Genomic DNA, 141,440 nt, shown 5'->3' with positions numbered 1-141,440 from the left:
GCCACCTAGGCCTGGAGCAGGGCTGAGATGGAGACTGTACAGGCAGAGGCGATAGCACACCCCAGGCGTGGGGTGAGCTGGCAGCGATGTTTCATTTTACGCAGGAGGAAGGGGGTGGGAAGGAAGGAAGGAGAAGGAAAGGGAAGGGAAAAGAAGAGGGTGGGGAGGAGAAAAAAGAGAGAGAGAGAGAGAGAAACAGGAAGGAAGGAAAAGAAAGAAAAGAAAAGAAGAGAGAGAGAAAAAGAAAGAATCTCATCTGTCTCAAGCTTGCCCAAACTGAGTTTGGGGCCAAACCACAGGGCTCTCATTTCTCCCCTGATTTTTCTGCCAGAGGCAGGAAACATTCTCCCTCGGGGCACTCAGAAATAGCTGAGCTCAAAAACCAGGCTGGGTGAGAGGATTCTAGGCAAGGGGGAGGGATTTACCCCAAAGGGATCTCTGGAGTCTGGAGGTTCAGCACAGAGCCACTGGCACCTGGCGGCCTAGGTTCAAATCCCCACTCTGCTCCTTCCCAGCTATGTAGACTCAGCCTCGGTTTCTCACTCACAAAGTAGAAACCCTAATGGTGCCAGGCAGGACTACACCGTAGGTATTTAAATTTCATCATCATGACTCATTTTCTGTTTTTGCTGGCTTCACTCTCTTTCAAGGCCCCCCTATTCTGCTCATTAAGGCAAGCTGTACCCCACACTCCAGGCTTTCTCTCACCCAACTGGCCACCCCAAAAGAAAGTGCCCCAGTCCTCCCTGGTCCAGCAAAAAATCCCAGGCCTGCCTCTGATTGGCTGAGAGAATGCAGTGCTCTGATTGGGTCACATGTTCCACCCTAACCCCTCCAAACCCCAGCACCCAGAACTGAGGATCAGAGGAGGGGAATGGGTGCTGAGTAGGAACAAATACACGTCTGCTATAGGGGCCCACAGGGAACAGAATTTCGGGAAAAGGTGGGCTTAACACATGTTGGGCACCGGTCATGTGCTGTTTTATTTGCACAATCCTAGTAAGTCCTGATAATCCGTTTTGGAAAGGTGGAGGGGTCAGGGGAACCAACCTTGCCAAGGCCACCACCACCCAGAGCCAGTCGCAGTTCTTAAGCCTTTCCCTTCATGCCTGCCCTATCCCAACTTCAATTTCCAGTGATAGGAGGCGATGTACAGGATGCCTGCCCTAGAATAATAGTTACTCCATTTCCTCATTTCAAACTCTGACCCCACTACCCCTCCCCACACCTCCCAAGGCTCCCAGAGATCCAGGCACTTGCCCAGGGTCTCGCAGTGGAGAGATGAGAACCTGGCCCCGCCTGAGTCCACTTGGGTCCTGGAGGCAAGGCTGGCTCTCACCAATGGGGCCAGGGCAAGGATGGGGGTGGATGGTCCCCTGAAAGGTGGTCAGGAGGGTGGGCTCTAGGGACAAGAAGCCGGGCGTCGAAGCCAGCTCTGCCCCTGAAATCCTGTTGGCCCCAGGCGGGCTGAGTGCCTCCGTTCTCTGGGTCTCACTTGCAAAATGGCCCTAAGCCCAGGAGCTGCCCCCTGGGGTTGTCGAGAAGTTCCCATGAGCTAATGTGGGCCACTGAGACTTACCAAACAGCTGTGCTGCACAGCTCTGAGTCCCCAGGCGGGCCTGCAGCGGGGACTGGCTGTGTGGTGAGCACTTAGACCCAGTTAACTCACTTCATCACCGTGACGGCCTGGGGGGAGGAAGTGCTGTTACTATTACCTCCATTTACAGAAGAGAAACTGAGGCACAGAGAGAGGTGACTCAGCCGAGGTTGCAAGGCCAGAAGTGGGGAAGGGGCAGAGCAGGAGAGTAGGGTCCAGGCCAGTCTGGCTCCAGAGCCCAGCCCCCGAGCACTGCCCAGTGCCCTGCACACATGGAGGCTTGATGCTGCTGCTGCTGTCACTCTCGCTCTTGGTATCTCCCCAGCTTCCCGGAGTTAGGATCCCTAAGTTGGGAGGTAGGGTAGACCCAAACTTCTCAGTATCCCATCCCAAAGAGCCACCCTGTTGCGACACTGCTGGAGAAACAGAGGCAAGGAGTGGGTGGGTGTGGTGCCCAAGGTTGCAGAGCCCTGGGGTCAGCTCTGGGCTTCTCAGGGCAGCCTCACTGCCCAGCCAGCATTCCTTGGACCCCCTCCACCCCCAACACATACACTCAAACACTCACACACGCGCTCCCCTGTGGGGCAGGGCTGCCTGGCGGCCTCCCCCGGCTCCACGGCTCCACGCTGGCTGAGGGACATTTGTTACTGTGTCAGTTTCGGCTCCCACCCTGATGCGGTGAGGCAGGCAGGGGGCTTCCTGGCGGCTCTGAGGGAGGAATGCGCCCCCCGCCCCCCCTGCCCCATATGGCCTCCATCCCAGCCCCATCTGCTTCCCATTGCCCAACTCGGGGCCGCCCGAGCCCGCCCGCAGGGGTGTGAAGTTTATGTGGCTGGGCCTGGAGCTGGCGGTGGTGACAGGGCCACACACGCTCATACGACACGAACCGGACACCCCCTCCAACCCTGACGTGTGTGTGCACACTCATGCACACACACAAAATCCACCCTCCCATTTGCCCCCAAATACATCTGCATTCCCATACCAGAGATGACCCCACCTGAACGAACACAGACATAGCCCAGAGACCCCCAGCTCCCACACAAACATGTACCAGAGCCCCTGAACCAAACACACCCCCCCCAATCCACTCCCAGAATGGATCCTCCCCCAAATACCCACTCATAAAAAGACACACACAGTCACACCAGGCTGGCCCACCCACTGCCACCAAGGCCCACGCCCTCTGGATAGCAAGCGTCCCCGCAAACACACCCCTCCCCCACCGCCACACCCAGATATGCACCCTCTGATCCAAATGACAAACACAAAGCAGCGACCTCTGCACTGGGCCTGGTCCCAGGGAGGCCACCAGGCACAGAATGGTCACTCCTCTCTCCCAGAACCCTGTTCCCCCACCCCTGCATCTCCTGCAGCGAGGGCCCAGGCCCCTGGACCAGCGTCTGACAGTTGCTGTCTTCCCCTCCTGTGGCCCAGAGCAGGGGCCCCTGGGAGCCTGGAGACAGGCAGCCACTGACTGAGGTGCCCAGAGCCTACCAAGTTTGGACCCAGACCCAGGGACGGGACTCTGTTCCGGAGCTCTCTCTGGAACACCTGAGGGGCCTTCACCTGACTCACCTGGGACGTCCCTAGAGAGACCTTGTCACTCACCCCTGGCCCCTGCACCTCCCCCAGGGAATTCAGAGACCCATGAATGTGGACTGGGAAAGAAAGGCACATCTTGGTTTCAGTAACCCCTGGGTGGAATTTGGCATTTCCTTCCCTTACGGGCAAATGTGGACACAAACCACAGGGCAGTCGCTGGACTGTGGCTTTGTCACTCAGAAGTCACAGGCACTCCATGTCCCTGTATAATGTCCAGAAACGCATCCATCTTCTTCTTGGCTTCAAAATTACCCTGATTATCAAGCCTACCACCAGCTGTCATCATTAAATGCATTAACAAGGAAGAACAGCTGTCACCATATGCAACATCTGATTATTAAACATTTTCATAAATCTGGTTCAAAATAATTGGTTTCCTTTTACACACTTTATACATATAAATCTAAATTTGTAAACATAACAGGAGTCTGTGGCACGAAAGCAAACCAGCCCCTGGACTAACCTAGGTGCCACATCATTTCGCACGTTACTGTTTTTATACCTTTTCATGGTAAGGACCGCAGTGGGGGTGAGTAGCTTGACCAGGGACCACACAGCTCGGCTGAGTCGGGATCTGAACCCAGGCAGACTGGCTCAGCCTTGAGCTCTATACTATCTTGTCTGTGAAAAAGCCAGGGCCTAGGAAGAGGATCCCAGGGCCTAGGAGGCCCCACCACATATACCACCCAGCCAGGGGACCCTGGGAGCCTGCGGCCAGCACAGGGAGGATCCAGCCTGCGGCCCCAGCCAGAAGGGAGCCACGCTGTGATTACAACGTGAGAGTTTTCTCACATGTGCCAGTGACTTACAGGGCAGGCTCCCAGCTCCCAGGCTTGCCTGCCCGCCGGAGCTGCTGCAGACAGACCAAATCAGTCTCTCTCTGTAGGGTCCTGGAGCCCTCTGTCCCCTGTCCCTCTATTCACCTGACCCTTGTCTGCCTGTCTTTAGCTTGAGAGCCCTGTTTCCTACAAGTGAGCAATGGAGTCACCAGAGAGAAAGGGGATGCTTTCTTCATCCTTTACTGCCTGGCTAGCTCTGTTCACTCATGCATACATTCCTTAGCCATTTATTGAGTACCTACTGTGTGCCAGGTGGGAAGCAGAGGCTACAGCTGTGAACAAAGCCCCCATCCTCATTGAGTGCACAGGCAGGTGGAGGACACAGAAGAGAAACAAGAGAACAAAAAGGTACAAAAATGAGAAAGGTACAAAAGTTAATTGGGGCCAGGGGCGCAAAGAGAAAGGCTTGGGTGGCGTGTATTTGGATGGTGGGGACCTCTAAGGAGAGGCGGGAGGAGGCGAGGGGAAGCACTGTGGGACACCGGGGAAGGAACGGCCCAGCACACGGAAGGAAAAGCAAGCCCGAGGTGCTTCCTGCCTTCCCAGAGTCTGGCAGGGAAAGTGAGCTCCCGCATTCCAAGGCCACCCGCCTTCCCTTCTTCCTTCCATCTTCCCAATTCCCCGTCCCTCTCATTCCTTCCAGGCCAAGGGTCAGGGGTTCCTTATACAAGCATCTGTGAGACCACGTGTTCCCCTTTTTCGAGGGATCTCCTCTGTTGTCCCCATTGGAATGGCAGTCCTGCTCCCTGCTCTTCCTCCAGCCCTTGGCCCAGTGCCTGGCCTGTGCCCACTAGGCAGATGAGAAAACTGACTCCAGCCTCACACCGCATTCCTGGGGCTGGGCGCCCAGCCCTGGTGGACTCCCGGTCCTGGGCCCATACCCTTGACCTGAAGGCCCCCACTTCCAAGCCCTGATTTCAAGCCTGGCTCAGGTGGTGGGAACACAGCCTGGAAATCTGAATGTGCCCCCTTTCCCGTGTGTCTCGGCCTCTACTTGGGGCCGCTTTGTCGTGGGCTTCCCATGCACGGGCCACCAGTGCATCTATCAGCTCATTTAGTCCCCTCGCCCACCCGAGGAGGGTTGGCCCCATTTTATGGAGCAAGCCGTTGAGGCACAGAGAAGCAGTGCTCCTGGGAGTGCCGACCGGGCGGTAATGAGCAGGGCCGGCTGCACAGCGCTTCCTGCTCCTCCACCTGCCCACGGTCAGAGCCGGGGAGGTGGGGGGAGGCAGTGCGAGGGGGTGGCGGCCGAGCGCCCGGCTCACGTTTCCGCCCGGCCCGCAGGCCCCTCCGCCCCTGGCCGCCGCCGCCGCCGCCGCTGCTGGCGGCCCCCTCATTAAGGCGCCTTGCCTTCCACCTCCGAATTTTCCACGCAGGGTTAGCCTGGCGACGCGCTGTCTGCGGGCCCCATAAAGGCCGCCGTGTGCTGCATTCGTCTCGCTGGGGGCCTGCGGGGGAGGGGCGGCGGCCTGGAGGGGCGCCCGGCCCGTGAGGGGGGCTGCACCCGCCGAGGCCCGGCCTGCTCCTTGCAGACAGGGCCCCCTTCCCGGGACGCAGCCTGGAGAATTCCACATTCATAAACATACATTTAAAACAAAACAAAACAAAAACACCAGCCGGCATTTATTGAGCTCTTCTAAAAGTGCCAAGAGAGCTTCAGAACGGCCAGTCCCATGAGACCCCCCCCCCCCGCCCCTTGCAAACTCAGTGTGGGAAAGGCTTCTCTGAGCCCCGTTTTGCAGGAGAGGAAACCAGGCTCAGCTAGCCGAAATAAATTGCCCGCAGCCACGCAGCCACACAGGAGGGGTGGGGCCATTCAAATGAGTCTGAGCACAGCTCAGGATTCTCGATGGCGCACCTACTGTGTGCCAGGGACTGTCCCGGAGACCGGGATGTGGCAGTGAACAAAACCCAACTCCCTACCCGCCTGTGGCTGCCAGTGCAGTGGGGGAGCCAGACATGGGCAAATAAACACCTAGAATAAAGTGTCAGAAACACAAAATAAAGTGTGGGGAAACGTAAAGCAGGGGAGGGCGCTGGGGAGTGACAGGGTGGGCGGGGCTCTGAGAGAGGGGTGGGCAGGGCCTGAACCGCCCCCACGAGGGTGGGAAAGGTCTCCCTGAGTGGAGCCTGTTCAGACCCCTCCGGCTGCTCATCTGGTTAGAGCACCCTCCTGTACCCCAAAGCTGTGAGACCCATCTCCGGTCAGGGCAGCTGCAAAAATCAACCGATGAGTGCACGAGTAAGTGGAACAACAAACCAATGGTCCTCTCTCTCTCTCTCTCTCTCTCTCTCTCTCTCTCAAACCAATCCACGAAGAAAAAAGAGATTTAAGTAAATAAATAAAGGAAGGCTGTCCCAGGCAGGAGAAACAGCGTGAACGAAGGCCCTGACGCGGAGTGCTCTTCACCGGCCTTTCTCGATCACTTACTGTAGTCTCTCTCTGCATCACTTTTTCCGTTCCTCTCAACTGCTCTGCCGGCGCCAGAATCTATATAATGCCCCTTTTCCAGTTGAGAAACGTGAGACCCAGACAGGTGAAGAGGCCTGTCCAAGGTCCCTCAGCAGGTCTGTATCCAAGCTGGGATACAGATTTCGAACCAGGGTCTCTTGCATTTGTAATGACATGATACATTGATGTGACATGGGCGAGGCCTGGGCTGATTTCCCACCTGTGAGCACAGTGACTGGCCAGGGCCGTGGGGGGAGGAACAGAAGGGAGGAAGAACCTCAGGCTGATGCCCAGCCCCCACCCGTGAGCTGTGGGCTTCCCTCCTGGTGGCTCATTGCTATGTGATGATGCACGCAATAAAAATAATGTCTAACTTTGTTCAGCCTTTACTCCGTGCCTTCACAGGCATCTGTGTATCCAGCCCTGTGTCAACCACTCCACAGATGGAGAAACTGGGACACAGGTGGAAGTCCCGTTGCCCAAGCGACGGAGCTGGGATGTGGACCCTAACACTTGCACTCTAAACCACACGCAGACAAGTACAGAGAGGAAAGTGATAGTAATGATACTCCAACCAGTGTGTCCAGCCGAGAAGGAGCTACTTGGTTATCCCCATCGGCTGAGTGAGGAAACTGAAGCTTCGAGAGGAGAAGCCAAAGTAGCGTTTGCCTTGATTAGACGATGCTTCTCTCTCCACACCCCCAGCTGCAGCCTCCTGAGCTAGACAGGCAGGTCCCGGAACCCGAAACCGAAGATGGGGAGAAACACAACCCCCCCTAAATATCAGTAAGAGCATTGATTAGCCCAACAGGAAAATAGGTAAAGAAAATGATCAGAAAGAAATCCCTACAGATTAGGAGAAACAGTCTGCAATAGACATAGCTGGTAAAGAACTTGGACCCGGAATATATAAAGAACTCTCAGAATTCTTTTTTTTTTTTAATTTTTAGATTATTTATTTATTTATCTATCTTTAGAGGGGAAGGAGAGAGGGAGAGAAACATCAATGTATGGTTGCCTTTCATGCGTCCCCTGCTGGGAGTTGGCCTGCAGGGAACCAGCCTGCAACCCAGACATGTGCCCTGACTGGGAATCGAACCGTGATCCTCTGGTTTGCAGACTTGTGCTCAATCCACTGAGCTATGCCAGCCAGGGCTCAGAATTCAATAATAAGTCAATTAAGAAATGGACAAAAGACTTTTCTATTGTATATCTTCACTAATATGGCTTGTGAGTAAGCACATGAAGGGTGTCCAGCATCATGAATTGTCAGGGGAAATGAAAACTGCCACGAGATCCACTAACCGCCCAGTAGGATGGCTAAGATCTAAAACGATGGCCATACAAAGAGTCTGTGAGAACTGGAGGAGGCCGGAACTCTGTGCACCGCTGGCCAGAAGGTAAAATGGTGCAGCCGCTTTGGAAAACAGTTTGACAGCTTCTTACCATCCACCCAGTGCAGCAACCACACTCCTTTATATTCACCCAAGAGAAACGAAAACACACGTCCACACACAGAGAAAGTTCCTATGTCCACAAATGGTTAGAGCATCTTCACCCAGAATTGCCGAAAACTGGAAACCACCCAAGTGTCCATCAGAGGTGAATGGGAGACCCACACACGGTCTATCCATACAATGGACTGTCACCCAGCAGTAAAAATCGACACACTGTTGGTACGCACTGTGACACAAACGAGTCCCAAAATAATTATGCCGAGGGAAAGAAGCCAGATCAAAAAAGAACAGACCATATGATTCCATTGACATAATCTCTAGAAAACCCACGTGGGTCAATAGTAACAGAAAGCAGGTCGTTGGTTGTGGGGTGGGCGGGGAGTGAGGTGGGAGAGGGAATCACAAAGAAGCGGCATAAGGAAGTTTGGGGGAAGAAGGATGTTTTCACTGTCTTCATTGCGCGAGCTTCACAGGTGTACATGTGTCAACACTTATCAAATTTTGATCTTTATGTACAGCAGCTTATCGGATGTCAATGATGCCCTGAGAAAGCTGGTGAACACACAGGAGCACACGCACAACGAGATACCGCTGTTTACCTCTTAGGATGGCCAACATAAAAACCAAAAACTGAGGACACCGAGAGCTAAGCAAGAAGTGGAGCAACCGGAACTCCCTCGGATGTTTCTGGTGGGGATGCAGAACAGCGCAGAGCTCAGGAAAACTATGAGGCAGTTTTTTTGTTTTTTTTTAATGAAGGTCAATGCGTAGTTACTATGCAACCGAACCATCGCACCTTAGGTATTTACCCAGAACAAAATCAAACTGCCCTGATGGATGTGGCTCAGTGGCTTGGGCGTCATCCCTCAAAGTGAAAGGTCGCAGGTTCGATTCCAGGTCAGGGCACATGCCTGGGTCGTAGGTTCGGTCCCTGGTTGGATGTGTGCAAGAGGCAATCAATCGATGTTTCTCTCCCTCTCTTTCTCCCTCCCTTTCCTCTCTCTAAACATAAAATAAATAAAATCTTTTTAAAAAAGAAGTCAAAGTTATGTTCACATAAGAATCTCCATGTTAATGCTTACAGTGGCTTTATTCATAATCAAAAAAAACCCAGGAAATATCTCAAGTGTCCACCGGCAGCTGAGTGAACAGGCAATTGTGGGATTCGGTTATGGTAGAGTAGCCATCGCCACTCAAAAGGAACATGGTGTGAGCACAGTCAGTAATGCGGCTGAACCCCACGGAAACTGCGCTGAGCAGAGGGAGCTGGCTTCCACCGACTGGAATGTTCTGTTTCTCATTTCCTGGTCCAGGCAATGGCTCACCGGGTGGGCCCACTCTGAAAAAAAGCCATTCAGCTGAACACTTCTGATGCGTTCATCTCTGTATAATCGTCAGGCTTTTGTTAATAGTTAAAAAAAAAAAAAAACAGAGAGTTCAGAAAGAAAAATGTGACGTCAATCTCCCTCCTGCCCTGAGCCCAGCCCCCGAGTCTTCGCCACAGAGGCCACCAGACACAGGTGCTAACACATATCTATATTTACTCTTGAAACATTCTGGAAGGGCCTCTACCTACAGAAATCCTTCCCTGTCCCTTGACCACCTACTTTTTTTATTTTTATTTTTCTAAAAACACTTCTGGAGGATGAAAGGTTAGACAAGGACTATGCAGTCAGACAGGTCTAGGTTCAAATCCCTGCTAGGCCATTATCACCTGGGGGGACCTTGGACAGAGGCCTCCACCCTCTGGGGCCTCATTCTCCTCCCATGTAAAATGGCCATGTGACGGTAATAGCGCGCGCATCTCCTGAGGGCTGTTGCGATAACCTTCATTCCTGGGCTCTAGAACTGGTTGCTCCACCTCAGCCAAGTTCCCGGAGGGCCTCTGCCCTTCCCCAGGCTGGGGTGAAGAGAGACAGGATGAGCGAGAGAATGCTGCCCTCCCTTTCTCCAAGCTCCTCCATGGCTCCCAGTAGTACAGTCTCACTAAGGTCGTTTACAACCTTCTTTAATTCAGCAAATATTTATCAAGGGCCTATTACGGGCCGGGCACTGTCCCAGATGTTCTTCGGAGGTGCTCACCACAGTCTGGTGGAGGAAGCTCTGGGGGGCGGGGGTAGGGCCAGGGAGGGAGTAGGGGGCAGAGTCCAGGGTCTGTCCACTCGCTGAGTGGTATGAGGTATCAGGGCTCAGGCCCCAGGCCCCGGGGCTGAATGTAGAGGTGGGGGTGGGGGGGGGCCCAAGGATGCTAGTAGAGGTGGCTGGGGGAGGGTCTGGAGAGAAGAGAATTTTGAAGAAATCTTTTACGTCATTCCCTTGCTGTCTCATCTTCTAAAAGCCAGTTTTGTCAACTGGCACCACCCTCCAGCAGCCCCCTTTCCTCGGCCCAAGCCCACACCCAGGAGCACTGGGATCCTTCCTCCTATTCAGTCACATCCCCCCCCCACCCCCCAGCCCGAGCACAGAGACATCTCCCACCCATCTTCCTCCCCCCACTCTCCGGCGGAAGCCAGGGCCTGCAGCTGCCTCCTCTCTCCTTTCCCACTTCCTTTCAGTTCCCTTAGTCAGTTTCCCACACACACAGCCAGAGGGAAGTCACTCCTCCGCCTAAAATCCCCTGGTGGCTTCCCGTGGCTTAGAATAAAATCCAAACACCTGGATGGTGGGCCCCTGCCCCTTCCCCGCCCCACCTCCCACCTCCTGTGCACCTTGCTCCCCTGCAGTCACACTGACCTCCTTGCTGCCTCTTCTTGAACACACCAAGCGTATTCCCGCCTCAGGACCTTTGCACTTACTGTCCCCTCTGCCTTCATCTTCCTCCTCGCTCTGCAGGGCTAGCTCCTGCTCCTTCAGCATTTCTGGGAGGGTTCCCTGAATGTCCCACACACACGCTCTCCTCAGTGGACAGTCGGCTCCCTGGAAACAGGGACTTGCCTCTGTTTGCTGCTGCATCCCTAGTGCCTAGAACAAAGCACCCCATGCAGTCGGGGCTCAGCACCCCCCCGCGGGCGGCAGACAGAGCAGAGCAGCTATGGCTACAGGCCTTCCCAGAACTGCCCTTTGCACAGAGGGACCTAGAGGGGAGAGTCAGGGCTGAGGTCCCTCAGGGGCACCCCGGCCTCTCCTTCCCAAGGCCATGGGCCAGCCAGGAGAAAGCACCCTGGCCTGGGGCAGCACAGACCCTGGTTCCAATCCCGGTGCCTAAGCAGACACCCAAAGATCCCCAAGAGAAATCTAAACTTATCCAAATTATACCTTATATTTGGCAGTTTGTCGTGTGTCAGTTACATCTTAAGAAAACGGTTACACACTCACACACTTCCCTACTAACTCTGCTCAAAGACAAAAATAAAAACCGATAATAGCAAAGTGCTGGCGGAAGACGTAGTCCATCCTGAACTCTGTCTCACGTGGATGTGGCCTCGCACAGCCCATCCACGGTTGCTCGCCGCAGCGTTCTTCGTAAGGACACAACCCAAGCGGCCACCAACTGATGAAGGGACGCGTACACCTTGGTCTGTCCGCCCTGGGATATTCCCGGGATGGAAGAAGTTCTCACACGCGCGACCATACAGATGGACCCCCAAAATGTACACCGAGGGTAAGAAGTCTGGCATATAGGCACCGTGGTGATTTGTGTGGTGCACATACATGAGTCTACGTTTGTGGGAAATGTCCAGAACGGGCCAATCCGTGGAGGCAGGAAGCAGGGTCCTTGTTGCCCAGGGGCGAGGGGAAGAGGAAGCGGAGCGTGGCCGCTCTTGGAAATGGGGTTTCTGTCTCCTGTGATGAAATGTCCTGGGATTAGGTGGTAGGGCTGGCTGTGCGACTTTGCCGTAGGCTACACCCACTGAGTGGTACCCTGGACGTGGATGAATTGTGTGGTATGTGAATTATATCTCAATAAGGCCGTTAAAAAACACCTGGTGCCCCCCTACTCCCCCGTGTCCACCCCCCGTGACCTCACAGCTGCGTGTCCTGGGGAAAGTCCCTGCACTTTCTGAGCTCAGCGCCAGCCTCACTCACTCACCGGATTGACCTGCTCTCAACCAGGGAATGGCCTGCGTGGTAAATATTTACATTCTTGGTGAATAACAGACCCGTTGGGGTTGGAGAACAGGTCGCCCGTAGCCACAGAGGCTGAGACTGGATTGGACCCACCAGCAGTGCCCCGGGTGGACGCCGAGTGACGTGCAGACGTCGTCCTGCTGCCCTCAAGAAAGTGATAGCATGGCCATGGCCATCACCGAGGGCAACTTCTTTCTTCCTGCATCATGGCCAAGCCTCGAACATGGTTCTTCAGTGGCAGGTGTGTTTCTGTTGCAGAAAAAAGAATGCATCCTTGTCCTAGCACATTGAGAGACCCGTGAGGAGAGAATTCAAGCCTCAGCCCCCGTGCCATCCTTCCCCAGGGCACACCATTCCCTCTCCAAAGTTGCTAACATGCTGCGCAGATGGGACCTTAGGATTTTTTTCAGGCAGCTCTGCTAGCCGCTTCCTTCACCTGTCCGTAGGTGTTGGCACCTTTTGAAGTAAACATATGAACATCTAGTTTATCCACACAAATATTGATTGATTGATTGATTGATCGATTGCTCGCCGTGGGGAAGCAACAATAATACGGAAGCGGAAAAGGTAAAAAAAAGTTACAAAAACACAATGCCCTCCTCCTCACCAGCACCTCGACCTCCCCCCAGAGCCAATCACCCTGAACGGCAGGTATGTCCCTTACAGATGCTTCCCATTTCTGTTCTCTTTTTCCTGTGGACAGATCGGCCTTGAGTACCAGCCACTCGGCTGTTCATTCATTTAATCATTCGAGAAATATTTGGAGTGCTTGTCATGCGCCAGACATTCTTCCTCCTGCGTTCGTGTGCTGCACACACAATACATATTTTAAGGGCCGCACTGACGTTTTTAATAGCCACAGAGCGCTCAGAACAGGCGAGGACGCCAGCGAACACGTCCAGTCCCCTCGCGCTGGGCACATAGGTTGTTTATGGCATTCCACTCTTCCGAGAAGTGCTGGGGGGATGTGTTAACATGCTTGTTATTTTATGATCGGGTCAGAGGTTGAACACGGTTTCCCGATGTGTCAAGTGAGGCCTCGAGAGGGCAGAGACTCGTCCAGGGTCATGAAGTGAGGCGTTGGGTGGCTCTTGGCCCCACGAAAGAGGGACAAGTTTCTTCGCAAAAGCCCCTGACCAGCCCTGGACATTTTCCTGGGGGTAAAATGAGATTTCTTTTTAGGATTCCTGACCCAAGCACCACCATCCCCAGAGTAACATGTGAGGTTCACTTCTCCCTGTTCTTGCCTTTTCAGCCGCCCACGAAAGTGTCATTCCAGGCCAGAGCACCAGCTAAGTGGAATTGGGTTTGGGAGCACCACCCACCCTCCTCTGAGGCCCTTCCAGCTTGTACCGGCAGAGGGAAGGTGGACGCCAGACGTCACGGAGAATCTTCCAGCTCCCCCACGCCCTCATCACCCCACACCACTCGAGGTTCCAGGGGGCACAGGATCCCGGACCCTGGGAATCAGCAGGCCAGCTCAGGCCCCCAGACTTCCGTACAGGGGAGGAGACACAAAGGGCCAGAAACAGTAGGTTTAATATACCCTGTTTGACTTGGGTCCAGTTCTCTACCCTCTGGAGCCTGGAGTTCCCCTGTTTGTAAAATGTGCATAATAATAGCTGGTGTTTGCTGAGGCTTTCCTCTGTGCCAGGCCTGAGGTCAAGCAATTTGTAAGTATTCACCCATTCTCAAGGCAGAACAACCCTGGAAAGGAGGGGCTATTCTTCCAATGAAGAAATGGACGCAGAGAGGTTGAGCCGCTTGCTGTACGTCACACGGTAGGTAGGCAGTGGAGGAGGCCTGTGAGCCCAAGTCTCTGGCTCCAGAACCCAGCTCCTAACTCCCTCCGTGGGACCAGCCCTTCTACTCACATTGCCCAGGGTGCTGTGAAGATTAAATCAGATTAGCTTAACAATAACCGACCAATTTGAGAATTCAATCAGATTAGACCTGGGCAGAACGGGTAGTGAGCCCTCAGGAAACGTTTACTGTTCATATTTTCGTTGTGGTTAATATTTGCCCAGTGGATGGCACTTTGCCTCGCTGGTCCCTATTTCCCTCCATTGCTGAAAAATCCAGATAAGGTATCACCTGGCCCCCTCCCTCACTCATCACATTTACCAGTTGCCAAACTTTCCAAATATCTCTGACTCCACCCTTTGCTCTGCTCCCTGCTGCTGACCTTGCACTCACCAGTGTCTCCCCACCCCCCCACCCCCGGCCCGCAGCCGCTCAAAGGATCTTCCCAAAGGACAAATCCACTCATGCCCCTCCCTGCTCAAACCCTCCCACGGCTCTCCAGGGCTCTTAGGATAAATCCAAACCCCCCCTCAGGCCTGCATGACCCTGGTCCTAATCCCCCTGAGCACCAGCCATCCCCGGGCAGGCTTACCCTGTACCTTCCAAAATCAGGGATCAGGGCGGCTTTTGCCTTTGGCCCTCTCTGTTCCAGGAACAACAGGGGCAAAATTCAACTCCCCTTCCACCTGCTGAGGCCCCACTGCAGGCTGCTTCCTGCCTCTCCCTCAAGGTTTGACGGGTGAATAATAAAAATCTCCCAGGTGCATTCCACACCTGAGAAACACTGGCAGCAACCTGGGCTGTAGCCACTTGTAGTGGATCAAATTGTGTCCCCTGGAAAAGATATGTTCAAGCCCCAACTTCCCAAACATGTGAATGTGACCTTATTTGGAAATAGGATCTCTGTTGGGGTTATCAAGCAAGGTTAGGGTGGGGCCTAATCCAGTCACTGGGGCCCTTAGAAGAAGAAAGGACTCCGAGAAACAGAATGCAGAAGAAAGCTGTGTGCAGACAGGGGCAGAAACCGAAACAATCCAGCTACCTATCACCCAACTCAGGTCGTCCACGGTGGGTCCAAGCCCAGGGTGGGGAGGCAAGTCTTGCCAGGGAGCTCCTGGTCCGGAAGTCCCATGTGGTCTGCAGGGACCCCGCAAGCTAGCCCCGCCCCACCTAGGTACCCCCTGGCTCCATCCCCCAACCCCTTATCTCTACACACCTCCGGCTGCCTACCTGGCTGGGGAAGGGTGGGTGGGGCGGGGTCCCTAGGAGACCAGTGAGCAGAGAGAACCGCCCCTCTCTGGGGGAGGTCTGAGGCAAGCAAGTGCAGCGAAGACACAGGCATTGTCATACTTCAGTGTAAGAGTTTTCGCTATACCCATCCCAAAGGTAGAAAGAACAAAATGACAACAGTCATAAAAGAACCCAGGGGGAACCTGTCCGACGTGGCTGAGTGGGTTGGGCATCATCCTGCAAAAAGAAAGGTCACCAGTTCGATTCCTGGTCAGGGCTCGAGCCTAAGCTGCAGGTGTGGTCCCCAGTCAAGGCACTGATAAGGGGCAGCTGATTGATACTTCTCTCTTACCTGGGTGTTTCTCTCCCTCTCTTTCTCCCTCCCTTCCCTTCTCTCTAAAAATAAATACATAACATCTTAAACAAACAAACAAAAAAAAAAGAACACCGGGGCGAGAGACCCAGTGTGGCAGTTGGTAGGAGCATGGTCTCGACCTGCCAAGATTTCGGTTTCGATCCCCAGTCATTCAGGGCACATACAAGAATCACAAGAAACAACCCATGAATGCATACACAAGTGGAACAACAAATCGATGCTTTTCTCTCTCAGTCTCTCTGAAATCAATCAATAAGTTTAAAAAATAAATGAAAGGACTCAGGGTTCAAACCCCAGATCTGTCACTCGCTTGCTGTGTGGCCCTCAGCAAGTTATTCAACCTCTCTGTGCCTCGGTTTCCTCTTTCTAGAGTCAGTTGTGAAGGTGTAATGAGTTCATCTAGGTGTCAGCCCCGTGCCTGACGCACTGAGAGTGCTCCCTTGGCGTGGTGATTGCGCTGTATTTCCTCGGGTCACACCGGCGTGCATTCGTCATCCACTCAGCAAAGTGTCACTGTGTGCGCACCTCCTGTGCTCAAGACATGAGGCACCAGGGACCCGGCAGTGACTAAAGCAGACAAAAGTGCCACCTGTGTGAGGCTGACATTCTGCTGGGAGATTCTCAACAGAGAAACTGTGAACAGTGATATATGTGCTTTGTCAACAGTGCCAAGTCCATGGAGAACAACAATAGGGGAGGGCACTGGGATGCAAAGGTTTGGGGGCGGGGGCGCTGACCAAGTGGCTCTCCGAGGGGGGCCCCATCTTCCTGGCAGCACTGTAAGTGCAAAGGCCCTGAGGTGGCAGAAGGGCCTCCGTAGCTGCAGGAGTGAGGAGTGGGGGAGGGAAGAGGCTGCAGTGCTGGGGCCGGCTCTGCAGGTGCCTTCGGGCCAAGGTGAGGACTCTGGCTTTGCCCTCGAGCAAGATTAAGAGCCAAGTGTGTGAGTTAATATACACGTCATCTTAAAGAGCATTTACAGACTCGTTCAGGGACGGTGAAGACCTCGTGATGGGGTGTGTTGATCACACTCACTGGAACCTCACATCTAATCTCTTCATGCTTTTAAATGAAAATTAAATAAATTCCCAAAATGTGTGAAGTTGACTATTTGAAAGCTAAAAGGAGCAAGGAAGATCCCAATCCCTGCCTACCAGAGTACCGCCCATGCCAGCTCGAGGGACGCCCGTGAGTAGCTGCCGGGCCACTAATGGGCCCCAGATGTGCCCAGAGGTGGCCCTGGCCCCAGACCTGCCTGCCTGGACATCGCATGGCGATCAGCTCTACAGCCGATTTATTTTCTGGACTCGTTTGAAAGAAAACCCCCGGGGGAGGATCTCATGGCCTCACCAGGCCCTGCGGCTCCCTGTCCAGTCTCTCCCAACTCCCCCCACCCCCCACCCCCCAGCTCTAAGCTGCCACTCAGGCAAAGGGGACAGCTCTTCCCTACAGTAGGAAGCCAACCAGCAAAAACAGAAGGAACGATGGAACTAGGAAAGCCCCATTTGGCAGCCACCGTAGTAATAACTGATTTAGGCAAAAATCACCAGTGAGGACTAAATCCACATGGGCGGAAGTTTGAGGAGCAACGGGCTATTCACGTGGTCTCCGAATGTCTCCCCACAAGATACGGATTAAGCAGGAAAGGGGAAAAGGGGGAGCTCTCTGCCGGCGAAAGCTGGCAGACACCATCTTCACCCAGGGGTCCAAGTTGATGTCAGCAGTTATGGTTCAAACCGACCTCATGTGCCTCTTGCTACCTTTCGCCCAGACGTGTACCATTTCCGGGATCCTGCCAAAGGGCACGACCCAAATTTAATCTTGAGGAAGCATCCGGAAAATCCGATTTGGAGAGCATTCTACAAAATAGCTGGCCCAAATGTTTCAAAAATGTCGAAGTCGCAAAATTCCAAGGAAGGAGTTGTCCCAGAATAAGAGCCAGGACAAGAAAATGCAGCCTGTGATCCTCGGTCCCTCCCCACCTGCACCCTCCAGCGGGCTTCGGACGTTGCTGGGACAGCAGGGGAAGAGTTGACAGTGACTGTGGGTTAGACCCCAGCATCGCACCAATGCTAAGCCTCCTGATTTTGACCACTGCGCTATGGTTACAGGGGAGAAAGTCCTGGCCCTTGGCCAATGCATGCTCTCTGATGGTTCCGAGGAAAAGAAAACCTGGGTGTGTGTCTGAGAAAGTGCAGACATGATAAAATGTTAACATACTGAAGAATCGGAATGAAAGATTCCAGTTTACCCTGCTTTGCTTTTAACGGCTCTGCCCCATTGAAATTATTTCAAAATCAAAAGCTTCTAAGTAAATCTAAGACACTGTCTCCCTGCTTCCTCCCCCTCGTCTCTGACCACCCCATTTCATCTCCTGCAACCCTGCCCCCCAGAATGCTTTCATTAGATTACGGTAAATCCTTCTAGAGTTTCCATAGGTGAATATAAATGAGAATAAATATCATCTGTGTTTCCTCTTCTTCCCACAAAAGCAGCATGATCTGTGTGTTACTTTATTTCACTTTTAAAAAATATTTTTATTTACTTATTTTTAGAGAGAGGGGAAGCGAAGGTGAAAGCGTGGGAGAGAAACATCAGTGTGTGGTTGTCTCTCATGTGTCCCCTACAGGGGACCTGACCTGTAACCCAGGCATGTGCCCTGACTGGGAATCGAACCAGCGATCCTTTAGCTTTACAGGCCCGTGCTCAATCCACTGAGCTACACCACCCACAGCTACTTTATTTCACTTTTTCGCTCAGCAGTGCGGTTGTTCCATGTCAGGCTGGGCTGTTCCGTCCTCACTCTCTTTAAGCCCATCTCCACCCAGCCCTGACCCAGGGGGCCCAGCCCCTCCCCTTCGAATGATCAAATACCCCACCTGCCAGCATTCAGGTGTGCCCAGCACAGTACTGCTGACCTACCTGCCACAATGCTTCTTACATCGTCTTCCCCAAGCACCCACCACGCCAGGGCCAGGCCAGCCGGGCTCCCAGCCCACTTCTCTCCTCCCCTTACCCTCTCACTCCATCCTCCACCAGAGGCTGTATAGGAGGGAAGCAGGTCTCCGCTCTCCGCACTTCAAAGCCCCAGCAGCTGCCCTCTGGGCTGCACTAGGTTCCCAACTGACCACACAGGATCTGCAGGATCTGGTGGACTCACTAACCCCACTCAGCCTCCCCAGCCCGCAGGCCTCTGGCCGTTCTCTGGGTTGGGGGGCAGCTCTTCCCAGCCTCAGCCTTTGCACTTGCAGCGCCCTGCCCTGACTGGAACTTTCTCCTCCTTCAGGCTTGCACTGGAATGTCAGCCCTTCCCAGGGCTGTGGCTCTCCAGCTCTGAGCCTGCCTTATCGGAGGGAGCCCCACCCAGGGCTCTCCAGCACGTGCTTGCTGTAATTCCATCTTGGCACCGTCACCATCGTAGGAAAGCGGCTTGTTTATTTAATCATTTGGCTTGTTTTCTGTCTCCCAGCTAGAACGTCAGTCAGTTCCGTGAGAGCAGGGATGGTCCATCTGTCCATGGCTGTAACCCCAGGGCCTAGAACAGAACCTGGCACACACCAAGTTCATCAAAGCCAGAGGAAGGCGCTGTCATCACCCCATTTTATAGAGGCTGTAACTGGGGGCCCAGGAGAGCCTTGCTCTGGGCACCCTGAGAGTCAGGGGCGTGAGCCAGGCATACCTGGCTGGCAGAATTAAGACAGTTTTAAATCCTGGTGTGTGTGTGGAGCGGGGGTGGGGGGCGGGGGCCTGTTCCACCAGGCCCATCCCTCTGAATAAAGTCATGTATTCATTCACCATCAATATCAGCACCTACTGTGGGGTGGCTGTGAATGGCAGCCTAGGGACCTGGGACACAGTAGGCCTTCAGCAAATTGGTGCCAAGCCCCCGCATCCCCCACAACTCTCTAACTTTCCCCCAACTCTCTAACTTCCCTTCAGGGAGGCCGGCTACAATTTGGCGATTGTTAGAGAACTTTTTTTTCTTTTGGGAGGAAAGCTGCAAGTCATTAAGGGCTGCTCCCGGCCTGCGGGTCACCATTTCCTGTTTAGAAGAAAGAATCATCTCTCCTTTGGAACATGAAGCTCCCCCCACCCCCAGCCTGACTCCGGGCTCTGGGCTCTGGGACGCCTGCACGCCTGCTCGGCTCCCCGCAGGAAACTGGCACCTTCAGCACCTTTTGTGCTCAGAGAGGACACTCATTTTCTCCTGGCCCCAGGAGGGCCCCAGAGGTGAGGTCATCACGCCAGCCCGCCAGCCAGGAGTGGATTATCCTGGCCCAGGACGCAAGCTGACTGTCTTCCCCGTCCTGTCCTGGAGCAGGAAGCTGAATGACCCCTACCCTTTGGCCTGGCTTCTCACCCTCCTGGCTCCAGCCAGACAATTTCCTTGCATCAAAGGCCATTTGGTACCCAGCAGCTAGACGGAGGTGTGGGTCCAACAGGGAGGCTGGAGAGGGACCTAGAGCCCTTGGAAACAGGAAGGACATCCTCTGCCCCTTCTTGCTCATGGCGTTGCACCGTGCTGGCTGCGAAAAGCGGCCGACCCCTCTCCCCAAGTCGTGCAGTGCTGGGCAGAGCCCCCAGCCTGGCCGGTTGATGAGACCCAGGCAGCCAGCTTCTTGGCCTGTGGGCCTGGTCAGCCTCAAAAGGGCACAATGACAGAAAGGCCACATGCACAGAGCGCAGGAACCCACACTCACACCCTCACTGTCCAGCCGGCTACAGGTGTTTCCCAGCCTCCACATCACACAGGACACGGGGCTTAGAGGAAAATCCATTTGCACAAACAAGGTCCCTGACTGGCAAACCCGGGAGTCCAAAGTCACGTGATGTTTGAGAGGACGTGCTTTAAAGCTGTGTCGGGAACATCAGAGTTCCAAGAAGCCCTGCCCCCTCCTGCCCCCTGAAAGGCACTTGGAAATACCCATTCCCCTAGAAAACCAAGCCTTTCTTATATATAAATTAACCGCTTTATTGAATATCAATAAACTGTACATATAACTATACAAAACGTTTCCTTAGTACAAAATGTTGCTTGCAATATAAATACCAGTGTACCTTTAAAAATGTAAACATCTTCCTCCTGGGCCCACCTGTTGGGGCCCTGAAAATAGTTCTGGGAGACACATCGGTTGGGCCGAAGCACCCTATACTCGGGCCCCTGACAAGTGATGGCAATTACTCACGTTCCCTTTTGAGACGCTGTTAAATTGCCCGTGAAACAGGTGCCACCGTGACAAACTGGAGGCTGAAATAGCTGCCCAGGCCCCGGGGCATCCTGGGGTCTAGACTGACCGCCCCCACAGGCCTGTGGGTGCCCCTGGGGCCGGTTATTGCAGTTACTCACACCTCCTGGAGAGGTGGCCTGAGGGTTTCTGGGGTGGGGAGGAGCGAGGTCCCCTGAGTGGGGCAGGAGCTTCCTATCAGCCTGTCTGTCTGTTGGCTTTTGTCCTGTAGCTTGAAGCAGCCATATCCAAACAGTCTGGATACACAAGCCCACACAGGAAGGCCCACTCCAGAATGCGGGGAGCAGTGCCTGCCAGAGGGGCCGCCCTCCCAGCAGCGGTCCGCAGAGCCAAATGAGGCCTCAGAGCAAACACAACTGGAAAGCGGTCCTCAGAGTCCATGGGGCCAATGTAGCCACCAGTCGGGCTCAGAAGGGAATTCCATGGGGGTGAGAAGAATTCAGGGGTTTTTCCTTCCAGAGCCGGGGGGAGGCCGCTGCATGGGGAGGGTCTGGAGGGGCGGAGGGAGCCTCAGAGGGTCAGCGGGGGCCCCCTGAGCAGCCAGACTCTTGGTGCTTGTGGAGCAGGGACATGCGGGAGAAGGTGCGGGAACAGGTCTTGCACTGGTACTTCTTGACGTCCGAGTGGGTCTGCAGGTGGGCCCGCAGGTTGGAGCGGTCGGCGAAGGCACGGCTGCAGTGCGAGCAGGAGAAGGGCTTCTCCCCTGGGGAGAGGAAGGGAAGCAGGAGGCCGTCAAGAGACTGCTAAGTAGTTTGGGAGGACAGCTGACATTTACTGAAATCCCGGCTCTTCCACCCCCAGGCTTCAGAGCCCTCCTCACCCCCGTGACCCAGGAGCCCCGTGACCCAGAAAAGCCAGGCCCTGCCCAGTGTCCAAGGGCCTGGTTTTTAATTGGGAGCTTGGGCCAATCAAAGCGCTTCACATGTCTTCCTCAATCTCCACCCTGCCTCAGTTTAGAGGTGGTGGAACTGAGGCAGAGAAATTAAGCAGCAAGTGCAGAGCTGCCCAGGAGGAGCCAAACAGCCTGACTCCAGAGGCCTTGATTTTTACCCCTGCGCTGGCTGCCTCCCAGTTAAGAAGGCTGTGGCGGGGGCTCCTTATCATCACTCCTGAATTCGCTTCATCTGGGAACAAGGCCTGGGAGGAGGCTTTCCAGGCTCCCCTGCTCCCCAGCAAGCTGGGCCACTGCTCTGAACCAAATAGAAGCCGATCACACTCGGGGTAATTTCAAGTCTCCGGTCTGCTCCCCAATCAGCCTGAGTCCCACGAGGGCAATGGCCTCCCCTGAACCCATTCCAAGCCTCCAGCCCAGAGGCCTCAGAAACCTTTTCCGTCGGGACTTGTTTAAATCCCTCCCCACCTGTGACTCTCAGGCCACCTGCTTGGCTAAGGCTTTTTCGTTCATTTGTTTGTTTGTTATGGGCCAAGATTGCTTTTTGGAAGTCTTATACCCAGGGTTGGGTACACAGTAAGTGCTCAATAAGTGCTTATACAGTGAATAAGGTTTTTTAAGGCCTCAGAGAAACCCAACCCATCAAACACCATCAGATTATTGCACTGTTCACCAACTTTTCATAATTCCTGCCCCAACCAAGAGAACAAACATAGGTTCACAGCCCTAAAACACTGAGGACATGTTTTGCTTTTTTTTCCCTCAGGGGCGCAGCACTTCCCAAATAAAAAATCAGAATAGTAACTCACTTAACAAATACTTATGAAGCTCCCACTATGTGCAAGGTACTCTTTTATAACATGGAATATTCTCTCCCCAAAACACCATTCTCCTACCCTCCCGCTGCTAGGCCCCTGGCCCCTGGCCCTCTGATTGAATCCCTCCACTGGAATTCCAGGCAGCCAGGAATGAATGAATCGCCAGGAGCCTGCTGGGTGCCTGGGGCGCTGTGCCGGGCACTGGGAAAGAGACTTCGCAGTTGGATGCCTGAGGCTGTGTGGAACCACCCATTCACAGGCTCAGTCTCCTGAGGCAGTGAGGGGGCCCCCTAGCTCGAGTGGGAAAGGAGTGGGAAAGGGATGTCGGTTGCTCTCTCTCGTGACTGAACGCCCTCTGCGTACCAGGCCCGAAGTGCTTGATGGTTGCATTCTACAAGGTCCAAGAGCAGTTCCTCATTCACGCACTGCCTTGTGAACAGAGAGCTCACTGTAAGCAGAGCTGGGGAATGGGATGGAGGTCTGTACTCCTGGAGGCACAGAGAGCCAGTGCCCTTTGATCGCCTTGGTGAGGGGAAGGAGCCCTGGGCTCCGGCATTACACGCGATGACAGTGACTTAGGAAAGTAACTTCTTGTGCCTCAGTTTCCTCATCTGTAAGGTGGGGATTACGGCACTTTGTGCTGAAGGCTGGAGGTTGGTGGAGTCCCTGCGTTAACACAGGTGAAGGGAGCCCTGGGCACTGAGACCCACACGGCAACACTCACTGAACGCCACCTGCACATTCTGTGTTAGACATGAGCCTGAACAGCGACAGGGAGAGGCCTTGTAGGACGTGATGGGGTGGAGGTCTGTGCCTCCTGCTGGCGCAGACCTCCACCCCTCACTGAACCCCCACCCCCAGACGTCTTTATGGTGCTCCTGGCGAGTGTGAAATCGGCACCAGGCTGGCAGGGACAAAGGCCGCCAAGGGGGACACTGTACATGCGATACTCCCGGGATTAAAGGGGCCTGACACGCTCTGGGCCAGCAGCTGCGGCCCAGAACAGGTGCTGGGCACCACTGCCCTATGCACCTGCTCCACCCAGCAGGCCCCCACCCACTGGGGCCACCATTAAGGCACACAATGGGTGTCACTGAGGATGGCAATGGTGAATTTGAACAAGCTTTTTGTGTCTGAGCCATGCCTTTACATTAAAATAATGTCCCATGAGGGGAGATGGAAAAAGGGTGGGGGGACACCCCGCCCCAATGGAACCCCATCAGCTGGGCAGGCACCCAGGACAGCACAGACACCAGACAGCTGGATTTTTACGTGTTAAAATCAGTGCCATTTGTGCACCAAGTAAGAGAAATGGGTAGCAATAGTCTGCAAGATGGGGAGGATGCAGGGCCACTTTGTAGGAGTATTAGCGACACCAATAATGCCTGCAAAATGCATTACTCACAATCCACTCACCACCACCACCCCCCCCCCCCCCCCCCCGCCGACCCTCGTGGCTCAGAGGTCAGCCCCTGGGCCAGGAAATGCCAGAACTCAGTCTCCAACTGGACAGCTTGACCCAAAGCTGATAATATGACCCTTGAACCTTCTCCCTCAACAGTCACTCTCTAAAAAGCAGCCCCAAGCCCTGGCTGGGTAATTCAGTTGGTTGGAGCATTGTCCCAACACACCCAAGGTTGTGGGTTCGATCCCGGGTCAGAGCACATGCAAAAGTCAACCAATGAATGCAGAGGTAAGTGGAGCAACAGATAAAGGTTCCTCTCTTACTCTAAAAAAGTAAACAAGATTTTCAAATAAAAAATAAAAAGCAGCCCCAAACATCAACCCTGACACTTTGGGATGATGCTCCAACAAACTGAGCCACCCATTCAAGGCATAGTATTCTGTTTCTAAAACACCAAGACATTATCTGTTTTCTGCCAGGTAAGGTGTTCCCGGGTCTGCATGATAGGACTGAGTTTACCTACTTCAATGTGGGGGTGGGGAGAGCAGACCTGAGACTCATCATGATAAAAACTTAGGGTAGCCACCCTATAAAGCACTACCATAATCTACCTTACATGACTATTCAGTCGTGATCCTGAGGTTCAGAGAAGTTAAATCACCTGCTAAAGGTCACACAGCAGGGAAGCAGAACCAATACCAACGACCATTTTTTGTGCATGCTGATCATGTACCAAGCCCAGCCCAGTGCTTTCTGTATTCTTTCTTTCATTTAACCTACACAGAAACCCCCTAGCCAAAGGTATCTCATGCTCAATTTACAGATGAGGAAACTGAGGCTCAGAGTGAAGTATCAGCCCAAGGTTTGAGGAAGTTCTCAAAGCAGCATTCAGAGCCAGGTGGGGGGCCTCTAACAACATCCTGCCTGGCTGAGGTGGGGGTAGGCTGGGGGGTGTGGGGCAGGGAGGCCCCTTCACACCTGGCTCCAACAGCAAGGTGTTGGTTGCACCTTCCCCATATCCAGCGCCAACCCATTTGGCTCAGCAGCTGAGGTTGCAGAGGCGCTTACACCTCAGAGGGCCGGGCCCGAACTCCTGAGCTACAAGTCAGAAGACTCCGTTTCTACATCTGAAAGTGACAGTGAGCCTAGTCTCACAAGAGCTGGTGAAGAAGGCAGTGGGGACCGTGAGAGGGCAGCCAGGCTGTGGGGACACTCACCGGTGTGGGTCCGGACGTGGCCTTGGAGCAGCCAGGGCCTGGAGAAGGCCTTCCCGCAGGTGCCACAGACGCAGGGCAGTGTGTGGCTTCGGATGTGCATCTTGAGGGCGCCCAGGCTTATGTATTCCTTGTTGCAGTATTTGCAGTTGAAGGCCTTGCGGGACTGGGGGTCCTTGGCCCCTGAGAGCCCAGACAGCTGCTTGGGCAATGGGCCCAAGCCTGGGAAGGCAGCATAACCTTCCGCCTCCAGGGAAGAGGCTGAGGTGGAAGAGAAGGAGGAAGGTGCTGGTGAGGGTGGGCTGGGAGGCTGGGAGCCTTTTCCACTGTCCTCGTCTGACAGGGAGGTCAGCTCTACAGCCTTGGGGATCTCCTGGGGCAGAAGGGAGGCCCAGCTGATTGGCTGGGCCTGGGGTGCCAGGAGAGAGTCCCAGATGAGCGTGGGCAGCGAGGCCGTGGGGTTGAGGACCTCAGGAGGCGGTATGGCCGCCAGCAGGTGGGCCTGGTCGTAGGGCTGCTGGAAGGTAAACTCTGGGGAGAGAGAGAGAGAGAGAAAGGCAAGGTCAGGTGTTAGATCAGTCGGTCAACAAACGCTAGCCTGGTGGGGGTCGGGGGCTGGATGCGGCAGACACTCAACACTTATTGGATAAATCAAAGCCTCGGACAGATAGGTTCCTGCCCTCCCGGAGCCGCCTCCTCGTCCAGGTCCTGGTTCTTCCACCTCAGCCTCCAGAGCTCCCAGAAAGGATCCCCCTCTTTCCAGCCCCAACTCAAGGGGGTCACTCCTCGGAATTCCCCAAGTCCCCAGCCTAAGGCAAGACCCCGGCCCCCAGTCGCCCGGGGTCTGAGGCACCACCCGTGTCCGACGCCCCTCCGCATACACGTCTCTTCTCCCACCCCCAAATCCCGGGACTCCGGACTCTGACCAGCGCCTACCGGTGTCTCTCCCAAAGAAGCGCCCCGCTCTCATTTCTCACTCGCGGGGTTCTCCCGCCTCTGGGCGGCTGAGAACTGCCCTCAAACCAAGACCGTCGCCCTCCAAAAGCCCTCCCCCAACCGCCCGATCCACCTGCCGCGGGCTCCTCTACCCCTCCTCCCATTTCCCGGTGCCGAGGCCTTGGACTCGCTTTTGGCCCCTTATCCTTCTCCCCATGTCCGCTCCCCTAAATTTAGGATCCCCTTCGCCTGTCTCCCCCAAACCCCCACCCCGGGGACCACGTCCACTCACCTGGAGAAGAGTCGTGCAGTTCGCTGTAGTTGGGCCTCCGGCGAGAGCAGGCAGACTTCCTGACGAGGAAAGAGCGCGGCATGGTGGCCGAAGCAAGCCGGGGTCGCCGAGCCGGGCTGGCGTCGCAAGGACCCTTCTCCGGCGAGGCCGAGCCGCAGCGATTTGAGCGGAGCTGAGCCGCCAACTCCTTAAGTACGCCAGGCATAGAGGGCGTGGCCTTTGTCACCTCTGCGCCAATCGAGGAGCGTCTACCCGGAGGACACGCCCCAAGCAGGTGCGCGAGGGGCTGGCGGGACTCGCGCCGCGTGGCGCTGGGAGCCGGGCGGGGGCAGCTCCAACGTCCGGCTGTGGGCGCTGTGCTGACCGCTCGGCGGCGAGCTGCTGGGGAAGGGCGGGGCGCTGGACGTCGGGAACCCCAGGCAAGGCGGGACCCCCTTAGGGACCCCACGCACCGGCCAGCTCAGCGCGGCGCGGTCGCCCGCCTCTGGCGCCCCCTGGTGCCCGGCGCACTAGGGTCTGGGCACCTGACATTCCGAAACCGCCTCCGCCTCAGGCTTGGGAGGGGGCGGAAATTTCCTCCGCCCGCTGGCGCTTCGCGAAGAGCGTGGGGTGGAGGAGGAACAAACACTTTACCGGGGAGGATGCGAGGAGATGGGCGTCTCCACGTGGCTGCTCCTGTGTGAGAATCCACAGCTTTCTTGCAAAGCCAGCAAAATGTATTCGTTCCTTTACTTAGCAAGTGTTTACTGAGCGCCCACTCTGGGCCAGGCACTGGTCTCGGAGCTGTGGACTCAGCCCTGAAAAAAACGCTCGAGGTCTCTACCGAAGGCTAGCTAGCTCACCGTCAGGTAGGGGAGACAGACGAAATAAACAATTACAATGCAAACGAAAGTGCGCTTTGATGGGGGATAGGGGGAAGCCACAGGGCGCTGTGACAGTCAAGAAGAGGCAGGTCACCTGACAGGGGGGCAGGGCAACTTCTCAGAAGAAATGCAGAAATACTGAGGGGACAGGCCCCAGGTAGAATCAGTAACTACTGCAGAGCCATTGAGAGCGGTTCCCAGGGGTGGGGGTGGGGTAGGCAGGCCGGGAGGGGTCAGATCTGCTGGGCCTCCAGGGTCTAGAGGAGTTTGGACTTTGCCCCAAGGACACTGGGGAGCCAAGGAAGGATTTTCAGCTGTGGAGGACCTGTTGGAGTTTCATTGAGAAAGATCACTCTGAGCAGGTGGGAGAAAGTAGTGGGGAAGTGTGGTGCCCAGAGGGGTCTGTCTTCTCACCTGTCTGGGGATCATCAATCCTGGTCTTAAAGGACCCAACACTAGGCTCCACAGAGGGGAGGGGAGGCGGTGGTGTGGGCTGGATCTGACTGATCCAATGGGGGGTGGGCCCATGAAAGGGAGAGTGGACCCTCACCCCTAGCTCTTCTGTGAGCCCACGGACTCCAGACGGGGCATGTCAGGCCTGGGGTAAGGATGGGGGGGGGCGTCTAATTTGGTTCCACCTGTGAATCAAGGACCGTGAAAACGTGTAAGTCCCTCCACTCACCACCTAGAATGAAGGCAGTGACCATTGCCTGGGTCGGTAGGTGCTGGGGATAAAAGAGCTGTGAACAAAATAAGCATCCTTATCCTGGTTCTAGTGGGTGAGTCCAGAGCAGGGTGGGGGAGACAGGGCACACACAGGCATTACAAAGAGCACACTTCTCTCCTATATCTATCATGATTCTCCCTCCATGTGCAAGCCAGGGCTAGTAAGGCCAAGTCCCTCTGCTCAGACCCTCCCATGCTCCAGTCTCATCCCGGAGCAGAAGCCCAAGTCCTCACCACAGCCCTCCACCCTGATCTCACCTCTGCTGACCTTGTCTGGAGCCCCTCCTCCCCCCCCCCCCCATGCATAGTGATTCCCCCACCCACTTCTTTCTGTTCCTCACATCCCAGCCCTGGGCCAGCACAAGGCCTTGGCACCTGCCCTGCTCCCTGCATCTCTCTTCGCCCAGACCTTCACCTGGCTGGCTCTGGCAGGCTCTGTTTCAGCATTAATGGCACCAACTGCTCAGCCTCATTAGTAAGGAGAGGAATGCAAATTAAAGCCACAGTGAGAGACGAGATTTCACAGCCATCAGAGGACAGAAAGTTCAAATTTGGTTAATATCAAGTGTTGATGAGGATGTGAGGACAGCAGAACCTTTGTTGCATGCTGGGGGAGTGTCAACGGGCACAGCCACTTCGGGAAACTGGCGTGAGCTAGAGACAGGTGACTTCCCAGAATTCTCCCAAGCCAACTATATCCCTGGGCCCCACCCTCACAGAGAGCCTGATTTGATCCATCTGATAGGGAGGGGGCCCCTGGTATTAGCGTTTTTAAAAGCTCCCCAGGGGATTCTAATGAGCAGCGGAAGTTGAGAACTGATGCCCAGCCCTCAACCCAGAAGAGACGAGAGACCATTCCTCCTTGTTCCTAATAGCAAAAAACTGGAAATAACCTGAATGTTTGTCAACAGTAGATTGGGTTGATAAATTGTGAGACAATCCAAAGTGTAGCAATCCATCATGGAATACTACATGGCAATGACAATGAGCTACCTGCCCTGGCTGGGCGGTTCAGTTGGTCAGAGCATTGTCCTGACATGCCAAGGTTTTGCGTTCAATCCCTGGTCAGGGCACATACTAGGGTCGATCAGTGAATGCATGAAGAGGTGGACCAAGGGGTTGACATTACTCTCTCTCTGGCTTTCTAAAATCAATAAATTGGAAAAAGAAATCCTGCCACCCCACATAGCAACAGGGATAAATCTCAAAAGCGTACTTTTACAAACACCTAGTATTGGGGAGGATGTGGAGAAAAGAGACCCCTGATTCGTGGCCGGTGGGGGTGTAAACTGGTGTAGCCACTGTGGGAAACAGTAGGGAGGTTCCTCAAAGAAATTTTAAAAAATTTAAAAATAGAGCCACCACATGACTCAGCAATTCCATTTCTTGTATTTTTCTGAAGAAACTGAAAATACTAGTTTGAAAAGATATATGACCCCTTTCTGTTCACTGCAGCACTGTCCAACCAAGCAACATTATTTACAATAGCCAAGATATAGAAGCAACCCAGGTGTCCGTGGACAAGCAAATGGATAAAGAGGAGGTGGTACATATATATATAATGGAATATTACTCAGCCATAAAAAGAATGAACTCTTGCTATTTGCATCATAGACAGACCTAGAGGGTATTATGCTAAGTGAAATAAGTCAGACAGAAAAAGGCAAACACCATATGATTTCACTTATGAAATCGAAAAAACAAAATAAACGAACAAAACAGCAACTCCTAGATAACAAAGAATTGATGGTTGCAGATGAAAGGGGTGGGGGATGGGCAAAAAGGTGAAGGGGATTAAGAAGTACAAATAACCAGTTATAGAAATAGTCATGGGGCCCTGGCTGGTGTAGCTCAGTGGATTGAGCAGGGGCCTGCGAACCAAAGGATCACGGTTTGATTCCCAGTCAGGGCACATGCCTGGGTTACAGGCCAGTTCCCAGCAGGGGATGCACACATTGACACTTCTCTCCCTCTCCTCCTTCCCTTCCCTTCTAAAAATAAATAAAGTCTTTTAAAAAAATAGTTGTGGGGGGTTTACATAGGGAATATGATCAATAAAAAATATAGTACAGCATAGGGAATATTGTCAATAATATTGTAATAGCTATGTACCAACACAGATGGGTTCAGGAGTCATTGGGATGATCACTTCGCAAAGTATATAAATGTCTAACTACTATGTTTTACATCTGAAACTAACATAATATTGTATATGTGTGTCGACTATAATTGAAAAATAAATTTTAAAAAAGAAAAAAGAGCCCTGGCTGGTGTGGCTCAGTGGATTAAGTGCAGGCCTGAGAACCAAAGGGTCACTAGTTCGATTCCCAGTCAGGGCACATATCTGGGTTGCAGGCCAGGTCCCTGGTGGGGGGCACTCCAGAGGCAATCACACATTGATGTTTCTCTCCTTCTCTTTCTCCCTCCCTTCCCCTCTGTCTAAAAATAAATAAAATCTTAAAAAAAATAAATAAAGCACTGAGGAATGAAGGAATAGAAGGAAAACTGCATCGCATTGTATACTTTAAATGTTACAATTTTATTTGTCAATTATACCTCAATAAAGCTAAAAGAAAAAACCATAATGTTAAGCAAAATAGTCGGGTCACAGATGAATGCATACAGTCAGCTGGATTTACATAAGGTTCAAAAGCAGGCAAACTAAACCCTATATTGGATGAGAATGTATATGGAGCTGGTAAAACTACACAGAAAAGTCAGGAAATATTTAATACAAAATTCTAGAGATTGGGTAGTTGGGGGAGGAGGGGCTTCTGGATTCTTGGTCATGTTGTTTCTTAAGCGGGAAAAGATATTATTAGCCTTTAAACTGAATGTAGGCAATTTAATACTTCTAGTATAAATGATATATTAAAACCAAATACAAAATGTAAGTCTCTTCCTCGACGGAGCCTGTTCTGATCACCCATTCTAGCCAAAGTAGAACCCCGCCTCCCCCAACACCACTTTTAAAAATCCCATTACCCTCTACAGTTTCTTCAAAGAGCTTAGCGGAGGCTCAATCCAGGACTTAGTGAATGATTGATCACCGCCTCTACCTCTTCCCGGCATCCGGGCGTTACCGGGCCTCTCCGGGCCTTACTTCCCCTCACTGTAACAGGTGGGTGGCTCCCATTTCCCGGAGATGCCGGGATGGGTGACCAGCCCAGCGGCCCCTCGTGCTCGAAACCACCATTGCGGGGCCCGCCTTTCCATCTTCCTTAGGCACGTGCGCCCTGGAGGGGGTGTAAGGCGCGGGGGAGGCTTTCTTGGATCTGGGCTGCCCTCTCCCTTCTGATTCAATGGCCCCGCTGTCCCTTCTCCTGACCGGTCCCCACCTCCTCCCTCCCTCACGTTAGCGACGGAGAATTGGAAGTGGAAGGCGGCTTTGGGCGAGGCCCCCGGACCGCAGGGGAAGGCGAGGCCGCAGGGTGGTATCAGATCCTCCCGGAAATGGACAGGTTCCGCCGCTGGGCCGCGGTGGACCCCGAAAGTCCCGGGCCTACCTCCCCAGCGCCCCCTGCTGGCTGGGGCGCTCCTCGCGACCGTCTCGGGTCTGTCGCACGGGGCTGGGCAGACAAGTCTCCAACAGGGGTAGGAACTGGTACAACTGCCTTGGGGGGCAGTTTGGGAACATCTAATATGACCAGGAAGGGCCTCTGGGAGGAAGATACATTTGACTTAAGCCCTGCATCTTCCACAGGTGTCCATTCCCCAAAAGTGAAAACAGTAACTTTTTAAAAAAATGAGATTTACCACCAACCAACCAAAAAAGAAAGTCTCCCACCATCCCAGATCTCTGTGTACCTCCCCAAAGGCAACTACTTTTACCCCTGTGTTGTGTGACCTTTCAGAGATGGTCTTTATGGAAACAAGGAGATACATAGTACCTGTATTTAGTAGGCACATCCCTTCCCTACGTAACGGGAGCAGAACCCTTCACGCTAGCCTACACCTTGCTTTTTCCTCCCAAGTAACAATATTCAGTGTTTGGAAAAATCGTGCCTATCATTACACAGGCAGCTATCTTTTGCAGGACTGCAGACTTTCATTGCACAGATTACACTATAGTCACACAATTTACCTAACAAGGTTGTGGGCATTTAGGGTAGATCAAAATTTTTTGCTGCCACGAACAAGGTGGCAATTTCAATGAAATATCTTGTACATACCATTTATCTTTGTACTCTAGCTCAAAGGTACGTTATATGAAATGCTCATAGATTTGTCCAAATACCCTTCCAAAAGGTTAAGCTAAATTACACTTCATCAGCAGGGAGGTGAGGGACCCTTGTAGAAACCTGGTGGGGGTAGGGTATTGTCCACTTTATCTTTGCCTATCTGACAGGGAAAGTGAGGTCTCCCAGTTACAATCTGCACTTCACTTGAGTGGGGCGGGGTGTTTCTTGTTTGTTCGTTTTCCAACGTCCTCCAAAGCCATTTCTGTTTCTCTACATTCTAAACTACCCTTTGGCCACTGAGTTGATGAAATTCTTAATTGCTTAAGAGCTCTTTGCCTGTTAGGCTAACTGGCCCCAGTGATCAGATCATTAATCGGAGAGTGAAGGGATCAGAACCAGACTGTTACTACCAACTGGGGAGAACGTTGCCTAAGGAAAGTTCAAGGAATGAGTCAATCAATGTTCAACCTCCACCTTTATCCTCGATTTAAAACACAAAAACCTTTTGAGTGTCTCACACTTGCCTGAAAACAAAGAGTGATTCAGCCTTGGGCCTGACTTCACAGGCCCCCTGGGAAGCAATCAGTCACCATCCCATTCCCCGGAGACAAATGTTATCGGGGGAACTTTCTGGGCCTGAGTCTGTTGGGTGTGCTCCAAGAGCTGGGGGCTCCAACAAAGAGGTACAAGCCCTTTCATTCATATTTGCTGAGCACCTGCTTTGTACCAGGTTCTTGCCCTCGAGGCAAGAACCACATGGGGACCAGTTAATACATTACAGTGCAGTCATATTGCCCACCTGTCCCAAAGGAGAAAGCTTTATATATGCAATGGCTGTGGAATCTTGTCAAGGCATTAAGCGGTAAAGAGCAAGATGCAAAACAGCATGTACAAGGTGATCCCGTTTGCAAAGGAAGAGGCGGGAGTATGTAGATACTTTTTAGAGACAGATGGCACCTGAACACTAGTTCTCTGAGGAGGGGATCTGGTGGCTGTAGGGCAGGGGTGGGAGGGAGATTTACCACATGCCCTTTCCCATGTCTTACGTTTTTTAAATTATTATTTGCAAGTATTAACCTCATGAATAGCGTAGCAAAGTTGTCCACCAGAGAGGACTTTTTAAAGAAAAGTGTATAGTCCAATCAGTGGGATATTTTGCAGCTGTTAAAATGTCGAAGCCTGTTTGTGGTTCCTATCTCTCACAGGAAAAGCCAGTCTTCAGTGAGGCTATAAGGCGTCTGCAGGATCTGGCCCCTCATGGCCCCTCTGAGCTCAGCCAGCCCCAGCTGCTGACCCCACCCTCAGCAGACCCCACCCAACCTGCTTCAGCCTCAGCAACTTTGCATCTGTGTTTCCTTTCCTGAATGCTCTTGCCCCCGCGGGCTCCGCAGCTCACTCCCCATCCCTCCTCCCTGTTTAATTTTTCTCCCCAGCACGCACCAGTTTGACACAGTGTACGTTTTACTTACTTTGCTGAGTGCCCTTTAGAGCCGAGTTCTGTGAACTACACTCCCCCGACCCGAGGGACGGGTCTGCCTGAGGGTGTTTTGTATGGCTCCTGAGCCAAGAATGGCTTTTCCAGATTAACATTTGCAATCCAGTTGAGGTTAGGGGACACTAATTTGGAAACCCAATTACAGCAAAATGTTAGTCTTCAAAAGAGAATTCCGTTCTCATTCATAGACCTATATTACAAAAAAACTTATATTTAAATACTATTTTGTTTTGAATTTTGTCAATAAAGAAAAATGTGGAAATTTGTTTTCTATAAACACCCAAGGAGGCCTGGAAAACCAAAATGTCCACTCTCTGCTCTAGATGGTCCCACCGGGATAGGAACTGTCTGTCTTCAATGCTATCACCTAGGCACCCAGAACAGGCCCTGGTGTATACTAGGTGCTCAATAAAATTAGCTGACTGGCTGATCAAACGGATGGACTTTTCAAGTGAAAAAAATAAATCAAGTGAGCAGAATACTTAATAGGCTGCCTTCTGTGTAGAAGCAAATGAGTAAGATAATATCTCCCACAAAGGCCCAGACGGTGTGTGAAAGGAGATTGAAGAATGTGTGGTTCCTCCTGAGGAAGCGGCAGACAGAAGGGGGAAGGAGCCCTGGCTGGTGTAGCTCAGTGGATTGGGTGTGGGCCTGCCAACCTAAGGGTCACAGTTCGATTCCCAGTCAGGGCACATGCCTGGGTTGCAGGCCAGTTCCCAGAGGGGGATGCACAAGAGGCAACCATACATTGATATTTCTCCCCTTCTCTCCTTATCTTACCCTCTAAAGGTAAATAAACAAAATCTTTAAAAAAAAAAGAAGTGGGAAGGAAACTTCTTTTTCTCCAAACCTCTTTTGAAGGGTATGAATTTTTTATTTCAGATACCTGTGTCACCATCTCAGATGAAATTATTTTTCAAGATAAAGCCCGCCACAACATGGAGGCAGATATCCACGGCCTCTGAGACTCAGTTTGTGCACCTGGCCAATGGGGTAATAAGTTGGGCGCCCACCTGTCCTGGTGTGCCCAGATCTGAGGGAGTTTGGAGACCACCCTGGGCAACCAGGACAAGGTGGGCACCCTGGTTAAAAGGAAGTTGTCCAGGGCCTACAGGTGGATTTGTGGGGGCTGAAGAGCTCTCTGCACCTGCTGGTGTGGCGTCACTCTTAGCGGGGGCCACCTCGGCACTCCAGGGCTGAGACAGGTCAGGTCGTCGGGCTCACCCAGAGGTGCGAAGTGCCTCTTCCCCAGCGGATCTCCCGGCGTCTGCTGCCGGGGACTCTCCATCCTATCTCTCGGACTATCTTGCACATTAACTGGGCCTGGGCAGCCTCGCCCCAGACGGGACTGATAGCTCCCTGCTGTCTCTGCCTTCCTGGCAGAGCCTGAACTTGTCTCCAGGAAAAGCCCCCAGGGCCTCCTCTGGCCCACACCCACCTGTGATGCCTCTAGACCTGGAGACAAGGGCAAATGTCAGCCCACTGTCTCCTTAGGTCAAAGTTAGCTGTTTCCAGCACAAAATAAAGTCCCGGGATTTATCTCTCTCACTCTCATTCTTGCTCCTCAGATCCAGACTCCCAGGCCTCTCTGCCTTTGTCCTCGCTGTTCCTTCTGCCCCAAACTCCCTCCCCTCCCCAGATGTTCCTAGCGCTTGTCTCACCCCAGAGTAGCACCCTAGAGTAGTAGATGCGAGTAGCATCTCCCTTTCCCACCTCGGTCCCACTGGCCCCTTTGATCCCCACAGCAAGCCCTGAGTGGCAGGTGAGATTATCAGCCCCACTGTACAGATGAGAACACCCAGGCCCAGAGGGCTGCTTAAGTCACGGTGAACCAGTGGTGGCGTTCACTGGCCTAGAGGCCTGGCCACTGTGCTAGATCCGACAGGCCCCACTCCCACAGAGCTCACAGGTGAGGGCCCCAGGTGAGTCAGGGAGGTCAGCTCCACACTGACCCCAGGCCAGGCCAAGGATGGCCCGGGGAGAGGAGGAAGCAGTGAGACAGCGTTCTGGGCAGCAGCGACCAGTGACCTCCACAGTGAACAAGCCCAGGGGCAGATGAGTGTTCCAGGACACGAGTCCTTCAGGAAGACCGAGGCTCCAGCACCCACACAGCCCCAAGCCCCTTAAGAATTTCAGGGAAACTGCCCCATGTTTTAGGATCAGAAATGTTCAAATGGAGTTTTAAAATGTGTGGTCTCTTTAGCCATCTTTTAAAAGATTTTATTTATTTATCTTTAGAGGGGAAGGGAAGGAGAGAGGGAGAGAAATATCAATGTATGGTTGCCTCTCCCGGCTCCCCTGCGGGGAACTGGCCTGCAACCCAGGCATGTGCCCTGACTGGGAATCGAACCGTGATCGTGTGGTTCACAGGTTTGCACTCAATCCACTGAGCTGTACCAGCTGGGGCTCTTTGGTAATTTTATTTAATACATGAACACTTTTATGTATTCATGTATTAAATAAATTTTATGCCAGATAAAATACAGATGCCCAATCACATCAGAATTTCAGATAAACAACAATAAGCTTTCAATATGACAAGATTGCATGGGACAGACTTATTCTTTCTCAGAAATTCAAGTTTAACTGGGGCTCCTGTATTTTTATGTCTGAATCTGGCAGCCCCCTCGGAGACTGGCTCCTATCAGCACTTCCAGCACGATCTTCCAACCAGGTTGCTTCTCATCTTTGCTTTTCAGGAAGAATAGTTCCATGAAACCCACCCACCACACAAAGGACTCTGACCTCGTCTGCAGTTGTGTCTGGAGGGTGTGTGCCTGAGATGGCTTAGTCACATCTTCGCCTGGATGTTTGTGGCCCTGCCTCAGACAAGCTGCCTCTCAGTCCCTCTGAAGAGCAGCAACCATGGTCTCTCCTAGGCTCCCCCTCTACCGTGCTCTCTCCCCTTCTCTTTTTTCCTCTGTGTCCCCTGACTCTGACTGTTTCTCCCTGTTTCTGTCTCTCAAACTCTCCATTTGACCCAGCAGCTCTGCAAAAATATGCAGATAAGTAGGCAAAGATACACTTGTAAGGATGCTCTTGCATTGTCTGTAACAGTCAAACTTTAACAGCCTAAATGCCCACTGACAAAGCAAGCAGTCCACGCTCTCCTGGAGCATCGTGCAGCCATGAACAGTAACGCCACATTGACTTGGAGGTTGATGGACAAATCGCAGAGTGAAAAACACAGGTTATAGGTAGGAAAGCGATCATTTGGTCATTTTAAGTTTCAACCAAAAATGTGGTGACCTGGTATGACGAAGTGGTCACGTGGTTGTCTAGGGGTGGGATGACAAGCAGTGGTGTCGTTTCTTCTTTGTATTTTTCTGCCCTACCTGTTCTTTTCTTTTCAGCTTTTATTTCTTTTTAGATAGAGGGGAAGGGAGGGAGAGAGAGGCGGGGAAACATTGACATGAGAAAGAAACATCGATGGGTTGCCTCTCTGGACGCACCCCAACTGGAGACAGAACCCACACCCTAGGCATGTAGCCTGACCGGGAATTGAACTCCAGATCTTTCGGGAAAATGCTTCAACCGAGCCACACTGGCTGGGGCCTCTAGATGGCTTTTATAATCAGAAAAGGCATCAGTCACTAAAGTCTGGCAACCTTTAGGGCCTGAGCTTGTCCACTTGATTCTAAACAACCAAGTTGCTGCCCTACCCCAGCTACGGTAGATTCATTGCAACACACCTTACATTATTGCTGAACTAGCCTAAGGATGCGGTTTACCCGAGGCTCTTTGAAAAGATACAGATTTCCAGGCCCCACCCACAACTACCAACCAGAATTTCCGAGGGGCCTGAGGATGTGTTTTGTAACAAGTGCCTCCCAGGTAGTTCCCGTCTTCAGGTAGAGTTTGGGAAACACTCCGTCTAACAGGCTTGTTGAGTCATCAAACAGCTGCCAGCTGCTTGGGCCGGCGGCGGGGGGACACTGGGTGGTCTCAGGAATGGATGAGAAAAACAGCGGTGACATCAGTAGCTCACATTGATTAAGCATGTGTTTTGTGCCAGGCCCTTATCTAATGCTTTACGCGGATTATTTCACTAGATCCCCACAATCTATGAGGAAGACACTTTTATTAACTCCATTTCACTGATGAGGAAATCGAGGCACAAAGATACAAGTAACTTGTCCAGGGTCACATCCCTAGGAGTGTGAATGCTGGGGGCAGGGGGCTGTGCGGTGTGCCCAAGACCATCAGTTTGGAGGACACCTCTGCTCTGTAACACTTGGGCAAATTCCTCACGGGCCAGCCACCACTCCCTCATCCGTACAATGGGGGTGATACCCGTGCCCCTCCTGCAGGGCTGGCGAAGAGGATGCAAGGAGACCGGCCTTCCCTCGGTGCCTGGCTTTGGCCACCTTTCAGGAGTTAAAGGAGGGAGGATTAAATCAAACTGACTTGAGGGCAGGCACTGTGCCAGAATGAGGGATAAGAAAGATGAGCATCGCCCTGGCTGACGCGGCTGAGGGTTGAGCATCGTGCTGTGAACTGAAAGGTTGCTGGTTGGATTCCCACTCAGGGCACGTGCCTGGGTTGTGGGCCTGGTCCCTGGTTGGGGACCTGTGAGAGGCAACTGGTAGATGTTTCTCTCTCTCTTTTTTAGATTTTATTTATTTAACTTTAGAGGGGAAGGGAAGGAGAGAGGGAGAGAAACATCCATGTATGGCTGCTTCTCGTGTGTCCCCTGCTGGGAACTGGCCTGCAACCCAGGCATGTGCCCTGACTGGGAACTGAACCGCGATACTCTGGTTCGCAGGCCTGTGCTCAATCCACTGAGCTACACCAGCCAGGGCCAGATGTTTCTCTTATACACTGATGTTCCTCTCCCTCCCTTTCCATCTCTCTAAAAATAGAATTGGCATCATTGTCATTAATCCTGTATGCATAATGTCCAGCAAGGCCCCATATGGGACATTCAGCTGACACTATGCCTGGCCAGGGCATGCCTAGAAGAATGAAGGCAGGAGAGCATCCTGGGATCACATCTAGGGCCTGGGCGGGTAAGGTGTCCACCTGGCGGCAGCCATCTTGTCAGCCCACAGGAGTGTCTCGCCCCCTCTGCTTCAGGTGTGAGGACTGGGCTGCCTGTGGGACCAGCCCAAGCCTCAGGGAGACACTGCCCCCTTCAGGCTCTCCTTACCACTGCACTGGCCCCTAATCCCTGGCAGGAAGCATGGCAGTGGAAAGAAGTACCATTGAAAAAAGGGTCCTATTTTAGTTCCATTTCAATTCTAGGAATATTTATTGAGTCTACTTGGGACCGAATGTGGAGTGAAAACAGGCACCACAGCTTACCAGTTGGATAAATTAGGAAATTTATTTATATTTCACCTTTTAAAAGCCAGAACATAACAAATTTCACTTTCTGGAAAGTCATCTTGTTAGAAATACATGAAGTGCACTTAATACAAGGAACGTGGCTTCCTGGCACCACCAGAGAGACAGACGCACACTCTTCGGGTCCCGCCAATGAAGGTTCTGCTCGAGTCCCCTCTGAGCTCAGGCGCGATGATCTCAACTCAGGGAGGTCTGAGCGAACACCTCAAAAATGACAGTGAGGAAGCTGACCTTAGCATCGGGGCCCTCCCAAGAAAGAGCAACCAGAAAAAATTACTTTGTCCCAAAGGGCCCCCATCTCTGCAGGTCACTAGGCCCCCGCAGTTCGTACCGGCAGGCAGGGAGAGGCCACGGCAGCAGCGTGCAGGCCCAGAGCCCGGTCACTTGCCACCTCGCCCACTGGCCAGAAGAAACTTCCCTATCAGACTAGAGAGGCCGGATATGCAAGAGCAAACCTAAATCCAGATGCCCGGGCCGACCAGAGAGAGGCACTGCTCCTGTGGGTCTGACAGCCAGCCCAGCCCAGCCCGGTGTTCATTCCTATCGTGAGACAGGATGAACTTCAAGCTTCTTGAGCTGCTGCCAAAGGAAGTTTCCAGGAGACAGTCTCCATTAACAACTGCTCGCAGCAGAGGCTGTGCCTCGGACAGTGTCCTGTCAGAGACAGCTGCGGCGCTCGATTCCTCTCTGCGAGAAAAGCGACGCTCAGTGTGACCTAAGGTAACGAACACTAGAAGAACCGGTGCCCTCTCGGCCTCCAAACCTCCTGCCCCTTATTCACGTGAAGACTCCTTTCTGTGCCTCGAGGATAAGAATGCAAGCAGGCTCCCAAACAGAAAAGTAAACATGACCCAGTCATTTGAAAATACTTCATTAGTTTGAAAATCACGAGGAAAAAGCTACGGTCTTTCTGTCTCTCTTAGCTGACCCTCTCCCCTCTTGTAGAGAAATGGAGTCTAACCTAAGTCTCTAACCTAGACACACTTCTTTCTACTAAGAACACGTGGTTATACCTCACCCTAAAAAGGCACAATGCAGGCATTTAAGACGGAACCAGTCCCTTCTAAGGGTGTGCAGGAGTGGCAGGAAAGTATCACCCATCAAAACTTCAGCACCAGACCACGCAAACCCAGGACATTCACCCTGGCGGGACTGGTGAGAGGTGTGCCGGGCAGCAACCCCAGCCCGGCAGCTGCTGCCGAGGACCAACTGACAGGAGCCTCCTCGGCGCAGGAGGGGCTCCACCACGACCGGACGCGCTGCCGCCAGAGCCCACACACCTTGGGGCCCGGGAGGCGAGACTCTGGTCTGGTTTGTGCTATTCACGACCCACAAAAGGTCCTGGCTGGCTCGGAGGACCTGAGAGATGAACGCCGCATGAGAGGAACAAGTGTGAGACAGGGACAGGTGGAGACGCAGGGCTCTCTTCCGGAGGAGGAGGCAGAAACGTCGGAAGTAGCTGAGGGGCAATAAAAGACACATGACAAACAGGGGTAAGGGCAGGGGGAGAGCCCAAAGGAAAGGAGGACTCTGAACTGGAAACCTGCTTCCCTGTTAAAAGTGACCCTGTCCTAATGCCAGGGCCCACTTCCAGGTCTGCCATATATTTAAAGTTTCACATGTAACACACAATGGAAGCTCTGGAACGGGAGACGGACAGCAGAGGCTCTGCTCACTGATCGATGATGGAGCGTTGCAACACCTGATTTATCATGTCTTCTTCATCGACGTCGTAATCCTAGGGGCAAAACACAGACACAGTCTCAGCCCGTTGGCAGCTGCAAAAATTTACTTTGTGCAGGAGCAGGACAGCTGAGCACGGGGCCCTGGAGACGGCTGCCAGGGGCCAGCTCCCAGCTCCACAGCTGGCCACGCTGGCCACAGAACTCTGGGCAGACTGCCTGCCCCCTCAGGGCCTCTGCTGCCTCATCCTGACCGTGAAAACCAGCACGGCTCCCTCAGACCAGGGCTCGGAGGACCAGCGGGCACCCAGGTGGACCTGGCGCAGGCCAAGTGCCCCAACGTGGAGTGCCCTGCAGTGAGGCCGGGTTTTCTATCCGGGCATTATACTCGTCTTCACAGCATTAATGAAGACGACATTTATTTTCAAGTCTGAATTTCAGACACTGTATCAGACCATGAATAAATATTCTGTGACAACTGAGGGAAGAGCTGTGCCTTCCTCCTCAGTCCTGCAATGAAGACATTCAGACTGAATACTCTAAAGTTCCAATTGACACTTATGTGTATAAATGAGAGGTTATTCCAAGCAGGCGACCAAATTCATCTATCATTAGAATGCCAAGACAACAGTGTGCCCCTTTGAAACTACACAGCTGTGGAAAAAGGACACAAACCCAGCAACTGCGTCTGGCCAATGGACGTGCTTTGTGTGGCCTTAAGTACTTTAAAAACAAATGTTATACTTCATGTGATCTGCTGCTTTCCAGCTTCTCAGGGTTGGGGTGGGTGGCAGCGAGGAGCGATACTGGGCCTGTACTTCCACATGACAACGAGCAGCTGCAGCTGACGGCAGAAAAGCAGGCCACACACGGTCCAGCCTGAAAACCCTACGGGGGCTGTTTCCATTACCTGCCTGGCCCCATGGGCATCTAAGCTTAAGAACCCCAAACCAGGCCCTGGCCGGGCAGCTCAGCTGGTTAGAACAATGTCCCGATACGCCAAGGTTGTTGAGTTTGGTCCCGGATCGGGGCACGTACAAGAATCAACCAATGAATGCACCGATATGTGGAACAACAAATCAATGTTTCTCTCTCCATCCCCTAAAATCAATGAAGAAAAATAAGAATTCCAAACCTGGTTCTATAACAAGTAGAAACTGCATGTACCAGAAGGAAGTGGGCAAAGACCGGGTGAAGGAAGATAACCCAGGGGCAAGCGGTCACTGTGTCTCGGTTTAGACGGCTGGCCAGCTCCTCTCCTTCAGCACCACTCAGGGAGTCTGCGGCCGTTCACCTGGCTCACAGGCCATACAGCTGCCTTTCCAGGAAACCCGTCGCCTCAGTGACAAAGCTCAGCAATGGGGCCCATGGCCCCCAGGTAAGAGGGAGGGAGGGAAGGATCGGAGCCCGGGCCCCACTTACCACAAAAGTGTCGTAAGAAAACTGGTGCCGCCGCTGGATGTGCTGGATGAAGTTGGCGCTGCGGTAGTTGGGGTCTCCCCAGGGCATCGAGGCACATATCGGACAGACCTTTCAACAAGAAGCATGGTCTGAGGGGTCTGAGGGGTCTGAGGGGCCTGAGGGGCCTGAGGTGCCTGACGCCTGCGCTGATGCCACCCTCTGTGGCTGGGGTCTGGCCCCTCTCTTCTAGGGCAGCTGTCCTGACACACCAGTCCAGGGCCAGGTCACTCCCTTGAAAATGGTCACCCCAGAAAATGCTGTCAGTCTCCACGTGTCATCTGACTCATGAAACACACAAGGGGTAGGTATAGGCTCCAGCCACCATACTGTCCTTTTCTTATCCCCTTCTGTGGTCAGAACAATGTGTCAGCCCAGTGGGGGACGAGACTACAGCACACGGAATATCCAAGACACAAAGAAAACCAAGAAATGACAGATGAGCAATGTCTCAAGGAAGTTAAAACATGGCCTTATGTGCTACTTTTTCACATGTAAATACTCAGATGAGGGGGCTCAGGCTGAAAGCCCTCCGACAAGGGGCTGGTTCAGGCTTGGAAAACTGGGAGGTATCGGGAAAGACGACAAAACATGAAAGGTGTCCCAGACGGTGGAAGTAGCGAAGAGAAAGGCCAAGAGACAGACTACACGGAGACAGCCGGACAGTGAGTGTAGCTAGGAGGGGACATTCACGGAGCCGGGCAGAGGCAAGCTGGGGTGGGGAAGAAGCAAGCATTAGCGGCTTAGAGATGGAACCCCATCATCTACAAGAAAGACGGTGATGAAGGGGGCAGGCAAGAGAGGAATCTGAAGCGGCGGAAGACCCCTTGAGTGGAGGAGCGAGGCAGGCGCCTGGAGCACAAACGAGACAAGGGACCGAAGAGGAGGTGGCCGAAACCAAAGGGAAGTGCCGAACCCGACAGGTACGGCGTTCTGCAGACGGGGAGGAGACAGGACAGAGGGCCGAGGGCTGAAGGAGGAGGGCTTCCGACAGATGCAGAACAATCACAGGGATTTCAGGAAGCCAATGGAGGGGGAAACAGAGAGAGAAATTAGTGTGCAGCACCAGAAACCAGAGTAGTTCAGCAATATCGATCCAAATTAGACGTACACTTAACCTCCGACCAAATCGATCCGCAGTCAAAAATTTATTTCACAGACAGACACGAACACAGGCAAAGATACATTAACATTTATGGCAGGCTTTTAAAATTTACAATGAAAAACTTCAAACCTATAGAAAAGTAGGTAATAGTCTGACAAACCAGCCCTTATCCCTGAACACCTAGATTTAAGTTTGCCATAGTTATTTTGGCAAAAAGGAAGTGCTTTAAAACAAAACACATTTCACCTCTATTTCAGTACAGTCCTAAAAATAAGTATATCCCGCTACAAATACAACACCATTATTCCACCTATCAATAATAATTCTTTAGCAGCATTTAATATCCCGTCCTCAATCACATTTCTTGACATCATTTGGGACTAACCTTTACGTTCATCAGTAAAGGAGCCACTAAATCACAGGAAAAGGAAAAGGAATTGAAGGGAAATTGCAAAGCTCATTAGGAGAGACAGATCTACATGTACCAACGTGGAACACGGCCAAAACATCAGTTACAACCTGAATATAATGGGCTGCCATCTGCATGAAAAGAGGGACAAATAAGGGGTATTTCTCCACAAACGCAGACCACTGCGATGCCCATGAGCACCCCGTGAAGGGAAGGCTGGGTTGGGGCAGGAAACCAGGTTCCAGTTCTGGCTCGCACTGCCCACCTCACGACACGGGCAATCCGCTAACTTGGGTGGCACAACGGTTTCTTACTGACAATGAGTGCAGGAGAGATGGTGGTAGGAAATCGAGCATCTCTACCATTTTACTTAGCATCCGTTTTAGTTTTCACAATTACCAAAATAGCTGTGCTTCTCTGACTAACTTCAAAACGGAAGACGGGCAGGTGCGGGGGTGGGGGTGTCTGCATACTTGCCCTTCTAAATAGTAATTAGTTCTCCTGCAAAACAACTCAAAGCTCTTGGAGGAGGAGCTGACAACTTGGCTTCAAGGCACCTTATCTTGCCTAGTGCAGCCAAAGAACATGCACTGTGCGTCTATTTTGGAATCACAAGGAAAGTAAAACAGCAGGTGCAATGACCATCCCAGGTCGGCATCCAGCTGTAGAAACTTCCAAGTTTTCTCTATGTAATAAAGATACATTAGAAAGATGAGCATTAGTATCAAACGATGAGGCTGTTGCTTTTTGAGTAAGAATAATCGACTGTGACTGATCTCCTGAAAGGCTGACATGCCACCATGGTGTTTTACTTTTATATTGTGTTTATTTCTATTACACTAAAATGGCAGGTGGTAACGTAATGCATTTATCATATCCAAACACAGAATTGCAGGGACATAAAAAAACACTGGGAACAACTGATGGTGTAGAGGGAAGTGAAGAACTAGGGAAAGGGGCTGGAGAGTTTGTACTATTCACTTTTTACACAGTGAACTGATTACATACAAAGAACAAAATTTTAAAATTGCCAGGAGGTGACAGGAAACAAGGACTCAGGGACACCAGCTGGGATCACAGAACACGATGCAGGCAGGGGTGGAAGCCAGACTCTAGAGGAAGTAAAGGAGAGGGTGCGGGAGAGGCAGCAGCAGCCGGAGGGAAGAGACTGAATGCAGTCGAGAAGAAGTGCTGAGGACAAGGTACAACAAGGGCTGCAAGCTCAAGTGCTCACAGGAGCCAGGCTGGAAAGGCACAAGAGTAAAGCAGAAGGGTATGAGCCCAGCCGGTCCAGAGGGGGCAGCAACTGCCAAAGCCAGCCGACTCTCGCCAGAACTTCTAATTTCTCCAATGCAGAGTATCATGATTGGAAATGTTCTCATTTTTAAAGGTGAGGGAAATTAAAATGTGTACAGGCCAGGTTGCCACTCTGTGACCCCAGAGGTAGATCAGAGAGCTCCTGAGATAGAAACAGGGAGATGGAAGAAAAGAACGCACAACTGATACTTTGACCTCAGTTCAAAGCAGGATCCAGTGTTACCTGCGAGAAGGGTGGGAACAGCTCATGGCAGGACGGAGGCAGAGAACAGCTACCAGAGACACCAGGCAGTTCCTAGCAGGAACAGGGTCTTCCCGCAAATGGGGTGCACAGCAGGCCAGGCCGGCCCAGGGCCCCAGTGTGGGAGTTGAGGGAGCAGATGCAGAGAGGGTCACTGGTAGAATCTGATGCAGTGCAACGGCAAGAACCCAGGGAGCTCCGAGGAAAAAGTGGCTGCACTGACCAGACTTGGGGCTTGACAAGGAATTCAATAAAGTCAAGAGATTTAAGATATTCCTGCGAAGGCCAGCTCGATCTTAAGATTTCCAACGCAAAATAAAGAATGCCACAAGGCTTAATCCCTCAGCAAATGCTCGTGGAAATTCTAGTTTGTGCACCGCCTTTTCCAGAAATGGAGCTGAAGACTGCCCACAGAACTAGGTACACGATTCAACAGGAGCAGTTTGAGATAAATGGGAAAACTCAAACAAACTATAGAGGAAGCTGTATTAAGACCTAGTCTGTCAAAATAAAAAAAAAATTAAACAAAAAAGAAGGAAAAAACCCTAGTCTGTCAGTTACAGGAAGAGGGAAAGGTAACACTGCTGAGACTGACCATATTCAAGCCCCTCCCACCCCTGCCCTGCAAAAGAAACTAGCTCTGACTGGTGCAGCTCAGTTGTTTGGGTGTCATTGTTAAAAAACAAACAAACAAACAAGTGTCAGTCTGTGATGATTAAACGTCAAATGACTGATAAGCACTTTCCTAATAATTTCAGCTTAAATTTGCTTTCTCCACAACTATGGAAAAGCTACTCTCAAAAGGAAAATGGCAGCAGCTTTATGGAAGAGAAACGTGGTGGACACCAAGGAATCCAAGCTGACGACGATACCAGCAACGGGACCAACAGACATCGCATGACCCCTAACGTGCCACCCGGAGGACACATCACTACGGAGCATCCCTGCGTCTAAGCATGAGGAAGCAGACAAGCCCCACGGGGTAGGGGGTATAAGGGTGATAAATGGTAATGGAAACAAAAATGCAATACAAAATAATCAAATTTAAAAACTATTACCATATTTTGCAATAGTATGAATTAAAAAAGATCACAATTATTGTCATTGTTTCTTAAAAAAAAAAGAAGAAAAAGAAGTAGACAAACCCAAATTGAAGGACATTCTACAAAATAATTGGCTAAAATGTCCTGGTTAAAAATGTCAAAGTCAGGAAAGACAGAGAAAGACTAAGGACCACAGAGACATGACAACTGAATCCAATACAGACCCAGGGTAGGGGGCTAGGGAGACTGGTATGAAGAACATTACGAAATGCTGGATTTAAACATGAATTCCACAGTAGATGTCAGATTGTCTCAATGCTACATTTCCTGAGTGTGACAATTAAACCCCCAAAAGGTCATTTTTTAAATGCAAATGCTCTTGTTCTGAGGAGATGGATACTGAAGTATTCAGGGGCAAAGGGTGATGATATCTGTAACTCATTCTCTAACAGTCAGCAAAAATTTGTATTAGAAAGTACAGTTAAGCAAACAAGGTAAAATGTGACTAATCTGTGAATCTAGGGGAAGGATACGTAAGGGTGCACTGTACTGACCCTGTAATTTTTCTGTAAGTGTGACTTTCTTCCCATAAACATATTTTTGTAAAAGTTCCTCTTACCACAGACTTGGTGTCCGTGCTATGGGACAACTTGCAATGCTCCACAAGTCCTTCCTGATCAAAGTTCTTCTCGGGACAGTAAGGGCAAGGAAAGGTGTAACGGTTTGGGACATTCCTGGAAGATGAAAAGGCAGGAAAAAAAACCAACACTTCTGAGTACATTCCATGCAACTTCAGCCACTGTACCCTCCAAAAAGCAGCCAAGTTCACTGGACGGCTATGACAAGGACTGTGATGACTACTTCTGCATCAGGTCAAGTGTCCTGAAAACGACTTACCAGCATAGCTAATACTGATGTGAACATCAGAGAGGCCTTCTCCTTCCACGCCCATAAAGACATGTGCATCCACTTTAGCCAGTAGAGCAATCACACCTCCACTTTCTGAAACTCACACAACTCAACCCTGAACATGCAAAGCATTCTTTGTCTTTGTACCAAAAGATGACCTCCACCTAAAGGAGTGATTGAGCCATTTACCTTGGCTGAAGGGACGCGTCCTTGGTGGTGGCCTTCACACCTTCCATGATGTAATTCTGGTATTTGGAACAGGTAGCCACGTGGGCCCGGATCTTGGATAGGAAGAACTTGGAGAGGAAGAATCAGAGGCCACAAGTTAGTCAGGACCTTGTACCAGGCTCAACATAATCCCAAACCAAGGACAAGATGAAAACTAGACCTATACCGCTCTGGCAAACAATCTCACCAGTCCCCTGGCTGTGCTGAATCTGATTGTTCATTGCAGGGTTTCTGTTAAGATCAAGACTGATATGCCCAGTTGCTTGGATATTGTCCGGCAAAGCGAAAGGTCACTGGTTCAATTCCCAGTCAGGATACATGCCTGGGTTGCGGGCTAGGTCCCTGGTCAGGGAGTGCATGTGAGAGGCAACTAATTGACTTTTTCACACATCAGTGTTTCTCTCTCTCTCTTTCTCCCTCCCTTCCCCCTTCTCTAAGAATAAATCAAGTATTTAAAAAAAGAAAAAAAAGCCCAATATTTTACTTGACCAAATCAGGACACCTGCTTCTACTCTATACTAACTCTCCTAGAGGTCTGCATTACTCACAGTATGCTCTCCGCTCACAGACGCATTCCCGAGCCAGGGAGTCTTTAAAGTTTTCCATATTAGCATTTAAACTCATCTCCTTACAGCAAGCCAAGAACTACATTCCATCGTGTGTAGCAGGGAAACGTGACCGTGCACACAAAAGTAGTAAAGGCTAGTCACCCCAGTTACAGTGCAAGTCATTAGGTTGTGAGAAGTGACCTTTAAAAAAAAACCCTAAATCTGAATTCTGTTTCTTCTATAAAATCTAGACTTTGCAATATAGAAAGAGAAAAGAAAACCTACAGAGCGCTTCACCACAGGTGTTCTAGAAAAAAAGAAGACGTGTAAGGAAGGGAGAGAGGGGGGAGATGCAGGGAATAAAAACATTTTTCAAGATATACCACAATATAATCACTAACCTTGAAAATGGAGAAAATCAAAAGCCTACAGGAAAAAAACCCAAACTTCAATATTTGAGCGCTGGCTTACCTGGATGCTTTCGTCTTACCTTCGGCTAAAGTATCTGACTTCAAGCTGCCAACCAGAGGTTCCGATTAACAGGGACGGGAAACAGCCCCATTCGGAACTGAGCCCACCGTGTACCCCTCACGCTACATCACTCCCGCGGGAAGGCAACTTGGAGGTGCACCCCCTCTACGGCTACCCGCACTGAGGCACTAGAGTGACGGGACTGACGTGCTAGGCTGTCCACCTGGCCCTCAGTGAAAAAAGTTTCAGTGTGAAAGTTGTAGAGGTATATATATTATGACTCTGTTTTGTAAAAATCCTACCTCTATGTTTGTCAAAGGGCAGGAGATACTTTGCAGCCTTCTAAATTGAACTACTTTCAAGAGGCAATCTCTGGGGTGGGAAACAAACCTACATTGTTTTATATTTTTGTATTGTGTGGAGTTAACAAAATCATAATGCTTTAAAAACCAATAAGCCTATGTATATTTCTTGGAAAACAGAAAAATAGTTCTCTTTTGCAGTTATAATAGATGTTAAAATAAATATACTTGGCTCTAACATGATTATACAAGAGAACATGGATGCATTTCAAATGTTAGATCTTGCTATTATAATCAAATATTTCACATTGACCTTTGTACCATGATTCTTCTCTGTCAAGTGCTAAAAAGTTGATTAAATTTTATAACTTTAATGACTTGGAGTTTTAAATCTCCTCAGACTAACTGCAGCAGATAACTTTTTTGAGTCATTTAGTTTTATATTAAAATATTAAGAAATATTATTCTGTCACTATAGTCCAATTAAAATTCTGCATAATGCTTTGAAAAAATGGGTCTTTTATAGGAAAAAACTGAGATAATTGGTTTTTATGATCTTCAAAGCTAAAATACGTAATACACGAAGTCAACTTAAAAAACCCAGAAAACCCAAAACCCAGCAAGGTCGCAATATGACACAGCACAGCCACTGCCACAGAGAACGGGCATGCACTCGTGCTACCAGGCATCTGGTCACGCTCCGACTTCAGACACTACGCGGCGACAGCTCTGCGCTTTACCCCATCTCGTCACAGACAGACTGACTCTCCCGTTTTCCTTCCACATACATTTTTACGGCAGCCATGGCAAGAGGTCTCTGTGCTCTCAATCTGCCGCTCGAGCTCCGCGGCTCGCTCGCCAGGTGCCAGCGGGCTGCGGCACACCCCACAGACAGGCTTCTTCGGCTTCAGACATTCCTGCAGGCATGCAGAGCAAAAGCTAGAACAAGACACACAGAGAACCCGAGTCATGCATTGTGCAGACAGGACAACAAAAATGGATACACTTTAAAAAGACATCAATGAATAATGGGTTAAAGACAGCTTACTCCCTAAACCTCATTCAAATACTGAGTCCTCCTATGCCAGAAAAGTGAGGGTGGGGGAACGGGTCCTGCAGAGAACAGGCAGGTCCAGCGAGAGAAACAAAGGTCCGGTGGGTCCAAACAAAATTGGGACCCACCGCAAAAGGAAGGGCGGTGCAGTCTTCAGACCTTAGCCCCCAGATCCAGGGGGCTCGCTTTCTCCTCGGTGAAATGGAGAGAGTAGCACTCACCCCAGCAGTGTTGGGAGACCTACGGCACAGTGTCTGGCACACCGGAAATGCACCACAAGCAGGAGCTGTTACCATTAGAGGCAAATGCAAAGCACGAGGAAAACACAAATAAATACGAGAGCAACTAGCTGGGACCTGAGCACAGGGCTGGGAAGACTTCAGAGGCAGCATCTGTGAAAGAACCTTAAGAGACAGAGTTCAGCTGACAGAGAGCAATGGAAGAATATTCCAGACCTTTAGACTTAAAAACTCATGACGCATCTGAGTAGGTAAAAGCCTACCAGTTTTCGTAATAAGCAGTAGGGACCCAGGTGTTTAAAGCAAGGTATCGACAAGATCAAATCCCAGTTTTAGAAAAATAACTCTGGGATTATCATAGACAACCGAGTTGCTAGTTTAAAAATTGTTTTTAGGTGAGGAAAGATGAGAGGAAACTAGAAGCAGAAACCAAACAGATGGCTAACAGCAAAGGGCTGTGAGGGCCTGACTGAGGCAACAGAGGATGAGCTCAGGAAATGATGTGGCAGGACTGGTAACTCACAGTCTGGAGAAGAAAAAAGCCGCAGATGGCCAGGTTTCTATCCTAGGCCTAGGCAGGTGGGGATGCGGGATAAGTACACAGAAAGAATGGATAACGAGGCATGAAAATACCCAGCTACCTATCCAACCTGAGAGACTTAAGGCAGGATCTATAATCAAAGGTAATGTGCACACTGGATAATTTTTACTGTCTCTAAGAATTTTCTTCCTCTTGGTCATTAAGCTAGATGTTATTCTCCTAGGCAAATTCTAGACCGGGCAGGGAGAAGGGGAAGGGTCTACTGACTCTCTACCGAGGGCACAATGTTGAAATGAACTAAGTCCCTGTCCTCCTAATGCTCTGTTCCAGGGTGGAGAAAATCACAGATGTCAGTTTCAATTAGTGATTAAATACACGAAGGAAAATGAAGCAACGAGATTAGCTGGGGCGGATCACAGAAAGCTTCTTTAAGGAGGCAGCATTTGAGCTGAGACCTAAAATTATAAGAAGAGCGCAACACAGACCTGGATGCAAAGCATTCCACACAAAGATGACACCAAGAGCAGAGGGGTGTCCGAAAAGCAGAAAGGAAGACTTTTGGGGCCATGAATCACTCCCAACAAAATAGCCCGCTTTCAGTTTCCATTTCCTATGCACAGGCCTTTTTCTAGTTCAGCTCTCTAGATGCTCCACCCTATTTTGTCTTACAGTGCTATGCAGAAAGTCCCTTCTCCTGGGCGCCCAGCCACCTGCCCTTCTCTGGCTGTATTCCACCAGATTGGAAAAGGATATAGTCATTTAAAGCTTGAAATAAAGTTTTATAAAAATAAAATGCTCCGTCCAGCCAGAACTGCAGTGATGTTCAAGTTTCCAAGTACAAAAGTTAGCAAAATCCAACTAGGCAGAGCAGAAAGCACTGGGCTGGCACTAAAGGGGACTCAAGAGAGGCACACCCATGTATTTTCAATCAACACGGAACTGATGATCACGTGGAACTAGCAGGGTGAGCACAGAAAAGAGTCAAGGTTTGAGTCCTAGTACTGCCCCTTGAACTCTGACCTAGGAAAGGTTCATCTGGCTCAAGCAAACCCTAACTTTTGCTGGGTCAAGATTCTTTATTCATCTGTTACCTCTCCCCTCTTACAGGTCTGATTTCTAAATCCCCCCCACTGTACAATGAATTTTCACACTAGTCTGAACATCTGCTGAATTGGGAACTCTGAGGGCAGAATCACCTTATTTCTTACTATGCCCCAAGAATCTGGCACACAGTGGGCACACAAACATTTCATCTGTTTAACATAAGACTGGAAGATGGGTGCTCGCTGTGCTGAGCACTGGGAATGCAGATGGGACAAAACAGATGCGGTTGCTGCTTGTATGGCAACCAACCCCTCTTATCTCACACATAGCAGTTTCTCATGCTCTCACTGAAAAGTAAATAAAATCTCTGGGGGACAGGGAGAAAGACAGCTTCGTGTCCTTGAGGATGCAAACAGCAGTAGAGGTGGCTGGGGAGCTTTTGCCGGGTGCCAACTGTTCTCTAGGCTGGCAAACAGACGCCTGCGCCCTTCTGGGAAGAGCTGGACAGCGGTGAGCCTCAGTACCCGCACCTGCAAAACGGCCGCAGGAATGCTGCAGAACAGGTGCCTGTCGTGCCCGGTAAAGGGTCCTAAGACCAAACGCCAAGGCGATGCCCATGATATGCATTGAGGGTGGCCATGGAGCAGGTGGCCAAGTTCTGTACAGTTTTCTAACTTAGTTGTGTTTGTTTTTGTGTCTGATGAAGCAAGGCTGAGATGCAAATCCTGCCAAGCTCAAAACGCCTACCCTGGCCCCTACCCTGGCCCCAGATCGGTACTGACATTTTCGCACACACCTCCTTTAGTCCTCCATGGAGGCTGAACTCCAACTGGCATGAAACACGCCTGCACCCAAGTAAGTAGGAATGACAATCCCTATCTACCACCCCTCAACCCCCTTCACAATGAAGGGCATATTGGTCGGACTTATATCAAGATCTCCGTTTTGTTCTTTTAGTCTAGCTCAGCGTTTCTGCAACCTGAGTGCACATTTGAGTTATCGGGCAGAGCTGGCGACATGACGCCAGATGTACTACACTCTAGGGGCGACATACGCTCAAGGAAAATTATGGCTCTCGAGGACGGACTTTGGACGCCACCTAACCCCCAGCGGGGTGTGACTCCGCCATCACCCCCCCGGGAAGAAGCTGACAGGCCGCCTGAAACAGTGCGAGCTCATCATTAGGGCGGGATAGTCGGGAGTGAGGAGGGCGGGAGACGAGCGCCCTGATAACTTCCACGGGTCTTCAGGAGCTCAGGAGGGCCCTACGCAGAGGCCCTTCCAGGTCGGTCCTCTCGCTCCCGCCTGAGACCTTCCCTGTCCGGGCCTCTCTCCTCGACTCCATTCCCCTCCCAGTCAGGCGCCTCCCGCCCAGGGCCGGGCTCGCCGCTTACACGTGTCCGCAGAGCACCCGCACCGGCTTCTCGTACACCTCTAAACACACGGGACACGTGAAGCGGCCCAGGGGATCGGCCGCCGTCGCTGGCCCTGCCACCGGCGCAGCACCCTCACGGTCCGTCTGTTGCGTCGCCATCTTGCAGCCACGGGAAGCAACGTAACAGCGACGGCTAAGAAGGAGGAGCCAGAGGGGCGGGGCGCAGGCGGTCAGCCAGCGCTGGCGGGGGCGGGGAGAGGGCGGGGCTTATGGGCGGGGAGGGTCTCTAGGGGCGTGGATTATGGGCTGTGCACAGAACTGGGGGCGGGGCTTATCCGAGTGGATAAGCCATTCCACTCGTCAACCATAAGGGAGAGAGGAGAGGCCGAGAGGAATCTGGAAAATGTGGAAAACGAATTCGGAGATCGACAAAATTGGAGCTGGCTTTCTGCTTAAATTTAAATAGAAAATTTAGCTCTGGCTGATGTAGCTCAGTGGATTGAGCACGGGCCTGTGAAGCAAAGGGTCCCTGGTTTGATTCCCAGTCGGGGCACATGCCTGGGTTGCAGGTAGGGGACACACAAGAGGCTACCACACATTGATGTTTCTCATCCTCTTTCTTCTTCCCTTCCCCTCGCTCTAAAAATAAAATAAGCAAAATCTTCAAAACAAAAAAGCAAGTTTCCCAAAGCAAGTTTCCCAAGATTATTAATAAAATAAAATAAATGAAATAAAATCAATCAATAAAAATAGAAATGAAAAAAACACCAAATTCAATTCCTCTGTCTCACTAGCCATATTTCTAGTGCTCAACAGCCACATGTACCTAGTGACTCCATATCAGGACGACACAGTAGATATAGAACATGTCCATCAGCACAGAAAGTTCTGTGGACAGTGCTACTACAGATCTTCTCACATGGGTGAGAAGGGTATGGACAGACACATGGATGTCCAGGGCAGCAGTGGTCACATCAGCAAAGTGATTAAATCTATACAGTAAATATAATTACTGGTATGTCAACTCCATGAGGAGAGGAATTTTTCGTCCATTTTGTTTACATATCTTTAGCTTTTAAAACAGTGCCTAGTGCGTGGTAGGTGACTCCCAATATATTTGTTAAATGAATGTACAGCTGATATGGAATGATCTTTGAAATATATTTTAATTAAAATTACACCCAGATGCTAGGGAATGTAACCGGTATGTGTTTGTGTATGAGGAGCCGACGCCTGGGGTTGAGGGGTCTCCAGGGGGGTAAGCATTCAGTGGTAAAGCTGGGAAAGGCCCTGGCACAGGGGCTCAGGACGCTGCCTCGGGGAAGAAGCTGAGAATCCGATACCAGTGTCTATCGTCAGGAAGGGAACCTCAGGGCCTGGGGTCTGGGTTTTGAGCCTGGAGGCAGGCTTACTTTCGTTCTCTTCCCCTTTGAGTTGTCTAAAGTTTTCCCCTATTATATTTTCTCAACTTTTCCACATGGCTTTTTAAGTCTCAAAATGAAAGAATATTGCATTAGGACCTGTGGGAGAAGACTTAAGGTGATGAGATATGACTCCAGCCCTCAAATCATGTAACCCTCAAACCCCATCTATCAGCCTCAGGTCACGTGTAAAACTTATTACTATATTTATCTAAAGAAAGCAGGATTTACACCATTATATATTAATACACTTATTAATCTATGGGCAAGCAATTTTATTTTGATTTCAAACTGGTAAGAGCCATGAAGAGTTTCCACTGACACCAGCAGGGAGCAAACGAGTACCTCAGAGACTCACCTGGTCTAACTAGGTGAGCACTGCCTCGCTCACTCTCCGGTTCCTTAAAGGTTTACTGTCCCTGACCACTATGGCTTGCAGTTCTTAGCCCAGAAATAAAAATGAAATAAAAAAGGGACATAGCAAGGAGTAATAACATGGGCAACACTGATGTGAAATATTCGTTCAATTAACAGCTCCTACGTGCCTGGGATTGGCAGCGAATGATTTGGACAAACAGGAAGGGCACAAGGAGGTGGCCACATAAACACCGCAGTTTACCGGTTACTCCACCAGCTCTGTGTTTGCACACAGCGTGTTTACCGTTTATATTATGTCAAGAATCAGCCACATAATGAGGTAAAAACAATGATCCACTATGATCTGACAAGAACTAGAACTGAACAAGGAATATTATCAAGGCCGATTGGAATAAGGATTTCAATCCACTACCATCAGTGGCAAACTGCATATATTGTGACTTGAGACATTGGCTAATAATAGAGTGAAGTCATCATAATTAGCGAGACATTTAAAAAAAACTAAGTATCTGCCCTGGCTGGTGTGGCTCAGGGCATTGAGTACCCGCCCACAAACTGAAAGGTCACAGGTTGGACTCCCAGTCAGCACACATGCCTGGGTTGCAGGCCAGGTTCCCAGCTGGGGGCGCATGAGAGGCAACTGATTGATGTTTCTCTCCCTCTCTTTCTCCTTCCCTTCCTCTTTCTCTAAATAAAACAAACAACCCCCCCTCAAGTATCCATATATGGAAATGGAATTGCTGGGTCATTTAAATTGATCAGAAGCTGCCAAACCAAGCCATTTTCCCGATATTTTCACTGTCTCTAACAGTGTATGCGTTGCTCCACAACCTTGCCAACATTTGGCTGTCTGCCATTTTGGTTTTAGCTGCTGTAGCAGGTGTGTAGTGGGATCTTGGGACTTAAATTTTATTTTCTTTTTAAAAAATATTTTATCTATTTTTAGAGAGAGGGGAAAGGAGGGAGAAGGAGAGGGAGAGAAACATTGATGAGAGCGAGCAACATCAATTGGTTGCCTCGCGAAGACCCTCAACCAGGGGGACGTGGCCCGCAACCCAGACGTGCACCTTGACCAGGAACTGAACTATCAACCTTTAGGTCCATAGGCCAGCGTTCAATCCACTGAGCCACACCAGGAAGAGCTCAGGGCTTTAATTCTCATAATGATGGATGATATTGAGCACGCGTTCATTTGCTCATTGGCCACTGGTATGTCTTCCCTTGGAAAGTGTTCAAGTCTTTTGTTCGTTTTTTTTATTAGGTTGTCTCTTTTATTATTTGTAGGAGATGAAATATTATTTTACATTTTGGCCATTCTTTCTGTAAGTTTTTATTTTGGAATAATTTTAGACTTACAGAAAAGTTGTAAAAATATTTTAATGAACTCCCAGAGACCCCTTTGACAAGATTCCCCAATTTCATCACACTCGCCTTATTGTTTCATCTTTCTAAATATGTATGTTCACACACACATACACACATATATTTACATGTATATAGACTCTTTCCCTAAAACATCTGAGAGTAAGTTGTAGACATGATGCCCCCATTACTTCTAAATATTTCAGTGTATATTTCCTAAAAAGAAAGACATTCGCTTATAAAACCATAATACCATTATCAAAATATTTTTTATTGTGGATATATATTTTTTTATTGTGGACATATATGATTTGCTGTTTTGACCATTTAAAAATGTGTAGGTCAGTGGTGTTAATTATTCACAATATTGTACAATCATCACCACTGTCTGTTCCCCAGATTTTTTCACAAAAAACCACCCCAAAAAGAAACTCTGTACCCCTTAAGCAGTCACTCTTTTTTTTTTTAAAGATTTATTTATCTTTAGAGGGGAAGGGAAGGAGAGAGAAGGAGAGAAATATCAATGTATGGTTGCCTCTTGTGAGTCCCCTGCTGGGAACTGGCCTGCAACCCAGACATGTGCCCTGACTGGGAATCGAACTGCGATCATGTGGTTCGCAGGCCCGCGCTCAATCCACTGAGCTACGCCAGCCAGGGCAGCAGTCCCTCTTTATTCTCCCCTCTCCTCAGCCCCCAGTGTCATCTTATCTACTGTCCATCCCTTCAGATTTGCCAACTATAGACATTTCTTGTAAGTAGAGTCCCATAATATCTGTCCTTTCTGGGCTGGCTTCTTGTACATAGCATGTTTTCCAGGTTCATCCATGTGGCAACATGTGTCAGAACTTCATTTCCCTTTATGGATAAATAGTATTCCAATGTGTGGGGATAAGCCCATTTTGTGTATCCGTTCATCTGTCAGTAAATACTTGGGTTGTTTCCACCTTTCAGCTATCATGGAGACTGCTGCTACCGATGGTGTGCAATGTTCTCTCCAGGCCCTGTTTTTAATTCCTTTGGGTAGATACCTAGGAGAAGCATTGCTAAGTCATGTGGAGTCCTACATTTAACTGTTCAAGGAGCCACCATGCCGTTCTCCACAGCGGCTGCACCATTTTGCATTCCCATGAGCAATGTGCACGGTTTCCAAGTTCTCCACATCCTTGCCAACAGGTGTTAGCTCATTTAACCTCTCCTCAGTCTTGGGGGTGTTTATTCCAATTAATTCTTGAAAAGGAAATCAAGCCCCACTGAGGTTAGAGAGCATGTCCAAAGTCACACAACTGGAAAGTGGCAGAGTGGGGATCTGAACTCGGGCCTTTTAGCTTCAGATTCTACTTTGCCTTCCTGCCTTGGAATAATATTGCTTTGTAACAAAGGCAACCTGTATGCAGCTCTCCCTGGCCCTCCTCAAGGAAAGGAACCAGCCTCCAAGATGGCTGGTTCCAGAAACAGTCCTTTGAAACCCAATACTTTAAGAGACCAATATATTACACACCAGGAGCTCATAAGCTCTGGGTTACTGTTTTCAGGAGCCATTTAGAATCATCCAGATGAGGTGCTGGCTGAGCCTTTGACACTTCCAAGCCCATGAGTTGTGTTTCCCTGGACCTGGCCTGGGCTGGATGGAATCTGATAATAAACAGCCGTTAGCCTGCTGGGTCACATTTAGACTTTTGGTTGTCTCCCTCAGACAGGAAGACTTCAAAGTGATTGGCAGTTGGGTTTATTTTGAAAGAATAAGGGGGCAGGGCTTGCTTGTTGCTTGTGAGGAAGGCTGATTGTGTCAGCTTTCATTTTAAGACAATCCTTCCTCAAGGTTACTAACTGGCCCTAGCCCTGCCTCCACCAGTGGGAGGTCAGAATGAATTCTGGGCTTTGAGAACTAGATGCAGTTCTGAGCCCCTAGAAAATTAATGTTATACAGCAGTGATCCTCATCATGGATAACCTTAGTTGCAGGCTTACTCCCTTCCAGGAACTGAGTGTTCTTTCTCTGCATTATCACATTTAATTAAAAAGGACCGACAATAATAGCTAATGCCTCAATGTACTATGCCAAGTGCGCACCTGGACTATCCCGTAACCTGTATGGAAGTAGGTACTATTGCTACCTTTCTCATCTCACAGATGAAGAAACTCGGGCACAGAGAGGTCATTATACACAGTGAACACCAAAGTTTAACCCAGGCATTGCTGCTCCAGAGTCCAGGGTCTTAGAGGGGCTTGTCCAACTCAGAGGGCTACTAAATGCTGTCCCAGGGACTTCAACCCAGATCTGTTGTCTGTAGTGTCATTTCTGTTCCACTGTGCCATGCTTCTAGGGACCTTAAATGCTGATTTCTTACTTACCATAACCTGTTGCCTCCCAGCACCAAATACCTGGCCTGGAGAGCAAGGCCTGTGATCATCATCTCTCTTGTTCATACACTTTCAGTGGCTCTCAGGTGCTCCAGGGTCAGAGTCAGACTCAACTTAACATTTGAGGTCCTCAGAGACAGATGGGGCTGATCTTGTCACCCCAATTTCTCAGCTCGCCTTGCACTCATACTTCTAACCAGATAAACGACTTGCTCCTTATCTATCCTGAGTGCAGGGGTCAGATCTGGCACTCAGGGCCACAGAGCCCTGCGACACGTTCCTCTGGCAAACACATCCCCACCCCCAACCCCCCCACAGGTTTTATTACACAGATCGGGTAGGGCTCAGTCCTTCTCCGCTGCTGCCTTCCTCACGGCTGCAAGGACATTGCTCAGCTCCTCTCTCTTCCTCTTGGCAGGGATGTGTGTCCCCACCCTTTTCTCAATGAATTTCAGGGCCCTCTTGTCCTTTAAGGTCTTGAACAGCTCCATGGCAAGCCGTTCCTAGGGGGCAAAGCCTCATACCATTCGGACTGTGTCCCACACCACTTGGTGTGCTTAGTGAGGAACTCGCGGCGGCAGCTGTACCTCATCTTGCCCACGTTTTTTATCACCCTGTGGCCCTCGTTGAGGCCCACAGCCATGGGGTGGCAGAGAGCCATGGATGCTGTTCCTCGATGGCTGCTGAGGCGGAAGCCAAACACGGTATTTTATGTTGTTATTTCATGTCTGGTATCAATACAGGATCATGGTTTCTCCCCCTCTCCCCCTTCTAAGGTACAGTCTGATACTATCATGATTTATGCTGATGTTCCAATTGTCCCAGATTTGGCCACTAGGAACCCCTCCAACCTGATTTTTGTGTCCTGTTGACATGTCCCATTATTCTTTTGGCATTTCCTTACTTTCTGGCTCAGTGAGATGTTTCAGGCTCACACTGCAATTTCCCTGCCCCAGCCCCGAGAATCAGTCATTTCTCCAAGGGGACTTGGTTACTTCTAGTGGAGGAATGGTATTTAGAAAGGAGGATCTGGGTGTTAGGTGCTTGTTGCTACAGGGGTGTTATTTCTTGTGGGCGCTCTTAGCAGACAGAACTAGGGAGTCCATTTGCACATGGTGTTTACAACGGAGAAGTTTTGCTTTAAAATCTGGACTTTTAGCTCCTCTTCAGAAACCTAAACATCTGATCATGATCAGCAGGGAAATTGGCAACAATCAGCTGAAGCATTGTAGGGGTTCGACAATATTTGTTTTCTCACCAAAGTATTTATTGAAGGTTCCCTGTGAGCCCGGTACTATGTTAGATCACACTAATGTCTGGTACTATGCAGTACGAGTCCACCCTACTCTATTACCTAGTTACACCCGCCTTGCATGCTGGGAGGCAGCTGAGTTTCAATTTCCAGTACTTTGTTTTGCTTTCTTTCTTTCCTCCAGCTGGAAGGAAAGCTGGAGACCCTCACACGCCCCACTCACTCAAACCCCAGCTCAAATGCGACTTCCTCCTTGAGACTGTCCCACAGGTCTCCTTTCTAGTCTCTAAGCTATAAATCCTCATAACATTTACCACCTTCAAGTCTGAGTTACGGGTTTTTAGTTCATCCCCCTCCTGGTTTATTAACATTCTCTTTCTGATAAGACCGTACACGCCTTGAAGGCAGGGGCTGTGTCTGTTTTGCTCCCAGTGAAGCTCTTTAAATCTAACGTCAATAAAAATTTCCATCAGAAACAACTACAATTGATAACCTCTTACCGCATGTGGGACAGATAATAATGATAGAAGTGTGAGCAAAACAGGTATAGTTATGTTCTCATGGAGGTAACTGACTTCTGGGGGAGAGACAAGTTAAGATCACACAAGATGTATTTGTGGAATGATTTAAAAACAAATGCTCTATGTTTTCATCATTGTCCCCATATATATGCACCCTTAGAAAACGTATAGTATTGACTGGTATTTTGTTTTCTATTTCAGGGCATGTCTTTCTCTTTTCACTGCTTCTCATGTCCTGCAATTATGTGATCCTTTTCAACAGATACATAGTGGTCATTAACATGCATACACCATTCCCCTACTGATGGACATTTGGGATGTTTCTGTTTTTGTTTTTGCATTGCAGACAGTGATGTAACAGGGATCTTGTGTACTTGTTTCTCTGGTAGAGTCCAGGAAATCAAATTGCTGGGTCACAGGATTGCTTTTCTTTTTCATTTTTCTTTTTGTTCTATACACATCTGTATCATAGGAATTCATGTGTTACTTTTGTGCTTAAAAATACATAAAATAGAAAGAAGTAGATAGATTGTTCATGCTGTTGGCTCTTAGGAAGCAGAGGTGCCAATCAATTGTCACGTGACTGTTATATAATCTGCTAATCATTATGTAATAAAATCTGAAAAAGATGCTCCTGTGATTCCACATCACTAACCAGAAAAATCTTGGGCTTTTAACCCCGTCTAAAAGATGAGAAAAATGGCTCTTGTCAGAAATTTTCTTTCCTTTTTAAAAAAAATATCGATTGATTTTAGAGAGAGAGAGGAAGGGATAGAGAATGAGAAACATCAACTTGTTGTTCCATTTAGTTATGCACTCATTGTTGTTTTTTTGTATGTGCCCTGACTGGGGATCAAACCCTCAACCTTGGCATACAGGGATGATGCTCTGACTAACTGAGCTACCAGGCCAGGTATTTTCTGATATGAAATATCACCAAATCTCAATGACCAGGGTTTCCTACTGGTAAAGCCTTCTTAAAAGGCTGTTTCCCTCCTGTCTGTCACAGAACCAGAGCTGGAAGGGACTTTTTAGCAGGTACACATAGTCCTGCAACAATTTCCGAAGGACAGTTTTGTGTTGTTGCAAAGGCAGAGAGTTTGGGTGGAGCTGGAACTGCTGTAAACACCATCACCTTGCAGGTGATTTAAGAGAGAAGCTTAAACATGAGCTGAGGCTAAAACACAATGCACAGAAATCTTGTGTGGTGCTCAGACAGCAACAAATACAGTAATTGCTGTATTTGCTAAATAGCAGGTTGCTGGTTCTCCAAATCCTTCCCCATGTAGTATATCATTGACTCCTGAGACAGACCCACCGGCTTTAGCTGGGGACACCAAGGCCGAGAGAGAGAATCTTCCAATTAAGAACCATCTGTTAGGCACCTCATGATCAGGCTTGCTCAGAGCTCAGGGAAAACATGGATGTACAAGGAGCCCCAGGTCTTGTGGGGGAGTGATATTTAACAATACGTGTAATCCACTGTGGTGACAACTGAGATAAGATCATGGAAGGCAGTGTAGTGGGGAACCAGAGGAAGGCTAGTCTTTGCCTGGAGAAATCAGAGAAAGCTCCAGAAGGGACGTGAGGGCAGAGTTGGGGCTGGAAGCCAAAAAAGCAAGGAAAGAATGAGGTGAGGGGAAAGACATTCACATGGAACAGCATATAGAGGCACAGAGGCCAGAAGGGTAGAAGAGCATGGTACATGCAGGGAGCTGAGAGCATGTTCGAGAAAGAGAACTTGGCATGGAGTGGGCTCCCGTCTTTAAGAAATGTCTGGGGTAAGTTGAGAGCGACAGAACATAAGGTCCAGGTGCAGATCTGTTCAACGGTCTTGGGTATGTATTAGGCATTTTGCAAGCAGTAGGGATTCAGTGAGCTCACGTGAATCATAAAAACTTACTCCTCGTGGTGGGTAGGAGAAAAGACAAATCCATGAAATGAAGCAGCAAGCCACCAGTATTGATGCCAATAGGTGCCACAGGTGCCACAGGTGCCTGGTGAGAAGTCACAAACCGAGGAGACAGTATCTTGGTTTTCCCCACGCTGACTTCTATTCAAGGAAGTTGAGGACACAGAGAGGTAATTTCCTTTCACTTATACAGATTTAAAAAGCAAAATGTATCTAGATCTTTATGTCAACTATTGTAATAATCGGTTTTTATAGATGAACGCATCTCACATGGCTCCCAGGAGACGGAACTACTATTACTCCATTTTGCAGTTGGAAAAACTGAAGCTCAGAAAGGTAAAGTAACCTGCCCAAGGTCACGCAGCTTGTAAGTGACAAAGGCAAAGCTGGGACCCCTCTCTCAACGACAGCCTGTAACAACAGTCCTCTCTGGGCTGGATTCAGTCTTGCGTGATCCTGGGCATCTCTTGCTCTCTTTAAGCCTTGGTATTTGCTTCTGGAAAAACGAGGCGAGAAATCCAACTGTCATCTCCCGCTCAGGGTCAGTCAGAGAGCAAGTCCAGGAGGCGGAGCCCAGGGGTCGCTCAGTCTGCGCCCTTAGCTGGTAGGTTCCACCTCCAGCTCCCGACAGGTTCCCATGACAACCGACTAGCTGCCATCCTGGGGCGGACAATGTGCGTCATTTCCTAGCCCGTTTACTTCCGGGTCCTAGCCTCAGCCCAACGGTGGCTTTTTAGTTTCCAAAGTGAAACCTCACGGCTTCTGTGCGTGCTCTTCTGTCTCCCACTTCTTTTTCCGCCGCCCGTGGGTATCGGCCTTTCCCCAGCCTGGTGCGCAGCCGCGACCCGGCCTCCCTTTGGACCCGCCTGCTGAGAACGTCATTTCCGGATCGATTGTTTCCGGGTCGCCACTGGCCCCGGGGTACTGGTCTCAAACCCCTGCAGCGGGCCGGAGCGGGGAGAGCCCACCGGGGTCCGGCTCCGGCAGCGGCTGCGGGTTCTTCTCGCTTCCGACGGCCGAGGCGTCCTCGGGGACAGTGCCGGGGTAAGTGTCGGCCGCCGCGTCGGAAACGGCCTTTGGGGCTTCCCCGGGCGGAGGGGGCGCCGGACTCCGAGGGGCTCGGTGGCCAGGGAGCGGGTCCCCTCTCGGACGGTGGGAGCGACGGGCAGGCCCTCCTTTTCGGTTCCCTGGGGGCGCAGTTTCTCTTAAGGATTCCTTCTCCCCCAGGGGCTGCCTCACAGACACCTATGACCGACCATGGGTGGCTCAAGAGGAGCACCGCCTCTTTGGCGAGTAACCCAAGAGGAGGATACCCCAATTCCATTGTGAGCGGTTAGGGCGCAGTGGTCCTCAGCCCAGTTTTCGGTGGCTGACCTCACTGTGTGACCTTGGACAAGTCACTTAATCTTCTGAGCCTCAGTTGCCTAATTCATTAGTAAAATGGGAGTGAACCTGCCTGTTAGGACCGAAGTAGGCATGAAATGAGATCTCTGGCAAACAGCAGGCATTCAGTAAATGATAGCCGCTGTCAATTCATTCACGGACCCGTAGGGAGGGCCGGAGTTTGCGAATAGGGTGGGTTTTTTTTGTTGTTGTTTTTTTGTTTGTTTGTTTTACTACTTACGTGGCCCTCCAAGGTTCTAGGAATTACCAGGCCGGGAATAGCAGCCGCCAGCTTCTGTCCCCTGCAGCGAGGGGGAACTGCTTCCTTCCGAGCCCCGCGGAGAGGCCACTGCCACTAGGGAAGCCCAATTTCCGCACCGCTGAGGTTATTTTCAGAGGTTTGGAAGGTCTTTCTGATTTTCTCTGAAATCTGGTTGGGGTTTGGGGACCCTGTGGTGTTTCACAGCCAGGAGGAAGGTGACTTGGGTGTATCTCCGGAGCCTCGGGAATGAATGAATGCAAAGTAGTTAGGTGCGGAGGTGGAGGGGGTTGAACTGCTCTCCCCTGGCTGCCGTAGGAGGCGGAGGGAAGTCTGAGCCCGCTGAAGCTAGACCAGGGATCGGTAAACCTGTGGACTGGGGCAATGCTGGGACCAAAATAGCTCCTGCCCGGGCAGGGAGGGGGCGCGCCCTCAAATGCAGCTTGGGGAATGTTTCTTCTCCAATGGGCCAGCAGAGGTAAAGCCGAACTAATGCTTTGCTGCCTAGAACCATTTCCGTTTTGTTCATTGGGGTTTTAAACAGATGCAGTTTTCCTTTGAGATGTTTACAAATAACAATTAAAAAGCCACCGCCTCCCTGACTGCAGTATCTGTCTCTTCATTGATGTGCTTTTCAAAAGGGGCTTAGATCGTGGGTGCAGGAAGTGCTGACCAGGCCTTTTGGCTCGGGGCACCTGCCTGACTTCGTTAGGGGTGTTCAAGTGCCTTTTTTTCCCCCTTCTTCTTCGCCAGACTGGCACATCTTGTCTTTCCAGCCCTTGGGTTGCCTGGAGAAATTAACAGCTTTTGTCACTGTGCTGTCTGGGCTCCCATAACCATGCTGTTTTTGCAGTGAGCGTGTTTTTGGTTCTTGCAGAGTGCTGGGAATAAATTGCTGTTTCTGTACTCAGCAAAGACACCAACTATGACCAGCTCTAATGCAGCCTATATGCTCCGAAATTGTATTCAGGACGGATGATGTCAGCCGCTTCACCGCTGGCCAGTCTCTGGCCTTGGCCCTTGAGCTTACATCATAGAGCTTTGTGGCTCTGCCAGCCCCAGGGTGTGTGGGAAGAGGGAGTTTTGCACTACAGGAATTTTTGAAACTCCTTTCCGCTCCCTGCCATAGGGTGTTCTAGCTTAGCTGAGCGCTTTTCAGTAGAGCTGTCCAGCAGATGGAGGGGGACACCTTTGCTTCCAAGCAGTGCAGCTCAGAGCGTGAGTCTGGGTTGTGGCATCAGACGGAGTTTCAGATCTCAGATCCACTTCTTCCTAGCCTTGTGACTTGGGACTAATGACTTGGCCTCTGTGAGCCTCGGTTTCCTCTTTAACCTTGGGGCTGTCCTGTGGATCTCCTTGAATTTCATTTAGCCTCAGCAGAGGGCCTTTATATACTAATCCTATCATGAATGCTGCTAATTTTAACAACAAATGAATGTGATAGATGGGACAAAGCACAGGCCTCAGGGTCGGCCAACTGAGGTTCAAATTGCAGCTCTGACCCCTTGAAACTCTGCTGGGCAGAATGTTAAGGGCTGAGCTTTGGTTTCCTCGTGGCATTATGATGTGGATGAAACGGGATGATGCAGTTGAAGCAGAAAGCCCAATGCTCAGCACATAGGTTCTTGATCATTGTTAGTTTCCTTCTCTCCTGTAGCATTTCTTTTCTGTCAGCCTTTTAGTCACCTACCTAGGTTGGTTTATGATTCTTCTTAGATGGGTTTCCTATCCTTGCCTTGAGAGTTAGGATTTTGAACAGCAACTAGGCTATTTGGATCCCTTTTCCTTGTTGATTGTTTGTCAGCAACAAACAAGGGTGTGGACTGTGGTGTGATTACGGAGCAGCAGACTCTGAGCTGGAGGGTGGCTGATGCTGTAAAAAAATCAGCTTCTGTGGGCTCGAGGCTGACCTCCTTGGAGAAAACTCACAGCAGTGTTTAGGAGGCCATAGGCCTTTGTTTAAATTACTCTCAGGTGTACCAGCAAACAGTCCTTGGGGCCACAGGCAGGATGGAAGCTTCTGTTAGGCAAATACAACGTGGTAAATGCAAGGGCAAGTGATGTCTTCTCTCAGGTTGCAGTATAGTTTTATTGTTTAAGAGAACAGACATAGTTTGATACTAGACAGTAAATTCTTTCCACTAGACTTGGGGTCAAGGCTATGTCTCCTTGACTGCTGTTCCCTACTGCTTCTAGCACCCTGTATCCGCCCCCACTGCATCCAGCCCAGGAGCTGGCTTGAGGTAGGTGCTGCATACATCCATGTTGATCTCAGGAACTGCAGGGTGGTGGGAGGAGCACAGCCTCCAAACCAGAAGCCAGGCTTGGAATCTTGGGTCCACATTGTACTAACCCTGAGCTACTTAGAGCATGCCAGGTCATGGAGCCTCTGTTCCTTGTCTGTCCAGCTGATCTCCCAGGATTTGTGGGAGAGCTGCAGAAACTAAAGCATCATGGTTGCTTACATCCTTTGCATCATTCACGTCACCTGTTTTATCACACACCAGCTAAGTGCCAGGCTCTATGTTCAGCATCATGATGAACAAAGCAGATGTGGTCCTTGCCTTTGTGTGGCTTACTGGGTAATGGGGGAGACAGAAGAAGCTAGTGAATGGATACACAAAGTCGGTGATTTCAGATGGTGATGATCCCAGGCTAACTGGATGAGGAGGGACTGGGCAGGTGGGAGTGAGCCATTGAGCTGGGGTTGTCAGGGAGGCCTACTGAGGGATGACACTCGAGTTGAGGCCTGAATGAGGGTGAGCCGGTGATGGGGAGCCTCAGAGGACGAACATGCAAAAGGAACACGTGCTGAGGTCCTGAGATAGAAAAGAACACGCCGTGTTTGAGGAAGGACAAACAATTCCTGTGGGTGGAACCTGGAGGGAAGGGAAAGACTAGTGTGAGAGGTGAGCAAGGGTGTGGCCATGTAGAGCCTTTGACCTTGGTCTGGAGAGAGCATTTATTCTAAGTGGATTTATGTTTGCCTCTCGAGTTCCTCGGGCATATTTATTCTATTTGTTCCTAAACATTGGGCTTTCTTGGCAGGGCAGTGGGTGGGAGAAGGTGGCCTCTCTGAGTCCCTAGTTCTCCTGCATGTCTCACCCCTCCTTCTCCCATACTGGAGAAGTCAGACAAATGGCTCATGAAGATGTGGACAGTTTTACTGTCCTCATGAGTGTTGCCAGGCGCTGAGCCTCTAGGACTACCTGAGCTGAGCACAGACCTGCCACGAGCAGGCCCTTCCCATCTCACTGCGGCTCCCTTCTCGGTCCCTTTCAATTTCCCGCTGCCAGCAGGAGCCTCTCCCTCAGACAGCAGGTATTTTCTAAAGCACATACCCTACTTAGGTTACCTGTGCTCAGGTTGCCTGCTAAGTCATTGGGTCGCGATCCTGCCCCCGTAGAGCAGTGGTCGGGAAAGGTGGGACAGGTGAGTGTGAAAACACACATCCGTCACCCACTGAGAGGTTTGTCCCACTCTGCTCTCACCTTCTTGAGAATGCCTGGCATCTTGGGGGGTATAGCACCTTCAGACACCCGGAATGGCTGCTTGTCTGCCAAGGACTTCTTTTAAGCTGGCACTCTGAGAGGAGCTTTGTAATACTGATTGCATACAGCCCTCCCCCAGTTCTGGACTCTGGGTACTATTACCAGCCCCCTTTTCAGGTGAGGAAACTGAAGCCCAGGGAGGTTGAGAAATTCGCCGAAGTAACCTAGAGAGGCAGACCCAGGGTTCACACCCAGGAAGCCTGGCTTCAAAACTGTTTGTCACCCCTGTGCCATGTTGCCTGCCCCTGGCCCTGGCAATATCCCTCAATGAATACAGTATTACCGGTCCTGGCTGGGTAGCTCAGATGGTTAGAGCATTGTCCTGATACACCAAGGTTGCAGGTTCAATCCCCGGTCAAGGCATATACAAGAAGCAACCAATTAATGCATAAATAAGTAGTACATAAATCAATATTTCTCTTCCCTTCCTTTCCCCCCATCCTCTACTTCCTCTGCCTTCCTCTCTCTTTCTAAAATTAGTAAATTAAAAAAATATTGCTGGATCTGTAAATGGTCTACTAACGGGTGGCCAGGCAGACCGCAAGGGTATATAAATTACATATCCCAGGCTCGGAACATTCCATCCTCTCCCCGTGGAACTGTAAACTGCTGTTAAGGCAAAGGGGAATGCAGGCCATCAAAGGCAGATAAAAGCATTTGCCAGGGGCCAGCAGCCAGCATGGTCTCTTTTTAAAATTGCAAATAAGATCCTGTCCCTCTTCCCCTTGCTTTGAACTCTTCAGGCAGGCGCTTCTTGTGGCTCTTGGAATAAATGTGAAATTCCCAGTGTGCTCTGTGAGGCCTTGGGGAACGAGCCCCTGCGTATGCCTGCAGCTCCCCTCTCCTCCTCTCACTGTAGGCTTCGTGCTTTCCACGGCCAAGCTCCTTCTTCCATCCTCAGGAAAGCAGGGCATGGTGGTTAAAGGCATGGACTTTGGCCTGACTGCCAGGGCTCTGATCTCAGCTCTGCTTCTGAAGTGTTGCCACTCTCAGCAAGTTTCCTTACGTCCCTTTGTCTCAGTTTCTGTGTCCATGAGATGGGGTGACAGCAGTACCTGTCCCCGTAGGGTCCTTTGAGGGGAGGGAGAGCACTAGTAAGCTGTAGTAAGACTGATGGTGTTAGCTCAGGGCCCTTCTCCCTGCCGACACCTCCGCACTCTCATCCTTCAGGTCTGTCGCTGCCTCCGGAGGGCTCTTACCACTTCTCCTTCTCCCCACAAGACCAGGCAGGGTGCTCCTAATCGTATCTCTCATTTGTGAGCTCAGTTGTGAAGCGTGTAATCCGTGTTCTGTAAAGGTGCGAATGAAGAGCGGGATGAAACCCAGGCTGGCAGTGCCCACTGTGCCTCAGGCTCGTCCTGTGTGTGGTTTTGCCGCGGCAGCCTCTGATATGGGGGAAATGACACGCTCCTTGTTCTTCCCCTTCCGCAGCAGTGCGCCGGTCCAGCCAGGCAACATGGTGGTGCTTCCGGCCATGGCCCGGCCTCGGACCCGGAGGCCATGGAGGAGATAAGGTAGCCCCTCGCCTCTGGACCGGATGGGGAAGCCCAGTTCAATGGATACAAAATACAAGGATGACTTATTTCGGAAGTATGTGCAGTTCCACGAAGGCAAAGTGGACGCCACCCCCAGCAGGCAGCGGCCTGGCAGTGATGAGTACCTCCGGGTGGCCGCGTCCACCTTGCTCAGCCTGCACAAGGTGGACCCCCCATATCGGTTCCGGCTGATCCAGTTCTACGAGGTGGTGGAGGGCTCCCTGCGTGCGCTGAGCTCCTCTAGCTTGCGGGCTTTGCACTGCGCCTTCGGTGTGCTGGAGACGGTGGGCATCAACCTCTTCCTCTACCCGTGGAAGAAGGAGTTCAGAAGCATCAAGGTGAGGCCTGGGGAAGGGCCCTCCACGCTGGTCTGCCTTCCGCTTTCTTGCCCCTTCCAGGCCTCCCTGAGAGGCCTGTGCCGGTTTGGTCACATCCCTGCTCTGCCTGCAGACCCTCCCGGGTCCCCCTGCCTTTGAGATAACAATCAGAATTACCCCCATGGGTAATTCCTCACCCTGCCTCTCTGCCTAGTGTCATCTCTTAACGGGTTCCCGCCTCTGGCAGCCCAGGTCTGCAGCCGGGGGTTTGGAAGGACAGGTGGCACCCGGGCTCTGCAGGGCCTGAGGCCCAGGGCAGAGAGCGTGGATTTGTCCTAAGTGGGCTGGGAGGCAAGGCTGTGCTGGGGTCAGTGTACATTTGCAGCTAGTCCTGGCTGGTGTATGGCAGTAGGCTGCAGCGGGGCGAGAGGGGGCAGGGAGGCCGGTGAGGAGGCTGCTGCAGGGGCCCAGCAGGGGCAGAGAGGAGCGAGGAGGGTGAGCCTGGGAGAGAGAGGGGTCTGAATCACTCTGAAGGCAGTGATGGCTCAGGAGGGTTTCCGCCAAGACGGGGTCTTAAGTCTGACAGAGGGTAGGGTAAAGGTAGGTTTACAGTGGTTTGTATGGAAAATAGTACAATAGTTAATAAAAAATAAGCATAAACACTGTTTCACATATCTACAACCATAAAACTGCTTTTGCCCCACCTGTATTCTTCAGGCTTTTGTAGAAATGCTGGAAAGAAATGTTGCTCAATGGGCCCTGCCTCCACCCCAGCCCTCTTTCTTCATCCAGTTTACCCTGCTCCTCCTCACAGGGAGCAGGGCTGTGGTGCCCGCGTAGGGAGCTAGTGGCTTTGTTCCCTCCACTTACATCATTTCCCACAAACCAGTGCGCTGGGCTGTGGGTAAGCACTAGCCTCTGCCTTCTGTAGTGAGAGGACACTGGGAAAGTGTCCTTCCCATTCCTTCCCATTCCGCGGCTCCCGTGCTCCAGTCCATACTCGGGGGCACTGTGCTGTGAGGCAGTCTCCCTGTGTGTCTCAGAGAGAAAGCCCCGCCTTTGTCTGCCTCCCTTCCTTCTAGACCTACACTGGCCCCTTCGTTTACTACGTTAAGTCCACGTTGCTGGAAGAGGACATCCGAACCATCCTGAATTACATGGGCTACGTGCCTGACTTGGGGACGGCATACAAGCTCACGGAGTTGGTGGAGACCCTGCAGGTGAAGATGGTCTCCTTTGAACTCTTTCTGGCCAAGGTGGAGTGTGAGCAGATGCTGGAAATCCACTCACAAGTCAAGGACAAGGGCTATTCCGAGCTGGACGTGGTGAGCGAGCGCAAGAGCAGTGCAGAGGACGTGCGGGGCTGCTCAGACGCCCTGCGGCGACGGGCTGAGGGCCGGGATCACCTGCCAGCCTCCGTGGCCCGGATGGCGCTCCAGAAGTCTGCCAGCGAGCGGGCAGCCAAGGATTACTACAAGCCCCGTGTGACCAAAATCTCGAGGTCGGTGGACGCCTACGACAGCCACTGGGAGAGCCGGAAGCCACCTCTGAAGACCTCATTGAGCCTGCGGAAGGAGCCCATGGGGGCCGATGTGGATGACCTCAAGGACGAGATCATCCGCCCGTCCCCCTCGCTCTTGGCCATGTCCAGCTCCCCTCATGGCAGCCCCGATGACCTTCCATCCATCTCCCCCAGCAATGGCCTTGGCCTGCTGCGTGGCACGTATTTCTCGGCTCAGGATGACGTGGACCTATACACGGATTCGGAACCTAGGGCTGCGTACCGGAGGCAGGATGCCCTGCGGCAGGACGTATGGCTGCTCAGAAACGATGCCCACCCTCTCTACAAGCGCTCAGCCCCTGCCAAAGAGTCTGCCCTGTCCAAGTGCCAAAACTGCGGCCTGTCCTGCAGCTCCTCCCTCTGTCAGCGCTGTGACAGCCTGCTCCCCTGTCCTCCAGCCTCCAAGCCTAGCGCCTTCCCTAGCAAGTCTTCCACGCATGACAGCCTGGCCCATGGGTCGTCTGTGAGGGAGAAGTATGCAGGCCAGACTCAGGGCCTGGACCGGCCGGCGCACTTCCACTCAAAGTCCAAGCCCTCCACCACAGCCACCTCCCGCTGTGGCTTCTGCAATCGCCCAGGTGCCACCAACACCTGTACCCAGTGTTCAAAAGTTTCCTGTGACGCTTGCCTCATCGCCTACCATTACGACCCTTGCTGCAAAAAGAGTGAGCTGCACAAGTTCATACCCAACAACCAGCTGAACTACAAGTCCACCCAGTTCTCCCATCTCGTGTATAGATAGACTGGACCTCGCCCCTCCCTGCTCCAAGGGCTACACCACTGATCTTTCTGCTTTCCTGGGGAAGAAGCGTTTATGCATTGATCTGGGCAGCAGAGACCTGCACTTGACCATGTAGGTGCCGGGGATTTGGGTTGGCGGCACCATGTGGGAGTTCACTTAGTGACTAACATATTTCACCTGATGGCTGCTTTGTCGCCTGACAAGGGAGAGGGTGGCAGTTCCGTTCACATCATTTTTGCTAATCTCTCTACTCCCTTTTTGTTTTTTAAAAGAGGATCTTTATCTCTGGGACTCTGGCCACATCTGCCCCTCCCACTGCAAAGCCAACTTGTGCTGGGAAGGGCCCCCCAGGTCACCTCCAATGCCTACCTGGGAGGGCGAGCTAGAGGCCTGTTGGCTTGTGAAATGAGCCCTCCTGCCACACTGGGCCTCCTCCAGTGGCTCATCCCTTCTGCCACCTCCTCCCACACACAAGGATCCCCCTGCTCTCTCTGCCCTGACTCCCCGCCCTGCCCCAGGTTTCAAAGGGGAACTGAGTCCCGTGTTAGCTGAATGTCACCCCATTGTGATCACAGCTCAGTTGAGCCCATGCTGTTTGTGAATGGGGCTCCTGTGCACTGGGGTGTGGACCTCCCATAGCAGGACTGGCCTCCCATTTCTGTTGTTTGCACATGCTCCTCTTACTGTATTGTAAATAGATATTTTGGAAATTTATTTTTAAATAAATATTCGACTTGCTGTGTGTTTCAAAGTGGTTAAAACATTAATTATGTAGCTATTTATAACCACACCCTGGGTCCTTTAGTCTTCCAAGGCAGGATCTCGTGCCCTTCCATGCCGTGTCCTCCACTCACCCCAGCCCGAAGGTCGAGCGGAGTGTGTGGGGGCAGAGCAGGATCAGAGACAGCGTCCCCGAGTTGGTGGAGAGCCACTGTCTTCCCTACAATAAACCTCTACACCTACCTCCAGTGTGCACTACGGGGGTTGGTGCGGGCCGGGAGGTCTGCGCACCTGTAGACTGTGATGCCCTGCTGACAGTCGGAACCTCGCCTGCGGATCTGCGGCCTGGCCTTTGCCACTTGCCGAGTGTGAACTTGCACTCCGAACTTGTGTCTCTCTTCAGAAGGAACTTGTGTGGGATTCCCATCACCCCTCCATCTCAGTCACCTTCTCTTCAACTGTTTCTAGGACTCTGCAACATATGCGATCTTTTTGCACTAAAAGTGGGCGGGAGTCGGCGTGCGCCCGTCAGACATGTCTTCTGAGATTCTCAGCTGAGCCGAAGCGCTTCCAAACCCGGAGGCCCGTTAAACTCCTCGTGTGAATGATTGACCCCCGGATTTTCCTTGTGGGGGCCAGAGCAGGAGTGGGGCAAGAGTTTGAAAATAAAACTGCTTCCTTGTGAAATAATATATTCTAGCCATAAGTGTTTGCGATGTACAGAATGTTGTAGGAATTGACCTGCAGTGGGTTTTCTGGTGGAAGGAGGTGTTCAGCTCATGAACAGATTTAAATCTGGCTGAATCCTGAGGCCACTGTGAATTTGCTGGTGTTCTCAGTGGAGTGGTTTTAAGGTTTTTCAAATCTTCTATGGCTTTTTTATATATCTAGTAGATCACACGTAGATATTCAATGTGTATATAAAGCCGAATTTCAACCAAGTTTATTACCAAGACCACCCCATTCTGGCGCATTTTTCTTCAGTATCCCTTTCCACGTTTCAGAAGTGTTGATGCCTGGCCCACTCCCGAGAGCTCTAGTTTTCCAGTTCTCCATTTCCAGTTCTCCATTTCACTCTAGCACTACAGTTACTCTTTTAATCAACCGTGATGCCACGTAACTTACACAGTGGACGAGAACAGGAGAGGAAATGTCGTCCTCGGAGAGAGTCCAGTGTGTGTGTGTGTATCGGCCTGGAAATACTGGGTTCGTGGGTGGGATCGGGAAGCGCCCTGACCACGTTCTCCGCAGTGTGTCTTACTGTATGAGCTTGCTGTGAGCGAGAGAGTGAAAATAGATGCTAATTTAAAAATGCAGATGTTCTGCATTTGATTTCTATCAAGAGTTGAAATGTTGAGGGATGATTTAAAGAAAGAATAAAGTGTCTTCCATTATTCAATAAAGTGTTCGGGGTTTTATGTCCCCCTTTCCTGTTGCTTTGAAGTTTGAGTTGCTTGGGTTCTGGGATTTTTTTTTCCCCCTTAAGTCATGGGGTTTATTTCCTTAATTACACTTTCTTCTCCATGAAACTGACAGATAATAAGAGCTGGCATTTAAGTGCTTACTGTTAGCTAGGCACTTTATTTTTTAATTTACTTTTATTTTTATCATACTTTTCTCCTTTTTAAAAACATATTTGCTGATTTTAGGGGGAGAGAAAAACACTCATTTGTTCTTCCACTTATTTATGCATTCATTGGTTGGTTCTTATATGTGCCCTGACCAAGGATTGAACCTGCAACCTTGGAGTATTGGGACAATGCTCTAACCAGTTGAGCTACCTGGCCAGGGTGTGAACCAGGCACTTTATGATGCATGATCTTGTATAATAGCCTGAACACTCCTGTAAGGTAAGTACTGTTGTGACCCCTATCATATAGACAGGAAGTAGGTGTGCAGAATTCAGCCATGGTGCCCAGGAGAAATGACTGCTGTTGCTGACTAACAGTCATTAAATAGCTTAGAAGGATGATGTGAAAAAAATTAATTCCATTTTTAATTCTTTTGATCCATTTAAATGCCTAAGAGGAAGTCAGTTTCATGCTAGCTTGTTTTTAACAAAGCAGGCGTCAGGCGCAGAGCCTTCGGCAGAATCTGAGCTAGATTTTCAGTTACCTTCTCTTTGGTGTAGGCTGTACTGGTTATCTACAGCCGTGACAGGAGATTCCTTTAAAAATCTGAAGTGTTTTTAAAAAATAATGGTTGACTCAAGAGCAAAATACATGGCAAAAATCTTATGGGAGGGGTAAGGGCGGCTGTGGTTTGGGACATCCTGGCTTGACATGCCCGTGATGCTGACGATGCTGACGACTCCGCTGGGTTGGCCCCCTTGGGGTGGCTCAGCTGCCGAGGAAGAGACTGATCAGGTTTCTTGATTTCATGCCTTCGCTGAACAAATAAATACCCAGGCCTCGGGCCAGATCAGCGTCTGTGTGCTGGGTTTGGTTTTAGCTACCACGTGGAAATGGCACCTGCTATCCTGGCTGCAGCAGCAGCAGTTTGCTACAGGTGAACGCCGAGCCTGGGAGAGCGAAGGGAGCCAGACACATGGATGCAAAGCAGAGCGGAGACTTCAGGCAGATTGCTTCATTTGTATATGTAAATGACAAACATTTCAACATCATCAGGCCCACCAGCTGTACAACGTTAGCTCTGCTGCCGGCTCCCAGCCAGCACCCATCTGTGGCACCCGATGGGCCTGTGCCCATGTTGGGGATGAGAGCTGTAGCAGATGACGCGGATTGCCCCCTGATCTCCATTCGCCCCTTCTCTGGTAGTGGGAGCCCCGAGTGTTAGACATGAGGCCATGCAAAATAAAAACTGCCTTAAAAATCCATTGATTGATTTGAGAGAGAGAGAGAAGCATCGCCGGACAGGATTAATGTTTCTTTCTCTTTGTTTTCACTTAGAATAATGAGTTGATATCTTGGAATCCCTGAGTGACTAATTTTTAATCACAAACTTGTTGATTTCAGTGTATTTTAAGTGTTCCGGTGTGCATTATTGTCACTGATGCTCAGCTTCCTGTCTTTGGCCAGTAGGACCCTCCTCAGTCTCCGAGTCCCTCGGACGTGACCCTGAAATCTGATCGCTTCCTCGGGATCTGGTATGACATGGTGCTTTAGGTTCATCGTGTAGGTCCTGCCCAAGTCCTGGAATCGGATGTTTCTCCGAGTCCTGGGTCTTCTCATGGGGAAGTGACATTGGGAGACTGTAGTCCAGATGCTCGGGGAGCTGACTGTCGCTGTAGGTGTTTTCAGTGGGCAGAGGTAGGAACAGGTTGACGTTTCAGAAAAACAACACACAAGTCCATGCTTATACTTAAATTGAAATTCAGGACCACAGAGTTTCCGTCTTTGCCCACACTGAGAATCCTGGTCCTCGAGGACTCCAGGGAAGCCACTACTAATTTTGATGTTGCCACCCATGACTAAAGCTGATCCTGACTGATGTGAGGGCATGGCGGGCCTGGGGTGGCCCTTGGAGAGTGCCCGTTATTCACCGGAGCCGCGAAGGAAGGACGGGGCTCGGGGGCGGGAGGAGCATTTGCCGGTTCCTGCATGTGACGAACTGGTTGCTTGCTGCTCTGTTAGGAAATGAACCATCAGGGGAGAAGCCAGCGGGGGTGAAATGTGGTTTAAAGTGCCGTTCCTCATTACCCCCCACCNCCACAGAGTTTCCGTCTTTGCCCACACTGAGAATCCTGGTCCTCGAGGACTCCAGGGAAGCCACTACTAATTTTGATGTTGCCACCCATGACTAAAGCTGATCCTGACTGATGTGAGGGCATGGCGGGCCTGGGGTGGCCCTTGGAGAGTGCCCGTTATTCACCGGAGCCGCGAAGGAAGGACGGGGCTCGGGGCGGGAGGAGCATTTGCCGGTTCCTGCATGTGACGAACTGGTTGCTTGCTGCTCTGTTAGGAAATGAACCATCAGGGGAGAAGCCAGTGGGGGTGAAATGTGGTTTAAAGTGCTGTTCCTCATTACCCCCCACCCCAGAGGGGCCCGGGGTCCTGCTGCTGACCTTTCCAGCCCTCCTTCCCACTCTCACTATTGCCCGCACCCCCTGCGCACCGGCGTTTCCCTGCGTTGTTCGGCCTGATCTGAGAGGCACTTCCTGTGCCGTGTCTTCTGCAGCTTCCTGAGGTTCATCCACGTCGATATGCACATTCTAGGCTAAGTCGCCCATCCATTCTCACTGCTGTATATTCCACTGCATCATTGTGCCAGTTTATCCGTTCTCCTAGTGACAATCATTTGTTTAAATTGGGTATATCCAACATCTTGCTGTCACAAGTATTCTTGTAGGTGTCTCCTGGTGGGTGAGAATTTCTCTACGGCAGGCCAGGGGTGGGTGAAGTTTTTTTGTAAATGACCAGACAATGAGTATTTTCAGCTTTAGGAGCTAAGAGCCACGCTCCCCTCCACAAAAGTATGTACTTATATAGTGAGAGAAAACAATTTTTCACAGTTTTTAAATTAAAAATGCAAGACTTTATTTATGGACAATGAAATTTACATTCCATATAATTTTCATATGTCGTGAAATATTCTTCTTTTGAAAAAAATTGTTTTTAAGTTTCAACCATTTGAAAATGTTGAAAACCATTCTTAGCTCTCCGGCAGCACAGCAGCAGGAGGGCGGGCTGGCCCCAGGTGGCGGGCTGGCCCCGAGCGGCGGCCCCAGCGGCGGCCTGCCAGCCTTGCTCTGTGGGGCGTGAGCCCAGGAGAGGGATGGCTGGGCGAAGGGGGACAGGTCACAGGCATCTTTAACTGTCCTTGGCTTTGCCAGGTGCTCTTCCAAGTCCTATTGTCAGCTGGGATTGTCACCAGAGGACGAGACTTCCTGTTGCCCTTTGTGTCAGTCCCATCAAATCTCCCTATTGAATGTGCTGCTCCTGTAGTTCTTTATTTCTTTATGAAAGAAATAAAAATATACATAAACAAGATACTTAAAGGCGCCCATAGTCCTTCCACGCAGAACCAAAGTTAGAACCTGGCGCCTGTCCGAGCAGATTTCATCCTTAGAGGCTGACGCACGTACACCGATGGAGGCGCATCGGGTTGTTTTCGTCGGGACAGGAACCCCACCAGAAGTGGCACAGACGGTAAGAACACGCGGTATCTCACATAGGGCCATCTGAGGGGGGCCAGTTCCAGGACTGCTGAACTCACTGGCCCAGCCGCGTCACCAAAAACTCACAGGCCTTCTGTCTTTCTGCTCCGCCACCCTCAGCGTGCTGTGAGGTCTTCCCTCGAGGTCTCGGCACGGCAGAGGCAGGCCCAGGCTCACGTCCTCAGTCACATTATGGGGGGCAGAGGCCAGCCAGTGGGAAGAGGCTGTTTCCCGTCCTTATGTCTTTGTGAGAGTGAGGGAACATTTCCAGAAATTCCCTAAGATGTTGCTTCATTCTGCTGCTAGAATTGGGTCAAAGGCTCACCCCTCCTCCATTCCCAGTCGAGGGGGAGTGGAAGGACCAGGACAGCTTGGGCTGGGAACGGGCCTGTCTTCCCCTTGATGCATGTGGTCACCCACTATCCCCCCAAATGGGTTTTCTTGGCCAAGACGACAGGGCCCAGGGTAGCAAATGGTGGTTGGGTGGCAGCCCGCAGGTCTGGGGACTGCCACCCACTTGGGGACTAGTGGGTATTTGAGGAGTCCTAGCTGCACTTTAAAAAGAAATACAGGGTTTCTACCACTTGGATTCATTTTTAGTCATTTTAGAATCTCAAACATTTAAGGAGAGGGTGAAATTTTTCTCTAAAGATGGTAAGATGCGGCCTAACACACTGCAAACATCTCCATACCCTTAAATCTTTAATCGCTGGTATTTTATTATTTTTCCCACCAATTCCCTATGGGTGGGGAGAGGCTCTTCTCAGCTTTTCCTCACTGTAGGCATCGCCAAGGTGACTGCCCTCGGGCTGAGTTCTGCACGCACCTGTTCTGTGCTCTGCAGGGCAATGCTGCGTCAAGGCACTAGACGTTTCCGGCTTCTGAAAGGGGTCCCCATGTTGTCCTCCAAAAAGGTCTAACCAGCTGGCCCCTCATCAGCAAGTGGTTCACTGGGCCACAACATAAACCAACTACTTTTTTTTTTTGCAGGCTTTTTTTTTTTTTTTAAGCAAAGACCTATTTTCTTCCCATTTGTATCAGGGAAATCTGAGTCTGCCTTCTCCTGTCACGTGTCCAGTGGAGCCCCCCAATACCTCACTCCACTGGTGTGAGAAATGGTGGGAACCTAAAAGGAGGGTGTGTGGCTGCTTTCTCCTTCACACCTGCACTCTGACCATATTGTTTCTATTTAAAATACATGGCCCGGGGCCCTGGCTCATGTGGCTCAGTTGCACACCATCCTGCAAAGTGAAAGGTTGCCTGTTTAATTCTGGGTCAGGGAGCATACAAGAGACAACCAATCAATGTTTTTCTCCCTTTCTCCTTCCTTTCCCCTCTCTCTAAAAATAAATAAAACATTAAATAAAACAAAACATATGGCCTGGGGCCTTGAGGAACAACTTAATGATTCTGGCTGCCGTATCTGCAATGTTTCACATTTGATTTCCTGCTTACCAAGCAGCAGGAGAAACAGGCTTCCATTCTGGAGGGCGTGGGGGTGGGGCGAGGGGACCTCTCCTCTTTCCTGCCTTTCAAGTTCTAGTCTGTGGCAGAGCACTGCTGCTGAGACTGTGCTTGAATCGGGCTGGTCCTAAGGCTGTGGCATCCAAGCCCTGCCTGTAACTTGATGGCCATGGCCTACTAAGGAGAAGCTGGTCACCCCCCTGTCCACCCTGGCTGTCCCCACCAAAGCAGAAGTAGAGTCCTGTCTGTGGCCACCCTGCTGAGGACCCTACCAGATGTGTGGGCCTCTGGGAATGTGGACCTGAGACCACATGAGGCCGGGTCTTGCTGATGGCACTGCGGCTGTGGGTCCTGAGGAGGGTCCCCACTCACACAAAGGCATCTGCAGGCAAACCATGGCCTGTCTTGGGGTACTGAGGGTGCTGAGGCCCTGCCCCTGGGCCTCCCAGCAGCCAGGGCCTGGCTAGCATGCCCACTATGAAGAGGTGGCTGGCCTGGGGGTGGGACCGTTTCCGTGTTGCCTCTGGGCTGAGCATCTGAGCACCACCAGACTGTGGCACTGGGCCACCTCCTGCCTGGCCAGCCCAAACTTGATCTCTGGAGACTTACGAAGAGCCAGCTCCTTTCCCTGGGAGGCCTCATACCCCGAGCCTCAGGGTTCCCAGAGGCCCTGCAACAACAGCGCTGCAGAGGGGACGCCAGGGGTGGGTCCTGCTGCTGGGGCTCCCCGCTCCCCAGGCCAGGCACACCTCCCAGTTCACTGGCTGAACGGCCGGCTTCCCCAGAGGCGCCAGCTTCACACTCTAGTCTGTTCTCTACATGCTGTGTGTAGCTCTGCTGTCCTATTGCCCAGACCTCAAAGGATTATAAATATGCAAGACGTTACAGTTATGCTGGGTTTTAAAAAATCATATAGGCATATATTACCTCAAATAATAGAATTATTAGATATGCTAAAGGTAGACAGCAGGAAGTTTTGATTCTCAGGCGGATATTAGAAAAAATCCACCAGAAAAATATATCTTTGTAGAGTTTTGTCTGCTCCAAAGGTGACTAGCCAGGTAGACGGGTGAGCAACATGGATTACTCCTGTTCTGTGGAAATGCTCTTCCAGGCTGAGCCCTCACTTGACCAGCAGGGGGCAGAAGAAGACCGTAGGAGACCCAGGCCACTGCTGGTGCCTGCTGGGGAGGTGCCCCCAGCCCCACAGCCAAACCTTGAGGCCTTCCACCAAGACCCCCACATGCTTCTCTACCAGTGTCATTTTCAGGTCTCAGCTAAAAGTGGCAGGCCAGGCAGGACCTGGTGACAAGGGCCAGTCTGAATTGAAAAGAACCTGTTTTTACTGCTTATTCTCTGAACTCCAAAAAAATGTTTGTTAGCCCTGGCTGGTATAGCTCAGTGGATTGAGCGCAGGCCTTCAAACCACACGACTGCGGTTTGATTCCCAGTTAGGGCACATACCTGGGTTGCAGGTCAGTTCCCAGCAGGGGGCTCATGAGAGGCAACCATACATTGATATTTCTCTCCTTCTCTCCTTTCCTTCCTCTCTAAAGATAAATAAAATCTTTAAAAAAAAAGTTTGCTTTTTTTTTTCTGGCAAGCTATTGAGTTTGCAATGCAGCTTCCGCCTCCAAGATCAGATCCTGAGTTTTAGGGGAGAAAGCAAACTACTTGTGAGTTGGGGGCGAGAGAAACAGTCTAGTCTCAGACCCTGGCCCACCCCTCACCTCACAAAGACACAGGTCCCCCCTCTTGCTTTTCCGCCAAAAGGAAACAAGAAATGATGAGACCAGAGTTATGCCCACATCATCCCTCCAGTGGGGTATCGGGTGCAGTAAAAGAATCCTGTTTGCCTCAAATTATGGGGTTAAGAAGAGAGATAACATAAACAAAAACGATCATATTTTAGCTCTATCAAGTACAAATCTACTTTTCATGCACAAAAAGGAAACTGTGCTCCCTGCCTGCCTGGCCTTACACTTCCTGGGAAAGGGAAGGGGTTGGGGGAGGGGCCTGGCTTCGTGGGCTGGGCGTATGAGTCCTCAAAGGGTCCGGAGATCAGTCTTTCCTGACTTCCAGAGCCACGCTGCCTGAGGCCAAAGGGATGGACATGTACTTGTGGCCAGCCCAGGGTCTGAGCTGGCCCCTGGGTCCCCACGGAGAGCCATGGGTGTGCACACAGTCAATGAAACCACCCAGCTGGGACCCTGAGCCACACGTGGGAATTGTCAACAGCCTGGAGATGGGCAAAGGCAAGCAAACACAAGGCCTTTTACAGGGCAGGTGAGGAGCGGGTGTGAGTTGGCAACTTCATTTCATCTGGACATGACTTGCCACTGGGGACCCTGGTGTGAGAGAGAGAGAGAGAGTGCAAGCACTCTGTGAAGGGGCTGGGTCCTGGGGACTGCAGGTGAGGATCGGATGCACTGGCTGGAGTGTGGGGAGAGGAGGCAGACTCTGGACCCAGCTCCATGTGTGGGTGAGCTGGGACCCTGGCATGGGTGACAAGTGGCCCCCAAGAGTAGAGAATCGGGAGAAGGGGGAAATGTCGATTAGCAGTGAAGGGGGCCGCAGGTAAGCTGTGGGCAGGCCCCACACAGCCCAGGAAAAGGGGCCTCTGGACAAACAAGGATCCCTAACAGAGGGAATCAAGGTGAGGGAGGCGACTGCTGGGCTTGCACCACTTGGTTCAAGTGCAGGAATTTGAAGGAAATCAGGCAGTGGCTGCTGGCCTGCGTAAGCCTGGACCTCTAGCTCTTTCCTCTAGGGGGCAGTCTGACCCCACAGAAAAGGCACTCCCCCAGCCACAGACCCGGACAGGCAGCTTCCACCGGGGCTCAAGGGAAGGGCCTGCACAGGCGTGCTGGTTACCAGTGTAAACATTCACAGTATTCCCAGAGAAGGCGGTGGCTGCCTGCCACCCAGGGGGACAGCCTGTGAGGTGCCAATCAGAGGTACAGCAGAAAAAGGTCACGTGGTCTTTCTTTCTTGGGGTGTACAAGGAACATCACCAGGGGGAGTGTGAGGTTTTCAAGGTTTCTGGGCCTGCCACTGGGGTCAGACTTGCTGCTGCCGAGGCCCGAGGTGCCTTGATGAGGAGGAGGCAAGTGGCAGCTGGCTCCTCGCCCAGCTGGCTCCTGGGGTCGTGGTGGTGGTAGCAGCTGGGCACAGCAGCTTGCAAACCAGCACCCGGGGGACACCCAGCCAGGGCAGCTTCCACAACAGGGCTCCTCCTCTCAGGGCCTCGGCTGGACAGACGACTATTTGCCTTGGCTACAGAAGCAAAAGGAAACTTCTACCCAGACAGGCGTTCCCTCTGACCTGCAAGCTGGGAGCCACACTGCAAGCAGAGGTCTGGCTCGGTGAGGAGGAGAGCGATGGCGTTTCAGAAGCCAGCTGGCTCTGCAGGCCTGCACGGTCCAGGTGACGAGCACCATGGCTGCCCCGGGCTCTCATGGTCCCTGAAGGGGCTGCCAAATGCAGGTGCCCTGCGGCCCTTGCTGGGTGTCCATCCTGGGGGCCAGGCGGAGGCGCTGCTCCGTCACAGCAGCTCCTGCTCGTCGTCCTCAGAGCCAGAGGGGCCCTGGCGCACCTCTTCGTACCACTTGTTGGTGAGGGTTTTCATCTGTATGCGCCCGTGGTGGAGGTCCTGAGGCAGAAGACACAACCAAGCCAGTGGGTCAGGGTCAGGGTCAGGGTAGAGGAAGAAGAGGAGCTGCTTTGTACCTTGTTGGGGGATGGGAGGTAGGGGCCATGGCCCCACACAGTTTCAAAGCGTGAACTAAGTCAGCTGGGATTCTTCTTTGTGGGGGTGGAGGTAACAGGCGGTGTCACTCAGAGCCAGGAGGAGTGGGAGACAGGGTGGCAGGGTGTTCAGAACTGTGGCTCTGGAATCAGACACTCCTGGGCTCTCCTCCCGGCTTTGCCTCATACTGGCTGTGTGACCTCAGGGGGCTATCTTACCTCTCTGGACCGCAGCTTTCCCAGCTGTCAAGTGAGAGAACAGCCACCTCTGCTGGGATTGTTGGGAGGGTGAACCAGAGCAATTGTGAACACCACTTGGTGTGGCTCGTAGTGTGAGCTCACATTCCGCATCGGGACTGCCGCCAGTGGGAAATAGGGGGCGGCAGCCAGAAGAACCCCAGCCCACCCTGAGGCCTGCAGACGGCAGGGTGACTGGTTCGGCAGCGCAGGCCCGTGCTGGGCCCTGAGACCACCTCCCACCTGGTCTGTCTCCCAGAGGCCAGTGGTGCCCGGAACGATGGAACGCGTGCCTGAGCCTCGGGCCCCTGCCTGCGGCCCTGGCGTGCCTGAAATTCCTCAGCTCAGATTTGGTAGCCGATCAACGTCCTGAGTCTATCATCCAGGAAAAGCAAACTGTGTTAACAAGTCTATTATTAAACTAGCACTAAATCCGGCAGCAAAGGAAAAACAGCAGATGCGATCCCGGGAAGGAGAGCCAAGCAGGAGGGGGTGGCCTCTCCTCCCCTTCCCAACACAGCACGTGAGCCTTGCCTCCCCATCCCCCTTGGCCAGTGCTGGTTCTGAGGGAGGAAGGCAAGGGACCCCCAGCCATGTGGTGCTGGCCTGTGTCCCACCTCCTGGGTCAGCCGACGTGTGAAGAAGGGGTTCAGGTACTTGGCGTCCAGCCACAGGAAGCCTTTGAGGTCCTGCCGCCTGATGTAGTGGGCTTCATACTCCTCCTCGGTGAGCTCCGACAAGTGCTCCGACTCCACAGTGTTGCCCTGCGGGGAGGCGGGCAAGTGAGGGCCAGCAGGAGGTTGGCATCTTCCTGGCAGCCTGCGCCACCCAGCCTACTTAGGAGCCCTTCACCCCTGGCTACCCGTGTCCCCAGCCCCGCCTGCACTTCCGAATCCATGCAGTGTGTCTGTGGGCAGCAAGGGGCTTGCTGGGAGCCTGCAGGGAGGCAGGAAGGTTTGTGCAAACATGACGGATACCCAGGAATAAACCAGAACTGGGAATAAATCAGAAGTTCTGGGCCAGGGCTGGGCTTGGTTTGTAAGCTTCCAGGAGACTTCCAGGTGCAGGTCAGTACTGGGGAGAGGAGACACACAGACCATGCCAACGGGAACTATGGAGGAATGACAGGAACGCCCACATGGGGCACAGCAGGCCTGGATGGCGAGTGGGCCTCACTCACTGGACCAGCTCAGCCCGGCCCCGGCCTCTGTAGGCAGGTGCACGGCCCGAATGCTGGTGCGCTGCTCTGCCGCCACAGCCTACCGGGCCGGGCCTGCGCTGGTTCACAGGGCTTGTGAGCCCCCAGAACGCTGGGCCCACTCAGAGTCCCTGATTCAGGGCGTCTGGGACAGGGCCCAAGTATGTGCATTCCTAACAAGTTCCTCGTGACGCTGCTGGCCCAGGAGCCCACCCTGGGGGCCCTGGTGGACCGTGAAGAGTGAAGGCTCCGAACCCTGTGTGACCTCGGCTCTGTGACGGGGGCCTCTCTGTGCCTCGGAGCTCTCACCTGCACGAGGGGCATGACAAGAGCCTCTGCTGCCTGCAGGTCATCGGGCGACCTGCCACAGTTCAAGGAGACAAGCACTGTGCCTGCGCCACAGGACACTCCCTGAACGGCATGTGCTTCCTCGGAGCAAACATCCTGCCTCTACTAGAGACTGGGGGTGGGGGCAGGCGGGCGCCGGTGGTGTTGGTTCACCGAGTGTGGCTGCAGGATCAGCACCTGGCAACCTGTTAGGCGTGCACATTCTTTCTAGCCCCACCCCAGACCTGTAGGGCCCTGGAGACCTGCGTGGATTCTGAAACCCACTGACCAGTTTTGGACCTACACTCGAGCTTTTGGTGAAATGCAGGTGGGTGGCCGGGGGTGGGGGAAGGGCCACTGAGAGGGAGGGAGGGAGGCAGCCTGGCACCAGGTCCTCTGAAGGTTTCTTTCCAGCAGCACAGCCCAGACCCGGGCTTCCCATGTGAGAAGTGGGCGGTACATCCCCGTGCCCTGTCTCCTGGTGGAGAATTTCTGTGCCATCTGTGACCAAAGTTACTGAGGCAACTAGAAAAAGTTGCATTTATGGAAATTCATGTGTGTGTGGGGGGGCAGTGGGGGAGCCGGTGCAGAAAGGCGGGAGAGGCCTGGGTGGCTCCGGCTCCTGTCAGAGAGCCTGGCTTGGCACATGGGGCCTGAGGGGGGCACACAGGGCAGGGAAGGCACCACCATGGCTGACTTGGGAGGGGCGGCCCGCCGGCAGGAGGGTGGCTGGGAAGAGGCAGAGGTCGGCAGGGATACGGGGCCCCAGTGGGCACCACAGTCCCCAGTTAGGCTCTTGATAGGCTTCAGTACGGGGCACCTCTCACAGCCCCAAAAGCCTCCTTCCTCATTCAGGCCCCAGCAGGAGGCGCTCGGTGAGCGCTAGGGATAAGGTGGTGTCGAAACCTTCCAGTCTCCAGCCCTGATGCAGCGGGCGGTTACTGGCAGGGGAGGAGCATTGCTGGGAGAGTCCGACACTGGCCCAGGCTCCCCGTCCACGACCTCATGGCTTCACCAGACCACAGGGCTGGCAGACGAGCCAGCCAAAGAGCTACGCTTCAGAACTTTGTCTGGTTGGGCAACTGCACCTGTGCGTGCGTGTGTGTGTGCGCGTGAAGGTGCCAAGCATCCTCAAATTGTGTCTCAGGTCCCCATTTCCTGGCAGTCGGGGGGGAACAGCCCTCTGCCCCACCCTGCCCTGGGCCCACTGAGCACTAACCATCTTCTCTGTCTTGCTGAGGTTGACGTCCTTCCTGTTCCGGCGACGCGCCTTGGCGTCCTCGATGTCCATGAGGCGGATGAGGGGCATGGTGCTGCCGCCCAGCAGCAGGATGGTGAAGAGCACGATGATGATCGTGGTGGTGCCGATGAGCTGCCGCTTCTCCATGGGCTCCAGGTCCAGGTGCAGGCTCAGGGCGTAGGGGATGGCACCCCGCAGGCCTGGGGGGACAGCGAAGGGCATGAGAGGAGAGGGCAGCGGCACCCTGACCCGGTTCTCTGGGGACCTGGGGACAGCGCAGCATCATGGGCATGTTCTAGTCGAACACCCTACCCCACCGCGCTGGAGAGCACCAGGGGTGGGGCTCCGGGGTGGGAGAAAAGCAGGCTGCAGAGAGGTGGGGCCCAGGGGAAGCCCCGCTCGGTTCCTACTTCACAGACTGGTTGGGCAGATCAAGTGAGCTGCTCTGTGCTGGCTGTGACGTGCAGCATGCACACGCACACACACACGTATTTATCCAGCCCAGTGCTCACATTTAGACACACGAGGGCCAGCGCATGCAGACCAGGCCCTTCCTGTGCGTGTGCCGGCCCTGTGCTAAGTGCTCTGTGCACTTGGCCTTGTTTGCTCTTCACAGGAAATTGTAAACCAGGTCCTGATACTACCCACAATCCACTCACGAGACTGAGACTACGTCCTCCCAGGGCCACCCAGCCGAGGCAATGGCACAGACAGCGCCCCCTGCTGCGCAGCTGCTGTCGGCACCGACAGGCTTGGGGCCCAGCGGGACTTCTGGCTCACGAGGCACACCCGCTTCCAAGGGGTGTGGACCACACATGGTCTACACGGTGCGCGCCTCCGCAAGAAGCATCTTCTCTCCATGGTTCATTCAAGGCTGGACTCACCACTGAACCACATGATGAACATCATCTTCGGGGTGATTTTATGATCACGGAAGAAGTTCAGAAGGTAGGAGAGAGGGAAAATGTTCACTGCTCTGCCGAACAGTACAAGCACCTGTTAACAGCGACAGACACGTCTTAGATGGAAACCTCTGGTGCTTCAAGTTGAAGCTCGTTGAGGCTCACACGGGCCTGGTAGCACACCCACTCCAAGTAGAGCGCTCCCCTCGGTTATAACAGGCGTGAATAACGGCACAACACTACTCAGAAACCCGGCTGGGTGGGCTGTCCTTGTTGCCTGGTTTCTGTGTGTCCGGGAAAAGGTGAAGTTTGTACACTGCATCTCAGCAGTCAGAAGGAGAGGACCAACAGGGGGCCGGCGCTGGCTTCACTGGTGACAGCAGAACAGCACTGAATGTGGCCCAGAAGCCATGCAGATGCACCCAGGTTAATTTGAGGGCAGTCTAACTCCCCCACAGGTGCTGTGCCAGGGCACGGGGCGGTGCTCATCCTTCCCCAAGGGCTAGCTCTGCAGGGATGGACCGGATGGTGCTGCCTCTCCAGGGGGCCTGCTCCCAGGGAAGGAGGGGAGGCTGGAAAGGGCCAGCCCACGCACATGATCGCTGCTCCCTGAGCCAAAGGAACGCGCCGGCCGGTTCTAAAAGGAGGTCGCACAACCCAGCCAGCTACTTGCCATGGCTTTTGATTGCTGACCATCTCCAAAAGCATGTTTGTTTTGATAAAATACTGCTTTATGTAGTTTAAATCTTCTCTAAGTGGGCACTTAGATCTACTTATTCATTTGCTTCCATTTTTTCAGTCTCGAAAGGATAACATACACACGTACATAACGTAGGCTCTAAGTTCCCCCTTTCAACCAGCACGAACGGAGTGCTGCGGAGCGGGCGCCTTGGATGGTCAAGTTGATAACGGCTCCCAGTCATCTCACGTTTACATGCCAGACAATGCGCTCAGCATCGTCTACACGCTATCCTGTTGAATTTAGATCCCTGCAATGGTCTTACGAAGTAGGTGGCACTGTCTCCAATTCGGGAACAAGGAAAGGGAGACGCAGGGGGGTTAAGCAGCTGGCCCAAATCTAGTCCCACTCCAGGCCCCCTTCCCTCCTCCCTGTCCTCCCAGCCCATGGCCAACACGGCTGGCAACCAGTCCTCTGTCCCCACGCTCACATTGCAGTTCAACCCAAAGTGGCCCCTAGTGCCCAGTGCCCACCCTAAAGACTCTTATACTTTCTGAAAGGCCTCGCTGCTGTCCTGAAACCTGAATTTGGAGGACACCGGTGACAAAAGCCATGTGCTCCTGCTGACTGAGGGGTGAAAGCCCCCGGGGAGCAGGAGAAGCATCTTTTTCCTGAGGGCTCCTCATCCCCTCTGTGTCTCGAGTCCCTGCGTGCCAGTCGGGCAGGCCTCTGGGCGTGCCTCCCGCAGACGACTGTGCACAGCAACAGGTCTACCTCCCGAGAGCTGTGCCCATGACGTGGGGTTGGCAGTAACAGTTAACTGTGGGTGAAGTACAATAATTCAACAATAGTAAAGTAGACATCTTACGCGCCTTATTACCATAGGATCTAAAAAGGCGACAGAGACCGAGTCTGGGATGGAGGATGGATCCGCAGGAGGGCCCAGGGAGATGCAGAACACAGACAGGCGACCCGGGCACATCAGGCTCAACACCAACCGGTCAGGAGCCACTCACGGTACTCTGATCGGGTGCCTGGGAGAGCTGGGCCTTTCTCTCAGATGCCAAACTGTTCTTTTCCCCACGAGGATCTGCTTCTGCTGCAAATGATTAAGCTTCTATTTTCCTTTTTTAGAGGCGCATTTTAATTCGTCTCCTCCTGCCACCCCCAGTGCAATCAGAACAGTTTCCTGAGCCTTCCTGATGGTGAGCGGCACCTGGGATGAGTCCCCTGGGTGGTGCTCCAGGGGCACAAGTAAGGAGCTGGTATCCTTACTTAACACAAGTGTCCAAGGTCATGCTTCTGCATGGACACGTCTGGGGGAGCCACAGTAGGAAATACACGCCTTATAAGCTACCCCGAAAACACAGAAAAGAAAAGCATCATTCCCAGTTCTATAAGCACTGGAAACACTTGGCTAAATTTCTTTACATATTTTCTTTTTTCTATGCATAATGATTTTACGTGGTTATGCTCAAATCCATATTCAATTCTGAAATCTGCTTTTACCACCTACCATAAAAATTCATAAGCTTGTACTTTTAAAAAAAGCCCATAATATTCAAGACCATTTAAAATTTTAAAAGAAACCAAATTCCTTTTCTGGGGATATTCATTCATTAAGTTCCATCCCTTTACTGTATGTTTATGATTTTTTTTATTTTTTATTTTTATTTTATTATTATTATTTTAATATAATTTTTATTTAATTCTTGTTCAGGTACAGGTTTCTGTCTTATATTCCCAACCTTGCCCACCGCCCGCCCCATGCTCCCCGCCTCCCTCCCCTTTCCACCCCTCACCCTTAGTTATTGTCCATGTGTCCTTTATACTTGTTCATGTGAGTCCATTTGTTTATGATTTTTTAACAAAAGAAACTTTAAACAAAAGCATGTCTATGTAGCTGTTGACTTTGAAGAGTTAACAGTTACATAAATGAATCTGGAACATGTGGTTACTGAGCTGTGAATAAGTAATTAAATAAAAACGAGGAAAATACTTACTATGCACCAGACGACAAAGGAAATTTCAAACTTGTGAGGGAAACTAAAAATGGACAGGCCAAGAAAGGCAAACACACATGTTTCTGAAACAAACCAAAGAATGGATTATTCAGCCCCGACTATTTCTTCCAACACAGACTAAATCGTTAAGCAAGCAAGCAAGCAAGCGTTCACAGGTTAGTCAGAACCCAGCGTAACTCCGGGCTTATTTTCTGGGACATCCTGCAACTGCTACCTAGTGAAGCTTGTCCTATGATTCTCTCCTTCTCTGTCACCCAAGTGACATGTGCTTGCTACTCAGAATTTCCTAATTTAATGAGGCAACTGTCAAATACTCATGCAAATTAGCACTCAGTCCACTTGCTGAACACTGATTAGCAAGGATCCCAACTGCTGGCAAAGTGGCAAGAAGTCAGAGCCAAAGGCTGCAGGGGCCTCGTGACTAGTGTGTAAGGGCCCTTTGCTATCTTCTTGGCCGGAGTGGACCAAGCCAAGTGCTGGACCTCACATACTTAATGCCACTGCAGGTTAGGAGATGGCTCACCCCTGCAGCGTTTGTAGGGAGAGACACATTCCTGGCCCCTGACTTCACTCCACAAGTCCAAGTCCAACATGTACACATGTTGTACAAGCAGTGGGGGTGTATCATAAGGAAAAGCACTTTGCACGTTTCCAGCACTAGGTCCCTGCTTAAACTGTGACGTCCCCCAGAGCCTCGTAACCAGGGAGAAAAGGCCATCTTTATATAGTTGAACATCATAATACAGTGAGGCTGCTTTAAAAGCATTTCGGTCCTGTTTTTTTCCTCAAATGTGTATATTTTTAAAGCAAGTCACAAGCTGGACAGTAGATCCACCCCTCTCCTCCTTGAATTTTCTTCTGATCCATTAAATATTTTTTGTGATCTTTCCAGATCAGTTCATTTAGAAAACGTTGAGATCTATGTTATGCTTTTCTTTGGCAGCATAACTCGTGTAGGCAAAAGTAGGTTTATGCAAAGCAGTTTATTCTTGTATTGTTATCATTTACTATTATATTAGTTTCCGTATGAACAGCTGTACACCTACCTACCTTTGCTCCACCCTGTTTGGGAAGTCATGGTTAATTTAATGAATCCTTTGTTGTTGCTTATTTCAACTCTTTTTACTTCTAATATTACAAATAACAATAAATGTTGTAATTCTGCACAGGCCACATTCCTGGTGGTAGAACGGTGGGTCAAAAGGGCATGAGCCTTGTTGACTCAGACATGCCCAAATTCAGGCTCTCCAGGGACGGCGTCAGCAGATACGCCATTGACAGGCCTATTTTCCACACGCCTGTGTTGGAAGTGGGTGTTATCAAACCTAAAATGCACTAACCTCTGGGTACTGAACAGAATTTGATGGACGCTTTGCCTTATACCCTTCACCTGTGAGAGCCAGGGTCAGAGACTGGACTGAAGAGACAGACCTGGCTTCAGAGTCACTTCTGAGCCCTGCGACTGTGGGCAAGTCATCTGACGTGTGAGCGTCCTCACCCAGGGGATGTAGGCTGCATGGCCTGACCCTGCCTCCTCGCACATGGCAGCGCGGAACTCAGCTTCCAAGGGAGACAAGCCCAGCCACAGTACCGGGGTAGACGCTGACGGTGGTGGCTACGGCACAGACACTGGGCACCAGTGCAAAGGGACAGTGTGCGTGGTTCCTTCACTCCCAGGTATAAGCTATGGAGAAGGTACATGTGGGGGGCGGTGGCGGGGGCCAGGGGTGGCAGCCATTGTCATGTACCCCAGCTCAACAGCGATACCTCCCCAAGTTGTCTTTCAAGGGTCCTATGGATAAGTGTGGGAAGTGCTGTAACTGCATTTCTCTCAGAAATTCACAATGCACGCTAGCTGGAAAGTCTTTCAGTTCGGGAACTCGTTAACTTTACTTACCCCAAGACTTCCCAAACTCCCATTTTGACTGTGGAGACTTAATTCCCCTAACTCTCATCAATATCAGTTTCAAAGGAAAACGTTTTTGGAAATTTCACTTTAACACATTAAAATGCATGAGTCTCAAATGTTCATAATTAGTAGTTCTTATTATTTCTGGTTTTAAAATTGCAGGCATCAACTGTTCCATTTGTTAGGCACTAGGTTTACGTTATGGAATTCAAAAGCCAGAGTAATGACCAAAAGATAAGGGGGTGTGTTTTCTGGCTCTGGGAGTCCTGCTGCCTCTTCTGCCAGGAAAACCCTCGGCCCCAGAACAGGGTGAGACGGACAAGCAGCTCCGGGCAGGCCCGCGCCAGGGCGCAGAGCAGCAGAACTCACCGCACAGGAAGGCCACGGTCCGCAGGGTCTGCTGCATGAGGATCTGGGTGACCGGGGACAGGTTATGGTGTGTGTAGTGGGACATCACGATGCCTGAGAACAGGATGGCCATGATGCCTAGAGAGGGACAGAGGGGCCGAATGAATAGAGCAGAAAAGCACCTACCATGTGACCCACAAATAGTCATGTCCCACTTCCTACAACTGCCTGGAGCCTAATGTGTTAGGTGTTTTAAGAAAAAAGAAAAACAGAAAATACGACCTGAGGCCTCCCAGAGGCTGCAGAGAAATGCCATGGGCCCTTCTGTCCGGCAGCTTTATCACTGGCTGGCAGACCTTGGGCCAAGATCCCCCTGGCCCCCCACCAAGCCTGTTTTCGTTTTCTTTTTAAAAGATTTTATTTATTTTCAGGGAGTGGGGAGGGAGAGTGAAAGAGAAGGAAAGAAACATCAGTGTGTGAGAGAAATGCGGATTGGCTGCCTTGCCCCCAACTGGGCACCTGGCCCGCATCCCAGGCCTGTGCCCTGACTGGAATCAAACCAGTGACCTTTTGGTGCACAGGCTGGCACTCAGTCCCCCGAGCCTCACCGGCCAGGGCCAGGGCAGGGGCGGCAAGAGCTCCGGTTTTCTCATCTGGACAGTAGGAACAGCAGCACCCACTCATGAACCTTAGGGGAGCAACAAGGACCAGCCATGCGGAGGGCCCGCCCCAGGACAGGCGTGGGCCGTCACTGCCAGCCACAGATGAAAGGAGGGACAGAAGAAGAGTGTAGAATCTGGGTAGATTTTAATTTATTTTTTAATATTTCCTTAAGTTTGAGTTCCCCTATAATCACCATGAACTACTCTTACAACACAGACAGATGCGTTACAACACACAGTGCCTTTCCCATAAAGCCCTCCATCACAGCCTGCAACTTCTGTTGTTTACTAACATTTACATTTTTATTTCGTTTAAAGTATTTTATTTCTTTTTAGAGAGAAGGGAAGGGAAAGAGAAAGAGAGGGAGGGAAACATCAATGTGTGGTTGCCTCTCATACACCCCCTACGGGGGACCTGGCCTGCAACCCAGGCACGTACCCTGATTGGGAATCAAACCTGTGACCCTTTGGTTCACAGGCCAGCGTTCAATCCACTGAGCCACACCAGCCAGGGCTTGTTTACCAACGTTTTAAGTCTTCACGTTGGGCTGCTGCCCCCATCATGGCTGAAGCACTTTATGCAGGTCTCCTCTCAGCGTCTCCCTGTCTAGGGTCTATTTCCTGTCAGGAAGCTGACATTTTTATAAAGCTGCTAAATAAGCAAATATATCTGAACTGCAAGTCAGACTTTATAAGCAAAATTCTTACTCCTTCTGTTGTTTTGCAGAAACATGGATTAATCATGAACTTGACATTTCTGAAAGGGTGAACCGTCATAGAACCGCATCAGAGACATTTCGATGGCCGAGCTTCCTGTACACACAACCCCCCACAAGACACAGGAAGACCCTACTCCCTGGCCCAACGGGCGCGTGCTGGCCCGAGTGACAGCAGAAGCTGGAACATTTCATCTCCTAGCCCTCTTAGCAAACAGCATGTTCTCTTCTCTCGCATTTTCCCGGATGGAGGAGGCTAGACAGGGACATTCCAGCAACGCTGCCCACAGCCACGCCCGACAAGATGGGAGAAGGGGAAGCAGTGGGCAGGAGGCTTCTGTACTTGCCACTGCAGAGCGCCGAGAAGACTCTAGCTCAGGAGCCATTCGGAACCACTGCGCTGTGAGATAGAAACCAGGCACAGGGCAACCAACCTCTGGTGGCTGTCCCGTGTGATCCTGCAGGTGACCACCTGGAGAGCTGACCCTCCCACAAACCATCAAGAAGCAAAGCAAAGGGAGTCGGCGGAGAGACAGATCCTGGGTCTGGAGCTCAGTGGAGACTGGAGGAGAACAGGGCAGGACAGACTTCTGTGGTTATTCACGTGGCCTTGTGCAGAGCAGGCCAGTGCGGAAAGGTGCTGGCTTCCAGCTTTCAAAGGGCGTTGTCTCACCAACCTGGTTTGAGAAGGGTTACCCATCCATTGGCAAAGCTGAGACTCCGGGGTTCTTACCTTGAAGGAAAAGTCACCCCAGAGGAGTCTGAGCCCTGTTTAAGTTGTAACATGAATGGCCTTCTCCCCATGTGGCTGTCCAGCCCACAGAGACAGGGTATCACAGCCCACAGATCCTGATATGACTCAGCCACTCCAGAGAACCAGGGCCAGACAATAAAATCAAAATAGAGTGAGTGAGTGGCCCGTGGGTGAAGAAGGCACAAACAAGCCACCTGCAAAGGGCCAGGGTCAGCCCTGTGCATGGGGCCTTGGGCTGGCCAGCCTTCCCGCTGGTTTTCTGAGAGATGCGAGGTACCTGTTTCTTATGGGAAATCTGCTAACTTAATAATGTAACTAATTCAAGTATTTAAAGTTTTTTTGTGTGTAGATAAAAAAGCTCTATCTAGGGAGTGAAATTAGAACAGATGAAAATGGGCCTCTGGCCTTTACCCCAGGCTAGTGTGGGGTCAGGGCATCTCTGAGTCCTAGGGGCCAATGGAAACAGTCAAAGTCAGCAGTGGACACAAAGGCCTGAGGGACAGCTCAAGTGTCTGCCCTCTGTGCCCTCCCTAAGCCAAAGGTGACTTCTCCATCCCCCCAGACTTCCCTCATCCACTGTAGCTGCCACCTGCACAGGCTGTAAAAACACCAGTGGGTGAAATGGCGTGAGCAGGCCCACTCCTAGGAGTAAAAATGCCCTGTAGGGAAGACTTCCTGACACATTTCTTTCAGATGGAAAAATAATTTAAGGAGGCAAATCCGAGTGTAGCAGAATGGTCAGCCCCCTAGAAGGGAGGGGGGAGGGAGGCACTCCATTCCCAGTCCAGGTGAACCCACCGTTCTAAATGTAATAAGGAACAGAGAGAAGGGATTCGAGTCCAAAAGGCAGACATCGAAGGGGAGCTTGGCACAAGTCCTGCTGCACCCCGTCTTCCTGCGGTTCGAGTACAGTGAACTTCTTGACGGCTGAGTCAAACCTCAGTCAGCTTTCTTTGTTAATTACCCAATACTAAACACAATTATGTAGTTTTGCTGTAAAGCACCCAGGCTCAGAGGTATGAAGAGAATCTCCAGCTTCCTAGAGGTTAACTACCATTAACAGCGTGCTATGCATATTGCCAGTTCTTTTACTCTGCCATTGTCAGGTTTATCTACCTTTAAAAAGTAATAAATGGGATCCTATTAGGTACCTGGCAGGTACTGCTAGCACAGCAATTTTTGCTAAGGCCTCCGAACTCACTTTTGCATAATTAGTGGACTCCCGCCTCCTTCCCAGGCCTACAGGCCCGGTGGGCGGGGCTCCCTGCCCCTCTGTCCCAGCCACACGGTCTTCCTGCTCTGCTGGAGCCTGCCTAGCTCCCGCCCACCTACCTGGCACCCTTAGCACCTACCGAGCCTGCTGCCAAACACCCTCCCTCAGACCCACCCAGGGCTGGCTCTTTCACCACACAGGTCTTAGCTCCATGGCCACCTCTTCGAGGAGACCTTCTGACCTGTCCCATGGTGCTGCCACCCCCCGAGCCACTGTCTGCATTACCCTCTTCACATCATTTCTCACTGCCGGAGATCAAGGCGTGTGCCTGCTCATTTGCTCACTGTCTTCTACAGGCAGGAACTCAATCATCTTGTTCACTACCATAGCCCCATTACCAAGGACAGTTGTTGGCACACGGTGGGTCTTTAATACACTCACTGAACGGCTGAATGAACAGTAACTGTCTGCAAACTGGACAACGTATTTTGGAGTGGCAGTACAAACAGGACAAATCCACGTCTGACGTGGCTGCACAGTGGGAGGGGCCGAGACTCACTTCACCGCTCCCACTGCCGGAGAACACAGAGAAGCGCCCAGCTTTTCTCTCGCAGGCAGTGCCGCGGAGGAATTCCTTGGATACAGGCCTGTGCCTGTGGGTGCCGGGCAACACACTCCATCTTTGGCCGACACGTTCCCTACTTTTATAAGAAGTGTCATGACTCACCTTGACAGAGTGTGGCTCTGTCCTGGTTCCCCTCCCTCAGCCCAGAGCTGGCTCACCTGGCAAGAGGCAGGGCTACACATCTCTGGCCCTCCAGGGCCAGAGGGCAAAGCAGCTTCAAAACTGGCTCAAATGAAAAATCGGAATAGGCCGAATTGGTAGAATTAGAGCAAAGAGTCTGAAAAAAGCTAATGCTTTCAAGTAAGAATTAGGGCGACTGTTCAATTTGCTGTTGAAACCAGGACACTTTTGTGAGTGAAAGCGGTTGCTGCTACTTTATCATGTTGGGACGAAAGGGGGAAACTGGGCGGTGGCCCTGGTGATACCATGGTTGGGGCCTCTGTCAGGGCTCTCACTTGCGTAGCTCCCTCTCGTGCTGGCCAGCAGCCTGAGGGTGGCCCTGTGTTACACGAGGATGCGAGTGGTTAGTCTGCAGTCAGAGGTGCACGGCTACTGATGAGAGGTGGGGCCGGGATCCAAACCCAGGGCAGTGCTGTGTCCGAGAGCGCTGGGCTCTGCACACATGATCTGGGTAGAAGACTGGTGCGGAGAGAGTGTCCTGCTTGGCGGTCGCAGGAACCACTCCCTGTCGCCCTTCGTGAGAGTCGGGCAAAGCGGAGCTCGAAAGGGGAGCGGGAGAGACAGACACCCGCCTTCCCGTTCGTGCTCTGACAGTGGCATACACACAACATGCCAGGGCCACCTCCCCTTCTCCGAAAACGGTGTGGCAGATGTCCCGGAGGCCCAGAGGTGGACCGTGTGTTCTGGGCTGGCACGTGCTGTCTTCGGCCGCACTAGTGAGAACTGCAGAGGTCCGTAAGGAAATGAAACCCCTACCAATAGGAAACACTGCCTCTCAGAAGAGAAGACAAGAAAAATGCTCCCTTGTTTTAACCACAAATTCCAAATGACGTATGAAATGTATCTTTGCCACCAGGCACTCAATGTTCAGCTCAAGGGGTGGGGGGCAATTTAGAAAAACAGAGGTAAAAACAGCGAGGCCAGAGCCAAGTGACTCAGAGGTAATGTTTGTGGAAGTGCCCCAGCTCAGGGACGGCGAGAGGAAAGTTGACGGCAGGTAGTGGGATGAAACTTCCCCAGGAGACTGGCTTGGGATGAGAAAAAGACAAAACAGAAAACCCTGATGTTTCCAACGAGCTCTCCAGCGAAAACGGCTGGAGGCCTCCCTGCTTTCCCCCTTGGCAAGGTCTGCTCACAGAGCGCCCGCGTGGGGCTCCAGAAAGTGATCTGTGGGAGAACTCTGTTCAGTGGGGTCATTGAAAACCCGTGGGGACTCGCACTTTGCCCGTGAAGGAATAATTGCTATGCAAATTGCTGCCTTGCCATAAACAACTAGAAAACTTGTAGAAGACATTGAATAAAACTGTCTTCCGACACTGGGTGCTGGGCAGGCCAGGACTGAGACTCCCAACAGGGAAACAAACAAGGTAGCCACTCCTACCCCAGGCCCCAGCCCAGCTTACCACCTGGACGGGGCGCCTAGGCTGAGGCTCGGAGAGGGGAACCCCGAGCCCAGACCAGCAATCTCAGCCTGCTTGAGGAGGGGAGACTGAGAGCTGGAGGGCACAGGGCAGCAGGACACCGGGACGGAGACGCTGCACAGACAACTGAAAGAGCTCCTATGAGCTGCCATCGAGTCCCCTTGAATTTTGGACTGAATCCGATCTGCACATGCGTGGGTGAGACTCCAAGCGCTAGAAGAGAATCGCTAAAAAGGAATAGGCCAAGCCATTCCCAAGGCACATGCAAGGCTGGGAATAACTCGTGTCCCCACAGGCCGGAGTGGAGTAAGCTCTTAACACGTGGGACGTGAGGCAGAGCCCTCAGATGGGCAGTGCGTCAGTTCCTCGTCCCCTCTGGACCTGCCCTGCAAAGTTTAAGAGTAAACCTCAGAAGGATCCACTCTAGGAGACTCAGACGTATGGCAAAGAAAATCCCAAACTCTATAAAGAACATACTACAATCTAATAAGCAACAAGACAATCAAGTTCACAATGCCTGGTATCCAATGAAAAATTAACAGGCAAGCAAACAACAGCAGTATATGATGAACAAACTGAAGAAATTTAATCAACGGAAACAGACTAGAATCAACAGAGATGATGGAATTAGCAAACAAGGACGTTAAAATCACTGTTATAAATATGTTCCATGTGCTCCAGAACGTAGAGACAATGATATGATACACGCAAAACATGGTGTTGCTCGAAAATGTTACGGTAACTAAAAGAAATGGGACACAGGCGACTGCACACTACACGATATCACTTCTCTGACGCTCTGGAAAAAGAACACGATACTGGCCGAAAGCAGCTCCCTGGGTGCCAGGGCCCAGGGAGGGCCACCGGCAGTCTGACCCCGTCCTCGGGGGAAGGACCTTCAGAGCCCTTGTTCTGGAAAAGAGGCAAAACTGAAGTGACTGTGATCGCTGCTGTGGGGCCAGTAAAGTGAGAGGGGACTGTGACAACCTGAGGCCCTGGGTGCAGCCAGGTCTACACGCAGATGTATCTCTAGGGCCCAGAGATTCCCTTGGTTGCCTAAGCTCTTCTGAGTTGTGACTGTCTCTCGTGATCGCCAGTGACACAGCTGACAACCTCTCCCACCAGGCGGGACAGCTCGTCCCCGCCCAGCACTTCAATGCTCTCGTTCACTCACCCGAGAGAGAGATCCCCTCCGCGAGCCCGTAAGGAAGATACGCAAAAATGATCATCATGCCGAACTCCAAGGAGGGCGTTTTCCTCAAGTCAATGTGCTTGAGCACGTAAATGACAGGTGTCAAGGAAAAGAACCGAGGGACCGTGGACGGGAGACCTAGTGACGTCACAAAATGCTGCCTTCCAAATGTGTTAAGTTAAACACTGGATATGAGATTCTGGAATACTCTGAGCCAAGCAGTGAAAATCCGTTACCGTGGATTTTTTTTTCTTCTTCGCAGGGAGACTAGTTTTAGGAAAGGGAACTTGACAAAAACTAAGAAATGTAAATTTCTGAGACAAATGGCTGGGGAGGGGATTAAAATCGACCTCAGTCAGCTCCTTTAAGAACGCTGACTTGGAAGGCAGGCAATGTGCCAGGGCTGTGGGCGGCACAGCAGGGGCTGCAGGCGGGCTGGGGACAGCCCACGCTGCCGGGTCCCTTCGGGGGCCTTGTTACAGTTTCACCTCCTCCTCCTCCGTCAGATGAGATGAGCTAACGGGGTTTCCAGACTCTGGGGTTCAATGTCCCATTGGAGGGCCACCCGCCTTTCCTATTCCTGGGGCCTTCCAAACTCATGATCTTGAAAAAGAGCGTCTCCTACATCTTCCAACATTGGCCCCGTGCACCTGGCTTCAGCAGCAGATGCTCCCTGCCCCTTGTAAGAAAAGGATAAATATGGAGGGAAGTGTTAAGCTGGTGAAAGTTTTCTATTCTGTTCGGTCTATTGGTGCAATATGAGAAGCTGTCAAGCAAGTCAGCAGAGCATTTAAACTTCTGGACAGAAGAGGCTTTGGGAAAATTCCACAGGGTGGCAGACAAACACGCCTGTCACAGGCGACAGAGGCTTTCCCGGCCATCTGGGCATCTGGGAGGCACGCGGCTCCTGGGGGAGGGCCGGGTGGCCGTTTCCCTGAGACGCGGGCCTAGGCTGGCCCCCAAATGGTTGGGCGCCTGTTTCTGTCACAACCCTGACAAATTTGCTCTGGCAGTGAAGGTGTCGCTGGCCTTCACGGGCCTCTTTCCTTCTCTGGAACAGCTTATGGGTGGTTAAGCAAGAAAATCAGTGCAAATCACTTAAGACGAGCTCTCTTTGAAAGGCTCTTTTCTGGTCCTTCCAGATAAACACTTCCAGATTTTCTCAACTCGACATTTTCGTATGAAATTAATTTCCAGCTTTTTGAATGTGAAAAGTGAGACAGCAGAAAATGAAAATCATCTGAATGCAGTTTTCATACTCTAGGAACTCAGAAGCCTCCGGAACCAGATCTGATATCCAGCAGTGGGCACGGTTTTTCAGCTTTAAAAAGTGACATTCTACGTCTCACATGTTAAATTTTAAAATCTCTGGGTTTAAATTAAAGTGCTCCTGGAGCCAAAACTGAGCAAAAAAACCCTCCATCACACACCATCTCAGACTAACAGTGGTCCCCTAAGGGGCTGGAGAAAAGGCTGGAGGTGGAGGTGGTGAGGGACACTGCCCCGGTCCAGGCCTATTCGTCACATTCAAAGGATATTAACGCGGAGATTAAGCCGGTGAGAGTGCCGAGCGCAGCCGAGCCAAAGAACATTTTGAGGAAGTAGCCAAGGGCTTGTAAAAATGTTTGCCACCCACTGACATCTGACATATTTTTCCTTGTTAAACCTTCAGCTGTGCTAGGAAATAAAAGAAAAACAGAAGGAAGTTAAAATGTTATAGACGAAGTTAGTAGAAATTAATTTAGAACGCCAAGCTTCTTCCGTGATTGTCCTCTCATTCCTCTGCTCCGTCATCCGGCGCGTCCCACGTGTTTGTTCACCGGCTTTGTCCGGGCCCTGTGTGCAGGGCCCAGGGGTCCCCAGGTGGGGGCCGAGCCCCTGCCCGTGAGGGGCTCCCCAGTCTAATGCGACAGGACGCACGGCCATCGGGGTGAGGGTGCAGGGCTGTGGCAACACCAAGGTTCTGCATGGCCTACGGGCTGGGTTTCGAGTGAGGCTGCAAAACAACGAGGGAAAAGCACCCCGCAGAGGGAACAGTGTGCGCAGAGGCAGAGAGCCCGAGAATACAAGCACATTCTGGGAACATTCGATTCCATAGGTTAGTATGGATAAAACACACAAACAGAATGGGTGGGCACAGCGGGGAAGACAGAGGCAAGGGGTAAGGCCAGAGCAGCAGGCAGCTCAGGACCTGAGAAAGGCATTTGATGAGCCGGGCTCAGGGTTGCCCGCCACCACGGAGGCCCTGGGAGTGTTTGCAGCATGGGGGGGGGGGGGGAGCGGTCCTGTGGTAAAACCTGAAATTGAGGCGGGGCCCTACAGTCTGGTTAGAATGGAGCCACCTACAGAAGAACCGCCACTGGGTAGAGTCAGAGGGGGTGGAGTTGGGAGGCAGGAGGAGGAAGAACTGAAAGAGCTTTCCTTTCACGGTAACAGAACAAAGTAAAACTGTCAGAAGCCATTAAATTCAAGTGTTGGTTTTACCCCCAAAGGGAAAACCATCTTACCACTAGATGGAGTTATTCTCATTATGTGTCCGTCTCCTGCACTCAGATTCTGCCTCAGGCGGTTTCTTAAGTCCGTCTGCTTCTCCCCCTTCCTGCCCTCCGGTGCTGCCCCTGAGTTTATGCCTCGCTGATCTCTGCCGACCCCCCTGTCCTCCCAGGGACCACCCCGTCCTCCATCCGGCAGCCTGAGTCATCCCCAGAAAATGAATGTACATCCGACCGGGTTATTGGCCTGCTCACTACCCACCAACAACTTTCCTGCCGCTTTGTGGGAGGACGCCTAGTCTTCGTATCTTGACCTTGTTACTGGCATTGGGGTTCTTGGGGTCCCCAAAATAGTAGCCAGGAGGAAATCCCAGAAGAATTTCCAGACAGATTTTACAAAGCTCATGCTCGAGCACGAGGGAGGCCGCCCAGAAGAAAGGACGGTCCTCCACCCTGGCTGGGGGCTGGCTCTGCTCAGCTGCTTTTCTGGGCTGGGGACAAAGCAGGCTCGATGGGAAAGACCGGCTTTTCGAAAAGGTGGGCTTGCAGGGTTTTCCACTTCAGGGTGGGGCGACTCCTTTTCCTGCTGCGTTGCCTGTTCACTGCATTCACACCCTCACCGTGGGGGCAGGGTGGTGGAATCCCAGGAAGGCCACACAGCAGTCAAACCCTGGTGGCCTGTGCATGCGGCCCAGTGGTTTTAGCGGGCAGTCACAGGGAGATGCAATCAGCTCCCTCTGTGTTTTTGGGTAGGGAGTGGAGGGGTGGAGACATTTCTGCACTCCCTCTAGTCGCCTGGTCTCAGCTTGGCTTCCTGGCCACCCAGTATTTTCCGTTTCCGTTTTCTGTGCTGTTTCAACCCAACTTCTCCCCCCCCGCCCCCCCCCCACCTCTCAATCCCATCTCCTCATTCAGGGTGGGCCCCGCTGTCACCAGCACCTCCCTGTAGTCACTGCTCATGCCTCCCTGGCCCCAGCTCACTTGCCAGTTTGCGTCTCAGAACCCAGGGTCAGTGCTACTTCCTCCAGGATACCTGCCCTGGGCCCTTCGTGCAGACCGGCCATTTCTTAGGCTCTCCTGCTGCCACCTTCTCCACAGCAGCCGAAACTAATGAACCGGTGCATGGGCACCGATCCCGTTCAACTGCCACACGTCCAAGGCCTAAGGCAGCATCTGGCACCCAGAAGACACCCAATAAACTTTTGCTGAATCAGTAAACAAAGCGAAGAATTGTCGGCGGCAATATTCAGCTTCATTACTCAGCATTAAGTTAACTGGTATAATTATAACCCGGATAATCTCTGATAAAAGGGTAGTTAGATCAAACGACCTCAGGAAGCCTTTCATGGAGATTCACTGCACAATGTAACACAAGTTTCTGCCATGTCTTGCAAGGAAAAAAAATCTTTTTTCACCCAGGCGTTCTCAGATTTACCTCAATGCACCATGTCCCCATTCCCTCTCTTTCGGAAAAAGACCGCATGTCAACATCCTGACTCAGGGAATGCCGGGATCCAACGAGGCTCTTACCAGGAAAGTGCTTTCGAAGGCTAAGATCACCCAGAGTTCCCGAAGGGTCTGTGGACACGTGCATAGTGTCTAGCCCCCGGCCCAGGTGGCTCCCTTGGCTGGTATACCGGCCAGTGCTTTCTTTTTATGTAGAGGAGGTTTAGGCCAATGGTTTCTGAACTCAGGATGAATGAAAGCAGAATCTGGACTCTTTCTAGCCTGGTAATTTTCTACATTTTATTTTTTTCAGGTCATGTTTCTTACACCTTATGAATATAAAACAATGTTGCTTCAGGATCCATTTCTTTTTCTTTTTAAAAAAAGATTATATTTATTTATTTTTTAGAGAGAAGGGAAAGGAAGGAGAAAGAGAGGCAGAGAAACATCAACGTGTGGTTGCCCCTTGCATGCCCCCAACTGGGAGTGGAACCAGTGACCTTTTGGTTTGCAGGCCTGTGCTCAATCCACTGAGCTACACCAGCCAGGGCAGGATCCATTTCTTGAGCTTAAACTGTAGCTCAGAAGGTTTGTATAGAACCAAAGGTTTCCTCCACAGAAGTTATTTTAAGAATAAATTGTCAGAGCAACAAACCAAAGCTAAAAACAATTTAATTAAAGTTAATAAAGAAATAGAAGATACTTAGCTTTCTGTCACTTCTGAAAGTAAAAACATTAAAAAACATTCTTATATGCACTTGCAAAGATAAATGTGTCAGATCACTTCGAAAATGATCATTTATGAAGTACACCCTTAAAAACAAGGCATGATTCTACCTTATAACCGAAGAAAGCTGACAACTGTTCTCTCCTGTAACGCCGAAAACAGGACAGGTCTACCATGTCCCTTCCTCCCCCACCTCTCTCTTCTACCTGAAAACGCCCCTGCCTCACGAGACTGCCTGAGAAGCCTCAGGTGAACCCTGCAGAGTGGCTGTGTCGCGCTTGCACAGCTGCGTTCACCTCTCTGAGAGCATCTTTCTCTCGCCTTGGAAGGAGTCTGTCCAGTCCGACTGCTCTTTGAACAGTGTCTAGGCCACAGAGGTCCCTCACCAGTGTTCACGGAGGACGGCCAGCCGACAGCGCGTCTGGAGTCAGGGAGCTCAGTGACGCCCCGCCCGCCCGCGTCCCAGCAGGGGGGGAACCTCCTGGGCGTGGGTGCACAGACCCAGTCTGGGGAACTGCCGGCACAGGTGCCCCGGCCTCCGGAAGCACTTCGCCAGGAAGAACCTTTGGCTACTTTTAACGAATGACTCCATCATTTCTCATTTTACAAAGAGAGTATCTCCTAGTCTTTGGCCTTTTTTGTGACAAAGAGACCTGGAAAAGCTTGGAATAGGTCCTACTTCTGACTGATTTTTAAAAACAAAATACATTAGAGACAAAGCAATGGAGTTCAGCTCCTAATGTGTGAAAATAACTCATGATGTCACCTCCAATTTGGGCACAATTCCTTATCACAAATGTTCAATATATGCAGCCAGGAGATGAGATCGATGTCAAAACCGGAAAGCTAAGAAAGAAGCTTTCAGAGCGGATCTTAAGAAAAAATACAGCCATCCGATTTCTTAAAGGTCTTACAGCAAGATATGTGAGAGTTTCCTAATAAAGCTACAGAAAACTTTGTCAAGAGAAATGTGAAAAAGCCAGCAACATTATTTTACTTCCTCTGTTCAATGGAGAAGCTACAGTGCAGTATGTGGGGTATGAGCTCGTCTAAGTGAGACAAAGGCGCACCTCCACCCAACTGTTAACTGTAGTTACCTCTGGGTAACAACGCATGCAATTTTTCTTCCTTTCTTGTTGTGTGTGTTCTACATTTCATGTGAATTATATATACATTATTTTTAGAATAACAAAAATATTTTAAAGTCTGTCTTGTTTAGGTTTGCTAAGCACTTCTTCTTGCAGTTAAGCGACCTTTGGTAAGTTCTTCCCACGGAAGCAGCATAAGCACAGAGCCAACAGTGGAACAGTGATGGGCCGGTGCAGGAGGACAGAGGGTCCCATGTGGCTTGCTGTCAGATGCTTTTTGCAGGGCGCCACCCTGCACTGCTCAGTCCTCAGATCCAGTCCGAGGTGGAGGCATTACCGCTCTCACAGCCACTGACTACTGAGAAGCCTATGGCTCAGGAGGTGAGGGAGCTGACCCAGGGTCACACAGCTGTGAGTGGCACTGGTAGGTGGGACAGGTAGTAAACCAGGCAGGGAGGAGGAGGGAGACACGTCTCAACCTCTGGCTCAGCAGTCCCGAGCCTGGTCCGATAGGATCACCAGGTCTTCCGACCATCACCAGCGGGGACAGTGCAGGAGGAGGGGGTCCTGAGACTGCTGGGAAAGGGGGCCTCTGTAACAATTTCACTAACTAAGATGAAGAGCCTTAGTAACAGGAAGAAAGCCTTTGTAGCTGTATAGTATTCCCAAGGTTTAGAAGGGGAAGAAGGAGGAGGAACATAGCTGGTGCACTCAGATTAGCCGGGTGCCCACTTGCAGCCTCAGCTCAAGCATATAAAACAATCTCACTAACAAACTTACTAACAACTTATTTCCTCCACGCCTGGGGCATTCAGACTAGCCGGGTGCCTGCTTGCAGCTCTGCGCTCATACATGGTTTACACATAAACTTGCTATCCCATTCCCACCACACGTGTTGCCTCTCACTTGCATCCTTCCCTTGCGAGCGAGGCAAGAACCTAGGAATAGGCTGGCGGGGCAGCACCCGGGCTCTGGATCTCTCCCCAGTAACAGCATCACCAGGACTTGGACCCAAGTCAGCCTGGCTCCAAAACCCGGGCTCTTTCCACTGTAAAACATCCTTCTAGTCCAGTGTGTGAATTTCGAGTACCGTCTATGACACAGCTCTTAAGAAAATGCTAACCACCACAGAATGTTATGCTTAGTGAGGAAGCTCACAACAAAGGAAACCAGTTAGAATTCAGATCACAGAAATTCTGCTCTCCATTGGAAGGCTGACTGGCTCCCCAGATCATCTGGGCTCATCAAATCACACACTGTAGAGGGCTCTTTTCTCCAGCTGCTTTGACTGTTGGTACCTTTTCTGTTTTTTGGCAAAACTGTTTGGCTCTCTTGCCCACATAGGCCCATGAAGACCACAAAATGCAGAGTTCAAGGGTAAACACATTTGAAATGATCTTGAATTCCGTTTCTTTTCCCAAAGACACCTTATGATTCACCTTTCATTGCTCAGATCCTACCGACAAAGGCAGTGATGCTGATGAACATTTGAACAAGACCCGCGGTTTCCAAAGCGGCTTCCACCCAGTGGCATCTTAAGGAGGGATGCCCATCCCCTCTGCTATCCTCCTTTCCAGCCGGGAGAAGGAAGGCGACCAGCGGCGGCTCCCGAGCGGCGAGCAAGGCCCCATCTGCAGCATGCAGTCCACACACTCACCCCTCAACAGGCTGCTCAGTCATCGTCTGGGGAAATTGTTAAAAACCTGAGTTCTTAGCACTCACCTCAGACTAGTCACTGGCTTAGCAGCTCTGGGGTGGGGCCTGGGAGTGCCACATTTAATAAGACACCCCCCCCCCCGCCCCAGTGATGCAGATGAGAAGCTGCACTCCCAACTACTGAGACAAGACAGGTTATAAAAGGCGATCGATCACCCTAGACCTTGACAGTATCCCTCACGTCCATGCTGGTCAGGACAGCAGGAGAAGCAGGAGAAGCAGGTGAACCGGTCACCCAGAGGACAAGCAACTGCACAGACAGCTGCATGGGAACCTTGGTCCTTCTATGCCGGGGACCCCTCACCCCGTCCCCTGGGGAGAGAACACTCACTTGGTCAGGACGATGGACACTGCGTCGTTGAGAATACTCTCTCCGAAAACCAGCATGTTGAGCACTGGGTCCACGTGGAGCGCGTTGAAAATAGCGATGGTGGCCACTGGGTCGACGGCAGAAATCAGGGAGCCGAACGCAAAACTGTAACGAAGGGAACAGGGAGGGGACATTCTGTAACACTCCTCACTTGGTCCACATGTTAAAGCATTAGAGCCGGGGACTGTGTTTGATATGACATCACAGCACACCCATGGTAGCTGATGTGATGACAGGGGTTGGTGTGTTTTTTCTTCTTACGATATCGGCGAACTGACTCTGAGGGTGAAGCAGTGAAGTGCCCACTCGAAACAGAGTTGTCAGGACAGCCTGGCTGGCCACTCTGCACATCAAGACTCCATGGAGCAGCGATGAAGGGAAGGTTTTGGCCTACATGCACGGGACTCCCCGGCTTGTTGGTTGGAGCGGTTGGAAGCACAGTGGCTCAGGGGCCACCCCCAAGTGACCCCTGGGCTGCTGAGTCTGAACCCTGCTCTGCCCCTCACCTCCGCCTGTGACCAGCCCCAGCCTCGGCTCACACGTGTAACATCTAAAAAATGCCAAGAGCAGCAACGCGAGCGTGCTTCAGGAAAAGGGTGGCTTGGCTGGCAGACACCAACCCCAGAGCTGCCTCCTGCTGGGCCGGTGGCTCTCATCAATAGCGCCCACAGAGGTCTCATCACCTCCAAACAAGATGCATCGATGGCCTGCTGTGCTTCAGGCAGCAAGGCCAATGATAACAGCAAACCTTTATGCGCACGGACCACACCCCAGGTGCTGTGCGAAGCACTTTACATGGAGTAGCTCAATAATCCACCCAGCAACTGTATGAGATGCACCATTACTGCCCTGATGACACAGGAAAAAACTGAGCTTGTCCAGGGCTGGGAGGCTAACAATCGGCAGAGGCAGGATTCGAACACAGGTCATCTGGCTCAGAGTCGGTGCCCCTACCTAATCACAACACGGGACACGGCAATATCCAGGGACTGAGACCTACTCAGAAAATGACGTATTAAATCAGGGTGATAGAGAAAGAGTAGCCTGGAAGGGGGGAGAAATGTGCTGTCGGACTGGGTAGTCAGGAAAGGCCTCTCTGAAGAGATGACACTTATCTGAACAAGAACTGGGACAAGCAGCAGGTGGCCAGACCAACATCTGGGGGCAGCGGCAACAGCAGGCTGCCTCTGCGCTGGGAGTCAGCTTGGCAGAGAAACAAAACAGCAAGTGTGGTGGCTCCATAGCCAGGGCGAGTGGCGGGAGATGGCAGGGGCTGGCGAGGGAGATGAGGCAGGTGGGGCCTCATCGCCCCTGGGACTTTGTCGGCCACCCGAGGAGTTGAAGACTTGTTATCGCAGCCCGTTTGTCCTTCTCCCCCTCGGTGTCCCTGCAAGCCTTCTGTCCTACATGGGCAGAATGGGTAGGCCTGCCCCTCCTACAACACAAGGCATGACATGGAGCCCCAGTGCCAGGGCCCTGCGTGAGAGCTGTCAGCCAGAGACACCACCGCTGCTTCCCACCCTCACCAGCTCGCAGTCTGGGAGGGAGGGGGAGCCTCCTGGCCTGTGGACGGAGTGCGCTCTGTCCACTCTGCCATCCCCAGTGGCCCTCGATGGTCACTGGACTCCGGGCTCAGGGAGGGGAGCGCTGGCGGGAGGAGGTGCCTGGCTGCTTCACCAGGCACGGTTCTCTTTGGAAATCAGTACCCTGGCCTTCAGATTTCTGGGGCAGCTCCCTGCAAGTTCAGTTCCTGTGAATTCAAGCAGGGGAGCCTGCTCGCCTCAAGGAGGGTCTCTGGATCCCCAGATGAGGACCAGACCCAGAGGGTCTCAGCTCAGACCCCAGCTCCCACTTTCCTTGTCCTCACAGAAGTTGTGACATGCATCGTGAGCTGTGACTTCACTTGCCTCTGGCTTTCCCTGTGAGCACCAGGGGTGTGGGCCCTGCATTTCAGCCGTGGGTATATTCCCAGGACGGGTACTGAGCATGGCGCAGAGAGTTCAGTGGAAGGCAGACAGGCTGGAGGGAAGGAGGAGGGGAGGCTAGGTAACAAATGCCTGCCAACCTGGGAGACCCTGTCTGGCTGGTGCCTGTGAGGCCCTTGTGCTGCCTCCTAGACATGAGACCTTCTAGTCTCTCTTCTTCTATTCCCTTTCTCATCACTCATTCATGGCAAATTTGCAGGGGCCTCGAAGGAAGCCAACTGTCTAAAAAGTGTATTCTGAGGTGGTGGGAGAGGTGGGGGCAGAGGTGCCCCCTACCCAGTCCTGTAGGGGGCAGCCCTGGGAGCCCCTGTGCCTTGTGCTGACTTTGCTCCACCAGCCGGGGGCGGGGGGGGCCTTCCTTCCATCCCCCAGTGCCACACAGCAGAACGGACAGCCACGGTTCTCCCTGCTCAAACACCCATGCACCCTGGTTTTGGTAACAGCACCCCAATTTTGCTTTGAGGAGCCATTTCCCTACTCTTCATCCATGCAGTTGTGTGGGACTCTAGGACTGGGCAGGGGACCCAAGCTTGGTCAACGTGGGCCATGGGCAGGCATCTTAGCAGGTCATGCGGAATTAGTTTGGCCATTTGGCAAGGATGGCTGAAGGGTGACATGATCCCAGAGCCATTGGTGCTGCCACATGGGGCAAATGTGCCCGAGGAGGAAGAGCAGTGTTGCGGTGACAGAGCAGATTCCTGACACTGGGGACCGCAGACGGCTGTCATGCCAGAAGCCTCATTCTGGGGACACTTCAGTTCTATGAACTAACTTCCTTTGTCTTTGAAAAGAAAGCCACTCTGCACTGGGTTTCAGCTGCACTGAGAGAGGCCTGATGTCCTTTGCCATGGTCCCCGTGGTACCCTGAACTGGCAGTCAGAAGCAGGAACCAGAAGGCAGACTGATGAATGGGTGGAGCGATGGGGAGATTAGAAGACCCCTGCGAAAGCAGACAGAGGGGAACGGTAACTACAGACTCAGGTGGTGGTCACGTGGCCACTTTGCTGGTTTCACAATTTCAGGTTTCACAATAAAGGGTTGGGGGAAAGGCTTTGCGTGAATTATACAGCCTGTGTAGCTCCGTTTGGGGGTCTCAGCTTGGGTGGAGCACTTCAGACAGTGACGACGGAGAGTCCGAGTCAGGAGCTGCCTGGCCATCGACAGGCCTGAAACCAAGGGCTCACATGACTTGCCACCAGTCGCCTCGCTTCACATCTTCCCATCCCAGTTTTCACACGGCCAGAAGCTAGTTCAACTTAAAAATGTGTTTGCTTGATTCCATCATCTTAAAGAATAGCAACATCAAGAAAACAAAAAGAGCCCTGGCCAGTGAGGCTCAGTTGGTGGGGCATCGTCCTGTAGACCAAAAAGTCAGGGGTTCCGTTTCTGTCAGGGCACATGCCTTGGTTTCGGATTCGGACTGGGGCTCCTATGAGCATTTCTTCAGACGAGATAAAAACAACAAAAAAAGGAAACAGTCTAGGATGCTGAAATAATTTGGGGTGTATCTGGGAGTAAAATACCTTTCCAGCAGAAACATCACTAAAATAAAATGCAACAAAGTTTTGGTTTCTTTTTTTTCTTAAATGTTTTCTCTAGTGCAGATGTCTGTGGGTCCCACATTTGACCTGCTTGGTGTTTTGAAAAACTGAACAACTTGTCAACATTTAAGCACCAGAGAATTCTCTATTAAAATCTAAAAACCTGTCCTCTTTTGAAAAAATTTTTAAAAAAAATCTAGTGATTCTGGGGGCATAAAGGTAGCTCGCAGGCGCAGCTGGGTGGGGAGTGGCTGCCCTGGCAGACTGGGCGTGCTCTCCAGTTCCCTGTCCCCCATCTCGCGTGCACCAGGCCAGCTCCCCCGTGAGTGACGAGCTCCGCCAGGCCCTGCAGCTGTGTGGGTTTGCCACTGCTGGCTAGTTTTCCCAGCACGCTCCCCATCTGGCGGACAGTCACTTTCCAACAGGAAACAAAGTGTCTGCACAGGGAGGAGGGAACTCCACCTGGCCGTCAACTCTGCTTGTCTCAGGACCGGTTTTCTTATTCCTCTCCTTTGAGATGCCAACCACGGGTTAAATTCAGTTCCACAAGAATTTGTCGGGCACATTCTGCATCTCTGCCTAGTTGCCCTCAATCAGGCTGAAGGACGGAAGGAAGGCTGCGACGTCTCCCTTTACTTGGACGGGGTTTGGGGCCTTCCTTTTCACTGGTAAAATACCTACAAAACGCGGGGCACCAGTTCTGGTTTATTTCCAGCTCCTTATGGGACAGGAATGTGACTTTTGCTACTTGTTTACATGTCAAAACTATCTTTCAACCAAAGCTCTGAAATGTATACCTCTGGGAGAAAATGAGATTGGACTTAATGTTATCAGAGGCACATTTCCCATGAAAAGGGCTCCGAGATTCTAGTCCACAGGGCACTGCTAAGGGCTGACAGCTCTGGTGGGCTGGTGGGAGGGCCCCGGGGCAGGGCGCTGGGACCGCTTCCTAGCTCCCCAGCCCTGTGGCAGGAAGACCCGAGCGCTGACATGGGGCCAGAAACACAGAGCAGGGCTGCTCTTCAGGGAGAGGAGACCGGGCTGAACTCTGCTGGTGCACTTTTTCAGCACTACATCGGGAAACTTCTGAGAGACAGCTGCCCAGGCTGCTTCTCGCTCAGCCAGTTATGGAAATTCCTGGACTGGGCTTCTAGGCAGGGGCCCCCAAGAGCTCGCTGGGGTAGCTTCAGAAGGAGGAGGACATCCACAGTAGAGCCTGCTTCCCCCACCATCCCCCCACCCCAGACTGGGTGGGGATCCCAGAATAAAGATTCACACCTCACTCCCCCTCCATCCCTAACCCATTTCAAAGTTTACACAGTTTTCATTGTGGCCATTGAAAAGGACTTAGAAATCAGCTGAAAAGGGTTCTTACTAATAAATCAACAGTGCAGTGTGTGGTGTTGGGGGTGGGCAGTTAACTCCCCCCACCCAAACCCAAGGAGCTGGGTTAACCCCTGAGTTACTCCATCCAAAGCTTAAAGTATAGTAATCTTTTCAATCAGCAATGTTCTGACTAGAGATCTTGAAAATTTCCTCCATCTAGTTTTGATTCATTTCAGAGACCCGCATTAATTCAGAAGAGATTCTACAGAGAAATCATCAGCAAAACAAAAAGAGAGAAAGAATAGAGAGGTACCACACCCAGGAATTAATGTCTCAAAATGTCCCCGGTCTTAAAAGCAGTCACATGGGTGTTATAGCACGAAAGATTTACCTGTCTGTCATGTTGAGTTTAGAGATTACATCAGCCTGTAAAACAAAACACACAAACACACAGACACAAAGAAATATCCCTGGAGAACAGCCAAGAAGATTGAAGTGTCCATTAGTACTATATCACGGACTGAGAAGGACTCCATCCTCCGTCCTCAAACCACTTGAAAAAAACGTTAACACTCCTCTGACCTCTAGTTTAAACATGCATCTGATCAACATACAACAGAAGCATGGAAAGGAATGCTACGTTTTTCAAGCCAAATTAACTACAACTTTCTTTTCTAAAGTTTATTCGTGTTTGGTACTAGAAGCCAGGCAAGGAGGAAGGTTGCAGGACAGACGGGTTGACCCTGGAGCCGCGAAGGCGGCGGTGGAGGTGAAGGTCAGATGGAACGGGCTTTAGAGCCCTCGGCTGTCACAAGAAGCAGCGCATCTGACCCCCGCAGGAGAGACCTGCCCGTCACCCAGCTGCCTGAGCCTCAAACTGACTTAACAGAACTGGGCAGACGCACTTCCCGCTCCTGGCCAGAAAGAAGAACTGCCGTGCATAGATGTGCATGAGGCAAACCCACAAACACCACCCGCCTGGGGATGGGGGCAGGGGGGGCTGATTTAAACGAATTCAAACAATCTGAACCCCAAGCACGGAACACCCAGTTGGTGACCCTGGAGCTGGTGTGGCAGTGGCGGGAAATCCAGAGTGTAGAAGTGTGCAAGTGGACACATTAGAATTGAATGAACACGTCCAGAATCATCTTTGATTTTTAAAACGCAAATTTTAATTTAAAAAAGGAGCATTTAACCTTGATTCAGCGTATATAACAACACAACCGATACTGTTATAACCTGAAGATCTTGATGATATATATTCTGCTTTATTTTTAGGTATTTCAACTTAAGACAATATTGGTTTGTGAGAGCAAAGAAATATTGTACTTTTGAGGACTATGGAAAAGATGCACTCAATCCCAAGACATCAAAGCTCTCGAGGACACGGAGAGACGACTTCAGCATCACTCCTGCTGTGCCTCCTCCAGTCTGGACTTCCTTCTGGGGGGCATCCCCACCCCGCCTCCCTGCACCAGCGTTAAGAATGTAAGACTGTCAGCGTTTCCCAAAGATGGTTCTCTTACCTGGCCCAGAAAATAAATTCCTCCGCCTACTACAAAAGCAGAAATTGCTGTACCAAAAACAGAAAACAAGATGATGGAACCAATATTTTGAAAGAAGTTACCCTGTTTGAAAGAGCAGAAATGAAAGAACAATTAGAAAAGACGCTCCAGCCAAAGAAGGCAGAGCCCCCCACCAGACCGACGCTCTTCACGTGCTTGGTTCTCTGGGGAGGGTGCCACCGCCCACCCTGCTTGGCAAGCTGGACACCCCCGAGCCTGCCCGCACACCCACTTCTAATGCAGAGTCTGGTCCTGTGGCTTCTGCCTTCCCCAAGCCGCTCACCGCGCGCCCCCAACTTCTCTCCATCGTCACCTCCACTACCCTTGGCCAAGGCGCCGTCCTCTCCCCCTAGGACCACAGAAACAGCTCTAACGAGTCTCAGTGTTCCTGACCCTTGCCCTCCACTCTCCAAGGGCTTCCAGAATGATCTTTGCAGAAGACAAATCTGATTGTGCTGCCTTAACTCTGACCCCACCCCACCCCATTCCACTCAAAATGAAGCTAAAAACCCAACCAAAGCCTGGATGGTCCGACCCCTTGGAAGGCCTCTGATCTCTCCCTCTGTTTTCTGGGTGCCAGTCACCCTGGTGGCTTTCTGTTCTCCACACACGCCATGCTCCCTGGGTTTGGAGCCCTCCTCCTTCTCTTTGCTCGGTGAACTTCCGTCACCCTGAGATCTCGGGACATTTTCACTCTTCCTGAGGGAGGCTTTCTCTGTCCCCTTAGCAAAGTCACATCCTGTTCTGTGCTCTCAATGCGCAACGACCCTCTCCTGGTAGCACTTGATACGGCTGAAAGTTGACATTTATTTGTGTAACTGTTTGATGTCCATCTCTCCCACTAGGCTGCAGGCTCAGTGGGGGCAATGACCACATCTGCTTTTGTACAACGTCACTGACATATGCTTGTCGGAGGCAAGACGCCCAGTGAACAGCTACCAGAGGAATTAATCGGGTTTCACATCTGATCAGAGTCCAAAGTTGAGAGTGTTGTAATTTTTCATTTCATTAAGAAAAGGCACACCTCTACAAAAAAATGTCAAAACAGGAGATTACACTGCCGGAAACTCCTCTTTGCTGCCCAGGCCTTTCAAACAATTTATTTCACTCCATCAGTACCATCACCAAATAGAAATATGACAGATAAAATGTGTTTCCCTCTATGCTCCATGGCATTTAAGAGAAAATATTTGAGTCCAAGCAGCGTGATGACATCTTTCAAATTTCCATAAAATTAAGAAAATCGGCTGTTTCTCAGAACCCCGTGGGCCCACTTGGTAACAATGCCAGGAACCCCCAACGACCCCTTGAATGTTGGCGTGGACAAGGGACCCCAGCTTTTCCTTCTGGAACTGGCAAGCCAGAGATGACAGGAATGGACGTTTTAAAGCTCACTTCAAAAGGGCTCCCTCAGCTCCACCCTCATGGACCACTAATCCTGTCCCTTCAGGAAGTTTCTGTGCTTCGTTCACTGCGATTTTGAGTCAGTCGTCCATGGTCTGGCCCTCAGTGACTTTGTCTGGCATGTCGATCCTTAGCCACAAAGAACTTGAACATAACTCAAGCCAAACACAACGATTTGGTTTTTTTCCTAAACAAAAGGCTTTCATCTATGAGCCTTTCTTTGCAAAAAGCTCCTTTATTTTGTTAGTATTTTAAAACAGACTCAAGTAAGTCTTGGTCTGTTTATAGGGAGCTAATTGTGATAAAATATATGTAGGTGGTTAATGGTAATCTGGGTGTTGAAAATTTACCCAAGTTCATGTTACCACACTATAAGAACTCCCCTTTGCTAAACAGAGTAAATTCATCTGCTTCTGACATAATTAATGTCCTATTGTTTGCATGATATTAATAATTTAAAAAGCTGATACCTGGCTACCTAATGCATATCAACTTAGAAGAGCCTTCTGAACTTTTTATTCCAAATTTACATGAGCAAATATAGAAATATTAAGATAAAACACTCAAAGGTGACTTCCTGTCTCCTTTAGGGGAAGGTAAAAAGTGGGCAGTCTCTGAATTCACATTTCCAAATCACATTAGTCCCTTTCACATAAATTATCACACTTTTCTGCTGGAAAGCCATCTTCAAAGAAATAATTTTCATTTTATTTTTCTTAAGATTTTATTTATTTATGTTTTAGAGACTGGGAAAGGGAGGGAGAAAGAGAAGGAGAGAAACATTTATGTGCAAGAAACCTCAATCGGTTTCCTCTCCCACTCCCCTAACCAGGGACCTGGTCTGAAACCCAGGCATGTGCCCTGACCGGGTGTCAAACCAGTGACCTTTCAGTTTGCAGGACAATGCCCAGTCCACTGAGCCATACCATTCAGGGCAAAGAAATTATTTTTAAAGAAATTATTATTTTCCTCAAATTTTAGACAAGTTTATTCCCCCTCCCTCCAAAACATTAGAAAAGAAAACTTTCCACGCTCCAATATGATCAGCAAAGTGTTGTTTTTAAGTCAAAATCCAATCCACTTCCTCAGCTTTGTTTTAAAATATTTTCATAAGCTGCCCCGGCTTGTGCCGACCTGCGAACCAAAAGGTTGCTGGTTTGATTCCCAGTCAGGGTGTATGCCTGGGTTGTGGGCCAGGTCCCCAGTGGGGGATGCATGAGAGGAAACCACCCATCGATGTTTCTCTCCCTCTCTTTATTCCTCCGTTTACCCCTCTCCAAAAATAAATTTACAAAAGAATTGTGGTTGCCCTGGCTGGTGTAGCTCAGTGGATTGAGCGCAGGCCTGCAAACCAGATGATCGAGGTTCGATTCTCAGTCAGGGCACATGCCTGTGTTGTAGGCCAATTCCCAGCAGGGTACTCATGAGAGGCAACCATACATTGATATTTCTCTCCTTCTCTCCTTCCCTTCCTCTCTAAAGATAAATAAATAAAATATTTTTTAAAAAGATTTGTGGCTTTTATTTCCCTCAAGGTTCTTCTTGAAGAAATAAAAATAAATAAATAAAATAGATTTAAAAATCTGTTGATAGTTCTTTAAGAATGATTTACAAAATGAAAGAATAAAAGACATTGACCTTCAATTCCTTCTTGCTTGTTTTCTTTTTAACAATTACCTGATGTCAGTAACAGTTTACAAGACTTGGGAATTTTTTTTCCTACATTAAACTTTCTTTTCACATTTTCTATGAATAGATGTACAATAAAATAACAACTTTAAAATAAATCTGGACTGAACATCTTAAAGTATTTTTGGTGTAGTACCCAGGTGAAAAATTAAAAATTAATTTATATGTTTTAACAAAAACTCTTGACAAATTTAACACCCAAGTTTATTATTATTCATAATACTACTAGTAATATTAATATTAGTAATAATAGATATTATTATTAACAAGAAGCACTATGATTTATTTAATGTGGTGGGTGGTGCTTTGCATACATTTTTTCGTCTAGTATAAATTTCCAAGCGACCTGAGAGGTAGGGTTTTGGCGGGGTTTCTTGTGTTTTAATTTCTACACTTCCCAAAGAAATCCATAGGGGGCAGCACATGACTAGATCTAGGTCTGGCTCCGAAGTCCAGGCTCTTTCTCCAAAGGTAGGCCAAACCTCAGTCCCTCCAAACTCCATAATTTTTTAATCATATTTACAAAGTAACTTTTGTATACTAACATTTAAATTGAATCATCTACTTCAAAACTTAAATACACTGATATTTAAAGAAAACACAGGCAAAGACCCCCCCCCCAAACACACACACACACGAAACTGGCTTAAAAGTGAACAGCTCCTGCCCAGGCAGAGAGTCCACTGGCAACCGGAGGAGAGAGACCAGAAACGGCAAAGCAAGACAGGGACTGGACTGCACAGGGGCCCGTGGTGCTGCTCCTCGGGCTGGAGCTGGGGAGCTGAGACTGGGTAGAACCACTGTGGGGCTGGGGGAATGTGCCAGAAGGGGCTGGATGACAAGGCAGGAGGATGGGGCTCTGTCCTGGGCTGGCGAGGCAGGGGGAGAGGTGGGGAGTTGAGGCCCAGGATGAGGCACTGAGGGGGAGACACTGAACAAGGAATGGGCCTAAGGACGGCAGGGGGCCCACGTGGTGAGCTGAGAGAATCGAAAGGCCCAGGGCACATGTCCCTGTCCACCCAGGACACAGTCTACCCTTTCCACACATGTCAGTCTATGTCCGATGAGAAGAGTCAATGTGCCGTCTGTGCACCACTGAAAATCACTTCGGCTATCTTCCTAGCGAAGTGCCCTTCTGTGGACAGCGCTCGTTTCATAAGCCACACTGCCTGAGACCATGAACGCAGCCCGCTGACCATGTCTGCCCCCTCCCCCCCACAGGGCAGGCCGTCCATCAGCTTCTCCCATGCACGCCCAGGGTGGGCACACGGAGACACCGCTGCTAAATTAACGTCCAAGCTTTTAAGGAGCTTGCCTTACCAACGCGGAAGCCATCCAGCCTCACCTTGTGTAAGGAATATCCTGACTCAAATATAATTGGTGGGAGCAGCAGAAGGAAAAACATATTCGGACGGAACATTTCTTCTTCCTGTAAATATTAAATGGGTACTTTCAGAGGCAATTATGAAATAAATCCATCAGTACAGAGTCCAAGTAATTCTTCTCTTAGGCCTGGCCCAGGGGAAACATATCATGTTTTAAAAACTGCATGATAAAAACACCAAGCAGGAGAACAGACAAACCCCCTACCCAAAAATAAAATGTGCGTTTTAAAATGTAGGATAAGTGAGTTTAAAAGATGACCAGCAAAAGAAAAAGCAGAACGAATTGCTTCTAAACACAGTCGTATGCTTTCTTACCCTTGGTACTAAGGCAAGAAAATTAATTTCAATATAGAAAACATTTCGAACAGAACACTTTCAAAAACAAGCCCGCAGGTTGGAATCCTCCGGAATAAAGGTACCACTGATAAGCCCTAACACACTCCACTTGCAGGAAGGGAAAAAGCCTACACGTTTGACAGAGCCCTGCCTTTTCTCTGCCTGCCACAGACAACGCTGCCATCTTCCCCGATCTGACTGTGACGAGGGAGTCCCCACCTGATGCTCTCACGACTCAGGACGTAGGACCTGGCTATAAAGCTAGTCCCTCAACACGCTTTCAGATTCAAATGTTAACTACGGTTCTGAAAGGCATTTCCAGGTAGAGCCATCTTTGGCGGGGTGAAGTAACACTCTAATCGTTGGTGGATTGGGGGAAAATACACTCTGGTCCTCAAGCCAAAAGAGACTGCATGTAATACATGTAAATACTGCAAAATCAGGCCTTTTTTCATGTGAAAATTTCTAAGCGACAATCTTGACAGTCTTTGATTTCTTATCAAAAGCTATATTCAAAAGAAGGACTAAATATATTCTTACAAATGTACGGCTGTTACCATAAAGACTAAAATGGCATTTAAAAAGGGCTCAAAATGGAAGTAAATGATGACTCCTAATTAAGTCTTAAAATAACTGCAGGTGCTACAAGCGCATGACTCAGACTGGGGCCGAAGGACAAGTAACAGGCTGATCTCTCTGTTTTGTGGGGCAACCAATTCTCAGGGTCTGTGTAGTGTGGCCGCTGTGCTGATCTTCTTGGAATTTCAGAAACCAAATCTCTGCTGGGACAAGGAGAACCCAGCGACAATGGATTGCATAGTATCCTCCAGCCCCAGTTCATGTCTATCTGGAACCTCAGAATGTGACCTCATTTGCAAATCAGGTCTTTGCAGGTGTAATTAAGGGAAGAATCCCCATGAGATCACACTGAATGAGGATGGACCCCAAACCCAAGGAGAGTGTCCTCATCAGGGACAGAACAGGACACACCCACACACAGCAAAGGTCCTGTGAAGATAAACTGAGGCCTCTCCACTGGGGGAACTGGCTCACAACCCAGGCCTGTGCTCTGACTGGGAATCGAACCGGTGATCCTTTGGCTCACAGCCCATGCTCAATCCACTGAGCTACACCAGCCAGGGCTAAATTTCTGTTCTTTGAATTCACCCAATCTGTGGTGCTTTGTTACAGCAGCCACAGGAAAGGCATCCACTACCTTACGATGAAGAGTGTTACAAAAAGGTCCCCCTAAACAGTCTGAGACAATTTTCGGTGGCACTTGAGAAGAGTGCACTGCATACCACTGACCATGCGGACTGAGAAGGTCCGCCCCTTCGGATTCTTTTCCAAGTCCAGTGCAGTCGGAGATACCTGGGCCTGGAGCTGCGGCCCGCACTGCCTCCCGCACAGCCTCGCTCCAGTGTGCTGATCTCTCTCTTCGACAAAGAGAACGGGCTTGCCTTGGAGGCTACAGCAGGCACACATACTCCTTCGTTTTTATGTGTTTATTTTATTTTTTAATATTTTATTTATTTATCTTTAGAGGGGAAGAGAAGGAGAGAGGAAGAGAAGCATCAATGTATGGTTGCTTCTCGTGCATACCCTGCTGGGAACTGGCCCCTGCCGGGAACTGGCCTGCAACCCAGGCATGTGCCCTGACTGGGAATCGAACTGCGATCGTCTGGTTCCCTATGTGTTTATTTATAGAAACAGTATTGTCATGTTTCCTTTAAAATAAATGTATAGCCCTGGCTGGTGTAGCTCAGTGGATTGAACGCAGGCTGCGAACCAAAGGGTCGTCGGTTCAATTCCCAGTCAGGGCATGTGCCTGGCTTGCAGGCCAGGTTCCCAGTAGGGGACACATGAGAGGCAACTACACACTGATGTTTCTCTCCCTCTCTTTCTCCCTCCCTTCCCTTCCTCTAAAAATAATTAAAAATATATATTTAAAATAAGAAGGGGAGCCCGGACTGGTGTGGCTCAGTGGATTGAGTGCCAGCCTGTGACCTCAAAGGTCACTGGTTCCATTCCCAGTCGGGGCATGTGCCTGCCAGGCCAGGCCCCTAGTGGGGGTGTGCAAAGGGCAACCAATTGATGTTTCTTCCACACAGCAACGATCCTCTCCTTCTCTTTCCCCCTCCTTTCCTTGCTCTCTGAAAATAAAGAAATAAAGTATTTTTTAAAAAGAAAGGGGGGTGGGAAGTTGTTTAATGGATAGAGTTTCTACCTGGGATGATGAGAAAACTCTGGAGACAGTGGTGATGATTACACAATACTGTGGGTGTGTCTAGTGCTACTGAACTGTGTATGTGATGTTACTGAATTGTACACTTAAAAATGGCTAAGGTGGTAAGTTCTACGTTTTGTATGTTTTACCACAATAAAGCTTTAAAAAAACTGCTACAAACATGTATATAAATAAAAAAGTTAGTTGATTTAAAGAAATACACGAAGCATTAGGACAATACAGGTAGAAGGCAGCCCCAGTGAGACAGTCTGAAAACAGAACTTCTTGGAGAAAAAAACCCACCAAGCTCCTGTTCTTATCTCCCAGGTGCCAAACAGGTGTCCTGCTTCCCGCTTCGGCTTTCCACAAACACCTGCTCTTCCAGGAAGCCTGCCCCAACTACCCCCACGAGAAACCTCACCCTTTTCTGAGGTCAGCCACTGGTTGCCCAGATGGTTCTTCAGGAAGTTAATTATATTCATCACCCAGCACTGGTTCACTTGTCTGTACTATTGAGTGTACTACCGTTCTTTTAACTTGAAAACTAAATTCGGTAACAATGAAGCACGTAAAACTAAAAGTGAAAGGCAACCTCCCTTCCCCTTCTCCCGCTACTCAGAGCAGGGTTCCCGCTCAGGGGCTTCCGGGGGCCCCACGGCATCACCAGGGGAGCGGCTTCCCACCAGTGCCTTGGGTCTCTGCTGGGCAGATGGTGGGCAGCTGTCCAGAGAGGTGCTTTTTCAGGAGAAGCTAGAAGTTCAGATTTTTAAGTGAAAGTTCCAGAAGTTTCTATAGATTAATAATATTTTAAAATCAAACAAGTTTTCATTGTTTTAAAATCAACTCCAATTTTGATCAACTGATTTTATATCAAATGAAACAAAATGCATTAGGTGCGATTCTCTGCATATTAGGTCATAACAGCCCTGGGAGTAGAGAAAGGTTCTGGTCTGGACCCCGCGGCCGGAGACGGCCCACAGCTACATTCAGCAAGTTGCGGAAAAGCAGAGGCGAACCATTCACAATGTGCTCCCACGGAGCCTGCGCAGGCTCGGCCCCTGCTGGCAGGAGTTCTGTAACATTAGGAGCTGAATATACATTTGAGAATTAATTTAATACATACAATATTGCCTGAATATTATTTGTAACAGTTTAATTGTGTTTTAGGTCAGATTGTGTTTTAGGTCAGATTATATGGCTTGTTTTATAAATTTTACACTCTACAGTTTAATAGGCAAACTACTCTGGGGGGTGGGACTCAAATGTGATAACATTTTAACCAACCAATTCTTTACTATTTTGAAACAGACCTTATTTCCATTCACAAATTCAATTTTGTAACACACTTGTTAATCTCCCTACACAATATGAACGCTCAAATGTAAGCAGAAATTCCAGTCTCAGTTAGTTCTCAGGTCACAAGACAAGTCTCCAGCTCTCACGACTGCTGTGTGTGCACAAAGCCATGGGCATCTGCAAACTGGGCCTGGCGTGGTCCAGAGGGGAAAGCGGACCCGGGGCTCCACTCAGCCCCTTCTAGCTCTGGGACGTTGGCCACGCCGGACCTCCCCGAGCACTACTTTCCTCGCCTGTGACAGCGGGGTGACGATAATCTGCAGCCCGCCTACCCTGGGCGTCACGAAGGCAGCACGAGCTACAGTGTGTAAAGTGCTCTGTGAGCTCTCCGGTGCCGGACAGACACGCTTCATTATTCTCAACGGTGAGAATGGAATTGGGAGCAGTGAGCATTGTTTAACATTTAATGCTAATCAGAGCCTTTCCTGAGGGTGACGGAAACGCACATGACATTGAGCATGCCCACTTTCACTGACCAAAACAGTGTGAAATTTATGCTTTAAAAAGAACTCAGATGTAAAGGTATCAACCCTAATCTAACGGAATGTTAAATAAATTAACGGAATAAAGTAAACTTCACTGATAAGAAAGGTACCATCACCACTGGTGTTACTATAATGAAGAACAACCAATAAAAGTTGTAATTACGTTAAAAAAAGAACAGTTGGGCAAACCTACCTTCCAATTTGCCAGTTTTTTAAACTCTATAATTTTTATAACTGCTCCCATGAGAATACCTAGAAAAGAAAATGTAAGTTTAACATAAATTTAAGGTACAAAGAGGATTGATTACTCAGGTTTATTATTCCAGAGAAACTGAATATCATTATGTCTCTAAATGGCTTTTATGGATTTCTGCAAGTTTTATGTCTGAAAACTTAAGAATGGAAATTAATGTGAAGTTGTATGAGTTACATGAGTTTCTCACTTGCATTTCAGGCAAACATACTATAATGAAAATTATAAAAATCTTGGGGGGGGGAGAAAAAGCTTTACAAAATAGGACCCAATAGAACAGTCTGCCTGGCATAGAAGATTTAACCTTTCATTTTCCTCCATCTACCCATTTTCAATGAGAAATGGGAGAAATCTCACAAGCCAAGTCAGCCTCTTGTCCCTACCATTTAAAAAAATGAGCCCCAGATCCCCTTCTCAGACTCGGACAGCAGCTCTGTGTATAGTGTTCAGTTGGAGATAAAACCGCAAAGCTGAAAACAGCCTACAGTAAAAATTCGGTGAAATCCCCGGGGAAGAAACAGACCATCTGAGTTCAGGCACATTTCTATATAGCTGATAGGCTCATTACCCTCTCATAAAGAACCTATCAAAAACAATTCTCAAAGAAGCACCATGGGCACAATTTAGGATGGCTGTGTTATTCACGAGACAAATGATTCTGAACCCTGCTGGCTCATCGGCATCACTGTGGGAACTTTTCATGAACTAAAGCCACCAGAGCAGAACTCCCGAATTACTGAATCAGTCTCGGTGGGGACAACGCAAGCCGGAAGCCCCCTGTCGGAGACACTTAGAGACAAGAGGAAGCAGCTTTCCTCAGTCGACAACTCAAAGCTGATGAAACTCAGCTCACTGGGAGGGTGAGGAGACGGCACTAAACCACACAAGTTTATTAGGAAAAGCAGCCAAACTGACACTAATTCCCACGGGCAAGGAGGGACTCGAGGTGAAGAGAGGAGATGAGCAATTTTAACCTCTATGCTACTTGGATTGTTATGTGTTATTAAAGCCACAATGAAATTACTTTGAAGAGACCAAGACAAAGGGATGGGAGCTGTAAAGGGAGGCTACGGCCCCACCTGCAGAACAGGTCTGTGCCTTCACTCCAGATGCAGGAGGGCACCGACTCCGCCCCTCTCCAGCTGGACTTCCCCGTCGCTTGTTTTTCCTTGCCGGTTCAAATTGTGTATACATTTTAAGGAGTTTTATATAAATGTTTATTGAGCAAATAGTTCATTTCACTTTGTGAAATGTCACAGAAAGACAAGTCCCTTCTGATGAGACCCCACTCCCCACTCTCATCTTAGTTCTCTCTCTTCCTGCCCCAAGGTAACCAACCATCTTGATGTTGGTGGAATATTTTACCAGCCCCTTCTCTGTCCCCTTAGAGATTTATATTTAACCACATGGTCCTGGTGTGTGTGTGTGTGTGTGTACACATAAGGCACATCTGTGTGTATTTACATGAAATTTAGGGCGCTGTAATGTATCTTCTTACCGTTTGCTATTTTGCTCAGTGTTAAGTCTCGATCCATGTGTAATAATAGATCAGAGATTATTACATGGCATTCTGCCTCATTCCTTTTAACAGCTCTACAGCAGAGCATAAAAATGCCACAGGCTGAATAGCTATTTCTCCAAAGAAGATACAGACATGGCCAAAAAGCACATGAAAAGATGCTTAACAACATTAGTCATCAGGGAAATGCAATTCAAAACCACAATAAGATACTTCTTCACACACACTAGGACGGCTGCAATAAAAAATTGTGGAAACCAAGTGCCAGCAAGGCCACAGAGGAGAAGCTGGAATCCCCGTGCACTGCTGGTGGGAACGTGAAGTGTGGCGATCGCCGTGGGGAGACAGTTGGGCAGACGGTGCCTCGGGAAGTTAAACTGAGTTACTGCGAGACTCGGGAATTACACCAAGACGACCGAGAACACACTTCCCTACAGAAACCTGTGTGTGGGTGTTCACTAACAGTGTTACTCAGCCCAAAGGTGCATACCGCCCAAACGTCCATGGACTGATGAACGGACTAGACAACTGGGTCTGCCCACCCCAGGGAACACTGTCCAGCTCTGAACAGGAATAAAGCACTGGTTCATGTGGCATGTGTTGGACCTTGAAAACATGGACGTGAAAGAAGCCAGACACAAAAGGCTATTTTATGATCCATTTACATGAAATATCCAAGCTGGCTCCCAGGGCTCCAGGCACCGCATTCTCATGCAGCAGCATCAAAGAAAGGGGAAACCATCCTTCCTGTCACAGGAGAAGCGTCTTCCCAAACCCACCCCTGCGCAGCCTCCCCTCAGGCTCACTGCCAGATCTGGATCTCACACTGCCTTGCTGCCTCTGCACCTCTGGGCAAAGGAGAATGCAATCATTGTGATGGCGAAGACCAACCTTAACTTGGAGGCAAGACGCCTGATCAAAATGAGGGTTCTCTTTTCAAGGAAGAAGGGAGAAAATGTCTTTGGGGTAGGCAAGCAACAATGCATGCTGTGAGTCCCGGTACAAGCACTGATGGTCCCTGACCTGCAGTTACCCAAACATTCAAGAGACAGTGAAGAGTTTGACATTCCAAATCAAATAATAAGAACCAACCACCACTTTGGTTTCCATGCACACAATACCTTAATACACGCCAACTATATTTATCATTCTTGAGAAACTGTGAAAACTGACTGCAGAACTGTAAATTCCTTGGAACGGCCTTTTAAAGGCTTTACTGAACACCTTGGAATAGCCGGTACTAGCTGTTATTTTCTTTTTTTTTAAGTATTTTATTTATTTATCTTTCGAGGGGAAGGGAAGGAGAGAGGGAGCGAAACATCAATGTATGGTTGCTTTTCGTGCGTCCCCTGATGGGAGTTGGCCTGCAGGGAACTGGCCTGCAACCCAGGCATGTGCCCTGACTGGGAATCGAACCGCGATAGTCTGGTTCGCAGGTCCGGGCTCAATCCACTGAGCTACACCAGCCAGGGCTTAGCTGTTATTTTCAACACGCCCAACATCGAAAAGGAACGCCAGTGAATGAGCCTCCCATTCTCAGAGCTCTCAGGCGATTTGTTAGCTAAGGCTGTTAGAATCTGCCTGGATGTGCACCCAGAGAGCCTGCTGAACAGAGAACAGGAACTCTTTTGAGCAAAACTGGTTTCCAACTCTTTCCTGAAGATCAATTCTACACAGTGGTGCTTCTCCCTTAAAATACAGCATCCCTGGGGGTCCTGAGGCTTAAATGAGATGAAGGTGTGAGAGCACACGGGCCAGACTGGGCCCTGAGCGGCACTGCGAAGTCCAGGAAAGGCATGGCAGGGCTGAACCAGGGCAGCAGGAACCCAGCCGTGGCGTGAGGAGGACAGTGAGCAGCCTGAGCGTTTGTTTCCAAAGCCAATCCAAACAACAGCTATGTTGTGAAAGAATTACTAAATACACTGAACAAGCTCTACAAGGCAAATAAAAAAAACTTAAAGCATCAGTGGTGATGTGAGACAATTAAATACCATCAGCAGGCAAGTGGAAACCAGTAACTACAATATAATAGTGTGATGAGAGCTTTAGCTGAACTTGGTTAAACCTTATTTTCTACGCCTTAAGCATACCCACCCACGTCTTCATCTTGATCTTAACACTTACTGAAAATAAGATCTCTGCTCCTTCCTCCACTAACCACTTCAATGAACTTGCTTGTGAGTTCACACCTGTTATTACACCAATTTATTCACTCTAAATAGCGGCTAATTATTTTAAGAGTTAATTGCCACAAGAAACAAAGGAGAGAAATGTGAGGGAGAATGGAATGCTCTTTGAAGACTTTAGACTTGACTCTGACATTAAAGTGAGCCATTTCTCCTTCCTAAACTGTAAAGCGCAGCCCCTCTTGGCTGTAAAAGTCAGTGACACTATGAATTCGAGCGTCAGTTACTTGCCTTAGTTCAGCTGGGTGTCAGCACAGCCTGGCAGCGGAGGTCAATGCACATCAATGTGTTCCAGAAGTAGAACAGGCCTCCGAGCTGCACAGAGGGGCGCCCATGTGCCCTTCATGAGGTCATGACCCCTCTCTGATCCAGTGTCCTCACCAGTAAAATGGGATCAGAACGCCCTCGTGGCAGGTTGCAGTGAGAATTAAATGAGACCAGGTATGTACCACATCCCTTATGGTTCCTGGCAGCAGGAGGTACTAAAAAGTGATAGCTATTGTTACTGCTTTTATTATAAAATCACCGATAAGCACTTACCTAGAGAAACAACAGCAACACTCTCTGGCAAGAAATGTAGTCTGTATCGGATCAGTAAGTGCACCAATATGATGCAGATGGCTGTGGGAAAAATAAGACATTGTTAAAACAGCACATTTGTAAGTCATAAACACCAAGTTCACGGCAATAGTTACTCAAGGGCTGCCAGGAAAACAGAGAGCTGTCAATGACACCGTAAATGTCAGTGCTGCTTTCAGTCTCATATTTCTGAAACTGGACATCGACTCACGGTGTTCATAACATTTCTGCATACTTCCGTACGTCTGAGAGAAGCAGGCATCTACTTTCTTTCTAAGCTGCTAAACCTTACACAATGACTTAAAATTATTCGAACTTCCCTGGTTCTGAGAAGTGGTCCTCAACTGTTTTGAAGTTGCCATCAACGGCAAAGTCTAAGTGGTGAGGAGGAAGTCACTGGAATCGCTTTGATGCACCTGCAACTACAATAAAATGTGCCGACACGTATTTTACCACCAGGTGACTGGTTCTCTCTTAACACAGAAGAAAGCGGGATGTTTTATAAACACAACAAGGTAAATACTTTGGTTCTAAGAACGTCAGAGACCTAAAGATGGGGCACCTGCTCTGCATCAGCTGGTTGAGGGCTCCCCACCAGTCAGGCATGCACTGAACACTTCCAACCGTGCCTCATCTGACCCCCAACACCTCTTTCAACTAGCTGGTGTCACCATTATCCCCTTTGCTTCTAGATGGGAAACCTGAGCCTCAGAGGGCACTTCACTGGGAGGTGCCACATGGTGGGGCAGGAGTCCAGTCCAGTGCCCTGAACCTTGGGTGTCCCCATTCCCTGCTGGCTGCGTCTATTCCTCAGTCGGTGGAATAAGGAGAATGTCTGACTTTCCTCAGAGGTGACATCAAGACAGAAAAGGAAGTAAAAGACTAAAAAACTATTTGAAAGGAATAAGTATTTCTGGACCCTTCCCCAAAAGCAGCCTTTTACGTAAATAATTCCTCACTGTAAATTCATGGTCCAATGTCAATGTGCACGTCTCTTCTCATCAGGCAGTGGGATGGTCTACAGTCACAGTGCTACCTCCACGACACTTTGAAAAGAAATGTTTAAACCATCTGCACGGCTGGTAACTCGCCACTCTCAGAGCCACACTGACAAGTTAAGGTATCTCCGGTTCCACCAAAAAGCACCAGGTGCCCAGAGAAAGGAAACAGTTGTCAACACAGAAATTTTGTCCTCCTTTCATTCTGTGCTCTAAACTATCAGTCTGTGGTATTATTTTATCACAAACATTTTGCCTAGTTAGGAAAACCCTACATTGAATACTAAGGGCAAGAAAAGAGTTCCAATGCCCGATGGTAACATGTGACCAAAGAGCACGCCTACCGCCTAAAACGGCAGGTGCAGGATCCCGTAGGTAGACAGGTAATAAATTAGGGAGTTGAATCAGTTTCTGCTCTTCCTCTGCACCAAACTGGATGAAAAAATTATTTTAAAAATATATTCTCATGAGTCAAACAACTGTTTGCATTTTTCAGAGCAGAGGGCAAAACTATCAACAGAGAGCTGAATATAAGGCTCAAGGAATGGCCTTCAGCCATTAAAAAGAATGAGGTCTGGGAAAACAACCCACAGAATGGGAGAAAATATTGGTAAGTCAGTTATCTAGACACAGAAAGAACTCCTACAACTCAAAGACAAAAGGAAAAACAACATAATATAAAAATGAGCAAAGGACCTAAATAGACATTTCTCCAAAGAAAGATAATGACTGATAAGCACATAAAAAGATGCTCAACATCATTAGTCATTAGGAAAATGCAAATCAGAGTCACAATGAGATACAACTTCACACCCAGCAGGATGGCTATAATTACACAAAACAAGTGGATAATAACAAGTGTAAGTAAGGCTGTAAAGCAATTGGAACACTCGGGCTGGGCTGGTGGGGCAAGTCTGGCAGTTCCGGAGAAAGTCACAGACAGCAGCCATGTAACCCAGTAATTCCCCTCCTAAGTATACATCCAAGAGAAATAAACACTTACGTCCACACACAAACCTGTACACACATGTTCGCAGCAGCCCTGTCTATAGGAGTCAATGGGTGGGAATGACACAAATGTGCATCAGCTGATGAATGGATAAAGCACTGTGTGGTTACACTCCGACAATGGAATATTACTCAGCCGTACAAAGGAATACAATTCTACCACATGCTGAAACACGGGTGAGCTTTGCAGACGTGATGCCAAGTGAAAGAGGCCAAATATAGATCATAGGCTGTATGATTCTATTTGTATCAGGTATTTTGAGTAGGCAAATTCTTTGGAGCAAATGGGGAGTGAACACTTTTAATGGGCACTGGGTTTCCTTCCTTTTGGGGCCATAAACATGTTCTGGAACTAAACAGTGGTGATGGCTGCACAACACTGTGAATGTAGTAAATGCCACTGAATTGTACACTTTGAGGTGGTAAATTTTATGTTCTGTTTATTTTTACCACATACACATCCTTTAAAAAGACAAAAAGGATGAAGTCTGTAAAACACACTAACACAGAAAGATCTCTAAGCCATTCTGTGAGGAGGAAAAGCAAGTGCTAGGACCCCATTTACAGTAAAACAAGTCCCAAGCCCTATGTGCCTGCGTGTGTGGACATGCTTATGAGCACACAAATGCACATACGCAAGTACAAGCCCACGTTCCCAAGTGCGCGTCAGGAAAAAAGAGCAAGCCGCAACAAAAACTTCCGTGTGGTATGGAGGGTATGCATCCCACAAGTCAATGTGCTTCCAACTTCTCATGCCTGAAGCAATAATTATGTAAACTATATTAAACCACAGATGTTTTGATTTTAATAACTCCAGTCATTTTAATGGCCCATAAAATGTCTGTCAAATGACGCTGACTGCTAACTCCAGTGAAAGTTGGTCACAACTTCAATTCAATTCACCATTGTTTCTGGGGAGTCAAAGATCGGCAAGGGTTAAGTATAAGTGAACTGATTCAAAGCCCCTAAAAATACAAAATAAAAAATCCCATCTTGCCCTGGCTGGTGTAGCTCAGTGGACTGAGCACAGGCCTGCAAACCAAGCAACCGCGGTTCGATTCCCAGTCAGGGCACATGCCTGGGTTGCAGGCCAGTTTCCAGCAGGGGACCCATGAGAGGCAACCATACATTGATATTTCTCTCCTTTTCTCCTTCTCGCCTTCCCTTCCCTTCCCCTCTAAAGATAAATAAATAAAATCTTTAAAAAAACAAATCCCTTCTCAACCAAGAACACAATGTAATCCTTTCATATCCTTATGGACACAAAAGTCACAATTTCATTCCATTTAACTAAGAGTAAACAAAAGCAGCAAATGTATTCTAGGTCAGTTCCAGAAGTCTACCATGAACTATGGACTAATAATCTCCCTCAATTCACCAGGGTTCATGCAGTTAGTGAGTTAGCAAGTTATCCATTAACAGCATTTTTTCTCTTTATCAGATTTACATCTAATCAGGAATATACAAGAGACATGTTATTTTTATAAGATACTGGAGGAAAAATGCCTTCAAATTTACTTAAAAAGAAGCATTCTAGGTTGCTAAAGCATGCTGATCTACATGTAAAAAGCAGCGATATCAACCCATAAGCTGCCAAGAATCTGATTCTGTGAAGATGGGGCCTGCAGGACATCAGCGCAACCCCAGAGTCTGGGCTCATGACGTGTCTGAAGAGAAGACACCCCAAGAGAAACGCACAGCCCTATTAAATGCAGGTCGGGCCTTCTGGTCCCAGACATGCATGAACACGGGGCAGGATTTTGCCTGGATGAAAAAGTACCTTATAAAAACCTGTTTTGTGGTCTTTGGCACAAAATGATCTTCAATGCTACACACCCTGAAAATGACTTTAGAAGTCTGACTTATGCTTCTCACCCTCTTGTGAAAAAAGTGATTACAAAATAGAAGTTTCTTTTTTTTTAAAGATTTTATTCATTTATCTTTAGAGGGGAAAGAAAGGAGAGAGGGAGAGAAATATCAATGTATGGTTGCCTCTTGTGTGTCCCTCACTGGGAACTGGCCTGCAACCCAGGCATGTGCCCTGATTGGGAATCGAACCGTGATTCTTTGGTTCGCAGACCCACACTCAGTCCACTGAGCTACACCAGCCAGGGCACAAAATAGAAGTTTCTTTTCTTTTTTTTTCCTTCCAGGCCAGGCTTTTATATTCTCTAACATATCAAGCTGACAACAATGTAAATAGATGAATACTGCAGGATTTTAAGAACTAAAGATTTCTTGATCAACAAAAGAACTGTTTTTCTTCTTTGTATTCAGCTACTATAACAAAAGAAAAAGAAAACAAGAGCCCTTGATTGTTGAAGCAATCCCCTAAAAATAGAATTTAACTATATTTATAGGGTAAAAAATTACCTGGGCTTATTAAACCTACACGGGACACTGTGCACATGGGCACTTGGTGGTGGGAATGTAAAACAGTGCAGCCCCTGTGGAAAAGTCTGGCGGCTGGTGAGGAAGTTACAGAGAGGATAACCAGTTAACCCAGCAATTCCACTCCTAGGCACCTACTGTACAACCAAGAGAAATAAAAAGGTGTGCTCACACAAAAGCGTGCACACAGATGTTCACAGCAGAACCATTTACAACAGTCAAAAGGTGGAAACAACACAAATGTGCATCAGCTGATGAATGGATAACACAAGGTGGCACATCCTGACGATGGAATATTATCCCACCAAACAAAGGAATGCAATTCTAACACACACTCCAACACGGGTGAACCTTGAAGACATGATGCAAAGTGAAAAAAAGCCAGATGTAACAGGTTTTTGGTTTGATTCTGTTTTGTTTAAATCTGAGAGACATTAGGATGAGCGTTAGGACTGTCCTGTATTATTAAGATTGACTGTAAGAGTCTAAAAGTCAGTGTGAAAGAGGTGACATTTTTCCTCAAAAAAAGTCTCACTAGACATCAGAGAAATGCACTACCCCTTTAAATCCAGGTGTGCCTTTCCCTGATGTGAAAAGATCTAATTGGAATATGACTATCATTAAAGGACAGTGGAGAAACGTAAAGGTGCCAACTTCACTTCGCCAAACACGAGTTTGGGTTTGGGTCAAATTCTACGCTCTTTCTTCTGTAGTCAGCTAATCCAGAGTGGTTGTGCAGTTTCCATGGAAGTTTTAGTGCTTGTTTAACACAATTCTCTGCTACAGTCTCTGGGAGGCATGGAAGTCATGATCTTTTATCTAAAATTCTTGACTGATGTCTGGTAACTGGATATTGGTCTCTAGTCTCCCAAATCCCAGGTCAATTGCTTAACCTCTCTGAGCCTAAATTTTCTCACGAGTTCAAGGAAGAGGGTGAACAAAATGAGATTTTGAGGTTTTTTTTTATAATTCAATTACTTGGACTATATTTTATTTTATTTATTTATCTTTTAGAGGGGAAGGAGAGAGAGAGAGAAACATCAATGTATGGTTGCCTTTAGTGCATCCCCTGCTGGGAGTTGGCCTGCAGGGAACCGGCCTGCCACCCAGGCATGTGCCCTGACTGGGAATTGAACCGCGATCCTCTGGTTCGCAGGCCTACGCTCAATCCACTGAGCTACACCAGCCAGGGCTGAGATTTTGAGTTTGAGAGACTGAATCTGTTTGACTCCCCCTACACCCTGTCACCGCTATCATACACTCACATACACATTCTCATGAGCAGAGTTTTAAATCCATTAAACTGGAAGATGTTCAAGGTTCTCTCTACGTCAAAAATTCTTCAATTCTCTCTTCCAACAGACATCTAAGATACTGCACCAAGGGCTCTTCCGGATTGCTAAGCTCTGATTTTATAAAGAAAAAGAAGTACCCTGCTATAATGGTACGCACTGCTCAGTGTCCCTCACTGTCTGAAATGAAAACCCAATGGAGGATCTGACAAAGTCAACAGTGATTTAGACGGGCTGACCATAGCCAGCGCCCACTGACACTCAGGGAGGCAGACGACGGTGCCTCAGCATTCACCTAGGACGAGGAGGCTGAAGAAAATCGTCATGCCACTCGACTGCTCCTCCTGCTGGGCCTGCTCCCCCGTCTGCACAGGTAGGATGGGCTTGGCCGGGGTCGGGAGCACCAGTTTCGTGGTGGCAACCAGGGTGGTGTGGAGGGTGACATTGAAACTTTCGTGAGTTGTGTTGAGGAACCTGTTGGCGGACACAAAAAAGCAGAATTAGATCAAGGAAAAAGGGCCCCAAAGCATCAACACACAACACCAGAAAGAGAACTTGACACAGAGTTTTACAGGCATCACGTCTTGCAATTAACAGGCAGGCCTTGGAGAACCTGATTGAGAAAATGCTGGCCTGCTGCCGCAGGAGGGGACCAGTGCCCTCAGGTGCTTCTGAACCCAGCCATTTAGAGCACAGGAACTAGGGGGAATTAGGGGCATCCTAGAACTGGCATGCTGCCTGTTCCTTGGCCTTTATGCAGGATTTAAATGGAGGCAGGGGTCAGGGGGAGCTTAAGGGGTAGAGGGATTGAGCAAAAAGGATAAAGGACTCATCGACATGAACAACAGTGTGGTGATTGCAGGGGGGAAAGGGTATAATAAGGGGACCGAATGGTAATGAAAAAAATACAATAAATTTTTTTAAATTAAAAAAACAAATGAAGGCTAACTGGAGGAGTCTCATCACTTCCAACGTCCGACATTATTTACTTGGTGCCTTTATTTCTCCAGTTTACATTCTTTTCATTGTCTCAAGTTGAAGAATCCACCTGAATTTGCAATCATTGATCTGGTACTTCACAAAATCCTTCTGATTTCAAAAGGCTCAGTGTAACCTCCTCTGTGACACCCCTCTCCTGCCCACCACTCACATTCCTCACAGCTCTCTCCTCACCTGTTGGGACTGTACACTAGAACAATCCTTGTAATAGTGATTGTATTGTGAGATTTAACAGCTAATGTTTATTGAGGCCCGCTCCATCCCAGGGAAACACACAACCTCTCGTTCAACAGGCATAACATGCCCGAGGTGGATACTCTTACTTTCCCTTTTATACCCACGAACAACAGTGACTCAGAGAGGATGGGTAACTTGGCCAATGTCTCAGTCAGGCTGTGGCAGAACCGAGCTTTGAAAGCAAACTTGAGATCACTAGTTCCTATCACTTCTTTTGCTCTGTGCTGCTGTGGCACAGTTTAGAGTCTGGGCCAGAGCAGATGTGCAATGTTCAACAGGGGACTACATGAAATGACCCCCCAGCCAAGATGCATATCCGAAAAGTTGTCAGGTGAGGGAGTCAAATTCCAACCACGGGATTCCCTTCTCACATATTCATTCCACAAACACAGGCAGGGCGCCTGTAACATGAATAGACTGTGCACAGCAGGTATGGAGATGGATGGAGAGTGGTCCTTCCACAGAAGTACCTGTAGGACCCACACCCCGGCTGCCCCCCTCTCATCTTGTATGGCCACCCCCTTGCTCTCTACACTCTAGTCACCCATGCCTGCCTTTCTGTCCCTCAAAGGCACTAATAATGCCTTTCTTGCTTCTGGCCTCTTGCACTTGCTGTATCCTCTCCCATCCCTCCTTCTGTTCATTAAGGTTTCAGCTGGCACTATCACTCCTTCCTGAGTAGACTTCCCCCACCCTAACGCTATGCCATTTCCTTCAGAGCATCTGGTATCATCTTATCTATTTATGGTCTCCTTCTACTAGAAAGGAAGTTCTCAGAGAGCGGCTCCTGGTCTACCTCCTTCACTACTAGGTACCTAGGGCCTGAAATATAGTGGGCCGCCAATAGTTTATGAATGAATGAAACTGAGTGAACACAGATGCAAAAAATGATCGTTACAGTGGAGGAGGAAACAGGCTAACTGGGGACTGGGTTGGGGGACTTCCTGGAGGAGGAGGCGGAGCGCTCCGTTATTGTCTGATGATCGAAAGCTGGAAAAGAGAAATTTGGGTTGCAGTTGCCGCTAGACAGCTTTCGAGGCCTGCGCTGGGCGGCCGATCGCCAGCCCGAGGGTCTGACCTCCAGGAGGCTGCAAGGCCGGGCTGGGCCCAGGCCCGTCCCTCCCGCCCTCCTTGCAGGGGCCGGCATGGTCAGTCCTGGCCAACCAGCACGAGGAGCTCCACTTTCCGGGGGCCAGAAGGCGGCCCGAGGCGCTAGCTGTCACCCACTGGGGCCCAGCCCCGCCGCCTCCGCCGCCCGGGAAAAACCCACTCACTCCTCTCCCGCCATCTTCGCCCCAATCCTGCCGATCCTCCAAGACCACCGAGTTCCGAGCCGCGGGGCTAGCAGGGCCCGCTCTTTGCTTCCGGCTTCCGCCGAAGGCGCAGGCCGGCAGACGGGGGGGCGGGGCCTGGGCCGCGCGAGGGCGGCCCTTCAGTCCCTTTGTCTCTGTAGCCCGAGGGTGGGAGGATACCTGTAGGAGGATCTTCCCTGGGTATTTACAGGACTTGCGGAGCTTCTGGGCCCACGAGGTTACGGCTGCCCCCCACAGAGTGGGGACGTTTTGAGGGAAACTCCTATGAGGGCACTGTGATTCACCTTAGCTGAATGGTGGGGAAGAGACGTCTAGCGTCGGCTGGGCAGAGGGACCCGAGGGTTTCACTTTCCCAGCCTGAGCCTCGGTGTTCCTCTGCTGTAAGGAGGGCTAGCCACCTGGGCTTTGCAGAGCTGTGCAGTATCTAGCTATAAACCTTTACCGAGTTCTGACTATGTGCCTAGGGTTCAACTAGGTGGTGTTATCTAGGAGTGGGCCATTGGTGAATTTAGTCATTGATGCCCTTATGTACCTAGCAGTGGCCTGTGGGGTTGGGGGTACAAGGAGCAAGGTGGGGTTGGAGGTGTAAGAGGAACGCCATCGGGAGGGCTGGACCCTATTGTAGGGCCTTTAGACCTTTGCATTTGAGGCCATCTCTGCTGCTAACCTCCTTCTCATGCAAGCCATCTTATCTCGTGACATCTGCAAAGCTGCCCAAACCTTTCTGTCCCTGCCATTGTTACCCTGGTTTTCCACACAGTGGCCCCCGTGAACTTTTAAAACTTGGGTATTCCTCTGCTTAAAACCTCCACTGGCTTCCAATCTTGATCAGAGAAAAAAAAATGTGGAGTGCTAACAGGACTCAACCCAGCCCCCTTCCCCCACCCCAGGTTGGACCCCCTCTCTCCCTCCAGCACCCGAAGCACTGTGGTCGCCGTGGCTTTCTCAGGGTGCCTGAAACACACCGGGAGCACTGCCACCTCTGCCCTGGCTGATCCTTTTGTCTAGAATGCAGTCATGCACTGCGTAACGATGTTTCCGTCAACCATGGAGGCGACACCATCTAGGTTTGGGTAAGTGCGCTCTGTGATGTTTGTACAAGGATGAAATCGCCTAATGATGCATTTCTCGGAATGTATCCCTGTCCGTAAATGGCGCGTTGTCCTTTGGCTCCCACCTTCCCCACTTTCAGGCCTGTTATTTAATCCTTATCCATTATACCTTCCTTGACCACTCTGTTTAAAATCCAAGGCCCTTCGCCTTTCCTGACTTATTTTTCTCCAGAACACCAAACATACTATATTTTACTTGTACATTTGTTTATTGTCCTCCCATGAGCATGTAAACTTCCAGAATGCAAAGGGTTTTATTTGTTTTGTTCTCTGTTTTATCTCCAGCACCTAGGATAGTACACATACCTGACACATAGTAAGTACTCAATAATAAATGATCACTGAATGAAAAAAGACATTAGTTAACTGTAGATGTGTTAGGAAATAGGAAGTCTTCAAAAAGAGGAGTGCTACCACCCTACTTTTATTAGGATCCCTTTGACAATAGAGAGTTGGGGGGTCAGGGGTGTGGGGACAAGGATGGAAGCCTTTATACCTGCTGGGAGGTCTTGCCAGCGATCTGGGCGAGAGTGGGTTGTAGTTGGATTAAGGTGATGCCATGGAGATGGTAGGAATGATTGGACTCTGGGTGCAAACTGAAGGCACGATTTGCTGATGGACTGTGGCATGGGAATGAAAGAGAGAAGTCAAGGCTGACGTCAAGCTTTGGTCCTGGGCGGAACAGAGATCTGTCTGGCTTCAACCCAGAGCTCACTGCCTCTCCAAGACCTTTTAGGACTATTGTCAAAGAGAATGTGCTCAGGATTAGCCAAAGTTTACTGAGTCCTTCCGTGGGTGTGATGCCGGGCTATTGTTTCCTTAATTCCTTACATTTCTTTGCAGCAGATACTATCATAACCCCCAAACTGAAGCCCAGAGAGGTCAACCTCTCTTGCCTGAAGTCATGCAGCTGGCAAAAGTCGAGGCTGTGATTTAGGCGAAGTCTGTGCTTTTAACCTGTACTCCCTGTTCCTCTCCGCTGTCTTAATATCTCTGGCTCTAAAATGGGGCTAAACTGCCTCGTTTCCTCTGTTATCACAAACAGAGCCTGGTGAAAATGAAATGGCTTCTAGGGATTGAGAGCTGGGTTCTCTCAGAGCCACACTTACTAACTCAGGGCATGAGGTTGCCACTTTCCTATTGGGCCCAGAAAACCTCAGCTAGCTGGAGTTGAGCTCCCATGGGCTGGGGTTAGTCAGAATGAGAGCAGGGCCCTGAGTCACCGATGGATGTCCCATTTTATCTGCCATCGCCCCCACTGCCCTTGCCCCACCAATCCTGTTATCAGTTAGGTCCACATCCGGGCTTTGTGGCAATCATGGACCTGCTGCCAACCAGGAGGCCAAATAACCCCTGCTCTCAGGCTTAGGAACAAATCCCAGGCCCTTCTCATCTATTCCAGAGAATGAATCTGAAATCCCCGGTCATTGACCCCAGGAAGGCAAATAAAGTCATTTGACAAATAAAGCTGTTTCCTTGGCTCCGGTGTCCTGTTAGGCTGCTGGCACAGAGCATGGCAGGCTTTGGTGCCAGACAGTCCTGTCTCCCCACCCCAACTCAGTACCTGTGGGCCCTGTGACCCTGGACCCTACAGCACCTGAAGAACCTTAGGGCACATGATTGTTGTGACAAAAGCCTTTGGAAGACTGTTATAAGATTAGAGAAAAGGCTCTACCTTTGTTCTCTGTTTCCACTGCTCTCTTCCCCTAATCTTGCCATTCAGATCTCAGTTTAAATGTCACCTCCTCAGGGAGGCCCTCCCTGATCGCTCAGTCTAAAGCAGGGATTGGAAACTTTTTTTGTAAAGAGCCAGACAGTAAATGTTTTGGTCTGATCTCCATCCCAACAACTCCATTATGCCTGACAGTGGGAAAAACACTGTAGATGATTTAAATGGGCATGGCTGTGTTCCAAGAAAACTTGATGGATATTGAAATTGGAATTTCTTATCATTTTCACATGTCATGAAATACTCTTTTAATTTTTTTCAACAGTTTAAGAATGAGGAAACTATTCTTAGCTAGAGGCTGAATAAAAGAAGGTGGCAGGCTGGATTGGCCCACCATGGGCAGCCAACCCTTAGTCTAATCTTAAAACAAGTATTTCTGAGGTATTTATCATTATCAGGCATTTTCCCCCTTCTTCCCTCCATCCTTCCCTTCTTCTTTGCTAAGTTTGTCATCCATTCTCCCCTCTAGGATATAAGTCCCTGAAAGCAGACAGTTTGTCACACTCCTGTCTTTTTTCTGTTCTTTTTCTCTTTTAATGTTTCTTGAATATTTATTCTCTACCAGGCATTGTTCCAAGGACATTATGCTCTGTAATTTATTTAATGCCTATAAAAACCCTATGAGTTACTCTGATTAGCCCAGTTTTACAGATGTGGAAACTTGATGTCTTCTTCATTACTCTTTTCCCCAGAGCTTAGAAAATGCTGAAGCTGTCAGCAAAACAGGAGCACCAACAAAAACTTCTTCATGAATTTGATGTCAAAGGGGTTACCGTGTATACCAGTCAGGGTTTAACCAGAGAAGCAGAGCCCGCAGGAGAAATACGTTAAGAGATTTATTGTAAAAAACTGGCCTACAGCAACACGAATTATTTATTATCTTAGAGTTCTGCTATAGGTTAGAAGTGTTGTGGGTGTAAAATCGAGATGTCAGCAGGGCTGCCTGTGTGCCTCCTGGAAGCTCGAGGAAAGAATGTCTTTTTTGCCTTCTCCAGGTTCTAGAGGCGCCCGCATTCCATGGCTTGCGGTCCCATCTTCTCTCTTCAAAGCCAGCAATGGCATCACTTCAGCCTCTGCTTTGGGCATCACACCTTCCCTGACTCTGACTTTCCTGCCCTCTTCTTCCCTTTATAAGGAGACTTGTGACTGCACTGAGCCCATCCGGTGTTCTGAATGACCTCCCCATCTCAAGGTCAACTGAGATTCTCCCTTGTCATGTAGTAGAACATATTCACAGGGTTCAGGGGTTAGCATGTAGACATCTTTGGGGGGCCATTTCTCTGCCTACCACACCGTGGGGAAAGTAAGTTCTGTGTTGGCCTTCCTTTCATTGAGTTTTACCATTTAGTATTATTACATATGGGGAAGAGTTGGACATAATGTTTCATGTGTGTAGATTTTAATTTAGTCCTGGCCACTGTGCAGTTCATAGGCACTAAAATTACTGGGCAGAAATGAAAAATCTGAGTTTGTTGAATTCAGTGGAGTCAGGTGCAAAAGATACGTCTGAGAGAGTTTGTGAAAAAAAATACAGATTCCAGCCCCGACTGGTGTGGCTCAGTTGGTTGAACGTCATCCCCCAAAGCAAAATGTCACCATTTGATTCTTGGTCAGGGCACATGCCTGGGTTGAGGGTTCAGTCCCTGGTTGGGGCACATATGAGAGGCAACCGATTGATGATTTCTCTCTCACATCGATGTCTCTCTCCCTCTCTTTCTCCCTCCCTTCTCCTCTCTCTAAAAATAAATACATAAAATCTTTTAAAAACAAACAAACAAAGCATCTTTGTAAAAAATACAGATTCCAATCCTATCAGAGACCTGCTGGATCTCCAGTTGTGGGGCCCGGGAATCTGAAGTTTGGGGGCTTTCCAGTTCCATAGCAGACTCTGTTTGGGACCGCTCATAACTCCTCAGAGGGTCCTGCTGCTGAGTAAGTACTTCCGGTCAGCACAGGACAAGCCAGCTGTGCTGGGGTGTTGATGGTCCCAGAACAGGTCTCAACCAGTAACTGACGGAAGTTGAAGGGTAAGTACCTCCGCTCCCTTGCCCGTCGGATGGAGCGGCTCTGAGGTGCATGTTCTAAACAGTTGCCCAGAGTTCCAGCTGCCCATAAGAGTGGCCCCCTTGACACCACATACGTATAGCAAACAGAAACCCAACACAAGACAGAAGCACCTGGAATTCCCAGATGGTGGGAAGGGGGATCCCAGAAGGACAGCAGCGCACCAGAGGGGGTACCTGGTGAAGATTCCAGCAGGTCTGAAGGCCCCAGGGAGATCTCTCCAAAAAGGTAAGTGAGTACCATTTCTGACACGCTGGAAGGTGTTGAGAGGCCCACTGGACCACTGGCAACATGTTTGAAGCTGAACTGGAAACAAACACTGAGAAAATTAGGTCTGCTAGGGGTGGGGGAGGAGAACAAGACAATGATTAACTCAAGGAAAATGATAAAGCTAGGCAGGAAAGCAAAGGACATCATAGTTTACCATACAGCTCAGCTGTGAATGACATTTACATAGTGACAATTATGTAAATAATAAATATTGACCTTACCAAAATTGTAACCATCTTGAGAGGAGCAGGGCAGGTGGGAAGGGCATGTGCGTATGCTGGGGTCTGGTGTAGAGGGGGAGAGGGAGCAGAACCCTCCCATCCGAGAATGGGAGAGAAGATTATACTGAAAACTGGGAGGTTCCGAGGTGGAAATAGAAGCCTGTTATTGAGGGAAATGGAGTGAAATATCAAACAACCAGTTCAAAGAGGTCAAAGTGGGTATCTCTGGGAAGGGGGAAGTGGAAGGAGGGAATGAAGTGGAGATTTCTGTTTTTAGAAAATCTGACTCATCAAGTTATGTGTATGTGATACACATACACATATCTTGATATGTGTATCATACATACACATATGATTTTATTTGAATCTTGATACAAATAAAACCTATAACCAAAAGAATAAATACATAAAGAAGGATAGGAAAAATATATTTTAAAATGTTGTGTTCATGCTGGTTGTCTCTGAATTGTGGATCATGGGTACTCTTTTTTCTTTTCTTGTTATTGAATTTTTTTCTTTCCTGAAAATGATATGCAGCACAAAATGAGAAAAAATAGGATATTGTTTAAAGGGGAAGAGAAAAAAAGGTATGCTCAGGGCCGGCCTGGAAACGAGCATTTCTGTCTGCCACCAGGTCTCGGGGCGGGGACGATGGGAAGAATGCAAAGGTGAAAAGGTGAAGCGGGGGGAGGAAGAGTTGACGGAGCTTGGTGACTCGTGGAACAGGGAGGTGAGGTGGCATCAAAGTTGAAAATATCCAGTAACCATGGCCTCGACTTCCTGTTTTTGCGTATGACAAGCTGGCGTGTTTCTAGTTTTTGACAGATGACTGGCGGTCACTGGGTGTTCCCCATGGCAGGTAACGTGCCAGAGGGCTCTGCTTACGTTTTCTGCGGCTTCTCTTACTCGCTGTTCAAGCGTTCACTGCTCCTGTTCTTCCCGTGCTCCAAAGCATCCCAAGGCGCCCCCGTCTTGCCGTGAACAAAACCCGAACTCCTCCGAGTACTCTGCAGGCCCACTTCCGTCTGCTTTCTGCCCTGCAGGGGTCTCTCCCCTTCTCTGGGACCTTTTCTACCGCAGCCCAGCTCACTGGGCTCCAGGCTGTGCTCCCTTACCTTCTCCGTGAATGTGGCGAGCTCGTCCCTACCTCAGGGCCTTTGGGTGTTTCACACGTGAGTCAATAATTGCATTGAACAAATCCTTATGTGGCTCTGTGAGTGCCTAAAAGTTGTAGGTATGAGCGTTTCGCTCTTGATCTCCCAGCACGTCCCTTGGACAGTGAATAGGCGTCACGTCCAAGGAGGCACCATGCACCAGGCTAGATGAAGAAAAGACTAAGCACGCTGACATCGGTATTTGGGTGTGTCTTTTGTTTTCTGTAATAAGTTCTTCCCGGACATTTGTACCTGGAGAGACCTTTGCAGGCCTATCCTGTCAAAGTACAAAGTAAGCCACATGTCATTTTAAATGTTCATTTTAAAGGAAGCGCTTTATGGCTTCTCGTCGGCCTGTCCAAGTCACCAGCATTATCCCTCTCTCTAAGCCCTTTTATTGATTCTCCTGGGTCAGAAATACCGGCTGTGGTGGACACCATCAGTTTTCTTAACTCATTTGAAGACCAAAAGGGAAGTTCCCCTGCCTTTTCAAGCAGGGGAAAATTACAAACATTCTAAATGCAGGCACGAAAAAGAATCACTCTCATGTACAGATTTCATCCGAGGAAAGGGCCTGTGCTCTGCCGTGGCAACATAGGGTGGCGGTTAAGGCCATGGGCCTTGGAGCCAGATTCCCTGTGTCTGAAGTCCAGCTTAGCTACCTATAGCTGTGTGGCCTTGGCTAAATCACTTCGCCTCTCTCTGCCTCAGTTTCTCCATCTGTAAAATGGGGTTAATAATATAACGCATCACACAGAACTGTTGTTAGGATAAAATGAATTCAACAGAGAGCAACTATCATATATAAGGACTCAGTAAACCTTAGCTAGTACTGTTGAATTAAAAAATAGAACAAATATGCTTCAGCATTTAAATATGTGCCTATGCAATAATAAAAAATCTGAGCTAATTTATAAAATGCTCTGAAATTATGCCTGCTTTTCT

At 50.2% G+C, this 141,440-nt stretch overlaps 4 protein-coding genes and 1 pseudogene across 5 annotated transcripts; 1 reads left to right on the top strand and 4 right to left on the bottom strand.

Annotated features, from left to right (window-relative positions):
• Positions 1 to 20,386: 20,386 nt before the first annotated feature.
• Positions 20,387 to 26,455, bottom strand: SNAI1 (snail family transcriptional repressor 1). Its single transcript, XM_037059883.1, has 3 exons — positions 26,228 to 26,455; positions 25,003 to 25,530; positions 20,387 to 21,373 (listed from the first exon to the last, which is right to left on the bottom strand). The coding sequence occupies exons 1-3, from the start codon at positions 26,430 to 26,432 to the stop codon at positions 21,189 to 21,191; spliced, it is 918 nt and encodes a 305-aa protein (XP_036915778.1). The 5' UTR covers positions 26,433 to 26,455; the 3' UTR covers positions 20,387 to 21,188.
• Positions 26,456 to 38,799: 12,344 nt separating this feature from the next.
• On the bottom strand, positions 38,800 to 52,983 carry RNF114 (ring finger protein 114). 2 transcript variants are annotated; one of them, XM_037059881.1, is made up of 6 exons: positions 52,824 to 52,983; positions 49,340 to 49,490; positions 47,192 to 47,298; positions 46,713 to 46,827; positions 41,943 to 42,050; positions 38,800 to 40,576 (listed from the first exon to the last, which is right to left on the bottom strand). In XM_037059881.1, exons 1-6 carry the CDS (start codon positions 52,961 to 52,963, stop codon positions 40,511 to 40,513), a joined length of 687 nt encoding a protein of 228 aa, XP_036915776.1. In that variant the 5' UTR covers positions 52,964 to 52,983; the 3' UTR covers positions 38,800 to 40,510. The 2 variants fall into 2 exon arrangements, with proteins under 2 accessions (XP_036915776.1, XP_036915777.1); XM_037059882.1 differs by lacking the exon at positions 52,824 to 52,983 and adding an exon at positions 50,871 to 50,968.
• Positions 52,984 to 58,669: 5,686 nt separating this feature from the next.
• On the bottom strand, positions 58,670 to 59,003 carry LOC118996455 (60S ribosomal protein L36-like; annotated as a pseudogene).
• A 2,015-nt stretch (positions 59,004 to 61,018) lies between these two features.
• On the top strand, positions 61,019 to 72,770 carry SPATA2 (spermatogenesis associated 2). Its single transcript, XM_037059880.1, has 3 exons — positions 61,019 to 63,054; positions 68,635 to 69,076; positions 70,138 to 72,770. Exons 2-3 carry the CDS (start codon positions 68,741 to 68,743, stop codon positions 71,356 to 71,358), a joined length of 1,557 nt encoding a protein of 518 aa, XP_036915775.1. The 5' UTR covers positions 61,019 to 63,054; positions 68,635 to 68,740; the 3' UTR covers positions 71,359 to 72,770.
• Positions 72,771 to 80,861: 8,091 nt separating this feature from the next.
• On the bottom strand, positions 80,862 to 133,998 carry SLC9A8 (solute carrier family 9 member A8). Its single transcript, XM_037059879.1, has 16 exons — positions 133,907 to 133,998; positions 131,692 to 131,870; positions 125,669 to 125,749; positions 121,364 to 121,422; positions 116,727 to 116,810; positions 112,250 to 112,351; positions 111,115 to 111,149; positions 105,833 to 105,976; positions 99,571 to 99,709; positions 98,015 to 98,120; positions 91,291 to 91,407; positions 88,992 to 89,074; positions 86,292 to 86,403; positions 85,387 to 85,607; positions 83,260 to 83,406; positions 80,862 to 82,310 (listed from the first exon to the last, which is right to left on the bottom strand). Exons 1-16 carry the CDS (start codon positions 133,918 to 133,920, stop codon positions 82,203 to 82,205), a joined length of 1,731 nt encoding a protein of 576 aa, XP_036915774.1. The 5' UTR covers positions 133,921 to 133,998; the 3' UTR covers positions 80,862 to 82,202.
• Positions 133,999 to 141,440: the final 7,442 nt, after the last annotated feature.

This window comes from Sturnira hondurensis, unplaced genomic scaffold (assembly GCF_014824575.4).
Source record: "Sturnira hondurensis isolate 20B ecotype Veracruz unplaced genomic scaffold, ASM1482457v3 Scaffold0011378, whole genome shotgun sequence".
NCBI lineage: Eukaryota > Metazoa > Chordata > Mammalia > Chiroptera > Phyllostomidae > Sturnira > Sturnira hondurensis.
The sequence above is the reverse complement of the archived record's forward strand: the minus strand, read 5'-3'. Positions and strand labels throughout refer to the sequence as shown.

Excerpts from the sequence above, each read along its gene's own strand:
- SNAI1 (XM_037059883.1), bottom strand. The coding sequence starts at position 26,432 with ATGCCTGGCGTACTTAAGGAGTTGGCGGCTCAGCTCCGCTCAAATCGC. Across the intron at positions 25,531-26,227 it reads ACTGCACGACTCTTCTCCAG|AGTTTACCTTCCAGCAGCCC; the intron begins GTGAGTGGACGT and ends CTCTCTCCCCAG. Across the intron at positions 21,374-25,002 it reads CCACGTCCGGACCCACACCG|GGGAGAAGCCCTTCTCCTGC; the intron begins GTGAGTGTCCCC and ends TCCTCTCCCCAG.
- SLC9A8 (XM_037059879.1), bottom strand. Across the intron at positions 121,423-125,668 it reads TGTTGCTGTTGTTTCTCTAG|GTATTCTCATGGGAGCAGTT; the intron begins GTAAGTGCTTAT and ends TTTCTTTTCTAG. Across the intron at positions 82,311-83,259 it reads CACGTCGGCTGACCCAGGAG|GACCTCCACCACGGGCGCAT; the intron begins GTGGGACACAGG and ends CTTCTGCCTCAG.
- RNF114 (XM_037059881.1), bottom strand. The coding sequence starts at position 52,963 with ATGGCGACGCAACAGACGGACCGTGAGGGTGCTGCGCCGGTGGCAGGG. Across the intron at positions 49,491-52,823 it reads CGGGTGCTCTGCGGACACGT|CTTTTGCTCTGCATGCCTGC; the intron begins GTAAGCGGCGAG and ends GTCTTGTTCTAG. Across the intron at positions 40,577-41,942 it reads TTTCTTACGACACTTTTGTG|GATTACGACGTCGATGAAGA; the intron begins GTAAGTGGGGCC and ends TTTTGCCCCTAG.
- SPATA2 (XM_037059880.1), top strand. The coding sequence starts at position 68,741 with ATGGGGAAGCCCAGTTCAATGGATACAAAATACAAGGATGACTTATTT. Across the intron at positions 69,077-70,137 it reads AGGAGTTCAGAAGCATCAAG|ACCTACACTGGCCCCTTCGT; the intron begins GTGAGGCCTGGG and ends CCTTCCTTCTAG.